Source organism: Onychostoma macrolepis, chromosome 07 (genome assembly GCF_012432095.1).
Source record: "Onychostoma macrolepis isolate SWU-2019 chromosome 07, ASM1243209v1, whole genome shotgun sequence".
NCBI lineage: Eukaryota > Metazoa > Chordata > Actinopteri > Cypriniformes > Cyprinidae > Onychostoma > Onychostoma macrolepis.
In genome coordinates this window covers 42,536,692-42,658,587 of record NC_081161.1, presented here as the reverse complement: position 1 = coordinate 42,658,587, position 121,896 = coordinate 42,536,692, and the positions used below count along the sequence as shown (strand labels likewise).

General features: G+C 37.2%; 4 protein-coding genes and 3 long non-coding RNA genes across 14 annotated transcripts; 2 read left to right on the top strand and 5 right to left on the bottom strand.

Annotated features, from left to right (window-relative positions):
- Positions 1 to 411: 411 nt before the first annotated feature.
- Positions 412 to 117,532, bottom strand: LOC131543878 (leucine-rich repeats and immunoglobulin-like domains protein 3). The gene is given in 7 exon segments (XM_058781688.1): positions 412 to 1,111; positions 1,431 to 1,703; positions 1,816 to 2,058; positions 104,856 to 105,128; positions 108,604 to 108,861; positions 109,316 to 109,351; positions 117,496 to 117,532. Coding segments are annotated over 7 exon segments (1,272 nt in total). The 3' UTR covers positions 412 to 959.
- Positions 8,329 to 37,104, bottom strand: LOC131544809 (uncharacterized). Of its 6 annotated transcripts, XM_058783291.1 has the most exons (10): positions 36,532 to 37,104; positions 28,390 to 28,539; positions 24,738 to 24,807; positions 24,382 to 24,430; positions 22,864 to 22,978; positions 18,839 to 18,911; positions 12,828 to 12,898; positions 12,565 to 12,603; positions 11,051 to 12,151; positions 8,329 to 9,483 (listed from the first exon to the last, which is right to left on the bottom strand). In XM_058783291.1, exons 7-10 carry the CDS (start codon positions 12,841 to 12,843, stop codon positions 9,191 to 9,193), a joined length of 1,449 nt encoding a protein of 482 aa, XP_058639274.1. In that variant the 5' UTR covers positions 12,844 to 12,898; positions 18,839 to 18,911; positions 22,864 to 22,978; positions 24,382 to 24,430; positions 24,738 to 24,807; positions 28,390 to 28,539; positions 36,532 to 37,104; the 3' UTR covers positions 8,329 to 9,190. The 6 variants fall into 6 exon arrangements, with proteins under 6 accessions (XP_058639274.1, XP_058639273.1, XP_058639275.1 ...); XM_058783290.1 differs by lacking the exon at positions 36,532 to 37,104 and having other exon boundaries at positions 28,390 to 29,406; XM_058783292.1 differs by lacking the exons at positions 28,390 to 28,539; positions 36,532 to 37,104 and adding an exon at positions 25,212 to 25,968.
- On the bottom strand, positions 38,269 to 42,444 carry LOC131544856 (uncharacterized). Its single transcript, XR_009272243.1, has 4 exons — positions 39,513 to 42,444; positions 39,303 to 39,385; positions 38,756 to 38,867; positions 38,269 to 38,635 (listed from the first exon to the last, which is right to left on the bottom strand). It is a non-coding gene; the product is annotated as an uncharacterized LOC131544856 (long non-coding RNA).
- On the bottom strand, positions 50,209 to 64,631 carry f13a1b (coagulation factor XIII, A1 polypeptide b). Its single transcript, XM_058783265.1, has 15 exons — positions 64,548 to 64,631; positions 62,376 to 62,650; positions 59,896 to 60,084; positions 58,509 to 58,757; positions 57,807 to 57,925; positions 57,062 to 57,169; positions 56,193 to 56,370; positions 55,977 to 56,115; positions 55,620 to 55,723; positions 55,419 to 55,507; positions 54,453 to 54,606; positions 54,090 to 54,365; positions 53,840 to 54,000; positions 52,148 to 52,284; positions 50,209 to 51,920 (listed from the first exon to the last, which is right to left on the bottom strand). The coding sequence occupies exons 2-15, from the start codon at positions 62,602 to 62,604 to the stop codon at positions 51,779 to 51,781; spliced, it is 2,274 nt and encodes a 757-aa protein (XP_058639248.1). The 5' UTR covers positions 62,605 to 62,650; positions 64,548 to 64,631; the 3' UTR covers positions 50,209 to 51,778.
- On the top strand, positions 66,514 to 77,088 carry si:dkey-185m8.2 (trichohyalin). The gene is made up of 3 exons (XM_058783230.1): positions 66,514 to 66,702; positions 67,684 to 68,448; positions 71,195 to 77,088. The coding sequence occupies exons 1-3, from the start codon at positions 66,669 to 66,671 to the stop codon at positions 76,597 to 76,599; spliced, it is 6,204 nt and encodes a 2,067-aa protein (XP_058639213.1). The 5' UTR covers positions 66,514 to 66,668; the 3' UTR covers positions 76,600 to 77,088.
- LOC131544852 (uncharacterized) lies at positions 79,604 to 84,809 on the top strand. 2 transcript variants are annotated; one of them, XR_009272239.1, is made up of 4 exons: positions 79,604 to 81,194; positions 83,483 to 83,635; positions 83,704 to 83,822; positions 83,895 to 84,809. It is a non-coding gene; the product is annotated as an uncharacterized LOC131544852 (long non-coding RNA). The 2 variants fall into 2 exon arrangements; XR_009272238.1 differs by lacking the exon at positions 79,604 to 81,194 and having other exon boundaries at positions 82,724 to 83,635; positions 83,895 to 84,806.
- Positions 101,383 to 103,279, bottom strand: LOC131544864 (uncharacterized). 2 transcript variants are annotated; one of them, XR_009272253.1, is made up of 3 exons: positions 102,999 to 103,279; positions 101,902 to 102,000; positions 101,383 to 101,792 (listed from the first exon to the last, which is right to left on the bottom strand). It is a non-coding gene; the product is annotated as an uncharacterized LOC131544864 (long non-coding RNA). The 2 variants fall into 2 exon arrangements; XR_009272252.1 differs by lacking the exon at positions 102,999 to 103,279 and adding an exon at positions 102,233 to 102,991.
- Positions 117,533 to 121,896: the final 4,364 nt, after the last annotated feature.

Genomic DNA, 121,896 nt, shown 5'->3' with positions numbered 1-121,896 from the left:
TTACTGTCATGTGCTTACTTTAAACACACTGTAAATAAAAACTACCTCAACTCACTCCGCTCTCTATGCATGCGGGTAAATTTGTACATAATTGCACACTCAGTATGCTAGTCTTACGCTTGTTTTGCTAAATACTCACATTACTTTGGATTTATAATATTCTCAAAAACAAATGTAGCATTAAAATAAATTGTATACTGGCAGGAAAAAAATATTATAATTGCAATGAATTTCTTAAAAAAAAAAATCACTTCCCCAAAACTGCACATCAGTGATGTCTTTTAAGATTTATTTGTGAAAAATTAGATATTCTTTACTGTTTTTTTGAAGATGCAGAAAGTTTATCGACAGGTTAAATAGAGCAGAAATTCAAGAGACAGCTAACTTGACTCTCCAAGAGCTGATGTGAAATTACATGAATAGCTTCATATTAAATACTGAAATATTTTCAGCAAACAATAATGAAGACAAACATTTGACAATTTGCCTCAACATATTAAAAAAAAAAAACAACAACAACAACAACAACAGAAGAAATAAATAAAAGATGCCTCAAAGGGAAGCTGCAGTAGTTTAGGCAGAGTTCATTTGAGCCTTTATTTGGTTTAATTCAGAAAAAAATAGGCTAAATTTAACAGAATAATGTTGAAAAAGAGAAAAACATTGTGTTTCATTCATCACGACTGTAGACGTTTATTCCTCTGTAACAGTATATTTGATCTCATCAGACTGAACTGCAAAACACACAAAATATGGAATAAGTGACATTTAAATTACTGATAACAATGACAGGTTAGGTTAAACCCATCTGTAGGAGAACATATACGAAAGAGAAAGCTTTCCTGTAGCTCAAATAATAGAGCATGGTGCTAGCAACGACAAGGTCATGGGTTTGATTCTCAGAGAAAGCAAGAGCTGATAAAATGTAAAACTGTAACCTGAATGCAATGTAAGTTGCTTTAGCGTCTTGTAAATGTAAAGAGAGAGGTCTCATCATGAGCTCTGTAGTATTTGACACCCAGTATGATGGACACTAGCAGATACGGAGAAGCTGCCAGCAGAAAACTGAGCAGTTTGAGAACTGAGAGAACCGGCAATGGAGTTTTTGAACCTGTCAAAAACAAACAAACAAACAAAAAAATTATTGAAATACTTTTACTAACTCAGGTTCTTTTCACACCCTCTAGCACAACCAACTGCTCTGATTTAGCTTTTTATTCTGCTTCTGAAATGCTGCCATAAAGTAAAGAACAATTACATGCCAAACTGAAAATTATACTGTATAACATTTTGCCAATTACTTAGAGTTGGTTTGATTTGCCTGTATTTATTTATTGTAGTTATTTATTAATTTAATCACATAATTTTAATATATGTAAAAGTTGATTTGTGTCTGAAAGTAGTCAGATTGATGAGTTTCTGAGACTCACCTGATACGGTCAGTGTAACTTTATCACTGGTGTGTGAGTATCGTGATCCTCGTGTTTCTCTTCCAGAACAGCTGTAATTACCCGTGTGAGATTCATTAACAGAACTGATTCGGTATTCCTGTGATTGACTGACATGAATCAGTGAATCATCTTTATTCCAGCTGTAGATCCAGCTGCTGACGTTTGTCTCCTGTATGTGACATGTGAGAGTGACCGTCTGTCCTCTGAACACACGTCCATCAGGCTGCACACGCACTACAGGCTTGGGTCTCTCTGTGTGAAATTAATTTAACAGACAGCAAATGATACTGTTAATGGATGCTGTTCATTTTTATAATTCTACAGTAAACTCAAAATCAGATTGCCCTGTAAAAACAGCACTTACTTCTTACTGTCAGCACGAGTCCTTGACTGACTGTTATCTGTTCTTTTGCAGCACACGCATATGTTCCTCCATCAGAGACTCTCACATCTCTCAGTATTTCTGATTCATCACCAGTTTTTATTCTCATGAAGTCTTTGTACCAGATAATCGTTCGTCCAGTTAACTGTCCCACATGACAGCTCAGAGTAACTGTGTCTCCAGTGAACACCGAACTCTGGGGCTTTACAGTTAATTTGGGTTTGTCTGTAAATATTTCATGATACAATCTTGAGTTAGTACTGTAAATCTTCAGTGATTGTCTTTCACTTATGACTTCTATCATTTATACTAATGATGTTTTAACATTTTCTTTAGCTTTCACCTTCAGACATTATGAGTAATTTGATTCTTATGTCTTTATGTTCATTTAACATAATAGGTTCATATGAATATTAAATTCTCATACTGAAGGTGCACGAGGATACAAAATATGAGCTCTTTAGACAATTCATTCTTAAATGCTCAAAGAAGACCATCTCTATTTCCATTTTATCTAAACAAGGAAAACATGTATCATGCAATATACAGTGGGGCAAAAAAGTATTTAGTCAGCCACCAATTGTGCAGGTTCTCCCACTTAAAAAGATGAGAGAGGCCTGTAATTTTCATCATAGGTATACCTCAACTATGAGAGACAAAATGAGGAAAAAAATCCAGAAAATAACATTGTAGGATTTTTAAAGAATTTATTTGCAAATTATGGTGGAAAATAAGTATTTGGTCAATAACAAAATTTCATCTCAATACTTTGTTATATACCCTTTGTTGGCAATGACAGAGGTCAAACGTTTTCTGTAAGTCTTCACAAGGTTTTCACACACTGTTGCTGGTATTTTGGCCCATTCCTCCATGCAGATCTCCTCTAGAGCAGTAATGTTTTGGGGCTGTCGCTGGGCAACACGGACTTTCAACTTTTCGATGGGGTTGAGATCTGGAGACTGGCTAGGCCACTCCAGGACCTTGAAATGCTTCTTACGAAGCCACTCCTTCATTGCCCGGGCGGTGTGTTTGGGATCATTGTCATGCTGAAAGACCCAGCCACGTTTCATCTTCAATGCCCTTGCTGATGGAAGGAGGTTTTCACTCAAAATCTCACGATACATGGCCCCATTCATTCTTTCGTTTACACGGATCAGTCGTCCTGGTCCCTTTGCAGAAAACAGCCCCAAAGCATGATGTTTCCACCCCATGCTTCACAGTAGGTATGGTGTTCTTTGGATGCAACTCAGCATTCTTTCTCCTCCAAACACGACAAGTTGAGTTTTTACCAAAAAGTAAAAACTCAACTTGCAATCCTCTTCTGGATCATCCAAATGCTCTCTAGCAAACTTCAGACGGGCCGGACATGTACTGGCTTAAGCAGGGGGACACGTCTGGCACTGCAGGATTTGAGTCCCTGGCGGCGCAGTGTGTTACTGATGGTAGCCTTTGTTACTTTGGTCCCAGCTCTCTGCAGGTCATTCACTAGGTCCCCCGTGTGGTTCTGGGATTTTGCTCACAGTTCTTGTGATCATTTTGACCCCACGGGTGAGATCTGCGTGGAGCCCCAGATCGAGGGAGATTATCAGTGGTCTTGTATGTCTTCCATTTTCTAATAATTGCTCCCACAGTTGATTTCTTCACACCAAGCTGCTTACCTATTGCAGATTCAGTCTTCCCAGCCTGGTGCAGGTCTACAATTTTGTTTCTGGTGTCCTTTGACAGCTCTTTGGTCTTGGCCATGGTGGAGTTTGGAGTTGGACTGTTTGAGGTTGTGGACAGGTGTCTTTTATACTGATAACGAGTTCAAACAGATGCCATTAATACAGGTAACGAGTGGAGGACAGAGGAGCCTCTTAAAGAAGAAGTTACAGGTCTGTGAGAGCCAGAAATCTTGCTTGTTTGTAGGTGACCAAATACTTATTTTACCGAGGAATTTACTAATTAATTCTTTAAAATCCTACAATGTGATTTTCTGGATTTTTCCTCATTTTGTCTCTCATAGTTGAGGTATACCTATGATGAAAATTACAGGCCTCTCTCATCTTTTTAAGTGGGAGAACTTGCACAATTGGTGGCTGACTAAATACTTTTTTGCCCCACTGTACATTTTTATGAATTTAAATGTCTGTGGTTATGGTTTTGTGATATTAATGTTGCTGGACAGATTGCAGATTATGTACAATTGTGTTTAATGAAGGAAAAGTAGCTCCCAAGTAACATTTATGTTACAACTAAAGAAGAAATTATTTTCTATATTGGCATTTCATATGATAATATTTGTACCAAATTAATATATATTTTTAAAAAGGTATCATCCTTTAAGATATTGATAAGTGATCACATGTTCATGATCAATACTGGGAGACCTAGTCTGATGTTTAATTCAACAATATTTGTAAGGGATAGAAAGGAGATTGAAAACACATTGTTTATTGAAGATGGCTTGGATTCATCTGATCTACAGTGAGTTTATGAACTTTAACTCTCATGCTGATATTGATAATCCAACACAAAACAAATGTTTTATACACAGCTCATTTATGTCATTAAGGACCAAATAAAATACATAACAAATGCACAAACTCACACTTTAAACGACACACATGCTATAAACATGTCCACTGTGTTATATGTGTGAAAATTTGAAGAAATATACATAAATCACCTTGAGTTTGTCCAGGGTGGATTTTTGAAATCAGCACTAAAAAAGCAAAAAGAGGCAAATCACATTGATTTATAGATGTTGTTGCTTTTGAGCTATCTGAATATCTGTCAAAATATTGTTTAGAAATTACACATTGATTTTAATACATAAACACATAGTTTGAAGAGTTTAAGTTCATTATGAGGTGGAACATTGAAATTAAAACAGGCTCATTACCAGAACACTAATTTGCTAATAATTGTCTAAATGTTACTGTAAAACAAGTAGCAACTTGCTTTTGCTAAAAGCACTGATCTTGTGTTTATGTTGAGATCTCTGTTGTAGTGTTGAGCAGCCATGGAGATCTCAAAAGACACCTGCTGCATCCTCACAATACATCTGAACTTCATTCTTGAGAAAATACAGTATTGCACATTAACAACAGAGTCACAGTCAGGCTGCACTGAATTAAAAGGTTTAAAACATTGAGACAAACACTGCTGGATTGTGTTGTTTGGTCAGCAGGCGGTTACAGTAGCAAAATGCATCATAAAAATGAAATAACTGATTCCCTTGAACTGAAGCCACAAAGCAGAAATTGCTCAACTCTTTGATTCTCTTTTGCTTCAGAGATATCTGGGTAGCAGTCAATAACAAATGGAAAGTTTGAGGTGACAGAAGAAGGATGAAAACATTGATGCATCTATTGCTGTCATGAGACAAATTAAGTCAACAAGTCAGTATAAGTCAGATGCAGATCTTATTTTCTGTGTCATCAGTGATTGGTGTGGGAAGTGCATGACTGTGTCAGTAACGTCTCTGGTCAGAGTTTGCGTTACAGTCGGACCATAAGCCGTCTCACAGAATTATCTATATATGGTTATCCTATTGCTGATCTATTCAACAATTCCATCAAAACTTGATATCAAACCAACAAACTGAGCATCTAATTTCACAAATAATGTATGTAGATGCACTAACTACTGGTGATCTACCAATAGATCCAAGAGCTAATGAAATAACTGTAACCAAAAAAACATGCATGTCTGATTGAACCCATGAACCTTAAAACTGAATGACTGAAGATGCACAGTAATGATCAATACACTGATCTCATTCATCTACAGCACATCAGAGTATTTCATCTTCACGCACAGATATCATGAGCTACAGATGGATTTGATACTCTGCCACAGATTCAGCAGCATGAATAATATGAGACACATGCAATAGATAAGATAGATATAATACAATTGAACACTGATTCACTGTATCATTATACAACATGCAAAAATAGTGAATAAATGAGAAAATAGTACTCACGGAGTATTAGAGGAAGTGGACTGAGCTCCATACTGATCTATTAATGACACGCTGTCAGACACACAGTCTGTTATAGACTCAACACTTCCGGCACAAACACATAAAGAAAAGAGGGAACTTGGAAATATGTAATACAAATAGATATTTGATTCAATTTATGATTGATACTGTGATTGATAATGTGGTACAAATAAAAAATACTATATGACTGTTATTGCATTTTTGAAATTTTAGTCATGATATTATTTGTAATTTCACATCAGCTGGATCTCCGTACAGTACATTGAACAGCTTAGGTTGAAATCGAATAAAATTATGATAGAATGGAAAGATCGTGTTGAAAAATATCTAGCAATATTGTAAATGTTTCTATTAGAAATACATTCACACTCAATAGAAGAATAGAAGAATGGTTGTCTCTGGTTTACTAAAACATGTAGATGATGCTTTAAGCCACAGTGTGAAATGAATCTCACAACATGACAACTCAACCTAACAACCTAGCTTTTTGTTGTAATAATATTAACAAAATAAATTAATCAGCAAACACATTTTATATAAAAATGACATTTATGTGTTTCAATCTAGATTGAATTTTATGTCATTACAGAGTCCTGAGCGATTCATGTTCTCATTCATACATGTACATTACACTGTTGATTTGGATGCAAAACATTAGACTGAATGAGAAGGGATTTATTTTTATGCTGGAACTGAATTGTCATTGTTGTAAGACTGGACAAAAGAAGTACAGTAGTTTTACCAAATGTTGACTCACTCTGAGCCTGAGATAAGGAAGTGTGAAGACGCAATGTTTCTAAGAATTCCTGAATGATTTCACAAAAAACGGTTATTAAAGGGTTATTGAATCAGCACCAGTCCACCAAACCTGACTCATTGTTGTCTCTCTGTGGGTTTAACCAATTCAGAGCCTCACCAAAAGTGGGAAAATGTCATAGTGTCATAATTTTATCATAAATAAAATGTCTATAGACAAGGAAACTCATTCAGTTGGTGTGAGATGGCAGCAGCGGAAGGTTTACTGAGTGAAGCAGTAGATGATGATGCAGTTTGGCCTTAATTCACACTGACCACTGAACAGTTTACTTTCTTTCAAGATTGTGTGCTTTTCATAGTGTTTTCAGAGTGGCATGATCCATTAATGACACACCGTTAAACACACAGATTGTGTTAAAGAATCAACACTTCCTAATACACTTTACCATATAATTAGTTCTCCACAAGAAATGTTTCATTCTACCTGGTCTCATGGCATTTACGTACGTATTTTTATGAGACCAGGTTGGTTTCATTTGTACGTGACTCTCTGATGGATGCGAGAATAACATGGTAACACTTTACAATAAGGTTCATTAGTTAACAACATTAGTAAACATGAACTAAGAATGAGCAATACTTCTACAGCATTTATTAATCTTAGTTCATGTTCATTTCAGCATTTACTAATACATTACTAAAATCACAAGTTGTGTTTGTTAACATTAGTTAATGCACTGTGAACTAACATGAATAAACAATGAACAACTGTATTTTCATTAACTAACAATAACAAAGATTAATAAACAGTGTAATAAATGCATTGTTCATTGTTTGTTCATGTTAGTTAATACATTAACTAATGTTAACAAATGATACCTTATTGTAAAGTGTTACCAATAACATTCATTACCAAACAAACAACCTAAACTAGAACTACAAATGTTTGCTGACCATCATGACCTGAAATAAATGAACAATTCAGTTCAGTTAATCAATAAAAAAAAAAAAAAACTAATTTACCTCAATTTTATTATTATTAAAAAAAAAAAAAAAGCAAAACCTGTACATTTTAAATGTTTTGAAAACAAATTATTACATATTGGCAGGATTAAACATGAATTAAGTTCTAAAAATTGTATATTTAAAAAAAATATTAGTTTTTAAATACACGGTGTTACAACAGAGATAATCTCAATTCAATAAATAATTTTCTTACATTAAGAACTGAAATGGTTTACTTCAGGCTGTTAGTTTAAAATATGTAATAATTCATATTTTCATGGTGGGTTTTCATAGCTTAAGGGTTGGAGAAAATGTTAAAAAAATTAAATCTATACATAATTAGCATAAAAGATAGTCCTACATTTAACAAATCACAAAAACAAATGAAGGCATGACAAAAAGTTCCTGTTACCTTCATATAACAAACAAGAAAGAGATGAAAAATGTTGAAATCATAAAATGATAATAATTCTGAGTATAATCCTCATGAAATCACAGTGTGTGAACAGATCTGAATGGTAGCGATTCCTTGTCACAATCACTAACAAAGTCAGTATCACACAGTCAGCATTACATAGATCTATCAAATATTTGTATATTGTAGTGACATACTGTACATCTGTAACACACATTTAAATACACTTACTGTACAGTCAGTAGACACTCTTATCCAAAGCAACTATTGGGAAGGACAAAAGAGTGTTGCAAATATATGAAACGTCACCATTAATTCTGTACAGATCTAGATGGCCAGTTTCAAAATTTTATAAACAATTTCACAAACATTAAAATCTGCAACAACATATAATCAAATGTATCCTTTACACTTCACTATGAGATAAATTAGGTTTTTCACGAGTTCGTCTGCCCATATAATCTTAGCATTAGTGGTAAAAAGATTTGGCTTGATGTCTGCAATGGAGGGCTCAGAGAGACTATTCTACTCGAGCTCCGATAGCCCCTCTATAGACAGAAAGATAATAAATAAATAAATAAATATGCATAAAAGGAGGAGATGGGGAGGAGGAGGGATGCCGAAAGAACTAACGACGGAAGTGGTAAGAGGCTGTCTTTTATACTTGGGTATAAATTGGAAGATAAGATGGGCGTACTCCTCGCGAAATTACATTAATAACTTCACTAAAAAAGAAAACAACACCTACATCTGCTCCATGATAATAACCTGAATGTCATGTCTTTTACATGAATTGTGATTTTGAAATGAATATGGAATCTGTTCTATGCACACTTGAACACTGTTAAAAAGGTTAATTTTAAGATCCATAGAACTCTTCCATTTCACAAAAGGTTCTTTAGTGAAAAGTTTGTTAGATTTTTAAAATGTTTTCACACACACAAAAAAAGGTACTTTTAAGAAATGTTCACTCATAGGTTCTCTGTGTAACCAAATATGGTTCTTCTGTGACATCGCTGTGAAAACCTCCTTTTGGAAACTTTGTTTTTAAGAGTAAAAAGAAGAAGGATTGAGTGCCTCATTCAAGAAGATGAAATGTACAGAAGAAACAACTCCATGCAGAACAATACAAAATGACAAACACCTTATTCTTTTAAAAAGAAATGACGACTGTGTGATTTAGCTGATGATTACCATGTCTCACCAATGATCTTTAAGAAAGGTTCAAACAGTTCTTTCATGGCATCGTCATTACGAGGGATTTTCTTCACAAGGTCTCGTGTGTTCAGAATTGACTGCAATTCACCCCACTGTTTTAGCATGTGGTCTGCCAGTGCAACTCTGTCTCTGTGCTCTACTGAGCTCCTGTATATCCTGTATTTTTCATTCCAGTACATGACGTATTTCATTTTCTTCAGGTCTTCATCAGACAGTTCATTCAAGATATCCAGAAGAGCATCACTCCATCCATGTAGAGCTGAGCCTGTGGAAATGTGATCAGATGAGCTGAAACTGTGTACAAATATTGTTGTACTATAAAAATATATCCTTTTTGATCTCAGTCAAACTATAAAAATACATGAAAATAAAAAATACCATTCTTATATAAATATAAAACTGAATAATGATGTATAAATATCTACACAAAAAAACAAAAGGCCGCCAATATGTCTGAATGAAAAAGACAGTAGGTTTTCCAGGGATAATGAACTTAAAACAATTATTTAACAGTTCTAAAATAGTTTTTTCTTTCTTTCTCAAACATAGTTATTCATAACTGCTCATTCTACAGAAATAGTGTACAAAGAATAAAATTTTTATGTGAAAAGTTTGGTAATTCTCTCTTTATCATGTTCAGACTTTTGATTGACACATTTGGTGTAGTGCTCACATACAGCCCTGGCAGAAAAATACAAATGTTTCAACGCACCTGAAGTGGAAATCTAAAAAAATATAAGCATTTGCAAATGACAAGGCTCAATTCTGGCATCACTCTGGTTCAGCCTGTATATGCTCCCACTGAGTCAAATAACAATAAAGAACCAAATTGCCTATCACAGCTATGCAGATGATAGCCTTATCACCAAATGGCTACAGCCCCATTGACTCCCTCTGCCAATGCACTGATGAAATTAACATTTGGATGTGACAAAACTTTCTTCAGTTAAATAAGGAGAAAACTGAAGTCACTGCATTTGGAAACAAAGATGAAGTTATCAAGGTGAATGCGTACCTTGACTCTAGGGGTCAAACAACTAAAAACCAAGTCAAAAATCTTGGGGTGATTCTGGAGACAGACCTTAGTTTTAGTAGTCATGTCAAAGCAGTAACTAAATCAGCATACTATCATCTCAAAAACATTGCAAGAATTAGTAAAAACTTGTTTTTATTGTTGTGATTATTTTTTATGATTATTTTACTTCCTTTTATGTAAAGCACTTTGAATTACCATTGTGTATGAAATGTGCTATATAAATAAACTGGCCTTGCCTTGCCTATGAGTGCAGAAATAGTGAAAAAGTGGCTTAAAGGCAAAGTGGCTGATTTTGTTAAAAAACATTTCTTGCTATGCTGGTTGAAAGTGTCTTCACATCCCGATAGCAATCACTAAGTTAAGTGGTCTACATATATTTATTTCGACTGTGGAAGGTGTAGGACCATAAAATGTTTGTTCAATTACTTCCCTCGGTCTGAGGATTACGGATGGCTGTCCTACCTGCCTGTAAACGTATGTATTTGTGTACCTCCGCGCACCCTGTTCACACAGACATGATACGTCATCAGCGAGAACAGAAGTGTTGTTATTGTAATATTTTGCACTTTGTACTGTAATGTTTTGTCACTGGTGAATGAGACATGAGGTAATCTAACAGCATTGCATTTAGTCCTCCACCAACACCGTCTCTAATCGTGTCGCTGGTTAGTCTCTGGTCTACCTGTGTGTGTTTATGTTTGGAGAGTGATTTGCAGGGAGGGTGGGTCTTTCCACACTGCTTTAATTAATGCATTAATCATAATTTAACTTATAATATAACAAATGAACTACTTACCTTTTGAATGAAGCTCCTGCATCTGTATTTGGTTGCGGCTTCTTATGGACACTGTTGAGACACCTTGACGGAGTTTGCTACGATAGCCTGCATATACAGTTTCATACTGATCCTCATGTGTTCTCCGGTCTACAGCTTCTTGTTGCCGCATTTGTAAATCTATTTTCAATTCTTCAATCTCAGCATCCTTTTCCTTTACTTGCTTTTTCAGTATTTTATTCTCTGTATTCTTTTTCTTTAGTTCATTGCTCAGTATATAATTTCTTCTGCGTAGGCCAGAGGGGTCAAGATCTTGAGTTAAGTGTCTTGATTGTAACCTCTCTATCTCCCTTTCTTTTTCTTGAACAATGGCATTTAGTCTTCTTATTTCTGCATCCTTTAAATCAAGTAACATTTTAATGGAGTTATTATTTTGTGTATTTGGATTTAATGTTAACTCTTCCTTGGAGGCTGAGAGAATAGTGATTTTAGATTTGATTCTCTCAACAAGACGTCTCCAGTCTGACAGTAATGTATTATTAACCTCTGTCTGAGCTGAAAGTTTAAAACAACTTGCTGAATTCTTCAAGGCAACGAGCTCTTGAATTCTCTCAGTAATCTCATTGCTGTCATTGTTTCGGATCACAAAAAATCTTTTTCCACATTTGTGAATTAAAGGTTGAAGCCGTTGGCGTTTGATATAATCCTCAATGGTATAAAATCCCAGTTGTTCTCCACTGGTGAAGAGCACTATGGTATGTTTCCACAGTTGAACAGTAAGCAGACTCTCTAGGGTGCTGATGTACGACTTTGACAGCACTGAGTTCACTTTAAGCACCAAGATGATTGCATGAGGTCCAGTTTTATATAAAGTCTGTACACAGTAAACAATTTCACGTTTGGTTTGCTCCGATCTACTCAAGTCTCCTCTCCAGCCTGGGATGCGAGTCAATTGAATCTTTGTTCCTGATACTGTACGAGTCTCCTTGATGTAGTCACTTCTAAAAGACGTCCAGAATGTGAAGACTTTTTCCTTGAGGATGGCATTAGCAATAGTGTTTTTCCCAGAACCTTGACTTCCAATCAGCACAAGTTTAAGTTCCTCAAAAATAGGTTGATTTTCTGAAAAAGTGAAATGTTCAGTTAAATCAAAAGAAATTGAAATATAATTTAAAAGTGCTCTCAATAATATTTGTTTATATTGCACTGGATAATATGATATGAGTGAATCTATATTGACACCAGACACTAACTTGTAATGCTAATTTCATTAGAACAATAATGCAGGTCTAAAGAACAAAGAAGTGCATTTATGAGTCATATCTTGATAGTTTTCAGTGGTCTCTTTCTAAAAAAGAGTGAAAATTCTAGTCTGCTATATTTTTCTATTTGTTACAATATCAAATTAAATTGCACTGAGATTCACAATAAGTCTGGTTGTCAGATGTATTGACATTGCTTATAACAAACAAATATACATTTCTAAAATAACATTTTTAATATACATAAATACACAGAGATTTTCCTAGTCTCACCTTCAGTGTGTCCTAACAAGGGCACTTGGTCCTCTTGTGCTAAATCAGAAAACAATCAGTAATAAAACTTTTAAAAACAAAACTAAAATGTTCATATATATATATATATATATATATATATATATATATATATATATATATATATATATATATATATATATACAGTCATATGAAAGATTAATATGAAAACATATTCACTGTTAATAATTACTTTATTATTATAAAGATTTAAAATCTGTATATTCATTTATAACATCACTTACATGCACCGGAACCCATTTTGTAAAAATGTTTCAGTCAGGAAAAGTCTTGATAGCTTCAGTTCATTACCTTCCTAATGAATAAATGGATAAAATAAAGGATTTTAGAAATGATAGAATATTTCTTCAGTCCTACAACCAGTATAAAAACATGTCCTAAAGGCTGTTGTGAAATCACATAAAAAAAAGAGGGGGAAAAAACTAATTTATGCAGCATGTACTAAATACACTTTTTATTAAATTAAATTAAATAATTTTTTATTATTAAATTATTATTATGTAGCTCAGCTCATTGTATACAAGGTCCTATAATTGTAAATATATAATTTTCAAAACATGAATTAAATTAATTTTCATTAATTCTAAATTTGCATTAAACCTGATTGCATTTGTGTCATCTTCAGTTATCTACTAAACACTGCTAACTAATACCTAAATTAGTAATTACTATGATCAATTTAGTAAGTCACGCTAAAATGGAGGTGGATACATCAAGTTTTTGATACCTGTTTTTAAAAGCAGCCTGTTATTATTGTTTATCTGTCAGAGGTGGCAAATCATGAGGGGACTTTCCAGGAGGGCTGATGTAAATCAGTAGGGTACAACGGGGTAAAAGGCGCCTTTGATATTATTTTCATCTACACCACTAGATGGCACAAAAACATGGTTTAGCACTTTCCAAGCTTTCAGGATGCACGTGTATACTGTATCTGTCTGATCTTTGACACGATCGCAAGTTGATTCTGTGCTTACTTGATCTAATATTTTATCTTTTTTAAAATGTAGATATAAGTAGCAAATGAGAATCGCTAAAATTAATGCATATATTTTGAGACAAATGTCTTCTTTATGATTTTCAGTTTTGTTTAAGATAATTAAAGCAACAGTTTTTAAATAATGAAAGAATATGTAAAAGTATGGTATTTGGGGTAAAAGCGCCTCTGCTGTTAGGGGCTAAAGGCGCACAGTAGGCTAATTAACATGATAATTAATAGATCGCTGACTTTTCCATTTGTTGACATGTCATGGTTAGATTCAGATGGTAAATATCATATATTATGTTGGGTGTCCACATTAGAGATAATCACCATGCTTAGAATGAAACCATCATATTTAAAAACATGATATATTAATCATATCATATAATAAAATATCATTTGTTGTTAGGCAGGGGCGGATTGGCCATCTGGCAATTCTGGCAAATGCCAGAGGGGCCGGACCATTTTCTTTAATGTGGGCCAGTCAGATTTACATAAATAAATAAATTATATATAACAAGTTATATAAATAAATTGTTTTTACATGCCAACATGTTGGTTTTTTATCGTTTGCACGATTTGTTTTCCCGGTGGGCCGCAGAACGATTTGGGCCGGCCCATTCCGAAAATATATAAAGAATGAATTATAGTAAATGTAGCCTGCTTAGCCTATATTGGTCCATCGGCCCAGACAAACGGCCCGAGCGGCCCACTTGAGTCAAACTAGCGTGCTCAGGCTCAAAAGCGCTCGTCAATGTCAAAATGTTTGAAATAGCCATCAAAGTGTAGAAGGCGGGATTTACCGTTCACAGAGCTAAGCTGCACGCCACTTGAATGCGAGCTGATGTAAAATGTAAGCAGCTAAACATGACGACACAATTCTGTAATATTTGCTAACAGGGGCGTAAATTTCATCTGACAGTAGGGCGGGGGACAATAAATGTAAAACTTCTCAAGAGCAATTTTTGAAGGGGACACAAATAATACAGCCAAAATTGTACTTGTAAGGATAGATATGTGTACTCAGCATGTGTACATAGCATGGAGACCGTGTTTAAATATGAGTTCATGGTTCACCACGCGGTCATATTATAATTATTATTTTGCGTCATTCATAGTATTTTAGGTTTCGTCTGAAACCTATCTCTTTCGCATTAATTCAACCGCATTAAACCCACTGATCTGCCACTTAACATCATATTGAACGAAACCCAACACATAGGTCTACAATATTAGCCTAATATCAGTTCACACACAGGCTTATCGCTGTGTTAGTTGTAGTGGGTGACAAGCTACGGTAAACTTGTTAACCTTATAATCGCTCATAGAAAATGCATCAGATGTCATAATTTTTTTGTCATGACTAATTTATTAATGATCCAGCATCATCTGTATTAAAGAGAAAGAATCATTTCACCCGATGTTTAAAAGAGAATAGCCTTGACAGCCTACTTACACATAACTAACTTGTGTGTGTGTTTATCGGTAAAGAAGGAAAGCAGGCAGTGGACCAAACCACTGTGAGGAAAGGGAGGGGGGAATCAAAACATTTCTGAACTTAAAACGCTTTTTTGCGTTTATTTTGTTTTACTAATCACACAATTATTTTAAGTATATGTGCATTATATTATTTTCAATACACAGAGTCGCTTGTAATGATATTTTTAGGGGACAAGCCTTAGATAGGGGGTGTCCTGTGGCGGTTTTAGGCATGGGCGAACGGGGCATTTTTCATGACACGTGGGGGGCGGCACAAGCACTTGGGAAAAAAAAAAAAATCATCTGCGACGCTAAGCGGTTTTCTATTATCTATCATATTATCTATCATATAACTGTGCGGGGAATTGGCAAATTGGCGCCTGCTTGTTGAGAAGGTACCGAGCACAGAAGCTGTGTGAGAAGTGGAAAGGTGAGGGGGTGCGGCCGCGGGGACAGTTCACCTCTCCCAAATTAGTGGGACAAGTGGGCTAAAGTCAGTCACACCCAGGGGCGCGGAAGTGTTTTTTCATGTGGGCAACTGTTTAATTGTTGGGAATATAAAAAAATCGGAGTGTCTATTTAAGTGCAAATAGCTATGTTGCTGGCAGAGGCTATTTACATTAACTCCACCCACAAATGTATGATTGGGATAGTCAAATATGCAAAAGACGGTTAATAGCTGTCAGATTCAGTGGTGCAGATGGTAAAATTTGCAATACACTTCTTTCGACACGAACGACCATGGTTCGAATCTGCCTTTTGGCGAACTTTTTTTCTCCCTTTTTAAATTTCAAATCACATCACATCAGAAAAGCATTTATTTTTTAATAAAAATGAAGGAAATAATCAAAGAGTTGAACATAAAGTATCGGGTAGGGTTAGGTTAGGTTAGGTGTAGAGAGAGATAAAAATGTAGTTAGAAATAAAATAAAAAAATTACACTCAATAAGTTATTGCATACTATTTTATAATGTATTACAATGCAGAAGTGCAGATAATTACCACTATTTTTGCAATAAGTAATGTTTTTCTCTAACAATGTTTTTCGCTATGTTTTTATTTTATTTTAACATAGAATAAATAGAATCTAAAGCTATCTGCACTGTGTAAATAACATATCACTAAAGAATACTGCTATTTTCACTTTGTGGTTTAGTCTTGACTTCTGGTCGTGAGTGACAGTGCTGGGGGATGGGAAATCTGTTGATTGTCGAGTGCCAAATAAACACAGAGTGTTTATTATGTATACAGAGTATATTTATTTAAGTTCTGATAACTTATACTGTTTTGTGCAGAATTGTGTTTTTCATGTTGAAGGATTTGTGCAATTGAGAAATATAAGCTTGTCTTACACTTATATTGTTATAGTAAAACTGTTTGTGCAAAATTTTTTAGCAAAAAAACCTAAAAAAATTTTTTTTCGAATGGGGGTGGGGGATGGGGAGGGGTGGATGGGCGCTCAGAGGGGGGTCTCGCCCGGGGAGTAATTCAATGTAGAACCGCCACTGAACACAGGCTACAAAATCATTCTCATCAAATATCAACCTAAAATATAATTCTCAAACGTAGCTACTCTAGAACATTATTAATCTGAACACTTTCACTTTCAAGTACCATGATTAGGAAAGTGACACACATTAGGCTATAATAAAAATATAATTTGCTATTTCACATGAATTATTTTATATAGGCCTACAAATTGGCGGTCAAATGTTTGAAATAATTAAGACTTTATATTTATTTATATATTTATTGAAATAATGCTGAATTTATATGATCAAAAATACAGTAAAAATAATATGAAATTATACTTCAAATAGTGGTTTTCTGTCAAAGATATTTTAAAATATCGTTTATTTCTGTGATTAAAGCGGAATTTTCAGCATCATTGCATCAGTCTTCAGTGTCACATGCCTCTTCAAAAATTATTCTAATATGCTGTTTTGCTGCTTAATTATTATCAGGTATTATTCATGATCAATTATAACTAATGGTTCTTATTATTATCATCAATACTGAAAACTGTTTTTGTTTAATATTTTTGTGGAAACTGTGATACTTTAACTTTTTCAGGATTATTTGATGAATACAAAGTTTAAGAACATCACTTATTTGAACTATAAATAATTTGTAATAAGTATAAATATCTTTGCTGTCTTATCTTAAAAAAAAATAGCATTTTATTTCTGAATGGTGTGATATTTTTATAAGTAGTGTTAAAAATTGCTCTGTGCACAATGAGCTGGTGGGTTTATGGTGTGGTGTGGTGTGTTGCGGACCGGGTGTGGTGGGCCGCTCTGTGCCAGAAAGTCCAGGGACATTTTTTAGCCCCAGTCTGTTGTTAGGCTACTACTGTAAATATATATTCAATTATTATTGGATCTCCTTCAATACTTTCAGAATCTTTACTTATTAAAATGATTTTGTTTCTGTATTTTAAAATATATATTTTTATATTAACATTTTAATGACAGTATATTTATTGATTTTTTTATTTTATTTTTATTTTTCAAAATAAGCAGAAAATAGTACAAACTTTGCTAAAGTGACTTAGACATTATTTAAAAAAAAAACATTTTCACTGAAGTATTTGTATCAGTAGCTGTGTGCCTTTTACCCCATGCTGGTGGGCCTTTTACCCCGTGTGGAGTAAAAGGCCCCTCTTGCCACCTCATACAATTATAAGATTTTTAAACAAAATAAACAACTTGAATGATTTATTTTCACACAAAATCTATTGCTCCATTAATGTTCAATGCAACGTATATATTTTTTCTGCAATTGTACATTTTAGGCGCAGTGAATAGCACATTTTTTCTTAAGGTGGGCCTTTAGCCCCGTTGTACCCTACTGATAAAACCAATAATTACTGCAGTCATTTATATCAGAAATCTCTTTGATGATATATGCTCCCATATACATATATGATATCTTCCAGATATTAAAACAGTTTTATTCAATGACTTTAAGAGTTTACCTGTTGTCTTATGACACAAAAAAGTGAAACTGAAAGCTGCTATATGGAGCCTATACACTGCACGACCAACGAACGACAAAGCTGAAATTCGGCCCGACTCGCACGAGTCAGAATTCGGCAGTGTATGCCCGGCTTGAGACAGACAAACATGTCTGAACTGGGATGTCATCTCGCTTCATATTTCACTAGTGCATTGACAAAACCTGATACTCGGTACATGACTCACATGCGTATGTGTAATATTTTGAATATCCTGGGACGACTGTTTGGTATTTCAGACAGAGTGCAACAACTCTGTGATTTGTGGACAAGCAGAGAGATCTTTAATCAAACAAATGAGCGATCTTATTCTTCAACCTGTGTTTGCACTGCAGTTCATTCAAATGTTTGCTTCGTGTCTCAGGTGTGTTAACTGTAACTTGAAGAGATTTCACAAAATACAAATAAATCACGTTAATAGTGGGAAGGGCATAAAAGTGCCTTTAATTTGTTTACAGTTTGTGGTGTATTTTTAAGTCGCACGATTTTTGCGGGTTTTCAAGTGACTTATAGGCCTATAGAGTCACCTCACTGAAAATATAGCTACATGTTTCTTTTTAATCAACACAAATGCCCGTTCTTTTATCAGTTTCTTTTAATCAACACAATTGCCTGTTCTTCCGTCAAAGTTATTATTTAATCCAACCAAAACTATATAGCCTGTTTAAAAAAAAAATGCTAGGCTGTAGTTATGCACATCGCCAGCTATAACCTAATTCGAGCACTGTATCCAAAGTATTAACAGAATTACATTGACTTACATAAGTCTTTTCCCTCCAAGTGAATCAGAGCTGCTGTTTGGACTGATCATCTGTTTTCACAAAACAGGAAGTCCTAAAGATAGTCGGAGATTAAAAATGATCCTCCTTTCATCACTCAAATGATGATAAATGAGATTAAGTTCATAAGCCATCAAGATGTTTTACATATACTGCTTAAATCCATTATTATCAATATAGCACTGGAACAGAGATGATCGTGATTCTTGTGCTCTTTTCTTCATGTCTGTAGAGAAACTGCAACTGCGCTTTTTCCTGTGTTCTTCTGTCACGTGGTCTGTAAAGCGGACCGATAAGCATATAGGGTGCAAACTAGACAGGAAGATATAATGTTTCATAACACAGGTGAAGTGACAAAACCTGCTACTCTATGTAACTAACTGACAGTGTTGGGCAAGTTACTTCCAAAATGTAATACATTATGTATTACTAGTTGCCGTCTTTTGAAAGTAATTGGTTACATTACAATTTCACTGTCTCTGAATTGTAATGCGTTACGCTACTTTAAGTTACTTTTGAGTTACTTTCATCAAAATATCCACAGAAGCATGCCTAGGCATTCTAAAATGCCAAAATGTAGTTTATTGCTGCTCATACATCCGGTGTAGGGTGATGTGGTAGGTTATAGCATAAATTTATAAAATCACATTTAGATACCGGTAGGGCCTATAGGTCTACATTAATGTTACGTTGTAGTTTAAGTTAAACACAGATAAGCCCAAACCGCAGTAGGCCTACATTCAGAAATAAAGCGGAATGTTATAATGTACAAACAATAAACACAATAGCTAGCCGATAGGCTATTTTTAAAGGTATTCAGAACAAAACAAGAATGAAAAATATAAGTTGCTAATCAAGGCAAAACAAATTAATTCAAAGCGAAAGCAAATGGCGTTGTCACACAGCTCTCATTAGGCACGAATCCAATTAAATGTTTCCATATTCGCAATTATTTGAATGCTAAACTATCATTTATTATGTAAACCAGTGTAGCTATGTTTGGCAATATTTTATTCTGATAAAGAACAGGCTGCAACGTTTGCAGTGCTGCATGTCTGCGCGTGAGGTGCGCGATTGAACAGCGGAAACATTAAATTCTCCGTAGCCTACTTTTTTAGTCATAGATCATTCGAAGCAATGAGTTTACATTTCCGTGAACTTGTTTGTAGAGCGCCGCGCCACACAAAAAGGAACCAAACTCAGCTGCACAGCTATTTCACTCTCTTTTTCTTTCGTTATTCTGTTAATTATTGAAGTCAATATATATTTCGCGGATTCCATCCTTTTATATATAGATTATGATTTAATAAAAACAGATTTTGTTATGTAGTTTAACTTAATTTCTGTTGCTTGTCCGCCGCATTATTTCTCTCCTTCACCCCGCAGCTCTTTCCGTTATAGTGTTAGTGGCACCAGTGCAGGTGTTTCTTCAGTTCGTGCTATTTCTCCATGTTGAGTTTGGTGTTGCACATAGATTGCACCTGACTATAAATGCATTTTGTCCTTTTTTCTGATGAACTGAAATTAACGGGAGTGCGTTCGTTTCATAAATATAGAATCCGTCTCTGCCCACGTGAAAAAAATACTATAGTAAATTTACTATAGAAAATGTAGTAACATTTCTATAGTAAATACTACAGTTTTTTGAACCATATTATAGTAAAAATACTATAGTAAATTGTGGGGGGAAATACTATAGTAATTTATAGTAAATTTACCATAGAATATGTTGTAAACTTTTGTGTTTTTGAACCATGCTATGGTAAAGGTACTACAGTAAATTGTACTAACTTATGAATGGTAATTTGCTGTGGTAATTCTACTATAGTAATATAGACAAATTACTTTAGCCATTACTGTAGTAAATTTTCTAACACTCCAGTATAGGATTCTACAACATATACTAATACAACGCATACAAATTCCTTAAAATGAACAACACCAAACAACATCTTAAGCAGTAATTTTTATTATTTTTGTTCTTGGCTGCATTGTGTAACTTTTGCCCGACATTGCTTTCAAGCAGATATGGGAGTCTGGCCTTGGCACCCCCTGAAAATCGAGCAACTATAATTACAATCTAACTAACCATCACCAGACAACCATCTTTTTACCAATCTTTTAAAACTCAACAATTCTTTTTCTCCTTTTATTGGCACTGGTAATCTATTCCATGCTACACTGTAAAAAAAAAAAATCAGTAAAAAAACGGATAATGTACTGGCAGAAAATTACCAGGACATTTTCTGTTAAATTTACGGACATTTCCTTCAACATTAAAAAGGAAAATTCTGTAGATTTACATTTTCTTCTGTACCATAAACGGACAATCCGTTTTGCAGAAATATCTAAAAAATTATAGCATAGGCCTATCTTTAGCAGCAAATAAATCCAACACCATATATACAAATTGAACATGGTTTATTTTTACCTCATGTAAACATTCTTAAAAGTGCGTTCAGTAGCTTTTATTTGCCTTTAACAGGTGAAGACAAAAATATTATTATTACATCAATCAATTTAACAATGTGTTTTAGTTTTAAACGACACCAGGCAGAAAAAAGAAAACACGAGCAGCTACTTGTTCAATATTGGTGTTGCACCAAATAGTGGTCACAAAGATAAACTTCACTGTGAAACAGTCAAGACTCAAAACATTTTCAGATACATGGGAAAAAATTAATACAAAGACAGGGCTGTCATTAATAACAATTGCTACAGACTTCTAGTCAGTAGTCAAGTGAAATGTTATTTAAAAGGACAGTTCACATCAAAAATGTGAATTCTGTCATCTACAACTGACATGGTACTGCAAAAAACCCCCCAAAAAAACTCTTGTACATCATTTGAAAATAAAGAACAATGATTCATGCACTCATGCCTAACATTTCAATGTGAAACTAAGAGAACTATACAATCTAAATTAAGAGCAGGGCTCCAAGTGTTTGTGTGCTTTTAGTATTTCTTGCCATGTGCCAGCTTGGGGAAACTACTACTTTTTTTTTTTTTCCTTTTGCTGCATGTTCAGTCCAAGTTCCATGTTGAGATTTGAAAAAATCTCAAATTGTACATGGATTCTCGAAGTTGTTCATACACGAGTCTTGGAAGCATAGGTTCAAGAAATTAAATGAATGAAAGTGAAGTATAGAGTAACGTGCAGAACAGGTTGAGATTGAATTATCAAGTTCCAGTTCAAACATTGTTTATAAAATGCTAAACTTGCATTTCCAGTGGTCTCCAATTGTATCTGTCATGTGATCTTGTCAACAATGTCTTATGATATACTTAAAGGGTTACTCCACCCCAAAATGAAAATTCTGTCATTAATCACTCCCCATGTCGTTCCAAACCTGTAATAGCTTTGTTCGTCTTCAGAACACAATTTAAGATATTTATGCCCAGAAAAGTATGAAAAGCATCATCAAAATAGTGCATCTGCCATCAGTGGTTCAATCTGAACTTTATGAAGTGATGAGAATACTTTTTGTACACAAAGAAAATAAAAATAACGACTTTATTCAACAATTTGTCGCATCTGCGTCACATTAGCGCCATTTTGGAGAATATCCGCTGAACGCAAACTGCGTACGCTGTTCTGTGTCAGCCGCACCACACGGATACGCTGTTTTTGTTAAATAACGACTTGAATAAAGTTATTTTTATTTTCTTTGCGTACAAAAAGTATTCTCATCACTTAATAAAGTTCAGATTGAACCACTGATGGCAGATGGACTGTTTTAACGATGTCCTTATACTATGTTTCTGTGCCTTGATCGTATTAGGACCCTTGCTGTCTATGGAGAGTCAGAAAGCTCTCAGACTTCATCAAAAATATCGTAATTTGTGTTGCAAAGATGAACGAAGGTCTTATGGGTTTGGAACGACATGAGGGTGAGTAATTAATGACAGAATTTTCATTTTTGAGTGAACTAACCCCTTTGATTATTTTCAACTAAACAGCAACACAACAAAATGCTTTATACAGTTTCATTACATATGTTCCTTACATTTGTATGAATTCCAACGTAGGTGCCATCTCCTGTTTTATGTTTAAAATAAAATGAAGAGAATGTGTAGCTCAGCCACAATGGGGGAGGAAATGAGTTCTTGAATGACAGCAATCTGGAATCACCAATAACAAACAACACATTGTAAATTCAGAAAGCCACTCCAAACATTGATTAAATCTTTCCTACACAAAGAACTTCAATAACAAAGTCAACTGAATAAACGACTCAATTACTAATTTTTGTCAGTATTGAACATCCCTAAAGGTAAATAAAAATGGAAGCATATGCGTAGCAAAATTCTATTTGAAATATGCAAAATGGCAGTGTAGTTCTGTATTTTTATTTACATTTTGCCATACATGTGTCCAAATTTTTGTGTAAAATGAAAATTCAGTTATATAATTTACATTTGGCATTTTCTACACTAGTTTTAATATGCAAATTAAAAACATTTTAACTTTATAAGTTAATTACTCACAATATTAAGTTAATTAAAACAAAAATTATTACCCAAATTGATTAGATGTGTTTAACATGTCCAAGCAAAAACTGTAGCAAAATTATCATTTAAATGCTGTTTTTCCTAAATGCATTTAGACTTAGGGGTAGGACACTTGGGATTACATTTCCATCATAATATCGCATGATAATTGTAGCAAAATGCAGTGAGAATTTGAGGATGCATTCTGAGCCAAAGGTGCAGCAAAAGGGTAGCAAAACGGTGATTTAAATGTCTTTTATTTTTCTTAAATGCATTGACACTTACATATAAGACATTTCAATAACATTTTCATTTAATACCCCGCAATGAATAAGTCAATGTGGAAAGCGTTTGGTTGACGGTGAATATTGATCTATTGTGTGTCCTGTTGCTGAGCCCCACCTAACGATTGACAGGTCAGGGGCGTGTTGCATTTCAAATCCACATTGACTTTAAATTCATAGCGAGGTATTAAATGAAAATGCAATTGAAACGTCTTATATGTAAGCGTCAATGCATTTAAGAAAAATAAAAAGACATTTAAATCACCGTTTTGCTACCCTTTTGTTGCACCCTTGGCTCAGAATGCATCCTCAAATTCTCACTGCGTTTTTCTACAATTTTCATGCGGTATTATGATGAAAATGCAAATCGCAAGTGTCCTTAAGTCTAAATGCATTTAAGGAAAAACATCAATTAAATGATAATTTTACTAAAGTCTTGGCTTGGACATATTAAACATATCTAATCAATTTGTGTAATACATTTTCATTTTGCAACTGATAAAGCGCTAAAATATGATTTTATTTTGCATATTAAAACTAGTGTAGGAAATGGCAAACGTAAATTATATAATTAAATTTCCATTTTGCACTAAATATTGCACATATGTATGGGAAAATGACAATTTAAATACAGAAATGCATTGCCATTTTACATATTGCATTGCCATTTTGCATTTCAAACTGAATTTTGCTCCCCATATGCTTCCATAAATAAAAACTGTAGTGTTAATAATAAAAAAGAATACAAACCCTTGATAAGAATGCAGGGGGTACTTGGGATGCACAATACAATTACGACCTGTGATTAGAAAAGAAAACAGAAGAAACAATGAATGTCATGAACTGCTGTCCCTTTAAAACATGACTCACATCGACACACATCCCAACTTTACATCAGTCAAGACATTTTAACTTATTTAAAACTGTCACTAGCCAAAAATGGTCATTTTGACATAATTTTGTGTGCTTTTGTCCGTGTAAGTGCGAGAGAACTCGATGCGCTCCTGACGCGTGCGCGTTCACCGACAGCGTGCCAGTAACGTTACCGAACAAACTTCTCGTGTGTGTGTGTGTAACAAACAAGACAATAAAATGTCTAAACCTACCTCGTTTGGCAGAAAAGTTGCGTTATCCTTGAATTCCGCGATGTCAGATCTTCACCTAGTCGTATAATCTCTTTTAAAGAATAAAAAAAAAATCGTAATGGTGTCTTTTCTTGACAATTCCTCTGCCAGCTTCTGTTGGAGGCACACAGCGCTCTAAACACAGTTGTACGACACTTCAGATCTAACGTTATCACAGCTGCTTAACATCACCGCAGTAACGTTAACATGCCGGATGCTTTACGGCACGCGCAGTAACAAATACACCGCATCAACAACAATTAAAAGTTAATAAACTTATTTATAAAACTGAAAGCGAGCACACGGTAACACGTAACTTGCCTCCACGTCGAGTGAGATGATGGTGTGCTGAAAATGTCAAATGAGACGGCTCTGAGCCTCCGACATTCATTTGGCAAACAAGGAAGACAGCAAGTTAACGTTATAGTTTGTTACATTTAACAAAATATAATTTACCACGGAAGTGTAAAAACGGTTCCTCAAACCCGAAATCCGACTTTAAAATGATTTTTTTTTAACGAGACTATCTCTGTGAATAATGGCGTCTGCTCTAGCACTGTTTTCGCGCCGATAATTGACTGAGCTTCTTGTTCCCACAATGCAAAGCGTAATTAAAAAACACCTGTAAAAACCAAATACAGAAAATTACTTCAAATTATTACGGTATATTGTACTGTATTTTTAAGGAATTTTTTTACAGTGTATAGTACGGTGGCCGGGAAGTGCAAAACAACATTACAAAGTGTGAAACACTTTTACGAAGCTCGAGACAAATTTACATTTTGGAAAACATTTTTACATATTATAAAACACAATTACATGGGAAAAACACTTTTACCAAGGACGAAACAAATGTACATTTTAGAAAACAAATTAACAAGACGCAAAACACTTTTACCAGTCCCGAAACAAATTTACAATGACAGATTCTTCACGGAAAGGGAATGTACCACACACCGGAAGTGACGCGGTGAAAGGTGTTGTTGTTGGTGAGCGGGTAAATTCGTGTTGTGGTTGTGGAGTAAATGCCGTAAATAAAGTTTATGGTGACCGAACATGGACTGCGGTCGAGGGATGTTTACAATGTTATGGGACATAACCAAATGTAAATAAAGCATCCGTTTTTCCACAGTCAATATACCCAACTCCTTAAAACTTTCACTATGCAAACCCTCACTAGTTTATTTTGAGCCTTTTGCAATTTATTTTTCATAACTTGGGAACAACTGCTATACCAAAAGGAGGTAGCATAATCAAAATGGGGTTGAATCAATGCCCCTGCCAATAATCTTAAGGAATGAACATCTAATAAATCGGCTTGCCTCGCTAAAAACCTAATTTTACCACAAATTTTTGAAAATACCTTTCTAGCCATAAAATCACCCGTTAATTTATTATCTATTAAGCAACCCAAATAATTTACTACTTTTTTTCGTTCTATTACCATATCATTAATCTTAATCGAAAAGGTATCATCCCTTCCTAATTTCATTTTTGATGCAAAGAGAATGGTCTCAGTCTTTCCTGCATGTAGGGAGAGTCTATTATCTAAAAACCATTTTGACATCACTTGAAGCTGCAGCGTCATAGTTTCCTCTAGGACTCCTTTATCCTGATGAAACACTAAAACTACTGCATCATCAGCATACAGCATAAGTTCCTCTGAACAAGCTGCTTTTAAGTCATTTATATATAAAAGAAAAAATAAGGAACTCCACAATTTATAAATAAAGGACTAGACAATATACCCTTAATGTCAACCCTCTGACATCTATCATCAAGATATGACTGAACCCACCTAAGAGAATTTTGATCAAAACCCACTGCCTTTAACTTATACAGTAAAATCTTGTGATCTACAGTGTCAAAGGCCTTCTGAAGGTCCAACATAACCATCCCACAAAACATACCATTGTCAACCGCTTTTCTTATTTTATCAGTCATAAATAATATTCAGGTCTCAGTTGAATGTAACGACCTAAATCCAGACTGTAAATCATGCAAGATATTTTTTTTTACTGATATATTTTTCAAGTTGGTCATAGATGACTCTTTCCAATATCTTAGACATCACACCCAAAACAGAAACAGGCCTATAGTTAACCATATTCAACTTACAACCCTTCTTATATACTGGCATAAGTCTTGCACTTTTAAACTCCTTTGGTACCTTTCCTTGTTCAATTGATAAGTTTAAGATATATGTTACATAAGGAGCAATCACTCTAGCAGAGTCCCTAAAAAATCTAGCAGAAATATTATCTAAACCAGAAGCCTTATTTATTTTTAATTCATTTAGACATTTAAAAACCTCCCTTTCGGTAACTAGACTCAACTTTAAATAATCTCGAATAACTCCACGTTGCCTATAAAAAGATTTCACTTGCGTTTCATTATAAATACCAGGCCGCTCTGGAAGTTGGTTAGATAATTTATTAGCTAATGATATAAAATAATGATTAAAAGTTTCAGCAACCTCCTTTGGATTAGAGATTAACCTTTCCTCCACCTTTAGGTTGATCTTTGAAGACTTCACCTTTGCAGCATTCGTATAACCTAAATTCTTTAACACACCCCAAAGTTTTTTTGGTTCATGTCTATTTTCATTTACCTTATTTTTAAAATAATTCATTTTTGCTTCTCTTATCATACCTCTAACCATATTTCTTCTTAATTTATAAAGCTCAAAGCTACTAGCTTCCAAGTCGTTCTTAAACCTTTTAAAACAATCATTTCTTAATTGAATCCCCCGTAATATATCATCATTTATCCAAGGTTCTCTGTTTAATTCTTACTCTCTTATATGGAGCTATCCTATCCAACACCTTACTAAATAATTCCTTAAAACAGACCCAAGCTTTATCAACATCCCTACAACCCAGTACAGAGTACATCAGTCAATATTAGGAAGTTATGATGATTTTCACTTTAGAATACTGATCCAAGTAATTAGTAGTTCATTTAGAAGGATTTGGTAATACTTCAGTCATTACTAGTGGATTACCATGATCTTCATTTCAGAATTAATTATTCATTATGCATAATTCACATTAATTATGAACCTGTATAGTTCTTAGGAGTTCTCAGAATATATGAAAAAAATAGTAGTTATTTGTTAGCTAATAGTGAACTACCAGTTTCAACTTAGCACTATTACTTAATAAATCGTTAATCAGAGTTTCTTGTTAGTTAATAGTAGTTACTACAATGTTAATAGTGCATTAGTCATTTGTTCCTGTGTAGTTATTCATTAATGACGGAACAGTATTCTAAAGTGTTACTGAAAAAAAAACACACCACATTCCCATTTAAAAGCTATGCTTTTTTTTCTGCCTTCAGTGCAAAAGCTGACAAAACACTACTGAACTTTTTTTTTATTAAATATCATATTACATCATATAATTAAAGTGAGAGAATTTTTTTTTTTACTTCTACTAACTCTAATTACTCATAGGTAAACATCTTCCTTTCCTATCTTAAATCCTTTTTGTTTTTCTTTTCCTTTTTCCCTGCTCAGGTCTTGACATGTTTTCCCTTTCGTTGTATTAGGCCATCATTTCGACCAAAACCTGTTTATCATCAGCATGCAGATAATAGTTTACTGGGTCTTTAATGCGTAAGTTACAGCACTCACCATCATGGACAGCACTGTGGCTGCAGTGGAGTCATTCAGATTCCTGGGCACCACCATCTCTCAGGACTTGAAGTGGGACACTCACATTGACTCCATCGTGGGAAAGGCTCAGCAGAGGTTGTTCTTCCTTCGTCAACTGAAAAGTTCAACCTGCCACAGGCGCATATGACACAGTTTTACTCTGCTGTTATTGAGTCGGTTCTGTGCTTCTCTATAACTGTCTGGTTTGGGTCAGCCAGCAAATCAGATATAAGAAGACTGCATCGAACTGTTAGGACAGCAGAAAGGATCATTGGTGTCCACCTGCCCAGTGTCAGTCCTCTGTCGTGTGTGTCATGTGTTCCCGCCTCTTGTTTCCTTATTTGGTCATGTTCCTGTCTGATTATTAGTTTATTCAGTTCAGGTGTGTGTAATTATCTGTTGTTGTCATGTGTATTTAGTTCATGCCTGTTCAGTTATATGTCGTCTGGTCTACTCGTTACTCCCCGGTGTTCCTGTCTGTCAACCTTGTCTTGCCCTGAGTTATCCTCGTCTCCTCGTTCCTCCCTGCTGTGTGCACCGTGACACCCAGCCTTCAGGACTTGTACTACTCCAGAGTGAGGAAACCGGCAGCTAACATCATCACAGACCCCTCTCACCCCGGACACAACCCGTTTGCACTTCTCCCCTCAGGCAGATGCTACAGATTTCTGTGCACTAGAACATCTAGGCATAAAAACATTTTTTCCCACATGCCATCTCCAGCCTAAACAGCTAACACTGGAATTATTACCTGTGTTCTGTAATTCATGCCTGTAATTCATTCTCCATCTCTAATTACATCTCTATGCCTAGATGTGCTCCTGTGGCTCAGTGGTAGAGCATTGCGTTAGCAGCGCAAAAGGTTGTGGGTTCAATTCCCAGGGAACACAAATACTGATAAAAAAAAAAAAAAAATGTGTAGCCTAAATATACTTGTAAGTCGCTTTGGATAAAAGCGTCTGCTAAATGCATAAATGTAAAATGTAATTATTGCCTCTCTCACAAGTACTATGTAAATACATATGCATATTTTTCTATACAGCTGTGTATAGAGAGAAAATAATGCACAAATCTGTACATACATCTTCTGTTCCAGATTCATACACATTATTATTATTATTGTTAAGTCTTATTTAAATGTTTCATACACATTATTATTATTATTGTTAAGTCTTATTTAAATGTTTCTATTCTCATGTCAGATATGTATGTATATACAGGTGCATCTCAATAATGTCGTGGAAAAGTTCATTTATTTGCAGTGGGAAGTCCTTTGAGGGGTATGAGCTTGCATGCTTTGGAGAAGCGATCTACGGCTACCAATATGCAGGTGTTGCCATCGGAGTTGGGTAAGTCAGTCACAAAGTCTATTCCCAGGTGAGACCAGGGTCGACGAGGAATCGGCAGGGGCATGAGCTTGCCCACGGGGAGATGACGAGGGGTCTTGGACATGGCACAGACTGAGCAACTGCGGATGTACCTGATGACGTCCCGGGTCATACTAGGCCACCAGTACCGAGCTTGAAGGAGCGAGAGGGTCCGTTGGCTGCCTGGATGTCCAGAGCCCGGTTCATTGTGTACTGAGCCCAGAAGGGATTGTCGCTGGGAAGTAGGTACATATGTCCTCCCTTCTGGGCCTCCCAGCGGAGCGAATGTCCTCATCAAGGTTCCACTGGATTGGACTCACTATCATGGCTGGAGGGAGGATTGGCTCAGGATCGGAGGGTGAATCTGGAGAATGCATTCGGGAGAGGGCGTCTGCTTTATTATTGCGGTTTCTTGTGCGGTAGGTTATGGAAAACTGGAACCTGGTGAAGAACAACGCCCAGCGGGCTTGGTGTGCGTTGAGTCTCTTGGCGTCTCGAAGATATTGGAGGTTTTTATGGTCGGTGATGACTGTAAATGGATGGTTCGCTCCCTCCAGCCAGTGCCGCCACTCTTCCAGGGCAAGTTTGATGGCCAATAACTCCCGGTTTCCGACGTCATAATTCTGCTCTGCTGAGGTCAGTTTTTTGGAGTAGTATGCGCAAGGATGGAGGCTCACCGTGATATTGGGACAGCACGGCCCCGACGCCGGTGGTGGAGGCGTCCACTTCCACAACAAAGGGAGCTGTCGGGTCAGGATGGTGCAAGATGGGGGCCATGCTGAAGGCTGTCTGGAGTTTCTTGAAGGCTTCGTAGGCGTTGGAGTTCCAGGACAGGGACTTCTTCTGGGCTTTCCTCAGAGTAGGGAAGTCAAGGGGGCTGTGTGAAGATTGAAATTCTTGATGAATCGGTGGTAAAAGTTTGCAAATCCTAAGAACTTTTGAAGCTCTTTCACGGTCTGGGGACGAGGCCACTTCTTGACTGCATCTACCTTCCCCTGGTCCATTTGAATCCCTTTTTGAACGACGATGTAACCCAGGAACTGCACGGTGGGGCGATGGAACTCGCATTTCTCCAGCTTCAGGAAGAGATGGTGTTCACGGAGCTTCTGTAGGACCTGCCTGACGTGTTGGCGATGTTCGGCCTTGTTCTGGGAGTATATCAATATATCGTCGATGTAGACAATCACAAAGCGGTGGAGGAACTCCCGGAACACCTCGTTCATGAATCCTTGGAAGACCGACGGGGCGTTGGCAAGCCCATACGGCATGACACGATACTCATAGTGCCCTGATGGAGTGATGAATGCTGTCTTCCATTCGTCATCCTTCCTGATACGAACGAGGTTATACGCGCTTCGCAGGTCCAGCTTGGAGAATATGCAGGCCCCACGGAGTTCCTCAAGGGCAATCGGGACCAGGGGGAGAGGATAGGGCAGTTTCACCATCTGGGAATTCAGAGCTCGGTAATCTATGCATGGCCGCAAGCCCCCGTCCTTCTTACCCACAAAGAAGAAACTCGACACCGCAGGAGAGGTGGAAGGTCGAATGAATCCTTGGTTGAGAGCCTCCTTGATGTACTCCTCCATTGCCTTGTGCTCCGGGATGGACAAGGGGTAAACTCTACCTTTGGGGAGTTTAGCTCCAGGCAGCAAATCGATGGCACAGTCCCATGGCCGATGTGGTGGTAGTTTGGTGGCTGCCTGCTTACTGAAGACATCCTGGAATGCCGAATAATCAGATGGGACCGTGATTTTCTCCTGAGGGTCGAGGCTCTCGATGAGGGTGGAGGCCACTTGAACAGGGCTGGATCTCTGGGAAGGAGTGGGTAGTGATGAGAGGCAGTGGCGGTGACAGTGTTTGCTCCAGCGAGTCACCTCACACGAGTCCCATCTGATCTCTATAGAATGGAGAACTAGCCAGGGGCGTCTCAGGATGATATCCACCGTGAGTCCCTCCAGTACGAGCTTGGTATTTCACCCATCCACGCCCTAGCGGTTTTCCCTGGATGGTTTCGACTCAGAACTCCTGGGCATGGCGCCTCTGGGGCAGTTGAAGACGATTCAATAGGTCCTGGGAGATGAAATTGCCCGAGGGGCCCGAGTCGACGAGAGCTGAGACTGTAACAGAATGATCATCGTTGAATAGTTGTACTGATAGTAATGACAGTGTTGAAACGACTGGATCCAACTGGAGGGTACTCACCGCAGGGCGTGGGGGTCGGACTGGGCAGGTCCTGATGTAATGGTCCATTGCAGCGCAGTAAAGGCATAAACCTGCCACCAGGCGGCGCGCGCGTTCCGAGGGGGTGAGCCGAGCATTATCCACTTGCATAGGTTCTGGTACTGGGGAACCCGTAGCGGGCGCGACAGACTGGTGGGCGGTTTCTGTGCTGTGAGAGGCAGTGAGACGCTGAGAAATGCGGGTGGCTCTCTGCATAAAACTCTCCAGTCCCACGGAGTCATCATAAATGGCCATGTGTGCTTGAATGCGGGGATCCAACCCTTGCCAGTAGGCACTGGGTAGAGCAGCCTCATTCCACCCGCTAGTGGCCGCTAGCGTCCTGAATTCAAGGGTGTAGTTGCTCGTGGAAGATGCACCTTGACGCAGCCGCAGCAACTGATCGGCCACTGAGAGCTTTCCTGTAGCATAGCCAAACACCTCCTTGAAATGGTCAGTGAACGCACTGTATGAATTTGTTATGATACTATTAGCATCCCATATGGCTTTTGCCCACTACAGCGCTTTGCCTTGGAGAAGTGAAATAAGGAAAGCTACCTTCGATCGTTTGTTGGAAAATTGCTGAGGCTGCATCTCCATGTAGAGCGCTACTTGAAGCAGGAAACCGGCACACTCAGCTGCGTCACCCACGTAAGTAGCAGGCAGGGCCATGGGACTGACAGAGGCAGATTTCAGAGGTGTTGGGGGAGCTAGGGAAGCCCGGAGGGTATTGACGAGCTCCTCCAGGACCTCCGCTGGTGTGGGTGGATGGAGATCCATGGGATTGACGGTCCAGGTCCGGTCTTCTGTCACAAAGCAAGGCCAGAGACAACAGGTAAGTGACAAACAGAATGGTTTATTGAAGGGGAATCGGGAAACTGGAACGGGAGAGGCAAAAGGCAGGTGAGTGAGCAAAACAATGTACGATTCAGAGAGCTTAGCTGTGATCTTGCTGACGTGTTTCTTTTGCAGGTTGGTTGGGGATCTTGGAGCGGGAACAACAGGATTCGTTGGAGGATCGGCAGAGGGAGTCCAAGGGTAAGTATACCAGGTAGGTAATCCTTTGTGGAGTCCAGAGCAGTCCGTGTAGGTGAACGGTAGACCGGACACTAGGTGCGTTTACATGTACACTTTTTTGTCATTCCGATTAAAATCATTCCGATTGAAAGATTCGATGAACTGTTTACATGAGACGTTATCTAATCCGATATGGTGTTTACATGTGCCTGTGCTTTCGATTTTAGGATATGCTAATAGCCTACAATGACAACAAAAACAAGTCACCAGAGGAAAAAACACCCATATTTACGTTAATATTTTTAATATCTGTTTGCACTTGCTTAGAATAAACGGTTAATATTTGAATCCCTTGCGTTCATTCAAGCGCTCAGTCATATGGCCAGAACGCGATCATAGAAATCATATGTCCCTCTGTAATGCAGCTGAGATTAATTGTACTCGATTTCTTACCAAGAGTTGCTGAACAATGAATCAAAGGAGCATTGCTTTATCACAATCGTGTTTCGTTCAACATTCATGGCGTGAGCACGTATAAATTCAAGCAGATCGGAAATTATGAATCTGTCATCTATACAAATACAAATGACAAAGGCAACTTTTGGTCAAGCTGTTTATTCATTGAGCTACTTTCACTATCATCACTGTGTTGTTTCTAAGCTGAAAAGCAGAAAATTGCGCTTCATTTCAGATCTGTTTTTCACTCCGGACATGAGAGCAGATAGTCCGTCACACAGCAAGCGTTCTCCTTTCTAATGTGTTTTTAACTGTATAATGGAAATTTTAACTTTATACCTCCACTATTACCCAGTCTCTACTGTAGTGTCGGTGTCCCCAAATCACAGAATGTACCGTTGCCGACTTCATCACGTTCACGTTCTGACGACCCAACCTCTGGACGTGATGACGTAGACGCAAAGTAATCGGTTTAAAGTGTTTACATGGCAGGATTTTAATTTTGTTCGGTTTATAGAAAGGTTTATCCCACCCCTCTCAAACCGATTACAATTTCATTCGGTTTGGGCATTTTTATTCCGATTGAGGTGTTTATATGGAGCATTTTCATTCGGATTGGACTTTTAAACCGATTACAATGCTCCATGTAAACGCACCTAATGAGAGTTTGGGATGTGTGTGTGTTTATAGTGTGGCTTGATTGGTGAAAGCAGGTGCGGGTGATTAGTACTCAGGTGACTGTGAGCGGGTGATTGTCCTGGATGGTGACTGTGGTGATTGTGACGAATACCTGACATTACTATAGTAAATACTATACTACAGTATTTACAACAGTTTACGAACTTACTATTGTCAGTACTACAGTATGCTGTAGTATAAGTTAACAACATGTAATAAATACTAATATACTACAGTATACTATAATTTACTACAGTTTACTATAGTAAATACTTCAGTTTACTATACTATTTTTTCATGTGGGTGCAGTCATCTCAACCATCGAATTACAGCAACAGGAAACTATTTTACCCGTGGAATTTATTCTCTGGTGCTGTTTTGTGGTGTTGGTAAATTTGCCACTTTGAGTTAAAATATGTTGTTGTAACTTGCTTTACTGAGATTGTAACGACCCAGATAGCACACGAACGTCTGCAAGATGTCTGTTAAAGATCTCTTGATCTGCAAAGCATCTGCTGTCTATAAACGTCTGACAGACGTCTTTCAGATGTCAGTTTTACATACATTATAAATGTTAAACATCTTAAAGACATCTAATAGACGTCTATTTGACATCTAAAAGGAAACATCCTATAGACGTATTGCAGATGAGCAAACACCCTAAAAAATACGTCTTGCAGATGTAAATGCAGACGTCAAATAGACGTCTCCGAGATGTATGTGTGCTATCAGGGGAGTAATAATATTACCCAAATTTTATTAGTAATGCGTTATATTACTGCATTACAGTCAAAACTAATATACTACTGTAATATCGTTACTTTTGTAATGTGTTACTCCCATGTAGGGGAATGTACAGTTAAAAACAAGAGCTTTTGACCGCATTACATGACCATATCACTTCGCCAAATGATTTCTGTTATTTCAAAGGTCTTACAACAGCAAAATAACCAAGACCCACAACGACACTGGCCAAATAAATAAATAAATAAATATAGTAAACAATATGATAAAAACGACAGATCATGTCCATGTTTTGCCACAAAATTACACTTTATTATGTACGGAAAGCACATACTCTCTCTCTCCCGCTCTCTCTCCCTCACAGACCGCTCAGGTCAGAAGTGTAACGGACACTCCCCTTCGTGTCATGACCGCATCACCACCTCAGGTGTGCATTAATTTTCTAATAATCCAACGGCCCGTCGTCAATTATTGCTTACTTGTTAAATACTATTATTATTTATATAAAATATTATTTATTGAATAATCATATTTAATAAACAACAACAGTCATCATAAAAGTTGATAGGTAGGCTAATTCAGTCAACAGTACAAAGACAGCGCGATATACAGAATAAACATGATAAGATTTTGCCAAAACTATTTGCTCTGGAACAAATAATAGTTTAATGAGACCAAAGACTGGCCGTTAGATTTACCCAACACTAATTATATCTTGTGTTTAACCACTACAGAGACATCAGAGCCAGCAGTAAATTCCAGAAGATCTGGCTGCGGCGAAGCTGCTCTCGGCGGGTGTAATGAGCGCTGAACCGCCGCTGAACCGATGGAAATCCCGTCTCCGAAAACGTCGAAGCAAATTTTGAAACAGACCTTATCTTTATTACCGCATATTCTAAGTCCAAGCAAGCACATTCTCGCCTAAAAAAACTCTTAAAACTGCATTCCGTGACTCAATACAGTATTCATTTTTAAATTATAGTGGATGTGTGTGTGTGTGTTTAGGTTATTATTGAGTATATATATAAATTGTATATATATAAATCATTCATTTGTACTACTAAAACATAACTGGAATAATACTCAATAATCAATTTCTAATTACCCTGCTAAAAAAACAAAACAATAGAAGCCCAATAGAAACCATCACAGAAATTCCAATGGTTTCCATTAAAATGCCATTATAAATCATTAGCTTTTTCCAGTAAAACCATTACAAATTTCCTTGTTGTAGTGTGTTTTGTGCATTTTTCAATAGGATTTAACATCCCACCAATAGAATCCATCACATACCAGTAGACACCATTGTAGTCTCCATTAAAACCAATACAATTCCCATTATAACCATTAAAACCATTACATTTTCTATTGTGTTTTGGGCAGGGTTCTATTGTTTTTTTCAGCAGGGAAAGTACAAATTTAAATATGGACATTAAATAAACACACAAAATAGACAGAGCTATATGTTGTGTTAAACTTACAATAATTAGAATCCATTTTTCATATTTTCAGTAAAAGAAAGTCAAACTTCTTCAGGTTCCTAATGGATAGATAAAAATGTCTGAACTGAAAGTGTTTCTTCAGTCCAACAAGTATAGTATACAATGTGGGCCTCAAGAAACAAGAGCCCAACAAATCTTACCTTCACTGGTATATTTCCGAAATAATGATGAAAACAGATGTCATGCTTGTTATAATAGTCCAAGTCACACTGAACCGTCAGACGCAAACCAGTGGTGACAATTACCAGATTGCAGTACGTCAGTGAAAATAACTGCCGAGCAACATGAACAGGGCTAACACACTGATCAGATAAAAGACCCGCAAGCATGTCTGTTGATGTTTGTCTGCATTTTCCGGTAAAGTGCGAAGAGTCACACAGTAATCCTACAAAACCTGACAAACGTGTTTTTCTGAACCTATAGAACATGACATTTGTCTGCATTTGAGGCCCAGATTAAGAACACCACTTTAGCAAACCCAAGGGCACATTGTAGCCTGCCTACATTGGAGCCACAAGGAATAATTAAGAATAATTAGTATTTTTTGTATCTAATCTCCAACACATAGATATATAATCAGTATGCATACTTAATATTCCAGGCTACAACACATTAAAAGGATAAATGAATTTACACCAGATATGAGGTCAAAGGAAACAATTGATTCCAGCTACAGCAACAACTTTTGAGCATATAACTTCCTGAGGATTTTACTTTAAATAGTTTTATTACTAGATAACAATGAAATAGTAATGTAATAGTACAATAAAACAATAGAACAATAACATAGTAACAATTCTGGCCTTTTAATAAAATCATCAGGCTTTAACTTTGGATAAAATCCAGCCCACATTTTTCCTTACAAATGTTGTGATCATGGCCTTTAAATTGGAATAAATATATTATTTAATGATTAATAAAGACAGAAAAAAATAAGTATTTTCAATTTACTGCAAATACATTGAACAATATTAATATTCCATTATTAGAACTACTAAATTCTCCTTTGTAGTTACACTAATGAAAAGCTACTGTAATTCTTATGCCTGTTTCACATGCTCCATTTTTTATTTTATTTTTTTATTACAAAAACCCAAAATTGTTATTTCTTGAATATTTTGTTAATTATTTTATCATCCACAAGCAAAAGTGGCTTAAATCTCCTGTTTTCTTCTTTTTCTTGTTGAATTTAACTTTCTTTTTTCATTGCTCAGGCTTCTAAAAAAAAGCATCATGATGAATTATTCAAAGATATTTAATCTTGTCACTGTGCTTTTTTTCTGTGTATATTATCTCATACTATGATGAATACATGAAATTTTTGTTTACCGTTTTATGCCATTTATGATTGTTCATTGTTAGATACAACCATCTTTCCCTGATCTTTTATGTAATAAGTTCTGCAATAATAATAATAATAATAAAAGAGGGACAGGTGCACTAACACCTCATAGCATCACTAACTCAATCTAGTACGGTTTTCCTCAGCGTTTGAAATGTCAGCACAAAGGACATGTCGGGCAGCTGCTCGAAGATCTCGCCTTTGGAGAAGACTGATGATTTTATACTCTAAAAATGTAAGTATTTCTACTTAAAAATTAAGATTACCCCAGAATGAATTGCATCGTTTGCCCACCCCAACACTTACACGCAATAATAATGATAAGTGCTAACCAATAATTATTACTTTTTTCTTTTTCTTTTTTTTTTTAATACTTAAAATGACAAACAAATAAAACAAGCAAAATGTAATTTTTGTCGTGACATAGCTATACATGAATATACACTAGTTGAACAAATGCAGTCGATGTGAATACATCAATTTTCAGTCAATCAATTAATACATGAATTAATAAAATATATTTTAATGACAACAATAAGAAACATGAATAAACGAGTAAAAGAATGAATAAAAGGAAGCATCACAATAAATACATACAATATACAAGTCAACAACAGATGAAACAATGCTTCATTCAAACGTATTGTTCTAACAATCATGTATTTACAGATGGTGAACCCCACATCCTACTGCCATCTCAACACAGATGTGTCAATTCTGCAGCTGCGCTGTGCTTCACAACCTTGCTCTTCTCAATGCGGACATCGTTGACCCAGAGGATGAGGAAGACCATGATGATGGCCCCCTGAACCACACAACCTTGAGGCAAGAGCAGGAGAACTGTGTCTGCCACGGTGTCTGCTCCAAACATTCGTGTGCCTGCTCTCCATGAGCATGACTACCTGTAAAACATTTAAACAGAGTTAAACATTTACAATTCATGTTGTCAGCTTTCCATTTCTTGCCAAATTTCATTTCATGTTTACAATTACATGCATTTTTTGTTGTTGTAGCTTTATTACTTTTGTAGTTGGCTAAACCACTGAACTGGTGAGCAGAAGGTTGCTGGTTTGTCACCGGTGTGTCCTTCAGCAAGGCTCTTTTCTCCAGGTTGATCCAGGGGTTTGTAGGTCCCTGTAATAAGAGCACTGTAAATCACTTTGAATAAAAGTTTCATGACTATTTTTGATGATGCTTTTGTAACTTCTGAAAGTCAGCCTTCATTGTATGAACAGAAACCAGCAGAACAAACTTGACCAATATCACATTCTCAATGTCTTTTGGTCTTTCTCTAGATGCTCTCGCTAGCTCTGAGCTCACTGATGATGAAGAGACCACAGCAGTATCCAGTCCAGATGAGGCAGTAAGGTCAGGTGAAGTGATGGAGCGTCTCATTCATGGCACTGGACCATTTCCAGGATGCTGCTGTGGACTCTCCATCCTCAGCGCTCACAGCAGTCTGCAGACATTTCAGATCATGCAAAAATGCCCAAACATAATACAAAAGCAGTCATTTTAACAGCACAATGTCATCTGATCTCCGTATTAGAAGTAACAAAATGATCTTACTTCATCCTTTTGTTTGAGGTTTTCCCTTTTTTTCACAAATGTCGCTGTCCTTGCCTTACAGGTCCTGCTCCACCACAGAAGATCTGCAGCAAATGCACAGGAATCAAGAATCAGAAAAGTGCTGTAATAGTTGTTTGAAATTATAATAATTAAAATAAACTACAACTTAAGATTTAAAAGATGTTTAATTCATTTCAGTAGTGTACTCACTGAGAGGCTTTGATAGCAGAATTCCTCCATCAGTCACTCTGCACCGGATAAACACACATGTGTCTCATCTGTCCCTGTAACATCAGACAAGATTCAGTCAGCTCTGATTATCTGCTCAATACTGCATTTACATGTTGAGGTAGTTGCTGATGTAACTCCCTTTTTATCCAACACAAATGCTCCTTAAATTATCAATATTACTAATGGATAAATAAAATAGATAACTTATGTTCAGTTACTTTATGTAGATTTGTTTGTTTGCATGACTTACATTCATCTAAAGCAGTGTTGACAACAGTGAATTCTACATAATAACACATACGTCTCTCACTCAGATGCCCGTTTCATGTCTACTAGATGTGCTCATCTGCAATACTTATCAAAGATAATCCTGTCAGATGTTAAATAGACATTTAGTAATCATCTTTAAGATGCATATGGTTTATGTAAATCCACTTTTGAGACGTATGTGTACTTAATGGAGCTCTCCTGTTAGTTATGCATTATAAAACGTGTTTTTACAGCAAAATCACAAATATGTTATATATTATGTAGGTCACAGACAGGGTTTAGATTAAGCCAGGATTAGGTCATAGTTCAATTAGGACATTTGAATAGCTTTTATAAACGTGCCTTAGTTAAAAACACTACTGATGTGCATCTTGAGACAAAACAATTATTTTAAGATCAGTCAGTTCAAGTTGCTTTCAGTTAAAACAGCCCAGACATGCATTTTAGTCTGGGACTACTCTTTATGGAGTGAAAACCGTATCAAAACCTCCTACAAATGCACGCGAGAGATCCACATGCGCATACACGAATCCACACATGCGCGCGGGAGATCCATACACACACGAATCCACAATGCGCGCGAGAGATCCACATGCGGGTACACGAATCCACAAATGCACGCGCCAGAGATCCATATGGCGATCCACACACGAATCCACACACGCGCGCGAGAGATCCATACACACAGCGATCCACACATGCGCGCGAGAGATCCATACACACACGAATCCACAAATGTATGCAAGATCCACACAGGGCAATCCAGACAAAGGCAATATGTGCATTGCTTCTTTGCTCACAGTATACACAACAAATAGCAAGTCCTTTGCAATAGTGTTCAGCCTTAAGAATGTCTGTGAATATGTGGTTTTGTATTTGTGGATTATTTTGAGACTGTCATTCCGCAGCTTAAACTCACAAATGCACACAGGCCTATAGAGCTTGGCAACCGACGTCACTGCGCAGTGCATTCTGGGACGTAAACAAGAGGGCGCCGCCATATTGTGAGGCCACATCGGGCGAGACTTAAAACAACCACATGAAAAACAATGTTGAAAAGTCGATTAAAAGAACAAAATGTACTATACAGAGACAAACTTCTAACGGACGCAAGAAAACGGTACCTGGAAAAGATGGCCAACCACCCGCACCTATATTTTTGCCTGATTTTGATTTAGATAACCGCACCCGATCGTCACATTCAGGGTTCATATACGGTCATGAAAAACCTGGAAAAGTCATGGAATTTTAAAACGGCAATTTCCAGGCCTGTAAACTTTTGGAAAAATAAATAAAGCCAGAAAGTTTTGGAAAAGTCATGTTTCAAGTCGATCAAGTCAAGTGTTGGACACTTTACTATCCCATGAGGCCGCGGGAGAGGCGGCGTCATATTCGAAAAATGGCGGAAAGCCGCGACGCGGCTGTCTTCAAGTGTAAAGTACCTCAGGGAAAAACATTGTTGTTCATTGTGGTTAACTTGTACTTGTTTAACATCATCCAAGTAAACGGCTGACTTGTTGAGGGTTTAACAAACAGATTAAACGATTGTGTGAATTGTGTGTAAAAGATCTCTAATATTACCGATCAGATGGAGTTATGTTAACCTCATTGTAGTACATCAGCTTGTTAACGCTGCTTTCTTTAAATAGGCGGTTCGTTAAGCGTTAAGAATTTAAATCATTAACGATGTTCGCGCAGTGAAGTGGGCTCTTTAAATTTTCGCGCTGTTGTGAAGACGCATGACACGTGACAACATCAACATGGCGGATGTAGTACGTCCGAATTCCATTCATACTACCCTCATTCATACTATTGTAATAAACCTCTCTTTATGTTTTCTTACCGAGGCTTAATCAAATTAATGCAGGACAGAGGGTACATCACAACACCAGGACTTTACAGAAATATATCGCTTTATTAACAATTATATATAAAAAGATATAACCATTTGGCCTATACAAAGACACATCTAATTAAGTTCAATGAACATTCCTCTGTACACCCTCACTAGAACACTCGGTACTACACAAGTGAGACTTCAACACTGCACTACACTGCACTCTAGTGGTTATTCCCAGCCCCCACACGGCACACTAGAAATCGTGATCGAGTAATCAGTTAAACAGATGAAAAGAACCCAGCGCCTCCCAGTTCCGGACACAGAGTAATCATGTTCATATAAACCTTAAAACTACCACATACGCACTCCCATATACACACAACACAAAAAGAATATAAAATGTAAAACACTTCCCCGTTTCCAGAAAACAAGACCCCCTCCTGGGGTCTAGGGAAAGGAATCAGTCGTGCCAGGTAGGTCCGTTCCACAAAGGCACGAGCTCTTCACTTGATTCCCACTCTCACAGTTGCGGCAACTGGTCACCACGTTAATAATGATGAGTCCTCTTTGCACAATGCCATCTCTTAGAATTGCTCCTGAGACATATGGCCAGCGCTCCTAAACCCTCCCCACCATTATCTAAGTCAAGTTGGTCTATCTAACTATCTTCGTTGCCAGACAAACCCTAATGGTCTCGAGCAACACAAAGCGTCCTCATTTTCCCCTCAGTGCGCAAAGCCAGTCACGTCTCTCAAGCCTCCTCTCCTCTCACCTATTCTCCTTAAATACCCTCCAGGTGAGTTCAATTATCCATACGTTACGTCAATGGGACAAGAACGTGCTGCCAAAAAAGTTCATATAGGCGGGGCTAAAGCCACGCACAAGAAAAGAAATCCCCAGCGTTCATCACACTATATAGAAGGTACTTTTTTAACGGTCGAGTAGTACGTTCGAATTCAAATGTAGTACCTACACAAGTAGTATGTGATTTCGGACGCAGCCAAGGACTGCATACACACTGCAAACGGAGGATGTGTGAAGCAGGCGTTAGGGCTGTGACGGTCGCCGTGGCAACCGCGCAACCTTGGTCAAGTCAAGTCAAGTCAAAGTTTATTAAGATCCCTTACGGGCAATTTGGATGCAGCAAGAATCAAAAGCACAGCAGACCCATACAATACATTCCAAAACATAAATACATAAAAAATATATAAATAAAATACAATACATACAATAAAGATCACCTAACAGATAGGTGATCTATAGACCTTTTTCTGAACGCGGAAGTATCCCCCGATTAGAACGGTGCTTTACATTTCCGGTTTCTAGTCACATTTACATATTTTCAGAGCCGATAAAATGTGAAACCAAAAGTCATTTAAAAAAAATCACGTGGCACCATTGTTTTATCACTTTACAGTGTCGCAATGACCATCTTTTTGCCTACCTGGTCTCATGGCATTTACGTACCTGGGTGCACTTTTTAGCGTGACATGAAATACATACCAGTAAGTACATATCACTGCAGTTTCCAAAATAAATGAACACTTTCACAGAAATTTACAGAGTTGTGATTAATAAAGCGTCATTTTCTCACAATTACTTGAAGAATATCATGCTATGACTTCAAAACAATATATGCTGGGAGATTTGAAAACTGATGCTTTTGAACGTTAGCATCGCACACATCCAGCTTCATATGTATGGATTTTCATAGATGATAAGTTTGTTCGGTAGCTCACGGAGTACGGAGACAGACTTAGGAGACGAGAAGTACCGGTTTGAATCCCGTGTAACTAAGGTTCAACAAAACAGTTAAAATCTGCATGAAAGGAAGTTCAAATGGCACAGTTGCATCAGCTAATACGTTTTTATATCAGTTTTGCAATTGTTAACACTATCGGGTAGGTTTAGGGTTGGATTTGGTGTAGGGCATATTTCCAACACGACAGAGCATTAACCTTTAGCGACAGTCCCCGGATATTTGAATTCTGAACCGCTGCAATACGTATCTGAAGCAACGTAATAAAAATACAGCAATACGTACCAATATCCACGTAATAAAAACGTGCCAGGGTTCACATATTGAACCTGTGCTTTAGCGCCACTCAGTGGACATTTCTATTTGAAACTGCGGCGAAACGTGCAGCAAGGTACGTAAAACGGTGTCGCACAAAAAGTGAGCAGAGGTACATATTTTTATGAGACCAGGTTGCTTTTTGCAGTAAAGGACCAGTCATAGTTCAATGAGCGGGAAGATGACATGAAGCGACTCGAGGTTAAGCTGCATTGAAATGCACATACGGCTCCCGATCGGAGTGAGGTTCATGGGATTTTGTACAGAGCAAACATTATTTTAACACATATTATTATTTCACACTCTGTATTTTAACTTAAGCGCTGCAAGCCATATATACAGTGCCTGACAAGACAGATTTTCTGATACGCAAAACAAGTGCTTTAAAGGAATAATTCCATAGCTTACTGCCGTTACTGTGGCAGCCAACAACAGCACAGCAACCCTCCGCACATTTTTATATGTAGTTTTATTGAAAAAGTTTCAATTCAGTCTATCTTTTTTTTACCCTGTTTTAACGGATTTCTATGGAGACCGGAACACGAGGGCACCCAAATGGAAGTTAGAATCCATCATGGCGCCGCTCATTGGTTATTCAGGAAAAAGGTCTATAGGTTGTTTGCACATGACATCATTGCTGTGGCGTGAAATGCAGCTGGAGGGCAGGAAGTGATTTTTTCCATAGGAATCACTTGCAGAAACTCATAATGCCTTTGTTTTGCGTTATCTATGGATGCTGAAATCGCTCAAATATCCATATTATATATATTATATAAAACAAAAAAATGTGTTGTTCATAAGGGGGGAAAAGTCAAGAAATTGATTGAAAAACGCAGGAAAAAGTGGCTTGTCAACTCTCATGCATTCAGGGTGAGACAGTCAGAATTCACTCAGTGCTAAATACCACACGTAGACACAATTGTAACTCTAGACAGTTACCTATGGCTATTATTTTATTAATACAGTTGTCTGATTGATTTTATAGTCTCAAGCATTCAAAAATCAAGCAGTTTTACCATAAAACCTTGCTTAATTTTTGTAAGGGTTGTGTTGTCCACATGTTTTTGTTGAAGAAATTATAGAGGCTGTAGCATTTCTATCGTAAAAAGGTGGCCAACAATTAAAGATTAAGTGGATATTTGAATTAGCCTAAATGTTTGGTCAATATAACAAGGACTTGATCATCCTGTTACTGTAACATCAGCAATTACCAGGCCTTTGGTTCTCTTTAGAGGCATTTGTAATAATATGTAATGTACATAAATTGTTTATTTTGCATTACATTATGTATTTTAACAGTGTTATTCAATGAAACCATATATTATTAATTATGCAATCATTATTGCCTCATTGTTTTATAGCCTATAATGCATTTTAAGTAATTTTAAAGGCTGTTGCTGGCTTAGGTCTGTTTTTATAACCACAAAAAATATTGTCTTAATACTATTTTAATTCTTTGTAAACTATGGCCTAACAAAACCATGGTTAATTGTGGATAGGCCTACCGTCCATGGCTACAAGAACTATGATTTTTGGTTTTATTTGTAGTAAAACCATGGCTAATTTTCGTAAGGGAACATGGAAAGTCAGAGAGAATATTAGCGTTGTTGGTGGATAAATTAATACCGACATTAAAACACGTTATTAACGTCAACAGATAAAAAAAAAAAAGTTTCAATGGATTATGAATGTTGTACCTGAAAGTGATGCACGGTGATGCACGGGCTTCATCTTTTTTTTTTTTCTCTGCACCGGACTGCTGATGTTTTTTCACGGGCGTAGACGACTAGGTGTAAATGGTGCATAAAACGTTCTGTGTTCTTTTTGGCAAACTGATGACACTGAATTTTGATGCACTGCAATTATAATATTTTACAAGCTTGTTCGCTCAGTTTTTAATTTTTTTTTTGTAGCTGAGAGTTGCTAAACTGTTTAGCTTTGGGTAAAACGCAGCGCTTGTCACTGTCACTTTTTACCCAGCCGTCCAATCAATGGAAGAGGGGCAGGACAAATACTACACCAACCAATCATCCTACTTGGACAACAACTGAACAACAATAGAGAAGTTAATATTGCTGGGTTCTAGTCTAGTTTTGCCTTGCCTGTCTTCCGGTCCTTTGATTCTCGCCTGTGTATATTGGATTACCCGTTTGCCTGTCTTGGATACTGTTTGCCCCAGTCGGGATTATTGCTCGTGTTTGCAGATCACCCCTTTTGTCAAGCCCTCTGGATTTTGTTCGCCGATCGATGACCCACGCCTTCCCTAGGAATACTCTTTGTCTGGCCTTATTCATGTTTGTTTGCTGTTTATTGAACCATGCCTGTTTGTGACCACGCCTTTGAATAAAGCTCTGCACATGGATCTGCACGCTTCCTCTGTTCCTTCCGTAACAGATACATGATGGGCTAATGTAGAAGAAAATAACTTTAAATAAATAACTTTAAAAAATAACTTTAAATAACTTTTAAAAAAATAACCCCGTTTGTATTGCATTGCATATTGTATGTTCAGGGATGAAAGATCGATAAGCAGACATGCTATTTATGACTGGAGGTAACTTTTAATACTTTGCTCTCCTATTGACTTTGTCCTATAAGTGTGGCTCTCGTGAAAAAAAGTAGTGAAGACCACTGCACTAGACACTGAGTAATTCACATTATAACAGAAATACATATTAATTTCAACCCATAATCTTTCATGTTTTTATGAGCATGAGCACATCACACAACACGTCCATCATTGCATCTATGTAGTGTTTCAGTGCGAATCAGACAATTTAAGATTTGATCAGAACATTGTCGAAACGTTAGGTGCAGAATTCCACAAAGAGGCCCAAGACAACATGAATGATCGTAAATCAGATCCTAGCGCCATCCAGCCTGAAGTAAGCCTAACCAACCAACTCCTTCACAGCTTGAACAGCTTGCAGCATTAACACAAAAGAACACTTATTGATAATCCCAACTCAGGAAGGAGATTGTCAGTTTTGGGGCAAGAACCCCAAGATTAATGATCGAAGAGACAACATCATGACAATCACGAGTAAAACCATGAAGAAAATCAATGGTTGAGACTTCCTTGGGTTTCCCCCCACTCAGGACGAAGACCAGGCTCCTTCTAGACCTTTTGACCTTTTGTTCTTCACAGAATATTCACATTCACAGAACGACATAGAGACTGACTTTTACATATGAAGATGCATCAGATCATCCAAAATGATCTTAAAAGGACTTATAAACGAATATCAGTCCATCGCATAACGCCATATTATGTATGTAACCCACACATTTGACTATCATGTTCTAATTATTCATAGACGGCGTTTCACTTCCAGCTGGTTAGGTTTTTTTTTTTTGGAAATTTGGGATTTTTATATTTTATCCATTTAAACGACTATGAAAGCGATCCCAGTTCTGCACATAAACGTAGCACAATGCAGACTAAAAACATAGTGGCAACATTTGTGTCTCCAGTTCGCTGCGCAATGCCATCTTTTGTCATAATAGCTGCAGACTGCAGCCAATAGAAATGCTGCTCTATCGCTGCGCGTCCTGCTCCTCACAGCACAGATCGTGAAAGCAGACTGCAGTTTGTCATTCATTGTATAAAACAAAGTGTAGAGACGATGTAAATAATTGATTCAGTTTCCTGTTTATATATCTTTATTAATTAAAATGGAAGTTTGTGAGATCGCGACGAACTAATAAGTGACAGGTTTTTAATGATTATTAAGAGAGCTAAGTGTGCAAATGTGAAATTGAATTCATGCAACAGTTTTATACATATTTGATTTTATACAAACGTTAAAGGTGCCATAGGTGATTGTCTTAAGAAACATTTTTTGTTATTCTGGTTGAAAGTCTCTTCACATCCTGATAGCAATCATTAAGTTAAGTGGTCTAAATGTATTTATCTGTATTTATATATTCTGTGGAAGGTGTAGGACCAAGAAATGTTCGTCCAATCAAAACGCTCGGTCCGAGCGTTTTAATTTGCTTTCCTACCTGCCTGTCAAAATATGTATTTGCATACCTCTGTGCACCCTGTTTGCGCAGACAGGATATCAGCGTGTTCACGCATGCTATTGCAGACAGAGCAAGAATGGCAGGCAAACATCAACAACTCGATCTTCCTTCCTGGTATTGCAGTACTTTTACTAACTGTGCTGTAAAGTTTTCTCACTGGTGAATGACACATGATGTAACCCAGCGGTTCCCAATTCCAGTCCTCGCGCCCCTCGTCTCTGCATATTTTGTATGTCTCGCTTAGTTAACACACTCGGTTCAGATAACCAGCTCGAAGTGATCTCCGTGCATGAACTGTGTTCTGATTGATATGCTCCCTATACAGTGTTCATTGCTCTCTACTCCCTGAGCAGGGGAAATACACTGAAGTTTATTTCACTTCGGATCATTCACTCGATAGGGGGTAGTCGTGGCCTAATGGTTAGGGAGTCGGGCTTGTAACCTGAAGGACTAAACGACTCGGTTCGATTCTCGCACCGGCAGGAATTGAAGGTGGGGATTGTGAATGAACAGCACTCTCTCCACCTTCGATACCATGACTTACCTGCACCGAAGGCAAGGCACTGAACCCCTAATTGCTCCCCGGGCGCTGGAGCAAGGCTGCCCACTGCTGTGTGTGTGTGTGTGTGTGTGTGTGTGTGTGTGTGTGTGTGTGTGTGTGTGTGTGTGTGTGTGTGTGTGTGTGTGTGTGTGTGTGTGTGTGTGTGTGTGTGTGTGTGTGTGTGTGTGTGTGTGTGTGTGTGTGTGTGTGTGTGTGTGTGTGTGTGTGTGTGTGTGTGTGTGTGTGTGTCTGTGTGTGTGTGTGTGTCTGTGTGTGTCTGTGTGTGTGTGTGTGTGTGTGTCTGTGTGTGTGTCTGTGTGTGTGTGTGTGTGTGTGTGTGTGTGTGTGTGTGTGTGTGTGTCTGTGTGTGTCTGTGTGTGTCTGTGTGTGTGCGTGCACTTGGATGGGTTAAATGCAGAGCACCATTTCGAGTATGGGTATACTTGACAATACGTATTCAATATCTTCACACACAGACGAAACTTACTAGAGAAGTGTGACATAATATACCTCTGTAAATAAATACAATTTAAATTCACGTCTCTCATACTTTAATGCCCTTTATATGGAACACACGTTTTGAACTGGAATCATGCTGGAATATCTGGTGATGTCCACTTCGCGGGGCACTTATTACGGTTGAACAGAACAACCATCGGAAGTGATAAGATATACGAAAAGTGCAGAGCGGTGAGGGTGCGAGGACTGTAATTGGAAACCGTTGATGTCTCTGGTTTTCTGCTCTTTGAGCGTATGTGCGTTCATCGGGCGTGACTTTGGACAGCGATTGCAGGGAAGGTGGGACGTTAGCTTTCAGTGCTATCAGGCTAAAGTTAGCATTTTCAGAGATCTCCTATTGCACCTTTAATATTAAGTGACTTACATTTTAGGAACACTGTTGTCTGATTGTGCTCTATTTCCTCAACAAAAATAGTTCCAAACAAAGTCACAGCTGAGCCGCTGCACATCTCCAAGCAAACACAGCACTGTTTAGTTTATGAATGAATCTGCGTTTTTGAACAAATCTAGTGAGTCAGTGATTCAATGACCAATTCATAAATAGAGTCACCCTGCGTTCCATTCGGAAGGGCTCATCCCTATGCCCTAATCCGTTCAAAGGGTTTACCCTCCGGGTGAGAGCTTCGAAGGGTTGAAGGGTGTAGGGGACCAAACAACTGTTTCTTGAAGTGCCCTCTGCGTTATCATCCCGTGCCCACACGGAGGTGCCGTCATCATGCAAAGAATCAGTGCAAAGTATCATGGGGGCCCAAAGTGACCATCAGTTGTACCCTTCGAAATCCTTCATTCTGAAGGGCCATTTGAAGTGGCCAATTTTGAGCACTTCGGTTTGGAACGACCTTTCAATATGGTGGCCATGATTATTTTCACTCTGAAGTGCCCTTCAGAGGGCAATATATCCCGTTTGGAACGTACTGTCACTCCTGAATGAATCAGCGGTTCGAACAAATCGATTGAATAAATGATTAAGTTACAAAGACAGTGACTTGCTGCCACCTACTGGCGGTTTCAGTTTCACTTTTAGTATGTTTCAAGTTTCAAAACATAAAAATGTCAAGTATAAATTTAATTCATTTAATGTTTTAATATAAAGTTTTGAATATTTAAAACATTAATCTCATAAAATTGTTATTTTATGAAAAGTATTAATGCCACCTCCTAATTAACCTTACAAAAAAAAAAAAACTTTAAGGAGTCTAATATCACCTTATAATGGAAAGGTTAATTTCTGTCGTTGATCAGGAGGTGTATTTTTTATTTTATCTTTTAAAAACTAATTGCAAATGTTTTTGCAAAGTGTTAACCATTAAATATGATCTACAAATCATGCAGTACTTTACCTCTAAATAAGAAGTGTTTTGAGGGCTTAGCTACAGGCCAATTAGAGACAATAAACACTCATTTTTTATTAAATCTCTTTAATTTCTGTAATCAATCTTTTTGTACTATTATTAAACACAAGGCATCATTAATGATCCTTACAATATAACGTACAAATTCACTCACAATGTATCTGTTACGGAGTGATCAGAACATGAGATCCATCTGCAGAGCTTTATTCAAAGGCGTGGTCATGAAACGAGCATGGGTCGATACACAGCAAACAGACATAGATGAGGCAAGACAGAGTATTCCTAGGACAAGTGTGGGTTTTTGATCAGCGAACAGTATTCAACAGGGCAAGGCAAAGAGAGATAATCCAGGTACACAGCAATAATCCAGGCAGTGGTAAACAATCCGAAACAGCAAGGCAAAGGGTTAATCCAAGATACACAGGCTAGAATGAAAACACAGGAAAACAGGCAAAGCGAGACTATGACAACTACGATAGGCTCCGTAAAGTAACTTTCAGCTAGGGTAGTGATATGTGTTTACAATACTCGGCCGTGGCCCCCGCCCCTACGGCTGGAGCCCTACTCATGGCTTCCCTGCGAACGGCGGCGGGCTTGGCTTATTCAAGGCTTGGCTTCCCTGCAAACGGTGGCGGGTTGGTTCTGGCTCGGGGCAGGACACTTTCCAGACACCACAGGACTAAGCTGGAGGGAAAGGATCCGCCGGTGTCTGGAAAGTGTCCTGGAAAGAGATCCACGGGGCGATGGTAGTTGGCCCCGTGCCAGAACAGCGAGTGGATGGTGGCATCATTGAATACCACCGCTGCGGCGAGCCCGCAGAACTCCCGTGAATACTCCACCAGCTGGAGATCTCAGGGGGCCAGAGCAATGAAACGAGCACCGGTTTCCATGCCACGAGAGAAAAAAGGGAAAACAAAACGGGAAGGAGGGACACCGCTTACTGTTGTTTTAGGTCCAGTATTCTGTCATAATTCTCTGGGAGCAAGAAGACGAGGAGAACAATCAAACTTCTTTCAATAACGTAATCCAGGGTAACATACACCGAGCAGGGTGAAGACAAACAATACCGGACGTCGGAGACAAGGAAACACAAGGCTTAAGAACACTGGGAAATTAATCAAGGAGAACTGAAACAGGTGGAGTAATTAATTAAACACAGCTGGGAAGAATCATAATCAAGCCAAACAAGAACAGGAAACAGGAAAAACCAAATAAGGACATGGAAACACTGGAAGCACATAGAAACATAAGACACAGGGACAAAAGTCTGAAAGTGTGCTTATGTTATGCTTATTTCTTTCTAAAGCATTTTATCAGTCAGAAACAAAAGCAAACATTTTTTTTATGGGCCACAGAATTATTTATCATACATAAGATAAAATCACTGACGGATGAAAGTATAAATTGCAATAACTGTATTTTTGACTAAATATAAAACAATGCACTTCTGCTACCACTGACATAATGATACCACCACTGAAAAATAATGTCAAGCTGTATTAGTAGTGCAGTCAATTCAAAGAAAGGTACGTGTGTTTATATAGTATATGCTGGAGATTACATGTTTTTCTCATGGATCAAAGACTACAGCGATCTGTTTCTCAGCTTCATTCTCTGAGGTGTTTATTGCTGGACGGTGAGGTCAGTCTCTCCATACACCTGTCTGAGAGCAGCGCAGTCTAGACTGGCTATCAGTTTAGTGGAGCCGGCCCGTCTGGGACTGAATGTCTCCGTCCACGTTATAGAGGTGCCTGGAGCAATCAGACTGGAAAACACATCACGCACACACATCAGAAATCATGTAGAACAGATTTACATTCATAAATGTACAGTTCTTCCTTAAAATGCACTTGATTATTTTTGGAATTTGACTGTTTTAAATTTGAAAAGCACAAAAGTCTCATAATATTTTTGTCCCATATCAAGTCTTTGCCTCTATAATAGCAGATCCAGAACATTTCAGTGTAATAGCATCAATCTGACGGTGTTCACCTGTATTGCTTGTGTTTGAAGGGCATGATTCCAGGACCCTCCATACGCAGATCCACATTCTCCAGATTGAACTTAAACTGGTTTGTGAACTCAACAGACACATACATTTCCTCACTCACTCTTGGAGAACCAGTGACCTACAGAGAGATGTCACAAACAAAGTGAAAACTACCAGTAGAGGGCAGCAGACTCATTTAAATTGGCAGACACTTTAGTCAAAGCAATTTACTCAATTACTCAACTTATTCAAAATAAAGATTTTGTTAGTAAATATTGTTGTTGTTAGTAAATATTCCCTGTCTTCCCAGCCTATAAAAAATATTGAAAAATCTCAAAATAAAAATAAAATTCCTGATTTGAACAATAAAGTAAACCTAAACAGTCCCAACGCAGTTTAATATGATTAAACTTAAAATATTTTTAAACTGATTGGACTCATATATTGTTATTATTATTTTTTTATATAATGCTATAAGTTTATATAGTTTATATATTTAATAACATGTTTATAGTTTAATTAAAGTTCAATCTTCAACATTATTATTATTATTTTTTTAAATAATATACTGAAGCTTAAAATTAAGTTTAATACTAACTTTAATATTATTAAACTATATTAGGATAGCTTTTAATTTATTCGTTTAAACCTGCTGAATCTCTTTAACCTAACTTGAAGTTGCTCCTTTTTAAGTTAATATTTCAATAATTTAACAACACACTTACATGCTCATGGTTCTCTGTTGTTGGTTAACGGTTACATGATATAAAAAATTATTCATTATTTTTAGAAAATTTTAGAAAATTATAAAATTCTTAATTAATAATTAATTATTACTTACATAAGTATTTTATTTTGATGGTTTTTACTTCTAAAGTATTTCTTTTCTTTCTTTCTTTCTTTCTTTTTTTTTATTATCAGCTTTTTCAGTTCCCTCATCAAGCCCAGTTTGGGAAATCCTGGTTTTAATGTAAATGCGAGGTACAGTCAGAGGTGTCATGCCCATTCAAAGTGAGGGGGCACGTGCCCCCTCAGATTTTTGAGCCAAGTGGATTTTGAATGCAGCTTCCAAAAGACAAAAAATAGCCGATTAATATTTTCTAATACAGTCACACCAGCGTGATTAGAAAGTTCAGCGCATCATTAGCTGTTAAATTCAAATCTGCCTTCGCTGGCTGGCACTGAGCCAGAGACAGACACGTTTGTACAGCACTGCACATTATAACCAATCACACATGATGCTGTTGAGCTTATGAATGCAATGACCTAGGAGTCATCGCTAAAATGCCGGTGTTTTCTTCACTCGCTCGTTGACTGAATACCTCTTTCTGGCGAATTCTCTCTCAGAAACAAAGTGCTAATGTGTGTACAAATTTGTAAGATATTAATTTCACAGTGTAAACAGCTTCAGTGATTTTAATGGGAGTTTTTGAGAGTGCTTGAACTCTAGACTGTCAGTGAAAATGTTCTTTGATAATGTAAATATTCTTTGCTCTCTTTCTGTACAATGAAAGTGTTATGATTAGTAGCCTAACTTACAATGTTTTTATTCACATTAACTTTCAATGTTAAATTCAAAAACATAAGTGCTGCTGTGTGTCACATGACGACCCCCCCCCCCAACTCGTGCCCCCTCAAAAATAATGAGTGCATGACGCCCCTGGGTACAGTAACAGTAATGAATAAAGTCTGACCTTCACAATGAGTTTGGGGTTGTGCATTGTGATAACTTTCATAGCTGTAATGATCTGTCCCGTCTCTTTAATCTTCCCCGTAGCGATGAAGTGAATATTTGCCTGTTCCACCAGTTTATGCATGTAGTCCTCGCCTCGCACCAACACCTTCTCATCCGTACCTATCATCACCAGCAGGGGGAGCATTTAATACATGAATATAGATGCAGCAAAATCATATTTTACACTCTCTCCAACATCATTTACTCACTCTGCAGAGGATCTAGTTTGATTTTGGGAGTTTTAAACACCACCTCTGCGCTTGGGACTCCGGTATAATACACCACGGTCCCAGTGATGTACACATCGGCAGTGCGGCGCTGCTCGCTGTGGTTCTTAAACTGCAGCGTCACGTCAAAGTTGTCCCCCACACGAACGTCCAGATTGGGGATCTCCACCTCCACGTCACCCCGAGGAAGAGAGGCTTTCTCTCTCTGACAGCCGAACTCCTCTGCCTTCTCCAGCACACGCCGCTCCTCTGGGCTCCCTGAGTAAATAATGGTTTCAAATGAATCCGCATCCTGGTTGTGTGATATTTATGTGACCCTTTATGTCCAACAGCAACTTCTCTCACCTTCAGGGAACTTGTATTGATCAGTGATGTCTCGACGTCCATCGTGCAGCACAGCTTTGGTCAGCACCATGCGGCCCACATGAGTGGGATTCACCTTCACTACTTCCAGAGTGCCATCTTTTTGTCTACGATAAAAAATCACGTCACTGTTCACCTGCAGAAATAAACAGAAGGAGTGAGATGTACAGACGTGTATATATCTCTTAAATTATAAACTGAAAAAATAAAAAATTATACTTTACACAGATTTTGTCATATTTGAGTCTTTAATCCTCAGAGACCCAAACCTTGAAAACTGATGCATTTACTTTTCTTCCTGTTTGTTCTTAGTTTGTTTGAACTCATTCATATCATGATGTATATTGTTTATTGTTTTGGAGTGAATTTTGGATTTTGGGTTGCAATGATGAGTTTTCAAGGTTGCAATACTATATTGTCTGACTTTTTTGCTCTGAAATTTGGATGTGTTCTGGATCTCAGAGCTTTCCTCTGCTACTTTCTGAAGTTTTATCTCACTGATGTTCAAAAATAGCACCTGAAAATACATATTTGGATATTTTAGATAATAAGAGATAATCACTAAAAATAATATATTATTTTATGTGAATATGAATTATTATTAACAGTGATAACAACAGCAATATTATTATTATTATTGATATTAATAATTTCTTTGGTGTTAGAAAAACTGTAACATTCTAAAATTTTATTACACAACATGACGTAACAACAAAAAGCATATTTTGGATCAAATGTAGCCAGTAGTATCTATTATTATTATTGTTGTTGGTTTTGTTGTTGTAGTAGTCAATTTGAAGAAAATTAGTTTGTTTTTTCTCCCTGCTAACCATGTTATCATGTGTTCTTGTATTTCATTTTAACTTTTAGCATTTACTAAAAACTGTATTGTTTTTAACTCTGAGGATTAAAGGCCCAAAGACATGATTTTTTTTTTTTTTTTTTTACCTCAGCAAACACAAAAGGGGCATCAAACGGGTAGCAGATCTGGCCATGTTTTACAGCAGCTACTGATGCAGGTCCACACCTGAACAAACCTGACAGAAGACCAGCCTCAGTAACATCACAGAACAACAAAGATACTGTCTGTCTGTCTGTGTGTGTGTGTGTGTGTGTGTGTGTGTGTGTGTGTTCATGCACTTGTCCTACCATCGCTCGTCTCCTGTGGTGTAGCATCCACAACCTGCCATCCTCCAAAACCAGGAGGCAGATCAGACCTCGCCATGAAACACTCGTTCCAGCAATGATAATTCCTGCAGATGAAGATAAAGCAAAATGAAGCTTTCTACTATGGAAGCTTGTTTCCGCAACAGGATAAAAAAAATAATAATAATAATAATTGTGACTTTCTGTCTCACAACTGTGACTTTTATTATTTTATTTTGAACAAATTCTGAATAGCCTTTATTTATTTCCTGTGGCAGAAACAAGCTTCCATTATCTACTGCATAAAATCAAAAATTTGAGCAAGACGTCATGTTTCTGTTTCCATAAAAGATCACAAACCAGATGGAGTCCTTGGTGCGGTTCCGGTCCAGTTTTCCATTTTCGTCCAGGATGATGTCCATCTTAAGGTTGCCGTCATTGTCGTGAGCAGAGAAGAAGTTTGTCACGACCCTGCCGGGGATCCCGAGACAACGCAAGACTGTGGGGAAGGAGAAGTAAAATCATATAGACACCGATCATGTGACCTATTAATGAATGCCTTGTCCTGGTTCTCACAGGTGTTGAAGACGGCTGCGTAGACCCAGCACTGGGCGTAGCAGACGGGCGTTCCCCTGCTGCCGGCGTAGTCCAGGAGGATCTCCACGCTGCCGGTCCAGGACGTCGGTGGGACACCGTATGTGTAATCGCCACTCCAGTTCCCCACCAACACACCATCATCATCACGCGAGTTCAGCTGTTAGGAAACAGGGCAGAGGTCAACAACAGGTTTATGAAAGCTGGAAAAGATGTGTTGCTTCACCAATAGTACACATGCTATAACATCATGTGAAAAATTCAATAAGCTGTGTGTTTTTAGAATTGAACACTTCAATTCTGTGCACAAATAAACAATATTCAAAAGTTATATTAAAAAATATACTATATTTTTTAAACATAAAATACTTTTACACAAATATTGCAGTAGACAAGTTGGGGTGCAGTAAGATTATTTAATGTGTGTAAAGAAACATTATAACAATTTAAAGTAACAGTTTTCAATTTGAAAATATTTTAAAGTCTAATTTATTCCTGTGATCAAAGCTGAGTTTTCAGCATCATTACTCCAGTCTTCAGTGTCACATGATCCTTCAGAAATCATTCTAATATACTGATTTGCTGCTCAAGAAACATTCATTGATGAACGGAAAGTTCAAAAGAACAGTATTTATTTTAAATAGAAATCTTTTAAAGTAATAGTAACATTATAAAAAAGTCTTTACTCTCACTTTTGATCAATTCATAATTGCTGAATAAAGGTGTTAATTGTCTGTCAAAATGTTTAGTCCAAGTCTGGCACAGTGAAGCTCAGTTCCTCTTAGCAGGGTTTAAAAAATAAGTGAATGGCAAAACTCAGCTTTTTGGAAATAGTTATCACAGTTTCTCACCATGGCTGAAGCGACGCGGGTCACTTTAATGATGTCCCCACGGTTGGACAGCGGCATATCTGCTTTATCCATTATGAACAGACAGGCATCCAGGACACCAAATTCAAACTAAAAACAAAAAGAAAACAAAATACAGCAAATTGCGATATTTTTTATTTGTAAATATTTTATTACAGTCTTTTAGCTCTAATTATTAGGAATGCACTTTATTTTAATTGTTTTAATTATTTATTATTTTAATTAGTATTTTTTTTAGTTGATCAGCATAGCTCAGTATTTTAACATTTAACTGTACATGCTCATTTTTTCCTTTTTTTACATTTAGATTACCATTGACATAATTTAATACTCACCTAATCTTAAAAATCATTAAAATTATTCATATTTATTAACACTATTACATGTAACTTAGCAAACCTTAAAATTAACACATTTATCTATTTATTATTTTTTATTCGTTATGAATTATATTAATTAATCCAGAAAAAAAAAAGCTTATTTACCTCGTTTTTGAGTGAACAATGCCAAAATGATCCAAAATTATTTTTCACTCAAACATGAGGTGCATAAGCTCTGTTGCATAAATAAATATTAAACCTGTGCTAACTGAAAAAATAAAAATTGACAAAATAATTGAATCCAAGATTTGGTGATAATGCAACATAATGTGAGATTTACAAACAATTTTTAAAAGGCTGGTCATTTTTGTGACTGACAAATGTGATGTATGTCAAGTTCCTCACACCTGTCCGTAGTTCCATGCGCGTTCAGACACATCGTCATACGCTCCATGATAGATGATCCCCAGCTCATTCATAACACACTCTTCACGCTCCTCCTCATCATCCAGGAACACAGCATCAGCTTTGAAAATAACATAACAATTATGTCTTAGCAATGGCTCATATCTTTTTTTTTTCCCCTCATGCACACAATTTAAAAAGATATATTGAGACTGCATATTTTTAAGAGAGTATATATTATATGTGACCCTGGAGCACAAAACCAGTCTTAAGTCTCCGGGGTATATTTGTAGCAATAGCCAACAATACATTGTATGGGTCAAAATTATTGATTTTTCTTTTATGCCAAAAATCATTAGGACATTAAGTAAAGATCATGTTCCATGAAGATATTTTGTAAATTTCCTACCGTAAATATATCAAAACTTAATTATTGATTAGTAATATGCATTGCTAAGAAGTTCATTTGGACAACTTTAAAGCCGATTTTCTCAATTGTTTTTTTTTTTTTGCACCCGCAGATTCCAGATGTTCAAATAGTTGTATCTTGGCCAAATATTGTCCGATCCTAACAAACCATATATCAATGGAAAGGTTATTTGTTCAGCTTTCATGTGATGTATAAATCTCAATTTCGAAAAATTGACCTTATGACTGGTTTTGTGGTCCAGGAAGCTTCTCCTAGAAAGGAAGAAAAGTCAGACCTGGTGACCACGGGTTAAAGAGGATGTAGATGTCTGTGCTCGGGTCTCTTCTGGTTCTGCGGATGCCGTAGGGAGTCACCACACCTATATATATCATGTATTTTCCCACAATGCACTCTGGCGAGGTTGTGATGCCCATTGTGACGACATTGTCGCTGGTCTCTACGATCCGGCCTCTCCAAACACTCTGTCGATCCTCAGTTGGGAAAACGGGAATGTAGGTGCCCTTACTGTACTGAGGACTCGGCCCTAGTGCACAACAACAACAGCTCATCACAAGGCAATGTTAAGTACTCATAGCTTCACTTTTGTGCACAAATATACACTACCGTTCACAAATCTGAGGTCAGTATGATTTTTTAAAGCCTCTTCTGCTTAGCAGTGCTGCATTTATTTGATAAAAGATTACAGCAAAATCAGCAATATTGTGAAATATTGTTACAATTTAAAATAAATGTTTTCTATTTGAATATATTGTAAAATGTCATTTATTTCTGTGACGCAAAGCTGAATTTTCAGAATCGTTATTCCAGTCTTCAGTGTCACATGATCCTTCAGAAATCAGTCTAATATGCTGATTTGCAGCAATCTGTGTTATAATATTTTTGTGGAAAAATTAGTTAAAAAACAGCATTTATTTGAAATAGAAATCTCCAGTAACATTATACATGTTTTTACTGTCCCTTTTTTATTAACTTAATGCAACCTTGCTGAATAAAATGATCAAAAATGGTTATCATACTGACGCTACACTTTTAATTGGTACTGTATAGCACAGTCTGTTCTGTATAACTAGGTTTCCTCACATCGTTTGCATTGTCCGTTTGTAAACTTATTTTCCAGTAAAAAGCACCTTACACAACTTTAGATCCTTCCGAACGCATGCTCAGTTTCCTTAAATATCAGTGCCCGGATGTGCATGTGCATTAACAACTGGATGTGGTAAATATTATCAGGAAAATGAGAAGTGCACTAAAGGGAAGTGTGCCAACGAGAAGGGAAAGTGATGATGGAAGAATAAAGGCATCTCTTGTGAAATTTTAATGTTGAATACATGCTGAAAATGCAAACTGAATAACATTTATTGCTGTGCTGGACAATTTGCCTCTTTAAATAAATCTTAGGTGTTGCAAAAAAGGGGAAAGCTGATAATTCAAGCAGAAGGAAGCTTTAAAAAACGTGGTATGCTTCAAAAACATCGAAAGACATTTGGTTTACCAATTTGAGAAATGTGGTGCTGCTCATTTACACGGTATTTGATTTAGACTCTAATAATCAAATTCAAAACACAAGGCTTTCATAAATCAAACCCATGTGAAGAAAACTGTTATGAAAAGACTTCATTTCAGACTTCTCAGCCTGAAGTTCACCTAAATAAGAGACTCACCGATGACAAACTCCACTGCAAACTTGTCTTCGGCCGGTTTGTAGGGCCGATCGAAGGTGATCTTGATCTGAAACTCCTGAGCACGCCGCACGATGAGGAAGTCGCTGGAGTACAGGTGCGTGTGGTGCCCTTGTTTATTGATCTCTTGAGGTCGTTTGAGAACATCGACATCCCAGATATCAAGAAACTCTGAGGGACAGAAACAAGACTGTCAATGCACCAAAGGCTCAGCTGTAAATTAGCCTGTTTTTATAATCAATAATCAACAAAAACAGTGGCATGGCCCTCTCACACAGGATCCCTTTATCTCTGGGGGTTTGAAGGGAACAGGATGACGAAAGACAAGTTACAATTTCCTGCAATAAATGTTATCACTGGGACAAGAGCTCTCTGTTATCTGGTGGAGACGGAAAATATGGAGGAAATGGTCTTGAGAGATCAGGATACTTGTCCCAGCTTTTTGACTAGATAAGACCAAGTTAGCAAATAATTAAGTAAACAAAACCGCTCCTTTTACTGTTGCAAACCTCAAACATATGAGTCACTCACAGGAATCGGTACTATGTGTGTCTGTATTAATTACTACTGATAAAATTAATAGGATAATAATTGATCATTTTACCATTGTTGTGCATGTAATGAAATAAAAAAACTAAATATACATAAAAAACATGTTTTTATTTTAAATGTCTGTGTATATCAGACAGTTTATACAATATGTCCTATTGTGATACATTTTAATGGTCTATATATATAATAAAATGTGCTTTAACTGAAATCTCATGCTTTTAGTATATATATATATATATATATATATATATATATATATATATATCAGTGGCGTTCCGTCCATATAAACTGCGAATGCGCCGCATACCCAGGCCGTCTGAGAGAATGAGTTCACGGGCTAATGAATATAAACATGATTATAAGTTGATCTCTTGTCATTTGAGATGTGATTTAAAGCTTAATAAAGTGTTGGGATTGGGAATAAGTATGTAAAATTATTTATTTGAAAAAAAACCCGGTCATTTTCTGTAAATCTGCGTCAGTGAGACAGTGACGGAAGCTTCCGGGTGAGCGGGTTCTCCGCAGCTGTGGCGCCTCGCTCTGTGGCTGTGACTCGTCAGGATTGTAGCGCGTTCTCAGTGTTTAGCTGCTATGCACGTGATTTCATGCGCGAGGTAAGCTGTCCGCGAAGCGCTCGCCCAGGTGGAAAAATGCGCTTTTGCTGCCAGATCTCGATTGCCGAAAACTACATTGTGTTTGATGCAAAACTAACCCTACGAAATCATATGAAAAAAAAATAAAATAAAATAAAAATCATAACTGTATATTTTCATGCTTTCTCAAGCAAAGCAAATTTTGAAAGTCCACTAAAAACATATCTGGTCATAGACAATGTTGATGGCGTTATTGTCAACATGCCTAAGTAGTAAATAAATAAAAAAGTTTATAAAAATGTATACAAAATTTGAAATAATAACAAACATCAGGAAAAAATAGGAAACAATACCTTTGTTTTCCGTATACTTGTGTCGCTTACAGTTAAAGTCCTTCTGTGATTTTATTGTTGTTTGCAACGTTACTTGGCAATATTTTAAATATATTATTATTATTATTTTATTATTTATTTTATTTTATTTTTATTTTTTTTTTAATTTTGCATGGTCTATTATCTTAATCTTAGCACTCAGCATACCCTGTTAAAAAAGTCACCGCTCGCCACTGATATATATATATATATATATATATAGTTACTTTTAATGCTCTAATATTTTATTCATTCATTCAGAGGAAATGCAGAATGTGTGTGATGTTGGCACATGTTCGCCGATGACCAGTGTTACTACTTTCATTTAAGTTTTGCAAATTTTAGCTCTGCCTCTAATATTTATTTCATTTCAGCTTTACTTCAATTACCAAAAACATTAGCATTATATAAAATAACAACACAGTTAATGATGTGATCATTATGACATTCATTCTCATACTTAAGGGAGTGGCTTTTATTATTATTATTATTTATTTTTATTTTTTTAATTAAGCTTCTATTACAATATTTCTATTTTTTTAAGTTTACACTTATATATACACTTGTATATCTCAAGAGTTCTCTGATTCGGGACAAATTCAGATCAGTTTTTCACAGATAAAAGGCTATAAATAAATTAATAATATTTACTAGTTAAGGCATTCAACTCTAATACATTCAACCTCAAAACAATTACATAATTGCAATTTATAAATCACACAAAGGCAAACCAAATATGAAAGATACTACCAGAATTTACTCAAAAAAAAAAAAAAATACTATGACAAGATTGAAAAAATGTAGCACTTTAGGGTTAGTAACTATAAGTGTCTATTGGCATTTTGCAAGGCTGTAAATATGTAGTAACGGTGGCTAATAGTTTAAAAAAAAATTATCTTCCACATGAAATAAAAAGATCAAAATGTACACATTTTCTCCGCCTCACCCTTAAGTGGAGGCGGTCCTCGGGGCATTAACATGAAGGGCTCAAACTCCTCCACTTTCCCCTCCTGTTGATTGGAGCTGACTCTGGCTCCTGCGGTGCGTCCACGGTGGGATATGCGTTTGGGGCGCGCGGCAGCCGGTGGGGCGGCAGGTGTGGCTGCAGGTGCAGCCGGTGGGGCAGCTGGGGTGGCAGCAGGGGTCGGGTTTTCTTGAGCCTCTTGATCAGCCATGGCAGGTACTGGTGCGATGACCACTTAAACTGCTGCGCTTTAGATGCTAAACTCAGAAACAACACACAGACATCATGATGCACACAATGCATACAGCCTATCATGATAAAGAGTCTTGTTTTGCTTACACGTGCCTGCATTTTCATAAATTGGCTGCAACACAGGAATCTGTTTGCATTGAGGATGTAGAGCAGCATGTGCTCAAATTCAAAGCATGTGCTAAAGTACAGTTTTACTGCAGGATTTTGCCTTTCTTCTGTTAATTTATTGCTGCATGAAGAGTCCAATGTAGAAACGTAAGCTAATGAGTAAAACGCAGTACAGCTTTTCTGTCCTTGTCATTCTTAGCATCTAAAAGAGTTTTGCCTTCTTTATTTTCAAATCTATAAATTAAATTAAAATTAAAAGAAACTATTAAACTTGCTGAAATTACTCATTTAAAAAATCTAATTAAAAAAACAGAATGATTGTGTGTGTGTGTGTGTTTGTGACATATGAGGACATATACATACATATACAGTTTGTACAGTATAAAAACCATTACGCCTATGGAGAGCCCCCACAATTCACAAAAACAAACGTGGTGTGTGTGTGTGTGTGTGTGAGAACACAAACATGTGGGAATAATGTGAGTTTTTACACAACACCTCTTTGGATATCTCAATACTCCAGGAGGAGATAAAAATAAAATCCAGGCAAATTGTCCTTCCAATAGCATTTCCTAGCATTTAAATGTGGAAAATTTATTTTTATGATATGCTACACAATGCCTGCTTTTACTCTGGCAAAATGTGTCACCGCAGGCACACAAACACCTGTGTGATGGATTACATAAAGGGCGTCTCATTGAAAGAGGTGTGAAGTTTGAGGAGATGTTTGGCCCACCGGAGCAGTGAGTAACTCCAGGAACACAGTGAGGTCTCTGTTCACATTTAAAGCACTTAAAGACACTGCTGATCTCACTTTTCCACACTTAACCACTGGCGAGGTCAACCAGATGGAAAAATATATTGCTGCCGATGATTAAAAAAAAAAAAGTCTATTAAGATTTTGTTTTCTGTGGTTACCACATTGATATAAAACAGATGGTGGCACATATTAAAATAGTTACATTTTGCAAACTACACAGAAAATTGGCTCTGCATGTAAACACTCACAGACTTACTTTAACAAACATGCATTTGCAAACACAAACACACAAATCTGCACTAAAAACCAAAATATAAATATACCAATAACTTAAAATAACTGCAATATTCAAACACTTACACATTATCTTTATAAACAATAACTTGTCCTTTTGCAGTTATCAGTTCCCCTCAACTAATTTTGGTGAAGAGCATATATATTATCCACGTGCACATACAACTATGCTCTTCACAAAATGTTAGTTGAAGGTAATTGGATAATTGCAAATATACATTACCATTTTATATTTTAATGTCAGTAAGATTTCCTTCCCAAGGAAATTAATACTTCTATTCAACAATTATGCATTAAATTGATCCAAAGACATTTATAATGTTACAAAAGATTTCCATTTTAAATAAATGATTTTCTTTTGAACTTTCTATTCAAACAATCCTGAAAATAAAATGCAAAAATATGAAGCAGCACAATTGTTTTCAACATTGATAATTATAGGAAATGTTTCTTGAGCAGCAAATCAGCATATTAGAATGATTTCTGAAGGATCATGTGACACTGAAGACTGGAGTAATGATGCTGAAAATTCAGCTTTGCATGACAGGAATAAATGACATTTTAACATATATACAAATAGAAAACAGTTATATTATATTGCAAAAATATTTCACAATATTAATAAATGGTACCTTGGTGAGCACTTAAACTTTTGAACAGTAGTTGACCATTTCCATCTTCCAGTGTGAACACTATATTATTAATGTTTTTTTAATGTATTAATGTTAAGGTGCACTAACCTGGTTTATTTTGAGATAGAAAGGTGACCCTGGTCTGCAGACACTGGAACCTTGAGTCAGGACAGTTTCTGCCTTCATTTATATTTAGGGCTGGAATAACCCTGTGTGTGTAAGAGCAGCATCACAGACCATGGTGGGTGTGTCTATGTATTCAGATTAGCACTATAAAAGCAGAGGGTGTGTATGTGTGATATTAGAGGGAAGCACAAACTACCGTCTTTGTGTGGCTTGTGGTGAACAGAAATGTGGCCGAATAAAGACACAAGTGTGGAATGTGTCATGTCCTTCTCTTCTGCCTGAGTACAGCAGATTTAAAGGGATAGTTCACCCAAAAATGAAAATATGCTGAAAATGTACTCACCCTCAGACCATCCAAGATGTAAATGACTTTGTTACTTACTCAGAACAGATTTGGAGAAATGTAGCATTACATCGCTTGCTCAGCAATGGATCCTCTGCAGTGAATGGGTGCCGTCAGAATGAGAGTCCAAACAGCTGATAAAAACATCACAATAATCCACACCACTCCAGTCCATCAGTTAATGTCTTGTAAAGCCAGAAGCTGCATGTTTGTAAGGAACTAATCCATCATTTAGATGTTTTAACTTTAAACCTTTGCTTCTGGCCAAAATATGAGTCCATAATCCATAATGCTTAACTGATTAATGGTTTGTTTACTTTACTTTTTGTACAGCTCTTAAAACCGTGATATGCATAAAGGCACTGATTCACAACATGCAATATGGGATACACACATCAAGGTTTCTTTGTTTTTACAAAGCTTGCATATAGCAAAACAGTAACTTTCAAAATTGAATTATGACTGAAATCGGCTCTGGCCTGTGACAGACGGTTGTGGCTCCATGAAAACTGATATCAAATCAGTCAAATCATCATTCACCCGAATAACACTTGAACTACTTTTTCCTCAATTACAGTGATGACGGACGTTCTGCATATTGCATTTGTAAGGCAGAATAAGTAGAGAGAAAGGTTATTACAGTGAAAATGTCCCACTATTTAAACAGTAAAATTAGATTTTTTTCTTCGGTATGTTTTCTTTCCGGTAAACATCCTTACAACAAGATTGATTTACATGAGGGGCAAAAGATGTTGCATAAGATATTAATTCATCTTAAATGCATTTAGTCTTGTTCCACTCCTAAATGACTATTTATTGCATGGCATTATAGATCTTCTGGGCAGTTTGAGTCATTGCTTCAGGCGTTCTATATGGAAATATCTTGTTTTGCCAAAGTTTCTAAGGGGAAACATGATTTTCGGACCCCTTTCAGATGCTTTGGGAGAGTATGAGTCACAGGCATGAGCTCACCTTTAGATTGAGCAGAAGCACTGGAGAACAGGCAACTTTCTTTCACCATGAACTTTAACGCAGAAGATGTAATGCCTTGGTACAATAAGAGAGCTTGTCAAAGCAGATCAACAAGCAAGTCAAATCTAGTTGCATAATACAAGTTGGACACAAATCTACAGCTTATAAATGGTCTTTTCATGAAAATGTTTGGTGGGACTAGCAGGTCATATGTGTGTGTGCGTGTGTGTGTAAAATATATATATATATATATAAATTAGATCACATATGATGCACACATTTACATATACATACATATATATATATATATATATATATATATATATATATATATATATATACATATATATATATATATATATATATATATATATATATATATGTGTGTGTGTGTGTGTGTGTGTGTGTGTGTTTATCTGATCAAGATCCTCCCCTGATGCATTCAACAGAAATGACCCTTCCTGAGCATCAAATAATACTTCAAAACAAAGCATCATGACATCAAGTAAGTTAATGCACATATGACAAGAGCAACACTGACCACAAGGCTCCTGTTTGATTTCCGCCATACCCATGCAAGCAGTAGATGGTGCTTCCTGTGTGAACCACAGGTTAGTCATGTGATCAAGCTTCCACGTTCAGCACTTTGTTCCGCTCTACTGTTGTTCCATGCATTAGTAGGAAGTCAATCGCTTACGTTTAAAAGTTATTGAGATGTAAAACAATGGTGATGTCAAAAATATAGCTCAAAAAGAAGAACCAAGCAGGACGAAGACAGACAGACAAAGATGGAAATGCAGAGCGAGGATCCCTCATTCTTGGGTGAGATAAGTATTATCATGATTCAAATAGATGTATACATATATGGGCATGCAAACAATTGTGAAAACATGTCTGAAAGGCATTGCATTAGATTAAATATCAAAGCAAGTGTTTGTATCTGCACATCTAAAATGCTGTAGGACCTGTTTCTTCACTAACAATAAACCAACACAAAATATCACAAGACTGTCCTTATTTTTAACACTACAACTCTTGTTACAGCAGTTCATACCAGACAAATGGCTTTTGTCAAATGTTTTGCTTGAAATGTGTGTTTGTGCTATCATTCTTGAAATTAATTTCACTTTCTTTGAAAGTGTGTTTTTTAAATGCAATAAAATTCAGATTTTTATTTATTTTTTTAATTTTTTTAAAGTATGGCGCAGGCACATATTTTGGGGTCAATTTGGACTAATTCAGGCCTTGTCTCACTAAAAAGACAGTGACATGACATCTTGGGATACAAATGTCCACATTTTATTAATATTTACTATATATATTTAAATAATTATTTTATGCTCACCAGGGCTGCATTTATCAGATCAAAAATACAGTAAAAACAACAATATTGTGAAATATTATTACAATTTAAAATAACTGCTCTCTATTTGAATATTTTGTTTAAATATAATTTATTTCTGTCATGCAAAGCTGAATTTTCAGCATCATTACTCCAGTCTTCAGTGCCACTTGATCCTTCAGAAATCATTCTAATATACTGATTTGCTGCTTAAGAAATATTTCTAATTATTATTAATATTGAAAATAGTTGTGCTGCTTCATATTATTGTGGAAACAGTGATACATTTTTACAGGATTCTTTGATGAATTGAATGCATTCATATTATTTGAAATATAAATCTTTTGTCTTCATTATCACTTTTGATCAATTTAATGCATCCTTGCTGAATAAAAGTATTAAAATCTTCTAATCAGTCATGTATCCTTACATTAAAACCAAACATTACCTTTCTCTCACAGACAAGAGGCCGCAGGCAGTTAAGGCCAATGAAGGAAGTCTGAGTCACCAACCTTCTCCTCTTCCTGAACTTCGCTTGGTTTTACTAGGCCGCAAAGGTGCTGGGAAAAGCTCAGCTGCAAACACCATCCTAGGCCTGGCGGGAGGGTTTGAGACGGGCAAACCAACTGAGGAGTGCGTGAAGAGACGAGTCGACGTGGCAGGAAGGCGAGTTACGGTTGTGGATACTCCAGGCTGGGAATGGTACTATTCAGTGAACGGGACTCCTGGTTGGGTGAGGAGAGAAACGAAGCGAAGCATGTCCTTGTGTCCACCAGGTCCCCACGCCGTCCTTCTAGTGGTGCGATCCTGTACATCGGTGACAGCAGAATACCATCGGCAGATCGAGGAGCATCTGGAACTGCTGGGCAAAGCGGTGTGGGATCACACGCTGGTGCTGTTCACACGAGGAGACGAACTGGGCTCTGTTCCCATCGAACAGAGGATTCGAAATGGCGGAAAGGCCTTCCAGACGCTCCTGGAAAGGTGCGGGAACAGGTTCCATGTTTTGGAGAACAAGCGGCGTGTTGACGATGGATCGCAGGTGAAGGAACTGATGAGGAAGATGGATAAGCTGGTGGAAGAGAGAGGAGGGAGGTATTATGAGACGGATCTGCTGCTTCTGGAGCTGGAGGTGGAGAGCAAACGCAGGGCTCGAGAGAGGAGGAAGAAACAGAGGCTGATGGAGGTGCAGACACACAGAGGAACCATCAGAGCCATGCTGATAAGTGAGTAGTAGACTGTGAAAAGTGTTGTTCTTTCTTAGCATTTTTACTAATTATCATGACTATTCTTATGCAAGTTCTTGCACCATTCAGATGAATGCAATAACAGTCTCAAGTCAAAATGACCCGGACAGAGGATTAAGGTTCGATTAAGATACATTTACTTGAGAAGCCAAATAACATAAGCCAAATCATCTTTTAAAATTCTGGAAGTTTAATGCCTACAAAAACGGCTGGTAAGGGACTACAACGAACTACTTCCCGGGTCTGATACGTCACGGACCCAGATAAACCCCGCCCTCGGGAACATGTAAGGAAGGGGGCGAGGCCATGCTGTGCTGCTTTAGAGAAGAGGAAGAGAAAACTAGGGGTGCACGTAAAAATCTATTCATATATGAATCGCGATTCTGTCTTCTAACGATTCTAATGGATTCACAAGTTTCAAAATCAATGTACTTACTCAATCCTGCTCCTCGCATCCCCCTGCTCTGCATCTCTCTCTCTCTTTCTCTCTCATTCAGATCGTTAGATCAGCTCCAACAAACTGTTCCAATTATACATTTTCACATAGCAACGAGAAGCGTTATACATGGTTGTGCGGTGTGCGGTTGCCGTATATCAGAATAAAACCTTATATTAAAAGCTAACATAAGCAGTAGCATAATAACAGCGTATCTAAAAGTATGAGACAACAAACAAACAAACATACCATTAAGAGCCGTGCTTGCACAGGTTCTGCACGATCCTCTTCACTAATATCCTCTGCGTCTCAATCGGGCTCAAATTGATAAGAAATATAGACGACGCCATTGTTTACAATACAACCGGAGCACATGCCGCTGAGCTGAGGGGCGGGACATTTAGACGCGTGCTCGGCGGTTTAGTGAATCACAACACACTGAGCCAGCTAACCAATCAGAGCCCATTACGTATTTCTGAGGGAGGGGCTTCATAAAAACAGGAAATAATCGAGGCGTTCGTCAGAGAAGGGACAGCGCGGTGTGGAATAAAGGTAAATTATATGAAAAATAATGCGTTTTTAAAAAAACGAAGCATGAACACATGTTAGACTGCACCCCATAAACACAATCAAGCCTAGAAAAAAACCAGTCAACCACCCCTTTAAGCTTAAAATTTATCTCAATTTATGTTTAAAATAAGAAAACAATGGGGTAACAATGCCATGTATCTTGATTTAAGAATGTTCAGATAATTATACTGGTGAATAAGACAAAAGAATGCTTTTAAAATTCATTCAATGCAACACAGACAAGTGTCAAGTATTGTGCAAACGTATTTGCAGAAGTCAGAACTATTTTCTAACTGCGAGTTTCAGATACTTCAGATACTCTAGAGAGGAAATTGAACAATAGGACAAGGTTCCAACTTCCTACACTTCTGACAGAATTGAATTTTCTATCATTGTTTTAGATGTTTGTGATTACTGGATAAAGATTTTTTTTTTAAATAATTTTGATTACTTCCAATTCTGTAATTAGCTATTCTGATTAAATTAAGTTTCTAAAATTGTTTGTTAAAAATCAACCAGTTCTTTTGCATTGGTTCTAAGAATGATTCCCTCACAAAAGAATGATTCACTCAAACACTGGCTGATGAAATATTTTAGAGCAGAGCATAGCTACAAAAATGTATATTCACTCTAGAAATTTCCATTAATTTTATTAATTTTCATGACTTTTCCAGCCCATGTAAACAAAGTTTTAACATTAACTAATCATGAGAATCCTGGTGGAGGTTCTGCACAATGCTTTAACTTTCAGAAAACCTTACATTTATTGAAACAACTGCATTTTAAACAGTAAAAACTGTAGGCCGTGAACTTTAACAATGCCTTTTCAAAAAACTTGCAAGCTTTGGCTGTGTGCAGGGCAGAAAATTTCCAAAAAAAAAACCTTTTCAAGATTTACTCAAGATATCAGGATTTTACTCACCTCATGTTTCTCCAAGTTTGTACATTTGTCTATTTTTTTCCTGTGAAACACAGACAAAAAATAAATAAAAATAAAAAACTAAAATTTTAAAATTTTAAAAACCAATGCAGCACTTTTTCATATAATACTAAAAAAAAAACTCTCACAAAACTGTTATGTAAATACTTGAAAAAGACTTAATGCACCAGTTATTTAGACTAATTCTGTGGTGTTTCATGTTTTTTAGTTATTTATTAATTTTGGGTAAAAAAGAACCAAACAATCCATTTTTCTCCTTTAAAAAAAAGTGAATGATTGTGTAAATCCCATTTATTTATTTATTTATGTATATTTTTATTTATTTACTGCTATATTTTTAAATGCTATCTTCATGGCGAAAACTGATTAATAATAAAATTCATACAATTAACAAAACAATATATAAGACATTTAAGGTTAATACTAGACATAAATTCTAAAATACATTCAGGTGATACTTTTTTAAATACACCAGTTAAATACACCAGTAAACAGAATAAAATCATTGTCTGTTTACATTAAAAACAGTAAAGTCCAATAGAAATGGAATTATCTAAATTCTATGTCATCTGAATACAATGCAAATAATAAAATTTGATCTTAATATAGGCCTAAATAATACATTATCAAAGTGATGTAGATAACCTTCGTTTAGCAAAAAGACTTCACAACAATAATAATAATATTGCAAGTAAATGATATTTCAACAAAAGCCATTATTTACTAGAAGCTTCATTTCTTTATTTTCTTTTTTGAATCGTTTCTCCTGTCTCTGCTAGACGATAATCCGCAAACTGAAGACCTAGATGAGAAGAATCTCTTCTCCAGAGGTTCACGGCGTCTCCCGGAGCTGAGACTGGTTCTGCTGGGAGAGAGGGAGACGGGAAAAAGCTCCGCCGGGAACGCCATCCTCGGTGGACCGGGATACTTTCAAAGCGCAGAGGCCACCGAGGAGTGTTCGAGACAGCAGACGGAGGTTTCAAACAGACTGGTGACGGTGGTGGATGTGCCCGGATGGGAGGGCGGACCGGAGGGATTAACTCCAGAGAGAGTGAAGCGAGAGATCGGACTGAGCGTGACGCTTTGTCCACCTGGACCTCATGCATTTCTACTGGCATTGAGAGTGGACGCAATCATCCAAGCACAGGCGGTGCAGGAACACTTGGAGCTTTTGGGAGAGGCAGTTTGGAGACATACGCTTCTTTTGTTCACGAGGGGTGACCAGCTACGAGAGGGAGTCACCATCGAGCAGCACATCCAAGGAGGAGGAAAGGATCTTCGTTGGTTGGTGGAACGATGTTCAAACAGGTTCCACGTCATCAGCAGCAACTCTTGTTTGGAATCTCGGAATTCCAAAACACAGATAACGGAACTTCTGGAGAAGATCGAGAAGATGGTGGCGGGAAATCGTTGCGAGGCATTCTCGCCACTAGTGCATGAGATTCAAGAGTTAGGAAGACAAAAAAATGAGAAATTCCAGCAGAAGGTCAAGGAGTTTAGCGATAAGTTTCAACGGCAGGAGGAGGAACTGAAGAACATGAAGGAACGAGAGGTCAGGAGCATTCGGTGGTTTTTCGAAAGACGCAAAAAAGACAAAGTGCTATCTCCTGGGAAGACAGAGAGGGAAGAGGCGCCATACCGAGGCGAAGATGACAGGAAAAGCGTGATGGGCGAGCTGGAAGAGAGGATGGTGTGGTTGACAGAAGACAAGGAGCGAGAGTTACAAGAGCTGAGCGCTGAAATGACTAAAGCCATGGTGACTCTCCGTCAGGGACTGAAAGAGAAAGAGCAATTGCTGATAAGATTAGAGGACCAAGACAGAGAGGGAGAAGAACTTAAAGAGAAAGTGGAAGAACTTCAGATGAAACTCCTGGAAATGGAGCGCATGGGTGCCGTGAAAGAGCAAGAATGGAAAGAGAGAGAGGCTGAGATTCAGCACGCACACTTGGATGAGATGAATGAACTTCAAAGCAAACTGTTGGAAGCTGAGAAAGAGAATAATAGGATGAGAGGAAAGGTTGAAGAAACCCAAAAAGAGATGGATGCATCAAAACGCAGGTATGAAGAAGAGGTTGTCTGGCAAAAGCAAGAGATGGAGAAGAAAATGAAAGAAAAGGACAATGAAACTGAACACATTTTCAGAGAAATCGAGAAGGCGAAACTGAACGCTGAGAATAGAGAAAGAGAACAAAGCGAGAGATTCAGCGAACAAGTTGAGAAGAGAGAGAAAGAGATGGACAAGCTGAGAGAGGTGACAGAGATGATGACCAAAGAGATGGAGCAGCTACAGATGTCCTATCAGGAGCAAGTGAAAACGACAGAAGCCGAGAGAGAAATGCATAGAGAAACTGTGGAGAAATACAACACACTCATTGATAAACTCATGGGGAAAGATGAGGAAATAGAGCGAACAATGAGAGAGAGAGAAAAGGAGCTACATCGAAATGCTGAAACGCAAAAGAAACTTCAGCAAAAAGATGATGAAATAGTCAAACTAAGACAAAGAGATCAGCAAAAAGAGCAAGAAATGGAGACAATGAAGCTAAACATTACAGAAAAACAGATGGATATAAAAAGCTTAAAAGACACTGTCCAGGCAAATACTGAAAAACATGCAGCTGAACTTCAAGTTTTGGAGGAAGAGCTGAAAACAAAAGAAGACGAAATAGACAAATTAAAACAAAGAGACCTGGAGAAAGACAAAGACATTGACAAACTAAAGCAAAACATGAGTGAAAAACAAACTGATATTGAAAGGTTAAAAGACAGTAATGAAGAAAATGCAGCTCAAATAAAACTTGTACAGGAAGAATTGAAGGTAAAAGAAGAGGAAAACAAAAAATTAAGACAAAGAGACCAGGAGAAAGAACGAGAGATTGACATGCTTAAGCAAAACATTAGCGAAAAACAGAAAGACATTGAAACGTTAAGAGACAATACTGAGGCACATATTGAAGAAAGTGCTGCTAAACTCAAGCATTTAGAGGACGAGCTGAAAATAAAAGAAGAGGAAATAACCAAATTAAGACAAAGAGACCTGGAGAAAGACACAGAAATTCACACACTTAAGAAAAGTATTACTGGCCAACAGCAGGACGCTGAAAAATTAAAAGACAACATGCAGATGAATATTGAAGAAAGTGCTGCTCAATTTAAGCGTTTAAAGGAAGAATTCAAAATAAAAGACAATGAAATAATCCAATTAAGAACAAGAGACCTGGAAAAAGACAGAGAAATGAACATACTGCAGGAAAATATTAGCGAAAAACAGAAAGAGGTCGAAAAGTTAAGAGAGTGTATTCAGGCACATAATGAGCAAAGTGCAGCTAAATTAAAACATTTAGAGGAAGAACTACAAACAAAAGAGGATGAAATAACCAAATTAAATCAAAAAGACTTGGAGAAAGACAAAGAAATGGACACGCAGCTGCAAAACATCAATGATAAACATAGAAGAGAAATAGAAAAACTGGAAAACATCATTCAAGCAAAAACTGAAGAAGCTACTGCTCAACTAAAGCATATAGAGGAAGAGTTTGATGGAAAGATAGAGGCCTACAAAAAAAAGAATATGATGATGGAAGGGGAAATGGAAAACATAAACAAACAGCATGAGGAAACAGAAAGACACTTGGATGAGCTGAGACAACAGACCAGGGAAGAGCAAGAAAGAAACAACGTCCTACAAAACATGAACGCAGGACTGGGAAACGAATTAGAAGAACTGAAGCTCAAATGTGAGGGCTATGAGAGAGATCTTCAGACTTCAGTTAAGCACTCTGAGAAACAGACGAAAGTAATTACAGGCTTAGAACAAAAGATAGATGAGTTCAAACAGCTGCTGGAAGAGAAGGAGAAAGAGAAAGAAAGCGATATGCAAGACATGAAGGCATATTATGAGAAAAGACTAAGAGAAAGGCATGAAGAGCATGAGATAAAAGAGATAGAGAGAGAACAAGAGCTTCACAGGCGAGAGAGGGAGGTAGAAAAGAAGGAAGAGAAATTAGTGCAAAGCAAACAAGATTTGGTAACTAGACAGGATGAAATGAATAGGCGAGAACAGGATTTGGAAGAGCAAATGTATAAGATAAGAGAAGAGGAGAAGAATCTAGAAAACGAGAGTCAGAATAACAAACGTCTGGCTGCAGATCTGGTGCAAATGAGAGAGGAGATTGAGAAAAGAGCAGAAGAGCTTATGAATAGAGAGGAAAATCTAAAGGCACAGGAACAGCAGATAAAAAGTCAAAAGGATGAGCTTCAAGCAATGGAGAAGATATTGGAGACCAAGGAAAAGGAAATAAAAGATCTGACTGAAAAGCAGGAGAAAAATATGGAAAACCTTAGACAGCAGATGGAGAGAAGAGAACAAGAGCTGCTGGAAACTGAGGCGAATTTTGTTAAAGAGCAACACAGGCTTAAGGAAGAAGAAAAATCTTTGGAGATGCTCAGAGCGGATCTGGAAACTAGAGAAAATGAACTTAATAAACGAGAGCAGATGTGGGAGGTGAAGTCCCAAGAGCTTTCAAAGATCTCGGAGGAATTTGAAAATAACAAACACAACGTGGAGAAATGGCAAGCTGAGTTGAGTAATAAGGAATATGATCTCCTGCAAAAAATAAATGGACTGCAAATAAAGGAGCAAGAATTTGTAGAGAGGGAGCAGGACCTCGAACTCAAAGGTCAAAGGTTGATGGAGCAACTTCGAGATATGGAAAATAAGCTGCAAAACCAAACAGCTTCATTTGATGAACGTGACCTGGAGCTCGAGAGCATTAGAGAAGCATTAGGAAAAAGGGAGCAAGAGCTGATAAAAGTCGAAGAAGCTGTTTCTCAAAGAGAGCAGAAGCTGAAGAGTGAAGAAATCTATTTGGAGAAAAGACAGCAAGTCATGCAAAATAGGGAACAAAAGCATGACGACATGTTGCGCAGTCTGAAGAAACAGCAGGATGTTTTGAAAGACAGAGAACGTTCTTTAGATACCAGAGAAACAGACCTGCGTCAACGGGAATCGGAGCTCGCTATGAGAGATAATAACATGACGGATAAACACAAACTTCTGCAGAACCAAGAATTAGATCTGGAAAAGAAAGCAAACGATGTAGAGAACACAACACAAATGCTAGAGCTCCTGAAAACAACATTAGATGGGAGAGAGAAAGAGCTTGAGGAACGTCAAAACCAACTGGACAGCAAAATGCTGGAGCTAAATAATGAACAAGACAAGATGAAAAGGAAGCGAGAGGAACTTGAGAAATGGGAGAAGTATTTGTATAACACAGAGCTCCAATGGATGCACAAAAAGTCTTTCTCAGGGCCTCAGCGATTGACAAACAGTGCTGAATTGAATGGAAAACTAATTGAAGCTGAAGGCATCCATCGAATGTATCAAGAAGTAGGAGTGGATGGTGGCGTTTGTGATGCAAAAGACACAAGAAGTGAAGAGCGAATGGAGTTGGCTACTATAAACCATGCAAACAACAGATCGGTAAAGAACCAAAGGGTTAAACAAACACTGGAGGCCAAGCAAAAAGAGGAAGATGGTGAAAGTGACAATTCTGATGGCGAAAGTGAGGAAGACTTCTTTGAATCTTCAAGCACCAATTTCCAGCCTACTTTACATATGCCCTGGCCTGTATCTGAGCTAAGGCTGATGCTTTTAGGAGACTCCTGGTCATCCCGTCACCCAGCGAGATGCACTATCGTGGGGCCTGATGCAGATAGAAGCAACCCTTGGAGGGGAAAGATATCCGGCAGACAGCTCAGTATCGTAGAGCCTCAGGGCCTGAAATGGAGATCTGGATCTGACAGTAAAGACACCTTTCAAAAACACCTCTATCAAAGTGCCTCTCTGTGTCAACCTGGACCACACGCCTTCATCCTGGTGATTCCCGCTTACGTGTCTATCACTGGTCAGTACAGGCGCGCAGTGGAACGTACCATGTCTGCAATAGGAAAAGAATCATGGAGGCACACTATCATTCTGCTCACTTGGGGGGAAACATTAGGAGAAAGCATCCAGCAGCATGTGAAGAGAAACAGCGACCTGGAGCGGCTGGTTCGAAAGTGTGGGAATAGATGCCATGTGCTTGACAATGGATACCGGGAATCTGATGTGGTGAAGATGCTGGAGAAGGTTGAGGAGATGCTGGGAGGAAACAATGGGCAATACTACAAACTGGACTGAAAATTAGTGTTGAGGATTTAAAGGGGTAGTTCACCCAAAAATTAAAATTCTGTCATCATTTACTCACCCTCAAGTAGTTCCAAACCTGTATGTGTTTCTTTGTTCTGCCGAACACAAAGGAAGATATTTTGAAGAAAGTTTGTAAGCAGGCTGTTTTGGGGCACCATTGACTTCCATAGTAGGAAAAAAAAAATACTATGGAAGTCAATGTTGCCCCAGACCTGCTCTGTTTCCCACATTCTTCAGAATATCTTCCTTTGTGTTCAGCAGAACAAAGACATTCATACAGGTTTGGAACTACTTGAGGGTGAGTAAATAATGACAGAATTTTCATTTTTGGGTGAACTATCCCTTTAAACTGAGCTTTTACGACTGTGAATAATATTTAAATTATAATAAATCCAATAGATTGTCTTGACATTCTTGGCTTTAAACATTATTTATGTGATTAGCAGCACCTACATGTGAAAATAAACAATTTTCAAATTACTTTCCTTTAGAATGAAATATTTTATTTTTGGACAAAAGAGTAAGTGAATTACAGCAAGTAGCCCAACATGTGAGCATAATGTAATTCAAACTTTTACCAGACGATGGCGCACTTGTATTAGATGTTCCTCTATGTCAGTGGTTCTCAAACCTGTGTCTCCCTCATCTATCACACCTGATTCAACTCATCAGCTCATTAGTGGAGACTGCAAGACCTGAAATGGGTGTGTCAGATATAGGGAGACATACAAAGGGTGTTTCTCAAACGGAAGGCTGGATCCTACCGAGGCTGCGTCCTTCCTAGTTCAGTCCTTCAGTCTTGTAGGCTAGACTTCTCCTCAGCATATAAACGCTAGAATGAGACGCTCTAGTAATGTTCCCGCCCTCACCGTCACTGCACAAAAACATTAATAAAACTTTGTTTTTGAAAAAACCTTTGTATTACAAATCTTTATATTATTAATGCAATACAATGAAAAACCGCCGTCTATAATCTCCCTGTGGCATAAATTATTGGCAGATTAGCCTTTAGTAAGTCATTTAAACCAAAACAAAAGATAACATCTATCCTTTCATGTCCGAAAACATTATTTTTGTCTTAGATTTCATAATAAATTCAGACAAGCTCAGTACTGACTCGTTTTTCGTCCGTTTATTTTCATGAAATGAAATGGGTACAAAGGATTGTGGGTGATTGAAGGTCGCGGAGGATACATCCCATGCATCCTTCAAATTCAGCTGAAAGAAGGAAGCGAAACGAAGGCTGTCTTCCGAGGATCCTCCCGACTGAGATGGCCTTCAGCGACGTTTGATGATGTGGCAGCCGAGATATGCAACCTTTGTAGGATGCAGCCTTCCGTTTGAGAAACACCCAAAATGTGCAGTGCTGGGGGTCCTTCATGGAGAGGTTTGAGAACCACTGCTCTATGTCATTGGCTGCACAATCAATACGGTTATTCATAGTATTTTGTAATCTTCAGCTAATCTATTTGCAAATATGAGGAACAAACGCTCTTTTCTCTGAGGTGATTCATTTCCAAACCGCCTCAAGTAAACAGACACATTTTATGTGTAACTATCAGTTCAGTCAAAAAAAAAAAAAATGAATCATTAAGATTTAGCCGCGCTCCTCATAGTGTGTTGCGAGAATTGGGAAGATATAAAGACGAAAATTAGTTACATTTAACACCGATTCAAGCATATTCAGGCATTCTCCGAAACATAAACAGAATTGATTTTCCATTAGTGCCACAGCGAAGTGGAGTCTTGCTGTGCATCCGCTGCGATTTTGACAGGTAAATTATTACCTTTAACAAGGGGGTCTGTTTCGTCTGAAAGAGAAACTCTTTCCATCGAGTGAAAAACACACATTTGAAATGCAATTCTTTTTCATGGCCCTCACACAGCAAACCCAAACGTTTACATATAATGAGGTAATTGCGCGATGGCGTTGGGTATTCCTCCGCCTCGCCATTATGCGAGACAAGCGGGTGAAATATTGAAAAATAGTTCCTCGGCAGCGTTTCATTTCCCCCCACAACGTTTGTAACTGTCTGCAGGGGGTCTATTTCTAAGTCGTTTGAAAGAATCTATAATTTATCACTTATGACATCAAGTAGAGATTTTATTTTATCCGACCACATTGTTAGATTTTAGGGAAACACTTCAATTAGAGGAAAATAATATGCAATCTAACTGAAAGTGTGTCTGAGTGCATTAGTCGACTCCTTTCATTTGTCCATTAATTGTTATTTTGGGTTTTCTAGTCATTATCTGCACTATAGCCTTTTAAGGTATAATGAACACGGCCATGCTAACATCATTTCACCAGCATAAACTTCAAATTTCAGTCTACTCTTCAACCACTAGACAGATGTGCATTTATTGCCATGCTTATTGTATGTGTAGTGAATCCAGCTATCTCTAATGGATGATAAAACCTCTTGACAATTCTAATTAGCCTAAATTCACAGCAATTACCATATGCCCATTTCTCTTTTGGTCAGATCAGATCAAGCAGTGCTGAGGTTTTTATAAACACTTCATTCATGTTTCACGTTCTAATTACATTGTTTTAATTCGTCTGCATGAAACTTTTCCAATTTCCCAACACCAAAAGTTACAAGTCAGTATATGTTTATTGTCATTTCTCTGCTAAATACAGTGGCTCTTGGAGACGCAATGCAGAACGTGTAACAGAACATGTAGACTAACAGACAAATTTACAAAGTTCATTATTGCATTATTGCAAATGTGTCGTTTGTGAAAAGGGTCCGTCTATCCATGTATGTCTGGTAGACACAGTAGCAATAAATTTGATCATATTGAACAATAGAGTAAAATAATCAATTTCTAAGTTTGAGGTTATAATCAGTGTTGGGAAGGTTACTTTGGAAATGTAATAGGTTACAGATTACAAGTTACCCTACTTAAAATTTAATAAGTAGTGTAACTTTTCAATTACTTTATTAAAGTAATGTAACTGATTACTTTTTGATTACGTTTCTAAATTTCTAATGTTTTCAACTATCATTTTCAAACATGTTAACCAGGCAGGGTTAACCTTACAGTAGTAACCTTACTCAACACTGATTACTGTTAGACTTTCGAAATCCTTCATCACTTGAATTAAGATTATAATATTTTAATTTTAATGGAGACATTGGATGCCAAATATCTTCATTTGCATATAAATGTGTCTTGGCAGTGTGTGGACACAACCACCCTACAATGATAAAAATTCACTCCTTTTTTTTTAATCCCCAAAAACCTAAACAGTCTCAATTATCAAGCCATTTTGATTTTGTATTAAATACCCAGCGCTCTCTTCCACCTTCAATACTACGACTGAGGTGAGACCCTTGAGCAAGACACCGAACCCCCAACTGCTCCCCGGGCGCCGCAGCATTGGCTGCCCACTGCTCTGGGTGTGTGTTCACTACTGTGTGTGTGTGCACTTGGATGGGTTAAATGCAGAGCACAAATTCCGAGTATGGGTCACCATACTTGGCCACACGTCACTTCACTTTCACTAAATTCGTTTATGTCTGGCTGCGCAAATAATTTTACTCCAGACTCCAGGCAGGTTTTGTTAAAAAGTTAAAACTCAAAGATGAATCAGTACTCATTTTTCATGATCCAGCTGCACCTCCAGAAGTAGTAAGTCTCACACTTTATATTTTTTATGATTATTTGCGAATCAGCTTTGCTCTTCCACAGAAGTGAGGGGTGGGGTGAGCAGAGCTCATTAGCATGTAAAGAGATATGCAGCGAAACGAGTTGCTGTGAACAGAGCTGTTTTTGACAAGGTAAAAAGGGTGTTGTTTTTCATGACCACTGAGACCATTTCAAGAATACCAACTTGTGGAAAATGGGCATCCGATATCCCCTTTGAAGCACAGCCATCACAAAATCAGACTTACTTTAAAATCATTCTGATGTTAAATACTGATTTAAAATCATAACAAGAAATAGTTTAATTATGATAATTATGATCATAGTTTAGCTATGATACTGTTTTTTTAAATAAAATCTTTGCATAGCTATGACAGGAAACACTGGAATCTAACAATGCCTTAGAAAAAAAAAAACAGTTAATCTTTAAAAAAAAAAAGCATATACAGTACTGTTACATATCACAGTCTTTTTTTTATTATTATTGTAATAGTTTATTTTGAATGTAAACTTTATGCAGTATGTGGAAAACGTCATCAATTGCTGACAGGAACTAGGAGGTCGATGACGTATAAAGGCTTCGTCAACGCAGTTGCGGCAGCAACAAACAGTACCTCGTGGAGCGAGATAGAGAACCAGAGCCCCGGCGTGCAAACTGTGGCCGGAGTGTCTCGAGGCGTTGAGCGTGATTCATCTACGCGATGACTAATTGTGATCGGTGAAGGCTTTTCATCTTATGTTTAAGTTAAGTTGTGTTGTGCATTCTGACTATCATGTATTCAAATAGATCGATTCTAACTGACGTCGATCTGCATTTCATCTGTTATGCCTTTTCTCATTACAGCTGTGTTGTGAGTCTTTCGTCTAGTGATCTTTGTGGATAACAGAGAAAGCGATAGATTATGATGTCATGTGACATACATTGAACACATGTAGGTTTTAATCGCATTGTATTATACACAGTAGTTTATTGAGTATGTTTTGTTTTGTTAGCCAGTGTAGGGAAGGTAGGGCGTGTGATACGCTGAATATGTTTAGTTTTTTTGTTTGTAGTTAGGTAAGAACTATTTACTTTAGGTAGATTGGTTTTCTATTTTTGTTTATTTTTCTTTGGCACTACTCGGAGATTGCTTTTCTCTTTTCTTCATATCTTTATTTTTTTGTATATTTATATTTAACTTCAGTATTCAACTTCAATATTTGACTATATTTGCTTGGCACGTAAATCTGAATGGAGGCGGGGCGAAGTTACGAGGTTTCGCTGAGAGCTTGATGATCCAATGGCGTTACGAAGTTTTACTGACAAGCTCGTTTTAATGCTTATAATTGGTTAACTATTTTTAAAACCCTCTGATTTAAAATAATAATAACGAATTATAATAGACTCAAGTTTGTGCCGTGTCTGAAACGTCACTATCACTTAAATATATGGCCTGCGCCGTAACCTACGCCGTACCTGACGTGCACCTCTCCGAAAACCTAACAGCGCGTCAACGCTACGCGGATCGCAAGCGCTGTGATTGGTCTGCTAGAACCCCTCCCTCCGTATGCACTTGAGTTTTGTGTGCGTTTAAGAGCGCTGTAATATAGTTTAATGTCACACCTTCTTATTTAAAATAAAAGAATTCAATAATTAAACAACACTGTGTCGTTAGCGTTGGTATTGTATCAGACACTTGCACTTAACATTATATGAAAATCAAGCTCAAATGTGACCCTGGATGACAAAACCAGTCTTAAGTGTCAATTTTTTGAAATTGCGATTTATATACATCACCTGAAAGCTGAATAAATAAGCTTTCCATTTATGTATGGTTTGTTAGGATTGGAATATTTGATTGTATAGAAATCTGGAATCTGGAATCTGAGGGTGCAAAAAAATCTAAATATTGAGAAAATCGCCTCTAAAGTTGTCCAAATGAAGTTCTTAGCAATGCATATTACTAATCAAAAATTAAGTTTTGATACATTTACGTTAAGAAATTTACAAAATATATTCATGGAACATGATCTTTACTTGATATGCTAATGATTTTTGGCATAAAAGAAAAATTTATAATTTTGACCCATACAATGTATTTTTGGCTATTGCTACAAATATACCCCAGCGACTTAAGACTGGTTTTGTGGTCCAGGGTCACAAATGGAGTTAACAATGTTTTTGACCAGAGAATGACGGAGATGGAGTGTTTTGTCTGTCATTAGAACGGCTGTAACTGTTATCTGAGGCAGCAAGTGCATTATATGCTTTCATCAACTTTTACAGGTTATATAATGTTGATTGTAGCTATATGGGCGCTTAGTTTTTCTTGTTGTTTAATACACTTGGCCAAAATCTCAAATGAAGTGCTTATGCACAGGATATTTAAAACCTACAAAAGTATATTGGCTAGACGGCAAATAACCTAATTCTTCTCCGCTCTTCAAACACACAAAAATATTATCCTTTACAGACGTAGTGTTTGAGTAAAGAAAACGCTGTACTATTCAAACATCAATTATTTATTTACCCTTTCATTGCGAAAAAGCGGAGATCTGTCTCCTCCAGGCTGTGCTTGGCACGTAAATCTGAATGGAGGCGGGGCGAAGTTACGAGGTTTCGCTGAGAGCTTGATGATCCAATGGCGTTACGAAGTTTTACTGACAAGCTCTTTTTAATGCTTATAATTGGTTAACTATTTTTAAAACCCTCTGATTTAAAATAATAATAACGAATTATAATAGACTCAAGTTTGTGTAGTGAGGTTTGTGCCGTGTCTGAAACGTCACCATCACTTAAATATATGGCCTGCGCCGTAACCTACGCCGTACCTGACGTGCACCTCTCCGAAAACCTAACAGCGCGTCAACGCTACGCGGACCGCAAGCGCTGTGATTGGTCTGCTAGAACCCCTCCCTCCATATGCACTTGAGTTTTGTGTGCGTTTAAGAGCGCTGTAATATAGTTTAATGTCACACCTTCTTATTTAAAATAAAACAATGCAAAGAACAAGTGTCTTATCATTTATTATACTATAGCATTATACATCGGTAGTTGTCCGCGACAAACAATGTTGATCTGCCGTGGTATACGTCCTTGTGGAGATTGAAAGAATGCCATCTTCTCCTGTTCCGTTGTTGTCCCCCTTTTTGTTGTTTTAAATAATGATTTAATGAATTGATATTTATTTACCGCCGTCATAGCTATACTTCTTCTTCGGCTTTTGCCGTGGTACTGCAGGGTTCACAAGCAACATGCCCGTGGACACTGTGGACTTTCAAGTCCGCATGTGTACTGCACGTCGACGCGGACGACGACGCAGAAGTATAAATGAAAACCGACGCACAGCTTACAGCGTTGGTCCGACGCAGAAGTATTGGGCTTCACTCCCAGGTGAGTTTTAATGCGGTGCGTTAGTGGTGCCGTGGGAAGTTTGATTTGACTACAGTTATGCGTTTCAGTGCGCTGTGAGTCATGGCAACATAATAGCCAGGTCGGAGCACCAGCCGTTCATATTGGTATTACCAACTAAAGGAGCTATACGACTGTGGTTGTGAGTGTTGTGTCATCTAAATATAGGGTGAGTAAATTGTTTACGTTTCCTTTCTTTGTCTTTTCTTAAACTGAGTTTGTAACGGATGTTTATGTTTAGGGTCCCCGTATGAGGCAGACTGAGTGTGAGCAGTCACTTTAACGCAGCTCTCTTCTACCCCCTCCCTTTGGGCCGTGCTGCTGCTTTGGGTCGTCACATTCTTGTCCAATTACTTAAGTGGGCTTGATGTTCTGTTTTGTGTTTTTGTTGTATTGGGATATATATCTTTTTGTTTAGTTGTTGTTGTTTGGATTTTGCTGTTACTGTCACTAACGCCTCAGTCTTTGTAACAGTTTCTATTAATTAGAGTGATTACCGCTATGCGGTATTAGTGATCTCGGTCATTCATGAAGCCTTATGATCAGTACTGAGTAGTCATCTTTGTGTTATTGTGACAGTATAATTTATTTGTGGTTTCAATGTGTATTTTGTTAGATTTGTTTGTGTAACTGATCTTTTGATTCTTTTTCTCTTTTGTATTTTGCAGGAGCTGAGTGTTTCTCAGAAGCAGGCTGGTTTTTGGGTTGCACCAAATTCACTTTAACAAGGGGTTGTCGTTATTGCTGTTATTATTTGCAGTGAATTTTGTGGATGTGATTCTGATTGATTGGGATATATTTTCCTCTTTTTGGGTGCATTACCCTACTAGCCTGTCCATCATACAGGAAGCCTCAGCCCCTGCTACGATCTTCAATTATTCTTTTTTTTTTTTCCTTTTTTTTTTTCCTTTATTTGACCAAGACAATTTAATGGTGTTGCTGGTTGGTTTTAAAATTACTGTTGCCTAATACTTTTAGTTTTAATAAAATGATTATTTAAATCGGACGGAAACTCATGCCACTTGCCTTTTCTATGTGGAACGTATTTGTGTGTCTGAATTCTTTGGTTAATTCCCTGGTATTTCAGGGTGGCGTAGTCCCTACAAATGAGCCACATGTTACATTTGGATAATTATTATTATTTTTTTTCACAGCACCTGACTGGGCTAGGGTATGGCAACTGCCATACTCTGCGATACGGAAACGCCGCCTCTGGTAACCCCCTTTGTAATCCTTAACATTTTCATAAGTAACTGTAATTTAATTATTATTATTTTTTATTAGTAACTCTAACGAATTACTTTTATTTTGTAATTAAACTACGTAATTCCGTTACATGTGACTAGTTACTCCCCAACACTGGTTATAATGCAACACGTTTTAATACATTAAGTCCAAATAATGCTTTATTTTTATAGTTGCATGTTTGGCCTAGGCCCATCAACCGTTGAGAGACCCTGACCCTCCAGATGCCCTTTAAAACACCCCCTTTGGTGCTTGTATTTCTGTTTTCAAGAACTTCAGATGCAGTGTGCAGTGAACTAATAAAGGTCAAACCGACGTCTATGAGGGTAGACATATCAGTTCTGATGGACCATGAGGAGCATCGCTAAAATGCTAATCTTCTTGTAAATGCTGATCTAGGCACAGGTTTCCTAACTTAAAATCTCGCATCACACTTGGAGAAAAGAGCAAATGTATAAGATAAGAGAAGAGGAGAAGAATCTAACGAGAGTCAGAATAACAAACGTCTGGCTGCAGATCTGGTGCAAATGAGAGAGGAGATTGTGAAAAGAGCAGAAGAGCTTATGAATAGAGGAAAATTTAAAGGCACAGGAACAGCAGATAAAAAGTCAAAAGGATGAGCTACAACCAATGGAGAAGATATTGGAGACCAAGGAAAAGGAAATAAAAGATCTGACTGAAAAGCAGGAGAAAAATATGGAAAACCTTAGACAGCAGATGGAGAGAAGAGAACAAGAGCTGCTGGAAACTGAGGCGAATTTTGTTAAAGAACAACGCAGGCTTAAGGAAGAAGAAAAATCTTTGGAGATGCTCGGAGCGGATCTGGAAACTAGAGAAAATGAACTTAATAAACGAGAGCAGATGTGGGAGGTGAAGTCCCAAGAGATTTCAAAAGTACAAAACTGACCTAAGATCATGAGTTAAGTCCAACCTTTAGCCACATTTACATGTGGACCATTAATAAAAGGCAATTTTAGGCAATTTTTTTTTTTTTTTTTTACCTTAAAAAGCTTGTGACTTCTGGTAAAGTGCATATTGCATCTCGATTTGGCCTAGACAAACATCTGGGCAAAAGATTCAATGGCTTATCAAATTTCATTTTATTCACACTACACAAGACAGAACATTGTATCACATAAAACTTTTTTTTTTTTTTTTTTAATTATTCTTGTTGCCCTGTCAGCGCTGTATCATGCTCTCGTTTCATGCAAACACAACTGGCACTGTAATCACTTTTTACTGTTCAAAATCGTCCCCTATACTCTTAAATAGGGCAGTATTTGAGGGGACAGCCATTTGTAGTTGTGTCTGAAACCACAGTGGACGTTATCGAGTGCACTCATAGTATCCCATAATGCACCGCAATAACAAGTGTACAACCAATGTACATTTAACTGCTTGAATACCCATAGTGCTGATTTTTGCTCCACACATCCATATTACTGTCCTCTCCTTGGGGAAAATGTATAGGACAGGTTCTCTTATCTGAAGATATTCATTTTTAGTGGTAAACAATTCAATTCACTCTCTCATTTACACATCAAATTGCAATAAATAATATTAACAGACCCGATGCATGCTAAAAACCAGGTAAAGGTGATTTGGCAGTTTTTTCCCCAGCAGCAACATAGACCTAATTCTCATAAATCTGAACTTTTGTTATGGTTTTAGATGATAGTTGTTCTAAAGTCATTTGTAGTATTTATTATAACTTAAAATGAAACCATAATGTAATCATTGAAAACATCACATCATAATTTCTTATGTTCTGTAAAATTTTATATTTTGTAATGATGAAGCATGCACTACACCATTTTATTATTATTACCATTTTTTTTTTTTTTTTTTTTTTTTTTTTGGATCAAAAGGCAGAAATACATTTACCCATTTTATCTTGAGGCAACATGAACAGGAATAAACCAGAGCAAAACCAAATATGCTCTCTTGTTTGAACCTGCATAATTGTCCTGGTAAAAGATGAAATATTCAAATATGAGGTTGTTTTTATTTATTTATTTTTTATTTTTGTGAAACCTTCCCTCCTAAATGAATATATACATTATATATATATATATATATATATATATATATATATATATATATATATATATATATATATATATATATAATATTAACCATTTAAAGTATATCATGATTTACACATTGTATAAAAATTATACACATGATAAAAAAAGCACAAAATATGTTTGGTTGAAATACTATAACAATGTTCATTTTGATCCCTGCTTCAGACAAAGTTGTTTCACTAGACATTATGGAAAAGGTAGCTTACCCGATTTAATCTTTAATCTTAACTATATGTATTTCTAAAAAAATAGATAAATAGTTATATTTTGAAAACAAACAAACAAACAATCTTTAAAACAAGTACAACAGAATAACACATTGCCAGGTGAAAGTGAAAAATGGTTGTGATACTATCAGAGACAAATCATATTTATATTTTAATAAGTACCATGGTATTCCAATGTACTTTAAAGAATGCCATGATACTTTGGATGTTTTCACTGTATTGGTCTATGGTTTACCTGCAGAGTTGTTTAGCTGTACACACAGGCATTGACATTCATCAAGACCTCCTTCATTGCTGCCAAAAGATAAGATATATGCTGGTTTAATTTCATGTCGTTCATAGATCAATATTCAAAATCTAGCCTTATTTTTGTTCTCTGTTCTAAATATCGCGTTTCTGTTTAACAAAGTGAGAACTGACTATATTTCAATTAACATTTAAATGAAGTAAGTTATTTTGATTGTCTGTATTATACTATATACTCTATTGACTTGCTTATGCCTTAAACACAGTCAAAATTATTAAACCTGCCTGACCTGCAGGTAAAAAAATATATTTTGCAGCATTCAAAATCCACTTGGCTCAAAAATATGTGTAGAAGACTAAGTACAGTTGAAACGTATGCATTACACTTGACCCATGCTTTTTGCTCCAGACATCCATATTACTGTCCTCTTCAACTGGGAAAAAATTTAAAGGACAGGTTCTCCAATCTGAAGATATCAAGCAAAGTTTTATATCTTCAAATTGCATTAAATACCATTAACAGAACATGTCCAGGTAAAGCTGATATGGCAGGTTTTTCCCATAGATGTAAATCTTTTATTAATATTATATAATCTAAAAATTAAACCATAACGTAGTCATTAAAAACATGTCACATTATCATTTCTAATGTTCTGTAATATTAGTATTTTGTAATGATGCAAACCACATAACATTGATCATATTTGCTGGATCAGAAGGCAGAAAAGTATTCACCCATTTTAACTTTAGGCAGCATGAACAGGAATAAACCAGAGCAAAACCAAATATGCTCTCTTGTTTGAACCTGCTTATAATTGTTTTGTTTAAAAGATATTCAAACATGATGGGTTTTTTTTAACTTGCATTTTACTTACCAAGCAAGACAGACCATCAAGAAAAATATACTATGAAAACTAATAATGTTCATATATTACACTGTAAAAATTTACATTTTGAAGAATTGCGGAAAATGACAAACAAATATTGACTCAACAAATTGCTTCGCAATAATTACACCCAAACAAAAAAAAAAAATACATTGTAGTAATTTTAGCTGAAGGTCTGTAGTTAAAATTAAAAATACATATGCGAACATATTAAATTGTGCTCAGCCAATCTATCAAGCAGAAGTGAAAAATCTGTTTGCCCAACAAGCTTTGCAGCAAAAAACGCGTGTACGCATGCGCCTGACTGTGAGTTCACACCAGACGCGACTTGCGCGAATAAATCGCGCTATTCGCGTGCAGTTGGACGCTTGCACATTTTGAGTTTACTCGCTTCATTCGCGCGTGAAATTCACTTCACAACAGACGCAAATTCGCGTCAAGGAGGGGCTTCTGCCAGGCTGCTCCAGGCTCATTACACTACTCTGGTCCAATCACAAATAACCATTTTTTTTACTATATTATTGTGAGTGTATTTGCAATAGGATATAATTAGAATGAATGTACAAATGTTTGCCATAAGTAGCCTATTCTAGTCTTAACATAGAAATAATATTTTTATGTAACAAATAGGCTATAAATTATGATTTACTATGTTGTGCACAAAGTAACACACCAAGCAAGATCCTTTTTATTCCCGTTTCTATAAAAGTACGAAGATGTATCGTACAGCTCCGGGTATACAGTTGTTTCGAATTTCTGCCTCCCTCGCTACATCGTAAACACCTCACTACTAGAGCAAGCTCCTGATTGGTTAACGCAACGCGAATTTTCGCCAAAGTTCAGATTTTTCAACTCGCGCGATTCGCGTCAAACGCCCGAAACGCACAATTCGCGCCGCGTCATTCGCGGCCTCAAGCTGGCACATGTGTGGCAATGATGGCACGGCGTGGATCACGGCAAACAACATGAGGGCCGATTGTTGGTGGGAGTGTGGCCCAGATCAGTCCAGTGATCACGTGGCCCAGATCAGGCAGTGACCTGACAGCATATTATGTGACCCATGAAAAACAAGATAAATAAAATATGATAAAATTATCACATAAATTTTAATTAAGTGTAGTATTGTTTAAATGTAATCTTTGAAATAGCAACAGGATCATTTCAAAATAAAGCAAATCAGTAAATCAGTCAACTGCATTAAACTGCACTTAATTATAATTTGATTATATATTATTATTCTCAGTACAAATAATCTTAGAATCTTTACATAAAGAGAGAGAGAGAGATAATTTAATCATTATCATGTTATATTTATTTGGGGCACATAATTTTATTAATATGCTGTCATGCACAAGCATTAAATAAAATAATCATAAAATCTTTTTTTTTTTTTTAATTCAAATCCTCGGTATCCATGTGATGATTTGTGTGAGGAAAAGATCCAAATTCAAACCATTCATCGGCAATATGTATCTCTTTCTCTGTAGCAATAGTAACAATTTAAAAAACTGCTGTTAAGCAGTTTTACAACAAGTTTTACGGCAGCGATATCAAACGCTCATTGGCTCTCGCCGGTTTCGACACATGCTGTGTTTCCGGTGATGCGTGTTATGAATAAGAAGCGCGCGCCCTCACGGAGTTGATCGAGATAGTATCTTCAGCGTTTAACAACTTAAATTATGCCCTGCTCCTCGAACTAAACTATTATATTCCGTCAGAGAGGACCGCGACTGCAACGCATCGTCATTTGGTCTACTGTGGTTACTGCTCTTTGACATTTCTTCAATAAATTCTTGTTATTACGTGTCTAAGTGTGTCTGTTACGTTTTTCTTATAGACTGTATACTTTATACACTCATTCTATTTTGGTTGATTTGTTCTTCATAAAAAATTTAAAGAAACATTTTCAATGCAATACGTTTTTATTGCACAGTTACCTTACCTGTGAATTTTTAGGCTGATTTTCTATTGTTTAATGTACTTTATTGGCATAATTTGTGTGTACATTACCAAAACATTTCACAAAATGAATAATGGCGATTATAGTAAATGCAATGATATTAAATATAAGATTCTGTATTGGATCTGGGCTATATAAGGCTCAGATTTGGGGATTCTGGTTTACTTGAGGCTGAGAATTGGTACCAATAATAAAATGTCCAAAATGACCAATGTTTTGGCCCAGTTCAGGGCCAGTTAAGGGTGAATACTGGCTGAGATTTGGGCCGGTTATGGCCCACGTGTGACCCTTGTCTTTAATCCAGTTCTGGGCCACTTCAGGGCCGTCATTCTTTGTGGTACTTGGGCCGAGGGAAAAGTGATTGGCCCGGAGCCGGGCCAGAAAACATTTGCTATGTGGGGTGATGAAGGTTAGACTAGTGCGCATGCACATTAGAGTGCGTTCTTTCACTGTGTGATTCAGTCTTTTAAAATGCATTTAGAATGATCACAAAATTCAAGATATGGGGGCAGGAAATGTAAATGTTTATATAATTTTAAATAGTTAATCAATATCACAGCTTCTGTGTTTCCGCTGCATTGTCAAAATTATTTTTGTTGATACTGATTTCATTTGCTTGGTAACAGCCCAAATGTCTTATTCTAATTGACTACTAAAATCTAAGAATTTGACTCAAAAGATGATGCACACTTTTACAAAAATGGCTTTATAAAGGTAAAAATGGCCATAAAAGGTAAAACTCAATTTAAACGTATTGGGAAAAAAATATTTCTATGACTGCTGTGAACTGACCAGTGAGCACCACACAGAATATGCAGAATATCAAAACTTTTGGAGTCCACAGGAGTCTTTTAAAATGTCAGTACAATAACACACTCAGCAATCGTCTAATTATTGTTATCAATAAAATCCCAGAAAATATTGAGATATCATTTTTGTCAATATTGCACACCTATCTCTCGGTACTTAAAGTTACTACTTATTGAACTAAATTATTTTTAATTCACTTAATGATTATTATATTAATTGTATGAGACACAAGAAAAACATTTTTTTTTTTTTATTCAAATCCTCGGTATCCATGTGATGATTTGTGTGAGGAAAAGATCCAAATTCAAACCATTCATCGGCAATATGTATCTCTTTCTCTGTAGCAATAGTAATAATTTAAAAACTGCTGTTAAGCAGTTTTACAACAAGTTTTACGGCAGCGATATCAAACGCTCATTGGCTCTCGCCGGTTTCGACACATGCTGTGTTTCCGGTGATGCGTGTTATGAATAAGAAGCGCGCGCCCTCACGGAGTTGATCGAGATAGTATCTTCAGCGTTTAACAACTTAAATTATGCCCTGCTCCTCGAACTAAACTATTATATTCCGTCAGAGAGGACCGCGACTGCAACGCATCGTCATTTGGTCTACTGTGGTTACTGCTCTTTGACATTTCTTCAATAAATTCTTGTTATTACGTGTCTAAGTGTGTCTGTTACGTTTTTCTTATAGACTGTATACTTTATACACTCATTCTATTTTGGTTGATTTGTTCTTCATAAAAAAAATTTAAAGAAACATTTTCAATGCAATACGTTTTTTTATTGCACAGTTACCTTACCTGTGAATTTTTAGGCTGATTTTCTATTGTTTAATGTACTTTATTGGCATAATTTGTGTGTACATTACCAAAACATTTCACAAAATGAATAATGGCGATTATAGTAAATGCAATAATATTAAATATAAGATTCTGTATTGGATCTGGGCTATATAAGGCTCAGATTTGGGGATTCTGGTTTACTTGAGGCTGAGAATTGGTACCAATAATAAAATGTCCAAAATGACCAATGTTTTGGCCCAGTTCAGGGCCAGTTAAGGGTGAATACTGGCTGAGATTTGGGCCGGTTATGGCCCACGTGTGACCCTTGTCTTTAAACCAGTTCTGGGCCACTTCAGGGCCGTCATTCTTTGTGGTACTTGGGCCGAGGGAAAAGTGATTGGCCCGGAGCCGGGCCAGAAAACATTTGCTATGTGGGGTGATGAAGGTTAGACTAGTGCGCATGCACATTAGAGTGCGTTCTTTCACTGTGTGATTCAGTCTTTTAAAATGCATTTAGAATGATCACAAAATTCAAGATATGGGGGCAGGAAATGTAAATGTTTATATAATTTTAAATAGTTAATCAATATCACAGCTTCTGTGTTTCCGCTGCATTGTCAAAATTATTTTTGTTGATACTGATTTCATTTGCTTGGTAACAGCCCAAATGTCTTATTCTAATTGACTACTAAAATCTAAGAATTTGACTCAAAAGATGATGCACACTTTTACAAAAATGGCTTTATAAAGGTAAAAATGGCCATAAAAGGTAAAACTCAATTTAAACGTATTGGGAAAAAAAATATTTCTATGACTGCTGTGAACTGACCAGTGAGCACCACACAGAATATGCAGAATATCAAAACTTTTGGAGTCCACAGGAGTCTTTAAAATGTCAGTACAATAACACACTCAGCAATCGTCTAATTATTGTTATCTATAAAATCCCAGAAAATATTGAGATATCATTTTTGTCAATATTGCACACCCCTATCTCTCGGGTACTTAAAGTTACTACTTATTGAACTAAATTATTTTTAATTCACTTAATGATTATTATATTAATTGTATGAGACACAAGAAAAACATTTTTTTTTTGTTCCCCTCAGTGTAACCCACCATTGCTAGGTCTGAGCTTACGAGGCACCATTTAGTCAGAAGTGTAGAAATGGAACCACTATGAATTTCACAGTGAGTATTTAACTCTGAGTTCTTATTGAATATGTTTATTCCATATTAGTGTCAAATACTATGAGCTCTTAGATGTAATTTGTGTGACGTGGCTCTGTGTAATGCAGGCTGCGCAAGTTATTGAAGTTATATGTAGACTTATATTGACATTGCTATGTTATATTTTTTTACAGAGTCATTGGAGAACCACACAACTGCAATGAAAATTGGAATAGTAAGCATCAGCAGTTGTACTTCAAGAGCCCTGTCAAGTGTGCTAAATGTCTCCGTTGTCCTGGAAGAGGAGGTGATGCTTGACAACTTAAGAGACTTTGTAAATGTATTTATTGTATTCTTTGGATTATTGTATGCACTCAACATGGAATACAACAAGGATTTAAAAGGTTAGTTCACCCTAAAATGAAAATTGTCGTTAATTACTCACCCTCATGTCGTACCCAAACCCATAAGACCTTCAGTCATCTTCAGAACACATATTAAGATATTTTTGATAAATCCGAAAGCTCTCTGACCCTCCATAGGAAGCTATGCAACTTACACATTCAAGTTCCAGAACAGTAGGAAAGGCATGATTAAAGTATTCAGTATGAGTCCAGTGGTTTAACCTAAATTTTATGAAGCAACTCAAGAAAAAAAAAAATACTACTTTATTTACAAAATAATATCCAAAGTGTGGTGGTGCTTTATTGGGTTGCAGATCAATGTTTTAGTAAATAAGGTGGTTATTTATTAATTTATTTTTGCGCAAACAAAGCACTAGCGTTGCTTCCTAAAATTGAGGTTTAAACCACTGGAGTCACGTTGATTACTCTAATGATGTCTTTCCTACTGTTCTGGACCTTGAATGTGTAAGCTGCATAGCTTTCTATGGAGGGACGGAAAGCTCTCAGATCTCATCAAAAATATCTTCATTTGTGTTCTGAAAATGAACAAAGGTCTTGCAGATGTGGAATAACATAAGGGTAATTAATCACAGAATTTTAATTTTTAGGTGAACTGACCCTTCAATTTCAAAGGTATACCTCTTATGAGATTATTTTGTTATTTATTAATTTTTTGGCAAACATTTGAAGTGTAAGATGCCATTTCATGAGCTCAAAGTACCTCTTGTGAGAATGGTAATATTCAGGTGACATTACACTAAACACTGGTTGAAGTAACCTCAGATAAGTTACATTTTATGGTGTTTTTGATATTTTTGCATGTTTGTGAATGTATTAATGTTTAAAGTGCAATTCATCAGCTTTGTGTATCTTTGTGAAGCTTTGTGAAAAAATTTAATTTGCAGAAATTCAATTGGGCTTATGGACAAATTTAGGTGTAGAAAATTTTGAGTTGGAGAGGTCTGAAATCTTTTAGTGTATAAAATTCTTAGTGTTTTTAAAGATTATCTTCATGAAAAGTTGATGGCAAAGTTAATCTAAATGTAAAAAGTAACCTCAGATAATTTATTACATTTTATGGTGTTTTTGATATTTTTGCATGTTTGTGAATGCATTAATGTTTAAAGTGCAATTCATCAGCTTTGTGTATCTTATGAGAATTAAAATGCATGATTTTGTAAGGTTTACTGTGCAGAAAATTTCAATGAATTTATCATTGTAAGGTATTTGTACAATATTGTTGTAGATTTTATTAAAAATGTATTAAAATATATCAGTGTTCAGTGTATCATCGTTTAATCTTTTTTTTTATCATTTTCTTTTGGGATAACGGGGAATAAACAATTCAGTAAGGTTGCTTTAGCAATATAATTTGAATAAATTTTTAGATGAGATTAAAAATTTAAAAAAAAAAGTATGCTACTACTACTATTTAAAATATTTAATGGGGCCAATAACATGGTTTGGTAGGTTTAATTTTTTTCTAATTGGCTCAACATATTATTTCTCATAGAGCCAATGGTAACAAACTGTTGCCACAATTGAAAAAGATCAATCTGCAGAAATTAATTTGGGCCAATGGAAAAAATTAGATGTAATCAGTCACTAGAAATTTTGAGTTGGGGAGGTCTGAATTTTTTTTACAGTGTATTGTTGCAATATACTGTGGCATCACAAGAATGTCAAAGGCTGAAATATAAACCTTATAGCAATGTTCCACTTCAAATCTACAAAATAGTCCCAATTCCATATTCCAGCTTACATTTGCATACAGATCTGCACTTTTGCCAGAATATTTTTATAACAAGACAGATTCTGCTTTGTTCATATTAATGTCATGCTCAAGTTATTCTTACAATGTTTAGAAACTAAAAGATAATAAACAAAAAAGGGACAATATATGTTTGCTGCTGTTGAAATACTACACAACTGACTTGGGAAATGGTTTGTTACTGCTTCAAGGTGATCTGCCAGCTCTAAACAATCTGAATAAAATCACCGAGGTCAATTATACAACTCTGCTTGAAAATGCATATGTTTGACAGATTTTATGTGAGCACTTAGAGCCAAGAAACTCAAGGTCAGGGCCAATGAACAGATTTTTTTCCACCGTATTTGATGGGAACCACAAAACTTGTTCACTTGTCACATACAGTAGTTGCCTGTTGTGAAATGCAAAAGATGCAAATTAAATGGGTGTTGCCTACAGCCTTTTCTGCTCCCTTTGGAACTCTATTTAAGCAGCAGTACGATCAAACACATCTCACTTCTCTGACTTTCACCAGATGAGCTGATCTTGGGAAAAAGTTCATCAGACTACATCTATGTGTAAGTATGTTTCCAGTGACGAGCACTTAAGATGTAATTCATAGTTTACAGCTTTTTATACTTTTTTACTTGTATTACAAGACAGCCATGTTTCCCAACCATGTTCCTAGATGCATGCCAACAGTGAATATTGTCTGTTAAATACAGGTGATTGAGTTTAATAGAGATAGAGATTAATAGAGACCCTGACACCAGGGCCCGTATTCACAAAACATTTTATCTTACCACTAAGAGTTCTCCTCAATAGCAGTAAAAGTTTTTAGCTGAGAGTTTTCTCTTAAAACCTATTCACAAAGCTGCTGAGACAAACTTTTACTAAGGAATAGAGAGAAGTCTTAAGCTAAGAGTAAGGGCAGGGTTGACCTCGTTGCTATGAATGATGTCAGCATGCTTACTAACTATGCACACAGTGATTGGCTGAGAGGGGAGGAGTCTCTGTCAGAGATTTATTCATAGAAATATTGTAGAGCTCAATATTATGTTGCCATATTCAAATAAAGATTTTAAAATAAAGTTATCAACGTAATTTCAGGAGGAGTACGCTCATCTAGTCTAAAGTTGGGATAACCTCCAAAACCAAAGGCGATACCTTTTTTAAAGGTTATTATTGTCAAATGTTTCTAAAATGTTTACGTTCTAACTTCTGAGGCAGATTGCTGCCAACAGCCATTTTAGGATAGTTTGTTGTTTGGTCTTAGTTCACTAACATATCACAGATTTAGGAGCTATTTTTAATGCTAAAATGCTTTGTGAAATACTCTGAGAGCAAAAATTTAGGAGTCCTAAATTTAGGACTGATACCCCCATTATTTTAAGATTTTCTACCAAATTGACGAGTTATGAGCTACTTTTAGACTTAAGATATTTAGTGAATACGGACCCTGAAATGGAAGGGTCAGATAAGGAAGAAATCGAAAAATATGTACTGAGGGTAAGCCTCCAGAAAAAGGGTTGGGAAGCACTTCTATAGAGTTATATAGTTTCAATGGTGAAACTTTAGAGAGAAAATGAAAATAAAAAGAAATTCTAAATGACCTTAAAACGATACAAAAATGCTTATTAATTTTAAAAATTTATATGCAAGGGACATGTACTATACTATATGTTTTATTGCAAATGTTAATATTGATCTGTGATATACCTTTCAGATCTATTTACTTCAAAGATGCCCTACCCAACAACTCTAGAGCTAATTGGTGGTGGAGGAGGTTCTCAATTTTCATTTACAATTTTCAAAGGCCGGTACAAAGGTGTCACTTACACTGATATCAAAATGAATATTCAAGAATCTGATCTGTGATCTGTGTGTTGATTGTTTTTGGCTGGTCTTTATCTGATTTTACCAGCAATGTAACAGTTGTTTTACATTTAATTGTTTTGTTTGAGCTTTTCTTCCACTGGTCCATTTCCATTTCTGGTCCAAATGGCTCTTTGCTCAATTATTTTATTCAGGGGAAACACACACTCTGCATTGTTTTGTCTAAATAATCTTTTCTGATTCTTTTACAAAGTATTCATATACTTCATACTTTGTGTAATCACCTTATCAATATTCACTAGGATCTCTAATAACAGATTATTTGATGTACTTCTTCACATAAGAATTTCAAACGTGTTTACTGTGACATTTAATAAAAGCATTACATAAGCTCTGTGTGTAGACTCAAGTTTATCTCTATTTAATATTGTTGTTTTATTTACAACAATGGTTTCATTTGAATTATTATGAGTAGTGTTTCATTTGACTGATAATGACCTTTGACTGACCTTTGACTAACTTTTTATAATTCATAACTATACAAAACTGTTCTAAAAAGGCACTTGATACAATATTGGATTCAAAACACACCAAAATCCCCACACCATAACGTTATTATGCTTTAATATTAATAATATTTTGTAGTGATGTCCGAATTCGAACCCCATATTTACACTGCACACGTCTGTGACACGTCTTATGACTCCGACGTGGCCTATTGAAGATACTCCAGTGGGCGTGACAGTAATATAAGTAATATATAAGGTAATGTATTGTTCTAATATGGTTACTATATTTATTTTATTGGCAAATGTAATAGTTATCTGTATAAATTATAAAACACTATTATGACAAGGTAATGTTTAATTTATTACATACATGTGTTTCATTTTATCATCTCACACATGGATTGGCATTTTCTATAATGCATTTCTATAATAAAAAATACATATCAGATATGACATATTATATAATTAGCATCAAACAAACAATACAATTCTTATTCTCAAGGATTAAAGATCAAACGGGAAAAAAAAAGAAAAATGATTACACAACCACCAGTTAGGTGTATGGCGATAAGCACTAAGTATGCAAATTGCCTTTGAACAGCAGAAGAAGAAAGTAGTTGTATGGCACGTTTCCATAGTGACTTGTCGATTCATCGCTATGTTGAGAATGTCTTGCGTGTTAACCAGGAACATACTCTGAGTTGAATGAACTTACTCCCGGATGCGTTTTTGGAACCAACATACCTCAAGTAAGCAAGGTTTGGGTTAATCTACCGAGAGTTCAGGGTTTAGCAGATGGTAAATTAACCTTGCTTTCTGGAATACACCCCAGCTGCGTCGCGTCACATTTCAGAAGCATCCCAGAAGCGGCTCTAGATAGGTGCCTAGTCTATTTTTGACAGACGCCGCATCCAAGGCGCACAGCAAATACAAAATAAAAGTCAAAAAATCCTGTCAATTTCAAAATAAACACCCTGCATGCGCAGACTCCCAATCGTATTTCACATCACTATATCCTTTCTAGGAGGCCAGAAATGGATGACGAGAGTTTAATCCTCAAAGTTGAAAAACACACATTTGTTATATTACACCACAAATCCTTTTTACAAGGACAATTCCAAAAAGAACAAGGCGTGGAGTGTAATTGCAAGAACTGTAGGAGTGCAATAAACAGAATATAACAACAAAATATAAACACATAGCCAACCATGTTAGTACACAAAAAATCAAGAAAAACAACGTCGGATAGGCAAATCACATGGTCTAGTGAATCCTGTCGCTTCACTTCTGAAATGCTCCTGGTGTGAGTTGACACCACATGGAGGACAGAACAAAACCTCGTCGGAGCCGTAATGCACCGCAGACATGTGCAGTGTAAACAAGGTGTAAGTGATGTAGCATATCAGAGCGAATCAGACAATTTAAGATTCGATCAGAACAGTGTTGAAACAATCCAAAGAGCCAAATTCCACAAAGAGGCCCAGGATAACCAGACAACGTCATAAATCCATCCATGATACCCTGGCACCACGAGTCTGAAGCAAGTCTAACTAACTGGCAGCTTTGAACAACTTGCAACATTAACACAAAAGAACAATTATTGATAATCCCAACTCAGGAAGGAGATTGTCCATTTTGGGGCAAGAAACGCAAGATTAATGGTCAAAGACACAGCACATCATGACCATCACATGAGGAAAATCATTAGTAGAGACTTTGTTGGGTGGGTTCCCCCATAACACCACATTATGTATTCATTTTTGGTATGTGTGAACTTGAAAATCCCTCCTTAAAACGTTTATCTATCAACTCTTTGTAAAATGTATCATATTCTTGTTACAGAAACCATTGTCCAAATTATACTCTCCAAGAGCTGGAAAATTCAGACCATGTCATTGATAAAATAGCATGTTGATTTATGTATTGGGAGGTGAAACACAGCAACACCCCGAGCTAAGACAATGTCTAATTGGTCAAGACACCATTTGGGATGTCCAACAGCTAAGTTTAAAAACTCACCAACAAATTTAGCTTTTTGCCAATACTTTTTCGCCACTGCTTGTTGCATTAGGTCTCTTAGCCATGCTTTTTGCCGCTGCTTTTGTCTTTAAGTTTTGCGCTCATCAAGTGCTCTTTTCGGGCTTTCTGGCTTGCATGCCAGCTGCTCCTCTAAAAACCATGAGGTTCATCACACTTCTTACTTTTACTTTAGTTTCTTTTCTTTCCGTTGAGAGTATCATGTTCTAAGTTAAGTTTTGCCGCTAAGTCGTGTCCCAGACATCTGTGCCCACCTCCAAAGTTCAAGTAGCTTACATGACTCCGCATCATCCTCCAGCCAACGCCCAAGATTTCGAACGACCACTGAACTTCCAGCAAGTCAACAACCTTGGGAAACACCCCTTCTGCAACAACAACAACAAAGGGAATCCCTTAACACAAAGGCAATACAAGTAAAACCTCGGATTCTAGCTGAACTGCTGCATTTAATATAAAGTTAATAGTCTTATTTATATTGAAAAGTGAAGTATCTTGTGTTTTGTGCTTACAAGTTAATGTCTTAAACTGCCGATCTTGTTACTGTGCTATTTAATAGTGTTTTCACTATATTTTGGATTTTAATATCCAGTGCAGAGTTGATGTTATACGGCTCGTTCAGTGAAAAAATAAAATTTTAATGTACTAAAATAAATAATTTTGACAGGGAAAGGGCTTAAAAGTGTCCAAAGTATATTTAATAATAATATAATAATATGGAATAAGAATAATTTTGCTATACACACACTCAGGAACTTAACCCTATGGGGGTCTGAGGGGGTTTTGGTTGCCCTGGAGAAGTTTTGACATGCTCTGCCATTTGTGTTTTTTTCAGTTTCTTATAAACATATTAATGGCTAAAGTCTGATTACACTTTAATCAGCACAAACTGGGCTACAAAAATGTTTAAGTCAACGAAGTAAGGCCATAAAATGCACTTAAAGTACATTAAAGGTATTCAAATCAATCCAATGTATCCAGAGTTGTGCAGAAAGTAAAAGTCATGGCCAAAAATATCTGCACCCTTGGTAAATATGATCAAAGAAGGCTGTGAAAATGAATCTGCATTGCTAATCCTTTTGATCTTTTATTTTAAAACATTCACAAAAATCTAACATTTCATTGGATAATAAGAATTTAAAATGGGTGGAAATATCATTATGAAATAAATGTTTTCTCTAATGCACATTGGCCACAATTAACGGCACCCTTTTATTCAATACTTTTTGAAACCTCTATTTGCCAGTTTAACAGCTCTAAATGTTCTCCTATAATGCCTGATGAGGTTAGAGAACACCTGACAAGAGATCAGAGACCATTCCTTCATCCAGAATCACTCCAGACCCTTTAGATTCACAGCTCCATGTTGGTGCTTCTTCTCTTCAGTTCACTCATTTTCTACAGGGTTCAGGTCAGAGGACTGGAATGGCAGCAGAAGCTTGGTTTTGTGCTCAGTGACCCATTTTTGTGTTGTTTTTGAGGTTTGTGTTTGGATTATTGTACGGTTGGAAGATCCAAACATGGCCCATTATAAGATTTCTAACAGAGTCAGTCACTTATTGATTTTTTATCTGTTGGTATTTGATAGAATCCATGATGCCATGTGTCTAAACAAGATGTCCAGGACCTCCAGCAGAAATATAGGCCACAACATCAAAAATACAGCAGTATATTTCAGCAGTATATTTGCAGAAACTCTTTGAATCCGAACAGATCAGAATGGTAAACACAAATTTCAGGATTTACTCTCCTTTAATTGAGTTAACATGTGATTTCACGTTTGCCAATATTTTTGCTTGTCATGAACTTAATTTACAATTCTTTTTTTGATATATCTTTTATTTTACATCTTTAACCCCACAGCAAAAAAGGAAAAATAATACTTATGGCACTCAGACAGGTATGTTCAATGCAGTACGTTGTTTTGACAGAAGGAAATGAGATACAATGCACAGTTTTCAATGGTATGTTACTGTTAGAATTTGGCTTAGAAGTTTTACAGTGTGTAATGCAAAGATTTAAAAGAGTAAACTAATGTGATTCAAGCAGAGTTCATTTGAACCTAGAGATTACTGTCTAATTCAGAATAATAATATTGTTAAACAGAAAAAAGAGAATACTGATGGGATTCATTCATCACAGCTGTAGACTTTCACATCTCTGTGACAGCATATTGATCATCAGTCTGAACTGTAAAACACCCAAACTTGGAATAAGTGACATTTTAATAAAAGTTAGCAACGATAGATCAGATTAAACCCATCTGTAGAAGAACAGATGAGAAAGAGAGAGGTCTCACCATGAGCTCTGTAGCATTTGACTCCCAGTATGATGGACACTAGCAGATACGGAGAAGCTGCCAGAAGAAAGCTGAGCAGTTTGAGAACTGATGATGGAGCTTAAAAACATAAAATAGAACCAGACAATTTCATGAACATCAAAAACATGTTAGGCCTATCTAAGAGATTTAACAGGACTTGTTGTTTTGTTAAAGTATACAAATTTAACAGGATAAGCTGCACTTTGAAGTATAGTCTTAGTAAACTACTAGCTTAGTAGTTTTGTAATGAAAGTATACTCATAAGTTGTTGTTGTTGTTTTTTAAGTGAACTTTACATCACATAATATACCTGTGTAAGGTCCACGAATTTGGTCCAAGGACGGTATCCAATCGTGGATGAAGGTTTCCTGCGTGTTCGGTCTTTTCAGCGCGCAAAGTTATTAAATTTAGGTTAAATTGAAATCTGACTTAATTTTATTAACTAATCTGACTTAGGTTGAAAGGTCGCAAATTGGTCGTTTGTCTGTTCCTAATTATTCTTCTGACATTTGATTATTCTAGTTTATAGTTTATTCTAGTCTACTTTATATTTACTCGTTCATTAGGAATCTATGTCGCTCAGGGTGTATCACGCCGGCCGATGTAAGTTACGTGTACCCCACGATCACAAACTCTCCAGTCTGATCATTAGTCAGAGGTTATGACTAACTATATAATAGGTCACCCATGCTTACCATTATTTAAAAAGTGTTTCTAGCGAACCATGCTAGTATTTCGATAGTATTTTACCTAGGGTGCAATATTTATCGTGTACTAACTGTTGTTTTGATGATGTGCGAGCTGATATTTTGTAACCTTGCAATTGCACTGGACTTTGCAAGTTTTTCAGTGCCGGATGAAGGCAATCAGAATACAGTTATAATATAATTCAATATATGGAGGCAAAAATGCCCTGTGAGAGTTTTTGTTTTTAATATTTAGTCTATGTCATAAAAAAGAGTGTTGCTTTCCTGAATGTCAGTGCGATCGCAAATGAATTGATTTTATACAACAGCTCAACAAACAAGATGCTATATTAAGCGTGCTACACTTTAGTCACAATGCTGTCTGTTTACCTCTCTTTCGGCAAGCAAAATTTTTTAATAAAACCGGAGTAAGACCAATTTTTCGTCTCCGATCAGCACTGTGTATTTTGTTATTGAATGAATCTGTCTTTTTGATCAAATCATTTGAGTCAATGATTCAGTGGCCATTTCATAAAGACAATCTTCGTTTCTAAACGAATCAATGGTTTTGAATGAAGGATCACTTATTAAGACGGGGACTTGCTGCCACCTACTGGCAGCTTTAGTGTCATATTTATTTATTCATGAGAGCCTTAAACCAACCATCTCAAAAACACACTCGGCAAAATATGGTAATTATTAATATTTAAAAAATAAAAATAAATGAAATTGTGTCAATATTGCACACCTGTAAAATAACATAGCATCATCTTTGAAAAAAGTTTTCCTAGATTTTTTGTAAATTATATTGTAGTATGTATGGTTAATATTATTTTGAATTGTGAGCAAACTATGGTTTAACAAAAGGTAATTCGGCCCACACAAGGGGGCATTTTCTTCGATTCAGCCCTCAGCCTACGTGAACCTCGCTCCACCAAGACGATATCAATGTGCTTCAGCTATGTGTCTGCATCAGGCCAGTAACTAGTTGACATGTCTGTTTTTTTTTTTGTTTGTTTGTTTTTCTCTATGTGGAGTAGTGGATCAAATTAACAAAGTAGACTATACGTTAAATCCTTTAGTTTATATGTGCTCACATGAATAGCTTTTATATGGTTCTGTTGTGTTTGTTTTGTTTATTCTGACAATAGACATATTCTTTCCTCACCCGAATTGCTCTACAACTTGTAACATTCTAAATCAACATTTGGAGGTGATATATTATATTAAGGCAATTATTATACAGCATTTTATGCGTGTAACATTACTTTGAGTCTGTCAATCAACATTAGTGCGCCACCCACAGGATAACGCAAGGACATCTCTGCCAAAATGTTGTGTTCAGAGATTATAATATAAAGTTTACAAAATAATCTGCCCAACCTAAATTTACGGTCAGGAGCCGTTACTGCAATCAGTATTGTATAAAGCGTTATATAAATACAAGTGACTTGACTTGGCTTTATATACTCTAACATCTGATTCATTTATTTATCTTTTTCTGACTTTGCCTCATTTTAAAGATGTAATTGTGAACAGTAATAATATTTGTAAATGTTTGTTTGCAAACATTTTGTTTAGCTTGTCTTTTTTAGTTAATTAAACAAAGTTTAAACTGAATTTTGCCATTGTATTACAAATGTAATGTTTGTCAACTGGAGCTTTAAAGGATAGTTCACCCAAAAATGAAAATTTGCTGTTAATTTACAAACCCACAAGCCATCCAAGATGTGGGTGACTTTTTTTTCTTGAAGCCTTTATGCTTAGTCTGTATGAATAATGATATAAATGCAGATTGTTATTAAATAAAGGCTATTATGTTTAGTAATGTGTGTGTTTTTGGTGATTGATAGACACCAGTTAATCATTTTTAATATTTTTGTTAAACTATAAAAATATATAAAATGTAATAACTAGTTCCAGATCAATTTCTTGTGATGCCCAAATAATAAATCTTAGTTGAGGTAACATATAAAATACATGGAGCTGAATGGACTATAAAACTAGTTCAGTAAAGGTTGAGCCAACTAAAAAATAACAATTCAGATAACACTTTGAAGAGAGAAATTGACTAAACATAAAATTTCTGTGGAACTAGTTACTAAATAATAAATAGCTGAAGGAGCTTGACATTTTTTTTACAGTGTGATCTTAGTGAGCAGTAATTCTTCCATGAATGTAAAATCGAGTTGATTTGTGTCTGAATTTAACGCGTGAGTGATGTGAAGAAGAGATTCTGAGACTCACCTGATACGGTCAGTGTAACTTTATCACTGGTGTGTGAGTATCGTGATCCTCGGGTCTCGTTTCCAGAACAGCTGTAATTACCCGTGTGAGATTCATTAACAGCACTGATTCGGTATTCCTGTGATTGACTGACATGAATCAGTGAATCATCTTTATTCCAGCTGTAGATCCAGCTGCTGACGTTTGTCTCCTGTATGTGACATGTGAGAGTGACCGTCTGTCCTCTGAACACACGTCCATCAGGCTGCACACGCACTACAGGCTTGGGTCTCTCTGTAAAGATCGCAGGACACATTTCACATGTTTGAAAAACTTTCATAGTTTCTAAAAGACACTAGGCTTTATATTAACTGGATTTTAAATTAACTGACTGCACATGATACTTGATACTTGTTGATAGATTATATTAATTTGCATAATATTATAGCAACTTCAAAATTAGACTGCCAGTAAAAACAAACAAAAAGAAACCCACCACAAAACAGAACTTACCTCTTACTGTTAGCACAACTCTTTGACTTTGAATTGTGAAGTAGTTTCCTTTTCGTGCACTGCACCTATACTGTCCTCCATAAGAGATATTCACATTACTCAGTATTTCCATTTCATCACCAGTTTTTATTCTCTTAAAGTCTTTGAACCAGATAATCGTTCGTCTGGTTGACTGTCCCACATGACAGCTCAGAGTAACTGTGTCTCCAGTGAACACTGAACTCTGGGGCTTTACAGTTAATTTGGGTTTGTCTGTAAATATTTCACAATTTTAGAGTTAATGAACAGCCTTCAGTCATTATGTATGACTATTTATGACTTCTATCATTCATTTTAAGGTGTAAACTTTTCTACACCTTTCAGCTTATTTTTATTTTTTGTAATTATAGGCAGATGCTAGATGTGCAATGTGCTATTTAAATGTTACTAAGTGTAAATGGAAAAAAATCTTTGCACTAAGTGTAAACAGTAGTTGGATGATATTTGCATTAAGTGTAAATAGTGTTACTTTTTAAATATTTTCTTCATTTTTACGTAAAATAAACGAGTGCATTGATCCACAGAAGTGCACAAAATACCTTTTGTATATTTGTAATACTGTTTTACCTTTAAAAATAAAACAAAAATTAATATGCAACATTCACTTTTTAATAGTTCAATCGGAACAGATTTTAAAACACTATAGGCATCAAACACTTGATGACTTTGTAAATAGTTACAAAGTAAAAATGAATATGAGTTACGTAATCAGATTACTTTTTTCAAGTAACTAGTAAAGTAACACATTACTTTTAAATTCACAATGAAATATCTGATGTACTTTTTCAAATAAGTAATGCAATTTACTTTGTTTTATGATTTATTCACTGACATTCCTCCTGTCCTCAAGTCCTTCAGGCTGAGGCTTATTAATTTCACTTTTGGTGTGAAAGGGCCCATACAGTTGCCAAAAATAAAAAACAAATAATCAAGCCCAGTCTAGATGAAGAAAAGAAACCCAAAAGTAACGTAATGTCTTACTTTCCATAAAAAGTAACGAAGTAACGCAATTAGTTATCTTTTATGGAGTAATGCTATATTTTTTTTTACGTTTTTTAAACTTTTAAAAGTTAAAAAGTAACTGTTACTACGTATTAAGAACATTTAAAGAAGCATTTTTTTAGGCTACTCTTATCTGCCAAAGCACAAGATTCCTCAGGCGACAACTTCTTACGCAAAGACTTACGCGAGACTGGGGGAGGAATTTGTAAGTTTGATTGGATTTATTTACAAAGTAATAATTTAAAATTTATTGCAATAACCTACATTACATATTTACTTTTGAGTTGAAAATATCATTATTAATTATATATATACAGGTGCTGGTCATATAATTAGAATATCATCAAAAAGTTGATTTATTTCACTAATTCCATTCAAAAAGTGAAACTTGTATATTATATTCATTCATTACACACAGACTGATATATTTCAAATGTTTATTTCTTTTAATTTTGATGATTACAGCTTACAGCTCATGAAAGTCAAAAATCAGTATCTCAAAATATTAGAATATTACTTAAGACCGATACAAAGAAAGGATTTTTAGAAATCTTGGCCAACTGAAAAGTATGAAAATGAAAAGTATGAGCATGTACAGCACTCGATACTTAGTTGGGGCTCCTTTTTCCTGAATTACTGCAGCAATGCGGCGTGGCATGGAGTCGATCAGTCTGTGGCACTGCTCAGGTGTTATGAGAGCCCAGGTTGCTCTGATAGTGGCCTTCAGCTCATCTGCATTGTTGGGTCTGGTGTCTCTCATCTTCCTCTTGACATAGATTCTCTATGGGGTTCAGGTCAGGCGACTTTGCTGGCCAATCAAGCACAGTAACACTATGGTCATTGAACCAGCTTTTGGTACCTTTGGCAGTGTGGGCAGGTGCCAAGTCCTGCTGGAAAATGAAATCAGCATCTCCATAAAGCTTGTCAACAGAAGGAAGCATGAAGTGCTCTAAAATTTCCTGGTAGATGGCTGCGTTGACTGTGGACTTCAGAAAACACAGTGGACCAACACCAGCAGATGACATGGCAGCCCAAAGCATCACTGACTGTGGAAACTTCACACTGGACTTCAAGCAACATGGATTCTGTGCCTCTCCACTCTTCCTTCAGACTCTGGGACCTTGATTTCCAAATGAAATGTAAAATTTACTTTCATCTGAAAAGAGGACTTTGGACCACTGAGCAACAGTCCAGTTATTTTTCTCCACAGCCCAGGTAAGATGCTTCTGACGTTGTCTCTGGTTCAGAAGTGGCTTGGTAGCCCTTTTCCTGAAGACGTCTGAGCGTGGTGACTCTTGATGCACTGACTCCAGCTTCAGTTCACTCCTTGTGAAGCTCTCACAAGTGTTTGAATCAGCCTTGCTTGACAGTATTCTCAAGCTTGCGGTCATCCCTGTTGTTTGTGCACCTTTTCCCACCCAAATTCTTCCTTCCAGTCAACTTTGCATTTAATATGCTTTGATACAGCACTCTGTAAACAGCCACACCTTTCAGTAATGACCTTCTGTGACTTACCCTCTTTGTGGAGGGCGTCAATGTTCGTCTTCTGGATCATTGCCAAGTCAGCAGTCTTCCCCGTTATTGTGGTTTCAAATAACAAGAGATACCTGGAATTTATACTGTAGGGATGGTCATTAATTGAAGCTCAAATGTAAATATTCTAATTTTCTGAGATACTGAATTTGGGATTTTCCTTAGTTGTCAGTTATAATCATCAAAATTAAAAGAAATAAACATTTGAAATATATCAATCTGTGTGTAAAGAATGAATATAATATACAAGTTTCACTTTTGAATGGAATTAGTGAAATAAATCAACTTTTGATGATATTCTAATTATATGACCAGCACCTGTATATATATATATATATATATATATATATATATATATAATTAAATTTTTATTTTATTTATTTATTTATTTTTAAATCAGAGTCACTAGGCGCGTTAGGCTAGATTAATGACATTGCTGGTTGAAAATGGCCTGGATTCATCTTATCTGCAATGAGTCAAGCCTTTACTGTAACTCTCATGTTGTTATTAATAACAGAAGTTTTGTTGACCTGATTTAAATGTATAATGTTTATGAGATAAATGACACAGGAAATGATTTGTTAGATTTATGAAAGTGAGCCAGTTCCTTCTGGGAAGCTATTAGACCTTGTCTATCAGAGGTTTGCCTATTTTTGGGCTGAGCAAGATCATGATGACTCACACAACACAGTCAGAGTCACTTCATCACTCCATTCAGAGGTGTCTGATTGTCTATTGCCACAACACCTGCATTTCTGTTTGGACACTGCAGTGATGTTGAACTCTTTCTCCTCAGAGGTGTGCTCTCTACGTCCACACTGCCATGTGTATGTCCAACCTTCACCCTGTATGTTACACGTGAGTGTGACAGTATCTTCAATGAATATCTGTGATGGTTCCGGCTGAACAGTCAGAAGAGGTTTAGGTCTCTCTGGAAGAACTGAACAAGAGGTTATGACACAGCATCCAAAGAAGCCAAAATGAGTGAATAAAAAAGGACTGTGAAAATCAACATGTGGCCATGTGTGTTAAGGTCGTGTTTATGTCTAGGAACGGTGCAATACAATTAAAATATCACAAAATCCCTAACTGCTCCATCTCTCTGGACCCTCATGCCCTACGCAATGAGAACAATAAATACACTTTATTGATAAGTTTTTCATTTTCTTCTGTGCCCCTCTTAACATGATGATACTTTCAGTGTAACAGCATCACTGATCTCTGACATCTGTGAATCACTTTGTTACTGTGAGATATATCAGTTCTCTGTCACTGCTGACAGAGTGATGGCTTAACACACCTTAACACTTTTCTTAACACACCTACCATGTTTTAACTCTTGTTCAGTTCCACAGTGAAATAAGTGTGAAGATTTAAACAAAAATATGAATCACCTTGAGTGCATCCAGGGGGGATGTTGGAAATCAACACTAAAACACAAAAAGACAAAATCACATTGATTTATAGATGATGCTGCTTCAAAATGCCATATACGACTATGAATATCCTCAAACTTTTCACATTCATTTTAATGCTAAAAGTCACAGATTTTGTCCTTACAACTCATCTGATTGTGATCACCTTTGACTGGCCATTGCGTTCATGAAATCAACAGATACAGTATGTCTATTATTGGCTACATTGCTCAATATTGCAAAACATGTTTTATATATAAACTTATGACCAGTAGAGAGAATAATATGAAAAGCCTCGCAAGTTGACGGGATTAGTTGCATGTTTGTGACGGTAGGAAACAGGGGCAGTTTCAAACTTCATTTTTGAGATGCCTTTCGTAGACTACACTTTTAAGGAAAAAATACTCAGCAATGGAGTTGACTGATGAATTTGCACATGGTTTGCCTTAAAAAACAACATCATATTAGGCAGACCCACCAGACAGACGTGATTTTCACTACAGGGGGTCTTTAAATGCGTTGGAGAAGGACTTTCAGCATACTTAATCATCACTTTATGCTGATTATAAGGTGGGACAATTCAACCAGGCTCATTAAGTGAACACTAATTGTGTAAATATTACTTTAAGAGTAGTAACTATTTTTGCTAAATCACTGATCTTGCACTTATGTTGAGATGAGTATTGTGACACTGGTTAAAGCAACAAAGCTGAAAGCAAACCACAACAGCTCAGTTCTACCTTTCTGTGGTCTATAAACTCAACTCTGTCATCTCTATTCTATCAAATCAGCTCTATTTATATTTACTAGCAGATTGCAGATCTTGGAGTATTTTACATGTAATCATTGCATCATGGAAAGTGATGCAGTTGTGGCCATTAACATCACTAATCAGAGTCTGAAGTGACTGCAGAACCACCAGCCGCCTCACAGCATCGTCTATACATGGTATTCTACCGCTGAACAACAATTCAAGAATGACAAAACCTATTAAACCAAGCCTCTGAGAGTTCAGCGTCACAGGTAAAGACTATGTATACATTCATATCTGCTAATGAAGATCTACTGAAGACAAAACTTTAAAAAAACACTTGATTACAGAACACAACAGCATGTCCAGTTCAACACATGAACCATTAAGGCCACAGTGCCTTGACAGACAGCAGCCAACAGCAACACACACACATTCATCGTATTTTATTGGATTTCTGTGTCACCCCTGTTGGCGTTTGTTTCTTTTCACCCGCTGAGCATGTTCAATCACGGTTTGTTAGGTTTGTGCAGTGTGAACTGGCCTTTACAAACCTTGCATTGTATGACTGAAGCCAACAGTGATAAATAAAATGATCTCATTCATCTACAGCACATCACAGTGTGTTTGTCCATCACACACAGATATCATGAGCTACAGATGGATTTGATACTCTGCCACAGATTATTAGCAGCATGAATGAAAAACTGATCAAATACATAAGAAGATTATAAACACAGTGATTCACTGATTCACTCCATCACTACACAAAAGAAAAATAATACATAAATGAGAAAATGATACTCACAGAGGCAGAGCATTAGAGGAAGTAAACTGAGCTCCATACTGATCTATTAATGCACAAAGTTAAACACACAGTCTGTACTATAGACTAAACACTTCCTGTAAAGAAGTGCATGAGAGGAAGAGAGCAAATTAAATCGGCAATATATAAATGATGGTACAGGAAACACATGCGTGCATTCTAAGGTTAAAAAACCTTAGAATGTTTTTACCATTAATTTTTCTGCTTTAGCTCTAAATTGCAAATCTTCAAAGAATATTATATTATATTACAGTATATTATATTACATTATGACTAAATTTTTTAAATAATTTTTTTGTATCATTAATGCAACATGATCTCACAGAATTCCGTGTAATGTTCACGGACTTAATTAACCTCCGAATCTGTGGTGGCATCACGGAATCGCCGAAAATTCCGTGATGGGCTCACAGAAAAAAATCCGTGATGGGCTCACAGAAGTGATACCAATGTAAGTCAGTGACAGGCATCAGCCGTGCTCCACGCACGGAAACCTTTAGCATCAATATGCCGACGCGATACTGGGGAATTTATCGTCATCATTATTGTTCAGAACTGGGTAGGTTTAGGGTAGGGGTGGGGTCAGGTACTCCAGTGAAAGTATAACTGCATCGGAGTCACTCTTTTTACGTGGTCCGATGCAGCGCTGGTGTTGAACCAGTGAATCCGTGCATGGACCACGGCTGATGCCTTCTGTGAGCCCAGCACGGAATTTTCGGCGATTCCGTGATGCCACCACAGATTCGGGGTTAATTAAGTCCGTGAACATTACACGGAATTCTGTGAGATCAGGTTGCAACATCAATCTTTGTTTTGTAATATATTCTTTAGAACGTAGTGAAGATACCTTACAACAAGGTGAGATAATCCGATTTTTTTTGTAAAAGAAAAAAGAAAGAAAGTTTGTATTTTTTGCAGAAACATGTATGATTACAGTGTGGTTTCAATCTATATTCTGTTTGTATTTAATTTTGTACCTTTCATTATGAAGTTCTGAGCCCTTGTTTTTGCCTTAAGTATGAAGTATATATTAAAAATATACAAAACTGTCATTAGGCATGCTTGTACATGCACTTTCAGTTTATACTGATGAGCATCAGATTTCAGACTGAATGAAGGGTGATTTATTGTCATGCTGGATCTGAATAAGACTTCACGTAGATCACTTTAAACATTATGGGCAATGACTGGGCAAGAGAAGTGGTTTTGCAAAATGTTACCAGTCTTAGAAAAGGGAAGTGTGAAGACATCTATGTTACTAAGAATTTCTGAATCACTATTGCTTGCCTATGGACACTTTTAGCAGTTTTCATCAGTGCAGAATGAGTAGCTGCGTGAGTGACTCGTCAGTATGAATGTTGTCTGCTGTTAAACTCTTAATCAGAACAAGTTAATGTCTTAAACTGCCGATCTTGTTACTGTGCTAATTAATAGTGTTTTCACTATACAGGTGCTGGTCATATAATTAGAATATCATCAAAAAGTTGATTTATTTCACTAATTCCATTCAAAAAGTGAAACTTGTATATTATATTCATTCATTACACACAGACTGATATATTTCAAATGTTTATTCCTTTTAATTTTGATGATTAGAGCTTACAGCTCAGTATCTCAAAATATTAGAATATTACTTAAGACCAATACAAAGAAAGGATTTTTAGAAATCTTGGCCAACTGAAAAGAATGAAAATGAAAAGTATGAGCATGTACAGCACTCAATACTTAGTTGGGGCTCCTTTTGCCTGAATTACTGCAGCAATGCGGCGTGGCATGGAGTCGATCAGTCTGTGGCACTGCTCAGGTGTTATGAGAGCCCAGGTTGCTCTGATAGTGGCCTTCAGCTCATCTGCATTGTTGGGTCTGGTGTCTCTCATCTTCCTCTTGACATAGATACTCTATGGGGTTCAGGTCAGGAGAGTTTGCTGGCCAATCAAGCACAGTAACACTATGGTCATTGAACCAGCTTTTGGTACCTTTGGCAGTGTGGGCAGGTGCCAAGTCCTGCTGGAAAATGAAATCAGCATCTCCATAAAGCTTGTCAACAGAAGGAAGCAAGAAGTGCTCTAAAATTTCCTGGTAGATGGCTGCGTTGACTGTGGACTTCAGAAAACACAGTGGACCAACACCAGCAGATGACATGGCAGCCCAAATCATCACTGACTGTGGAAACTTCACACTGGACTTCAAGCAACATGGATTCTGTGCCTCTCCACTCTTCCTTCAGACTCTGGGACCTTGATTTCCAAATGAAATGTAAAATTTACTTTCATCTGAAAAGAGGACTTTGGACCACTGAGTAACAGTCCAGATCTTTTTCTCCACAGCCCAGTTAAGATGCTTCTGACGTTGTCTCTGGTTCAGAAGTGGCTTGGTAGCCCTTTTCCTGAAGACGTCTGAGCGTGGTGACTCTTGATGCACTCTTGATGCACTGACTCCAGCTTCAGTTCTCTCCTCAGTCAGTCCGTGTCGGCCACAACACCTCGAGCACTACCACACTGAACACAGGTGCCCCACAAGGCTGTGTGCTCAGCCCGCTGCTCTTCACGCTGCTGACCCACGACTGCACTGCCAAGTCCAGCTCCAACCACACCATCAAGTTCGCTGATGACACAACAGTGGTAGGCCTCATCAGCAACAACGATGAAACGCACTACAGAGAGGAAGTGGCACAGCTGGCTGAATGGTGTGGCACTAACAACCTGTCCCTCAATGTGAGTAAGACAAAGGAGGTTGTGATGGACTTCAGGAGAAACTCCGGTGATCACCCCCCACTGACCATCGACAGCTCGCCTGTGGAGAGAGTCAGCAGCACTAAATTCCTGGGGGTGCACATCACAGAGGATCTCACCTGGTCCACCAACACCATGTCACTCTCCAAGAAGGCACAACAGCGCCTACACTTCCTCCGCCGGCTGAAAAGAGCAAGTCTCCCTCCACCCATCCTCACCACTTTCTACAGGGGCACCATTGAGAGTGTGCTGACCAGCTGCATCACTGTCTGGTACGGAACTGTACTGCAGCAGACCGCAAGACCCTACAACGGACAGTGAACACCGCTGCAAGGATCATCAGTGCCCCTCTCCCCTCCATCCTGGATATTTTCCTCACACGATGCTCCAGCAAAGCCAATAGTATCGTGAAGGACTCCACACACCCCTCCCACAGTCTCTTCCAGCTCCTACCATCAGGAAGACGGTGCGGAGCATCAGAGCCCGCTCTGCCAGACTGCTCAACAGCTTTTTCCCCAGGCTGTGAGAGCCCTGAACTCAAATCACCCCGCCTCTCTGAACCCCATAGAAACCCCCTACCTCCTGTAACATGTAACATGCAATTCGAAGTGTGCTACACACAGGTGAGTGGGCCTGTACAAACCACCTGTAGTAGCACACTCTCCTCCTCTATGCGCACTAGTCACTTTTCACACACACTGCTGTGTGTACACAAATCCCACAAAAGAACTCCGTAATATATGTATGTTTACATGCTCATGCACTACAAATCATCCTGCACTGTTCCCAAGCCAGCTGCTTGAACTCAATGTTTCTCCTTGCACATGTACAGTACTTATCTGAAGCATTCGTATAGTTTGTATAGTTTGTATTTTTTAGTTTGTATAGGTACTTTTTTATAGATAGTATATTTATATTTATAGTCAAAATCTATCAGTAGGATAGTTGTGTATAGGTTTATATTGTCTTACTCCATTGTTGTATGCCTGTATTTATGTAGCACCGTGGTCCTGTGAGGCACGACATTTCGTTCCACTGTATGCCCCCGCATGTAGCGGAATGACAATAAAGCTCAACTTGACTTGACTTGACTTGTGAAGCTCTCCCAAGTGTTTGAATCGGCTTTGCTTGACTGTATTCTCAAGCTTGCGCTCATCCCTGTTGCTTGTGCACCTTTTCCTACCCAAATTCTTCCTTCCAGTCAACTTTGCATTTAATATGCTTTGATACAGCACTCTGTAAACAGCCACACCTTTCAGTAATGACCTTCTGTGACTTACCCTCTTTGTGGAGGGTGTCAATGTTCGTCTTCTAGATCATTGCCAAGTCAGCAGTCTTCCCCATTATTGTGGTTTCAAAGAACAAGAGATACCCAGAATTTATACTGTAGGGATGTCATTTATTCAAACTCAAATGTAAATATTCTAATATTTTGAGATACTGAGCTGTAAGCTCTAATCATCAAAATTAAAAGAAATAAACATTTGAAATATATCAGTCTGTGTGTAATGAATGAATATAATATACAAGTTTCACTTTTTGAATGGAATTAGTGAAATAAATCAACTTTTTGATGATATTCTAATTATATGACCAGCACCTGTATTTTGGAGTTGATGTTATACAGCTCGTTCAGTGAATCGCTGGCCGACTCAGTGATTAGCCATAGAACAACGATTTTGTTCAAATTCCCTATAAAACTATAATTGATTCCCTTTTAGCTAAATTGACCTGTTTCCCTTACATGTATAGGTGGAGGATGTGGGCAGTTTAATCTAAATTGTAAGCATAAACCAAGTTATTTCATCTTTTCTATTGCTGCGGACAAAAGATGAGAGGTTTCTGAGTCTAGACCTGTGTGTGATGTAAGCAGTGTGCGGCCGCTTGAATGAATGAATGCAGAGAAGGCTGTAACTTGAGTCTGCAATGCCTTGTTTATAGCTGAATTGATGTCATTGCATGTTCCAGTGTCATTCAATAGGTATACTCCCGACCAGGGAATCTCAGCCACCGTTAGCTGAACGGAGCGAAACTGCAGTAATTAAAAGGGGAAATAAATCGGTGGATAAATAATAGTTTTGAGCGGGTTCCTCAATCTATTTATCAAAGCCTTATTATTCATAGTTTGTGTTACGGGGCTGACGAGACGTGAGACGTGCGGATCCATATGCAAACTTTTATTAGGCAGAGACGTGGTCATAACAGGCAGGGTCAATCAGTGGCAAACCGGTATAACATGGGCGAGACAAAGAGTAAACTAAGACAAGCGTGGGTCGACGATCGGCGAACAGAATCCAAAGGGGCGAGACAGGAGAGGTAGTCCAACAACGTGAGCAATAGTCCAGGCAGGGGAAAGGCCAGGCCAGGCCAGGCCAACGGGGCTCTATAGGGCAGCAATAATGCATACAATACTCAGCGACGAGGGACAGAAAGTCCATGGCTTAAATAGGGTATGTGATCAGTGTGTGCGTAGGATCAGGTGTGTGGGTGATTGGTGCAATGAGTGATTGGTGACAGCTGTGATCAGTAATGGATGATGGGAAATGTAGTTAAATGGTGAAGTGCCAGAGTCCATGTGATAAGCGGGTGACCTCTAGTGGTGAGTGAACGGAAGTGCAGACCAGATTCGTGACAGTTTGATTGTCACTGCGTGTCCCATTGCCAAATCAACTATTCAGTTCCCTTGGTTAAACATTAGAGAATAATACTTGCCTGTTTGTGTCTGTTCATAAAGTGAATTTAATCTTGCTAACACTGCGTGTGTCTGACTGAGAGTGATTTGAATGGGAGTGTTTTAAAAGCTTGATCAAGTAAAGTTTAACTTTGAACCAACAGCGAAGAAAACCTGTTGTGTTTACGTGCCCAGAGAAACTGGCACGGAGATTTAAGAATCGCCGAGATCGCTATCATTGATTCCCTCAGCTGCAGCGTGAAGATGCGTTTTTCTGGATTTTTTAGTTGTTAGTCTCTCACTGTTCAAATAAACCTAACCTACCATTAAAATTATAGACTGATCATTTCTTTGTCAGTGGGCAAATGTACAAAACCAGCAGAGGATCAAATGATTTTTCCCCCCACTGTATCTATGCACTAGAGTTTGTTGTGGTTGCCACAGTTACGATCATGATACAGAAGTCTTAACTGACTTCCGGAGCAACTCTGAACTGCGCACGCGCAGCACATCAACTCTATTATAAACACAAGCTCCACTGTGTTGCTAAGCTAATGAAATGGTTGTGTTTACACTGAAGTCTATGCTAAAGCCATTAGCCTCAAAGGTTAGCAGTTAGCATTAACATCCAGTGGTTGAAAACAGTGTGTGTTTGGGCAAAGCTAAAGTGATTTAACCCTTTAAACATCTCAACTAATACACTGTTGGTCTTTCTCTCTCTTATTACTCACATTTCTCACTTCTTACCACTTATTTGCATTTTTACTAGAAAGGGAAATACTAGTTCACAATTATTAATTGTGCCAAATTCAAATGTAATTAAAAACATTACATTTATTTGGAATTATTCAAATTTCCCCCTTAGGTCATTTCATATGACCATTACTTATATTCTCTTTTGGGCCTAATCATTTTAGGTACAAATAAGCTTTGAAAGTTGAAGTAAACTTATTCTACCTAATTGATTTTATTACCCATATCAATAGATTCTATAGACTCACACTTACTCATTACTTTATTGCGTTTTTCGCCTCTTTATTCCCGTTTTGGTTATACACTATTTTCATTGATTGATTTCCTCCTTTATTTTATTTCAATTTTGCCCATTTATTACTTTTTAATTTTACTTTGTCTTACCATTTTCTTTCCTCTGTGTATTCTAGCTTGGGAACGACACACCTGAGCCCTCAATAGGAGACACTGTTATCTCCCTCATTAAGAGTTCAAATAAATTAGAGAGACAACTCTCTTTCACTCAAATTTTATTTTGGTTTGATTAGTAGTATGTAGCAACTAAAAACAAAAAAACTAACAACTAGTTGGGCATAACAGCAGCCTGCTAGTGGGCCCTTATCTCCTGCTTTCTTTCCTCTTCACTCTTCACATTTGTAAGGACCTGTAAGAACCATCAATCAATTCTAGGTGAATGAAATACACAATCTTGTCAAAGACCACAAATCATCCTTACAAATTTGATTATAATCAAACCCTCCTTCGTTCTTCCTAACCTCCCTACATTTGAAAACGTAATCCCAATTTTAGCATCTCATCCAATGCTGAGATCAATTTAATAGAGATAATTTTTGAGCAATTGTCGCCTTCGCTGCTCCCTGGTAAGCGGTCCAACTGCAAGGTGTACGGTGTCAATCCTGTCAGACTAAGAAAAGAGATATCAGAATTATTATTATATTACTTCCTAAAACAGATATTTAATAATATTGTTTGCCTCCTTGACAACAACATTTAATTGAAAAAAAAAAGTAATTGTTTCTTTTAATTGAATTTGTTTTTTCACCTTTGTCTCTCTTTTCCCTCTTCCTCATTAGAGTGATGAAGTCTTCACATCCCTAGTCAACCTAGACACCCTGAGACCAACATAGTCATCACCACACTTCACTAGTGGTTCAGAATCACTGACACAACACTTAGTTGTCCCACCACACAAAGGCTTCTACTCCGCACAGATCTGTGTCAGTCTCTCTTCTCCCCAGCGTGCCAACATGCCACAGACTGCAGACCCCCTTGCCCGTGGGAAGATGTGAACACTTGGCTGGGAGGCACGACAGACAGCCTCACCCCCAAGACATCTGAACTGTTATTATTTTTAATAATAATCCTAATCCTGAGATGATTCCTGACACAAGATTCAAGTCAGAACAACAACCACGAGGAGCTAGTCAAGATCACCAGCTCCCTAAGCTATGCCTTCACAACCCAGCTGAAACTGAGCGACAAGCACATCATCCACCTTCAAGAGGAGCTGACACATTCTCAACGCCGCATAGACAAGCTAGAAGTGAAAGTTCAAGATCAAGGACAATCTGACCCAACAACTAGACGATACCAACGGTGAGCTCTACATGGTCAGAAAAGAACTCAAATATGTTTATGAGCTGAAACAAGAGCCAAGAAAAGAGAAACATCGTTCAGCCTCACTACTGCTGAGCAGAACAGAGTCCCATGTCCAAGAACTAGCATAAAACGAAAGAAGCGAAGAGCCACAACCCAAAACCTCACCTGCCTTCACCACACAACCCTTTCCTGCCAATGAAAGAAAACCACCCATCCAAGCAGACCTTGGAGCTGCACATGGGATGACCATCAAAGACCTCAACAAGCTGTCTAAAAACATCATCAAGTTCAACCCGAACTCCAAAGAGGGCCACGACATCCAGGCCTACATGCAAGATATCGACTTTCATCTGGAAATGAGACCTCGTGTGACTGACAGAGACAGGTTATATTTCCTTAGAGCCACGTCCAGTCCCGAGGTACGAAACTTCCTAGACCGAAAGCCCAGTCAAACAAAGTCAAACTACCAGCTACTTCGTGAGCTCTTGATTAAAGAGTTTACAGACCCTACGTCTGAACATGGACTGTTAACTGCCTTGGAAACCAAAGAAGGTCGACAAGAGACTCCACAAGCTTACTACAACAGACTCTGACAAGCCTACTTTGGTGCACACAATGAACCTGACCTTGAAGAGGATGTGAACTTCAAAAGCCTCTTCCTTAGAAATCCGCAACTTGAAGTCAGCCACCATCTAGGCATCATGGCCTGTCCGCGCTCCATGACCATCCAACAGTTGCGTGACCTGACACAGAAGGCCTAAAACAAGCTGAAGATGGCCTCAAAGAAAGGTAACAAAACCTCCACACTCTTGAACTCTGTCAACAAAGACTCAAGCCTTGCACTTGACGACACCCAATGGCATCACAACACCAGAGTCTTCCATCAAGTGCACAGAGAACATGACCCCCATGTCCACAACAGCTATCAGCCCAACAGCTGGAAAAATCCAAGGGACCAGCCACGTTTCTCAAGAACCCCAAAAGAAAAGAACAACTGGAAACCTAACCAGACATCCAAAGGTAATCGCCTGACTCATCCAAGAGCAACTCATGTGGGTAAGCGACAACAAAACCCACCTCATCACCATTCAGACATGCACAGTGCTGAGTATGCAAAAGAACAAGACAGCTTACCATCAGAATACATGGAACAAGTCATGGGACAACTGAAAGAGTTATTTCAAGACAAGCTGAACACGGATAACCACAAAATTGAGTCATGCTCACTGTGACCAGCGGCAGAATGGAAGGCTGGTGATCACCTGGTACACCACCATATCGGAGTTGACAAGCACCTGTTCAACAACCACCCAGAACGAGCAAGTCTCTCACGGCCAACCATTGATGAAAACTCTGAGGTACCAAAGAACCTCACCTCAGTCACCCATCACTCACTAACAAACTGCCAAATGAACTCCAACTCCAAGAACCAAATTCCTATCTGTGCAACACCAACCACAACATCCAGAAGGCATCACAAGAGGAATGCAACCTAGGAGACAAAGTTTGCATCCCAGCTTCACACAGCCATGCCAAACTACCTCCGACTGTCTGCTAAAGAGCTTCCTGCCTTGCTGGACTGACCCCCATTAGATCATGGACACGCCATCATCCAAGCCAAGGATGCAGAGAGCCAGTCTTCACTGGCATACCAGAAAAGGGGGGAGACAACACAGACTGAAACAGATCTGACCACACATACACTACACCATTAACACACACAACATTACCTACACCCAGAGGTAACCACATCTACTGATCACACATTCAACAAACATATTCTTCCCACATGTAGAATATCCAAATTTTAGCGTAACATAAAGTTACATACACCACACCCACCATGAATGGGTGTGTGTAACTTTATGTTACGCTAAAATTTGGATCCATAAAGTTACATACACCCACCATGAAGAAACATGCAGCTATCCTCACAATAGGTAGAACACCTGACACTAAGTTAAGGTACATGACACATTAGCTGCACATGACATCCCAGCTCAACAGTAGTTGCAAGCCATGCTAGGAAAACCCACAGCAGCTTTGTTTTGTTTTGTTTTGTTTTTTCTTTTACCTATCCCTTTCCTTTCCCTCTTTCTTTAGTAGGTGCAACACCTAGATGCTCTGCAAGGGTCAGAGGTCTGATATTAGGATTGACTCACCACACCTAATATCTGCAAGCCACTCTAAACTGAATGGAAGCCAGAGAGCTACATGCACGATAGGTCAATTAATTGAGACAACCTAGAAGAACCAAATAAATTTAATCACAAAATTTGATTGAAGAATCAACATACTGGGACAAATTAGAACAACAATTTCCAAATTGATCTAAACTATTCTCAGTGTACTAAACTACAATGACTAATTGAATGCAACCACCTGTACCCAAATAACCTAATGCCCTGCACCAGTACAGTAACTGTCCTGGAGGTGTTGTCTTCTTGTTTGCTGTGTTTGTCTGCTTCTTCTGCCTGTGTTTCTCCAGTGCTTGCCGATGTCTTCAGCTTGACACATCGCCAATCAAAGGGGGATGTAGGATCTCAGAGTGAATCAGACAATTTAAGATTCGATCAGAACATTGAGACATGAGGAGCCGAAATTCCACAAAGAGGCCCAAGACAACAGGATGTTCGTAAATCAGATTCTAGTGCCAGCCAGTCTGAAGCAAGCCTAACCAGCCAACTCTTTCACAGAACAGCTTACAACATTAACACAAAAGAACAATTATTGATAATCCCAACTCAGGAAGGAGATTGTCAAATTTGGGGCAAGTAACCAAGATTAATGATCAAAGAGAAGCACAGCTTGACCATCACATGTAAATCCATGATAGAAATCATGAGCTTCCTCAGATTGGTTTCCCCCACCTAAAGGACAAGAACCAGACTGAAATTCCTTATGAGACCTTTTAACCTCTTTGGTCTTCACAGAACACATTCTCACTTCACAGAATGGCACAGAAACTGCCTTTCCATGTATATATGCATGAAAAATAACGCTAAAAGGACTTATGAGGACTTACTTACTAATCATTTCTATGCATAACTCCATATTATGTTTGTAACCCACACATTTGACAATCATGTTCTTATCACTCATTGTGAATGTCTTTTTAATAACTATTGAATAGCTTAAGGGTTCATATTCATGTTTGGTATGTATGAGTGTGAAAATTCTAGCTTGAAACGTTTCTTCCAATCAATTTTTTGTCAAATGTATCATCTT

Coding starts and splice junctions, on each gene's coding strand:
- LOC131544809 (XM_058783291.1), bottom strand. Junction 12,152..12,564: donor CTTGTTAGGACACACTGAAG/GTGAGACTAGGA, acceptor TCACTTTTTCAG/AAAATCAACCTATTTTTGAG. Junction 9,484..11,050: donor GCAGGAGCTTCATTCAAAAG/GTAAGTAGTTCA, acceptor ACATTTCCACAG/GCTCAGCTCTACATGGATGG.
- f13a1b (XM_058783265.1), bottom strand. CDS start 62,604: ATGGCTGATCAAGAGGCTCAAGAAAACCCGACCCCTGCTGCCACCCCA. Junction 56,371..57,061: donor CCCGCGTCGCTTCAGCCATG/GTGAGAAACTGT, acceptor GTTTCCTAACAG/CTGAACTCGCGTGATGATGA. Junction 55,724..55,976: donor CGCACCAAGGACTCCATCTG/GTTTGTGATCTT, acceptor CTTCATCTGCAG/GAATTATCATTGCTGGAACG.
- si:dkey-185m8.2 (XM_058783230.1), top strand. CDS start 66,669: ATGGAAATGCAGAGCGAGGATCCCTCATTCTTGG. Junction 66,703..67,683: donor CGAGGATCCCTCATTCTTGG/GTGAGATAAGTA, acceptor TTTCTCTCACAG/ACAAGAGGCCGCAGGCAGTT. Junction 68,449..71,194: donor CATCAGAGCCATGCTGATAA/GTGAGTAGTAGA, acceptor TGTCTCTGCTAG/ACGATAATCCGCAAACTGAA.